Here is a 102,210-nt window from a genome sequence, read left to right as displayed (position 1 = left end):
TGTATTTGAGGAACTTGCCCCTTCTCCCAGTGGTTGCGTTTAGAGTATTTGGCTGCTATACATTTCCACAAGATAAGCCACTTCATTGAGTTATCATGTGTGGCCAGGTCACTTCTGAAAAAGAGCGTAATGGCTCAGTGTACCTGGTAAAATTAAAAATAGTTTTGTTTTTGAAGTGTAATCCACTAAAGCCAAAACCATAAATCGCATCCCCGACGAGTGCACCATCCATGCACACCCTGGCCGTATCGCTGCAATCCTTACAACATCTACTACTGCCGCCTTGGATTGGTTGAAGGACCTTAACATTCGACTATGACACCATCTATACAAACTGTTGCTTACATGGCGTACGAAAGAAGAATACGAAGCATAATCCAGCAGCATTTCTTTAAGCAAGCAAACATAGACGCGGTTTTAACCTTCGGGGGAGTCTCATTGGGCCGGCAAAAAATATATTGCGGGGCTGCCAGATGTTCCTGGCGTGAGCTCTCCTCAAATCTCATCGTGGCCACTCACTGATGGCAAGAATCGCGTGCGATCCGCCCCCAACCCCCCGTCCGTCCGTCCTACGTCTCGGCATATAAACGAGTTTGGAGGGGAGGAGAATACAAACAGCAGCCTGGGGTGGGAGGAGAGAGTTGGGGGGTCGAGCGGTGGTGATCACTTATCAATAACTCATTCGGCCCAGGCTCTGCTCCCCGGGCGGTCTCTTTTGTCCCCTCGCGAGCGAGGTGCAACCGCGTTATTTACAACGTGGACTTCATCGCTGAAGTGGTGGAGAATTTCATTTGATTCGCCATAAATCCACATTTGTGCATTCCCATAAAGAGCGTCCCCGCTAATTAGCGGGGGCGGGTTGGTGGAACGCCTGGGCCGGGCCCCCCCACCACTGCCTGCCCACCACCCCCCCCCACTCCTCCCCCCACCACTCCCCCCCCCCCACACTCCTCTCCTCACTCCCCCCACCAATTCTCCCACCATGCCACCACCTCTCACTTCAAACGCCTTTGGTGTTTATCTGCTGCCTTGCCCACTCTTGATAAGTCGGATATATATACATATATATAATGCATTCCTTTTTTATTTTTAGTAACTTGATTACCATTTTCTAAAAATGTTTAAACTCCTATTGGTCTTTGTTTTTGTATTGTTTGTTTATTTGTTTTTGTTGTCACCTGCTGACCCCGTACTCCCCTCCACCCCCCCACCCCATACCGGACGCGTGTGTGTGAACAGAAGAGCTTCGCAGCTCATCGGATTCCTCCTGTGGTACAAATAAATATTCAGATTCTGAACAAGAGACGCGCGCGAGAGGGGGCGTGGTGGTGCCCGTGCCACGCGCACCGCTCACCCCCCAGTTCGCGTGGCCCCAGCCCTCGTTCAAATCGAAGAAAGCCCTCCCCCTCTCCCGTCACATGTTGACATGCGCTGTCAACATGTGAGCCGCGTTGGCAAGCGCTGTCGAACGTGGCTCACAGGTGACGACGTCACATCTATACTCCGCTTTATTTAAGACCGAAACAGGAGGAGGATGTCTCCGCAACTCTGACTGTCGCCTGATGATGTTGCTGGTTCTGATTACCTGCGAATCGTCGTTCTCGAATGGTAAATGTTGTGGGTGTACTCTCCAACGCACCGGTGTGCTGAACTAGTAACGAATTGGCATGTTTTGTTTACCTGACAACCCTTACTAATTGGCTGTGTCGGGTGGTGGCGGGTTTAACGACACATATCCACGCGATTGTTGCTGGCCGTTTGACGTTTTAAGCTTTTTTGAGCCTGCTGTGCTCAGCGACTGTGTTGATAGACAGGCAGACAGACACACCGCCTCTCCAACAACTCTCCAACTCTCCCCTGGGTCCCACTGGACATCTGTTAAAGATAGAGCTTCATAGCTCATCGGATTCCCCCTGCAGTCTAAAGCAACATTTCGATTCTAGTTCCTGAGAATGTGTGACACCTCGCGTGCGCCTTGTCGTGTGCCCCTACAAATGACCGTAGACTGCAGATTATTTACTGAAATCCTGGCAGAGCACTTCTAAAGCGATGTACAGCACTGCTGTGTACGTGCTTGTGCTGTTCAGCACAAGCAACCGGGGGCAGAAACGCACGCAACGCGCGCGTGACCGGAGCAACATGAGCGAGAGGCAGCGATCATTCCCATGCGCCTGCGGTCTAGGGAGCGATCGTGGACCAACAGGAGAAGAGGGAGAGACGCGGAGGGAGAGAGAGGGAGGGGGGCGAGATGGGGAAGAGAGGAGGGGAAAGAGAGTGGCGGACAGAACGTGCCGCGGCTTTGCGCCAAAGCGAGTCGTCAACGGAGAGTGGCTCTGCAGTGGCTGGATGCGGACGCCAATCGGAGCATTTCCCCGGGAGGGATTCACCAGAATGTCCAACGTAATTGCTGCAACAAGCAAGCAAATAAATAAATAAATAGCGTACATGCAACGTATGGATCCGGGGTGTGTGCATCGCGCTGTCTGTTGGGTGTCCTTTGCAGAGCAAGTGGGAGGGGGCTCTCCCTTCCGAGGCTCACGTCCGGTCTATGCAGCAAAATAAAGGCTGAGTGTGCTCCGTTAATCGTGATGCAGCCGGAGAATTCCTGGAAAGAGTGGCGAGAGGTGGGGGGATGGGTGGGTGAGTGGGTGGGTGAGTGGAGCTGGGTGGGGGTGGGTGGGGGTGGTGGAGTGCAGACAGCCCGTGGTGGCGGTGAGGACACGGCTGTCGATACGGGCTGTGCAGAGCGAGGGGTGAGCGGTAGGGACGCGTCCTGAATGTGATATTGGGCGTCTAATGGCTGCTGAGGAGCCCTCTTCCCGGGTGGCAAACGCGGCGGTTCCGTGAGGGACGCCTCCAACCATCCCACATGCACATTCCCACATCGAGGACTTGCCTGTAACGTCGGCCTCTCTCGCTGGGAGGGAGAGAAAATAAATATAAAACCCCCAAGCGTGCGCGTGAGAAAATCGATGGATCGATTTCAACCACCAGCAGGATACGTTGCTATCGGAGCAGAGGAAATTATTTCCGTGTATATATTTCATTTACAAATATGTTCGCTGACCGTTAAAGGCTCTGGAAATCACTTCCTATTGTAGATCAATCTTTTTGTTCGTCTGAGCCTCGTTTTGGCTTTTGACCACTCGAAGAGTAACAAGGTCGTGCTCAGGACGAGGGTGTTTCATATGACTGCAATGTGCGTGTGAGGTTTGTTTGGGCGGGTGGGGGTCGGCCGGTGGCAGGAGGTCCCTGACTCGCAGTCAGAAGGCCCTAAGAGGTCAACTTCCCAGGGGGGTCCACTCGGCCCATCGTCTGTCTGGGACCATTCAAACGCGCACCACCGTGTGGGAGGTAAACAGCGTCGTCTGGACCGGTCCACTAGAAGAATGTGGAATGTCCGTCACTGGTTTGCGGCTGCTGCCAACACAGGTGTCTGAGCTGTCCCCGGTCATCATTCGAGCTTTACAACTGTCTGGGCTCAGATCTGTGCTGAGCTGTTCTCGAGGGCATGTGGCCTACTCTTCCACGCCTGGCAAGACTTGTTGGAAGAGGTGGGCGCACCCACACTTTGCCCCACCACACTCGTGGCCTGCCTGATCGACTCCGTATGTACCCATTTATACTGCTGGCTGGATAGAGGTGTGGAGGCTTGGGGCGATTTAGAAACGTGCTCCATTGTTGCGACTGGCGCGGCGGGAGATTGAACCGGCAACCTCTGGGTTGCATCCTCGCAATACAGGCTGCAGTGCCACACACATTCTGTGGAATTACGACTTCTGCTGATGAACAAATACTGGAGCCATGTGATGTCGAACCACGCTACACTTTCTTCTCAATGCTTTCAATGTTACCATTACAATATTTAGACTGTTCAGGTTAATTTAAATATTAACATTAAGCTCTAATATTTAGTTGGTTTGTATTTTTCCCGATTTTAAGATATAAAAAACATGCGTTTTCCACATCCACTTTAATGTCAGTGTCTCTGGAGAGAATAGTTATAATTAATAATTGTCTTTCCATTAAAGGATTAATCAGTCTCGGCGAACCTAAATTATAACGCGCAAACCCCCATTGCCTCCACTGGGGCCAGTGGCCTTCAGCGAGCTGCCAATGCAGATTAAATCAGAGTCCAGTTTCTGCAATGGGCCGGTGAGCAAACAACTTCTCACTTGCCTCCTTGAGGTGAGCGACAGTGGAAAGCTCCACGTACTCAATTGCTCATGATGTTTCTGTAATAAATCATCATCCTCCTCCTTGGTCAATCCATTGCTGGATGAAGCCCCCCTCCCCCCAAGCCACCGCCGCTTCTCATAATTCTGCAATCTATCGCTCCATCTCCTCAATGGATGTGATCTCGGATGAGTTCCACTCCTTGGCTGCCATTCCATCATTACCCTTGGCCATTTGTACGTATTTACGTTGAACTTCGTTCCCACCGTACGTAGTCAACCGCGCTAATCGGAGGTGTGGGGGAAGGACAACAAACTAAACACTCAAAGCAGTTCTAAATAAATTAGTTTATAACTGCCTTCATATGATGAAGAATTAACCTTGTGCAGGCTCTGTAATCCTCTTTCTGATCTCTATCTCTATTTTCCTCTCTCTCAGAAAGAAAACATTTCAAAATATGATGTTGGAGTTCAGGGTTTCACGGTGTGTGTGTTTTTTTTGTTTGACCAAATACTCAACAATATTGATTGCAGCTCCATGAGTCCTCAGGGGAGAACGCCGAGTGCAGAGTTCCGTAAAAGACGGCGTCGCGTCACTGTCACGTGGTGTGCAGCCACAGAGAATGCATCATTTGCATGTGGCACGCTTCCCAGCTGTAATGCACTTGGCACCATCAGGTCAGTGCGCCACGGTGGCGAGGAGATGTTAACTACCTCGTCTGGTATACAGGAGGTCGTGGGTTTCGATTCAGACCCTGACTCCTGTATTTTGGAGTTTGCGTGTCTCTCTCTCTCTCCCCATGGTCGCATTTATTTTTCTCCAGGTCCTCCGTTTTTTCCCTCCACATTTAGAATCAAATCGCGTTTAGAGCATTTAGTTGCTATACATTTACACGTGATAAGCCACTGCGTTGAGCTATCATTTGTGGCCAAGCCGCTTCTGAAAAAGAGCTGTACAGTATAGCTCAGTGTGCCTTACATGGTAAATAAAAAATAGTTTTAGATAAGCCCTCTCATTTACAACAATATTTTACCTACAGCGGGACATTTTGACTTAAAACTTTCGTGACTGCAGGAATTCATATTCTATGGTTATTTCGGTAAAGTCACGTAGATAGAAAAACATCAATAAAATAATTCACTTTATTTGTATTATTGTATTGTTATTTTTTCTATCTACGTGACTTTACCGAAAGAACCATAGAATACAGCGGGACACTGCGGTGGTGTGACAGGCAGTGGACAAGACGAGCAATCCAATGGTCGCCGGTTCCACTCAAAATCCCGGCGCGGCAATTGAAACTGTGGCACACATTTCTAACCCCCCCCCCACCCCCCCCGTTGTGTCCACGAGCGGCATAGATTTCTACGCCACAGTCGATCGGCACGTGGTGTGCGGTGGCCTAGAAGTGTGTGTACTCCCACCCCTTTCCGCGAAGTTTGTCCAGAGTGGATGAGTAGGCCAAGCACTTTCTAGAGGGGGCTCCCCTCGTGTGCCGTGCCGGTTTTCATAAGTGCTCGCTAACAGCACTTGCCCCAACAGTCTGTTAAGGCTATACGGGGATGTTTGTATTTGTAGTAACTCTGCAATGATGATGGCCGTGGGGTGGCTGGGTGGTCGCTGTAATAAATTCACCAGCTCTTGAGCAGAACAGAGCCCCCGCCGATATAACTCCTCAGCCCGAGTTGTAAATGCTCTGATACTTGCATTGTCTTCGTATTGTTCGCCCTTTGGCGCTCTCTGGTCAAAAACTCGTGAGACAGGGCCACAGAGAAGGCTGCTGTCTCTGGTGTAGCCGTGTAGGTCTATCAATTTCGAAGACAATGCAAACATCGGGCATGTTTGTTTGCCTGTTTTGTCACCAGCACGTGTGGTTAGTGCAGACGTGATGCCTTGCAATCGGCATCTGTTTCAGCGCCAGAAAGGGTAAAGCCTATTCTTACTTTTTTTCTCCGTAATTTTGATAGTGGCAGAGTGCCCCCTTGTTACCACGTCACGTAACCCCGGGGAGTCCGGCTGTATGCTGACCCCTAGTGATTCGCCTGCTCGCCACAGCTTCGCGGAGAGTCCGGCTGCAGCCACTGTGCACACTTAACTATTTTAATTTCACCAGGTACCAGGTAAGGCCCACTGAGCTATGCAGCTCTCTTTCAGAAGCGACCAGACCATCACAAATGGTGGCCCAACGAAGTGGCTTATCGTGTGGAAATGTGTAGCAGCCAAACATTCTAAAGGCGTGGTGTTGATTCTAAATGTGGAGGGAAACCCCGGAGGACCCAGAGGAAAAGATCCACGCGACCACGGGAAGAGAGACACGCAAACTCCAAATCTACAGCAGGCGTCAGGGTCGGGATCAACCCTCGACCTCCTACATACCAGGCGATGTAGTTAACATCTCCTAGCCACCGGGGCACCCCATGTCCAGCTGAACAGAATATTAGTGGCCGGTATTAAAACAACTCATCATCTCTCAGGAGGTCATTAAATACGTACCAGAAAAGTTGTCCAATGAATATACTGGTGTCTGCCATAGCAATGGGGAATTTCCACCACTGATTCAAGAGTCCGACTGATGTAGTGATGAACACCATCCGGAGCTTATAGCGACGCGGCAGATTCGTGCCACCTTTGCACCACTGGCGGTTGTCCGTGAGCCAGTGGCGTAGCGAGCGTGGTGGGACAGGCAGGGGGCGCCTTGCCCCCCCCCCCGCCCCCCCCCCCCCTGATGGCCAAAGCTCCGAGTCGGGGCCCCCTTGACAACCACCGCGGGAGATGTTTTCAACAACAGTGGCAGACGAACAACGACGCTTGTTGTGCGAAGACGGAGCGCCCCGACAGCGTTACATGTTCGAGCCCGTGATGCGTAATGATGTGGTTAGGCAAGAAGATCCGTGATGTGATCATCATGAATAGCCTGGTGGTCCGGAATTCCACACTGCTCCCTCCCTGTCCCCACGTGTGTCCGCTGGTCCTGGCTCCCCAGTCCTCTCTCTGCCCCGGCCCCTCCTCCCTCTCTCTATTTAAGGCCTCGGCACAGATTCGTTGTCTTGGTGTGTGTCTCTGCATGTGTGTCTGCCTATGTCCTTTTCCGTGTCTGTATTTTATCATTCATTTTTACCTGATGATGGCTGCTTGTGTTGCAACCGAAACGTCGTATTCTATTATTTTATTTTCTCCGTCACTTTACCGAAATAACCAAAGAGTATAAATAGCCTCTCAAATATTGGGGCCCCAAACCTGACCGAGCTGATGATGTCGCTTTTGCACAACGGGCGTGAGCTCTCCCGTGGGGACGAGCTTCACACGAGTCGTGTTCACAGAGGTCCCGGGACCTCCCGAACAGCGCGGGCATGGATGTCCAATGCTGTAATTAACCACAAGAGGGTGCGCTCCAGGGCGGGAGGGCGGTGCAATCACCGCGTGTCCCGTGCGGGAAGCCCTGCTCGGAGTGGCATCGCCCGCGCATCATCGCGTCCACGCGAAGCCCTCCAACTTTGTCAACTGGTGCTCGTTAGAGGATCAATGTCGCTCACTGAGGATTATGAAACCGTGAGCCCTTCCAGTAATTTACATAAATAATGTGTGTTATGTTCGTTGTCTGCATATTATTGCAGCTTTCTCACACCTTGGCTTAGATGCAGAACGCAGAGCGAGTGGCCTTGGCAGGTGTGACGTGACTTGAACCGATGGTGCACCCTGTAGTGCAAGCGTGACATTTGGCAGGAAAACACCCAACGTATTCTCAGGTAGGCAGCCAAGCTGCAGGAACCGTATTACAGTGGCCATCTCGGACTTCCAAATGGCCACTCTCAATAACCAATGTACGGTCCCCACGACGTCGGTTTCTTAGCCACAGAGGTTGATTTCCAGTTGCCATACCCACACCTGTGGACCCATACGGGTAAGTTTAACACGTCGGAGGAGGCTTTCGCGACCAATATCATCCATAAGAGGTTTTTTGGGTTAGATCGCGTAAATATATAAATGTGTCGTTAAAACCCGCCACCACCCGACACAGACAACTAGTAAGGGTTGTCACGTAAACAGAACATGCCAATTCATCACTAGTACGACGATTCGCCAGTAATTACAACTAGCTTCATCAGGCGACAGCCAGGTTGTAAATGTTGTGGCTTGGCTCTCCAACACACCGGTGTGCTGTACTAGTGACGAATTGGCATGTTCTGTTTACGTGACAACCCTTACTAGTTGGCTGTGTCGGGTGGTGGCGGGTTTTAACGACACATTTATATATTAATGCGATCTCACCCAAACAACCTCTGTTATGGACCATACGGGTTACCTGTATTTTTGTACAGGGAAATTGAGTTTTCAGGTCCATACGGCGTACAGCCGTTTCAATACGGGCAAAATTTTCTGTCTATTTGTCTGTTTCTCCCTTGTGATGGGACTTGGTAGGATGAACGTTGATATCTATTAAGGCACATTCGCAGCATCACCTCAATCGCCTCCTTCAAGAGAGACTTAAAAACTCACCTCTACAACCACGCTTTCGAGCGACTCTGAGCTTGGCTCCGCGCCTCTGAGTTGCGGCCGTTACGTCCGCAAATTTGCGCGTTATAAATTACATTATTATTATTAAGGTTTGAATTTGTCTGTACTAAGGTAGGCACTAATAAGGGGTTGACAGGCATGCATACACATATATTTTGGCCCACAGGAGCCTGATTCGGTCACCTAATGGATCATCAGTCATCTTGCATTTCATGATGGCTTCTAATTATTCAATATGGGCTGTGAAATTGCAATCAATACAATATTGACCAGAGACATCTTAACTGTGTGTATTCCTCATAACGCTTATAAAATGTACGCTCCTTTTCTTTCAGTTCGTGGGGGAGATGCAGCCATTACTAAGATATCGATTAAATTAGTGCTTTGCAAAGCATTCAATGAATGGATTTCGCAATATTCATCGCATGTTTTGATATTGTGTTAGGAGGTCGTGAGTTTCAATTCCGACCCCGACGCTTGTATATTTGGAGTTTGCATGTTCTCCCCGTGGTCGCGTGGATTTTTCTCTAGGTCCTCCGGTTTTTCACATTTAGAATCAACATCACGCGTTTAGAGTTTTTGGCTGCTCTAAATTTTCACGTGATGATAGGCCGCTTCGTTTCGCTATCATTTGTGGCCAGGTCGCTTGTCAACAAGAGCTATATAGCAGCTCAGTGGGCCTTACCTGGTAAAAAAAAATGTTGTTTTAAATAGTTGACCAATAGATACCTGGCCGTAATCATTTCTGTTTATCTGCCCTTTGTTCAGAAGCTACTTTGCCATCATCACCACCACCACGGCGTCACCTCTCAGCCGCAAATTTAAATGCACGAAGGGCGGCATATTTGAGCGCGTTTCTCTTCCCACTGAAACCACAAACTGTCACCGGTGCCACTGTCATTCGTGGGGCTAGCGGTGATCAGATTCCCAAGCAGCGAGAAAAGACGGAGCGGAACGCGTCGAGTGACGGGCCCCACGCTCTCCTCGTCGCTCCGCACGACGCGACGCGCTTGACGAACAGATCCTGGCGTAGGCCAAGCCGCTGGCCTCGCACGAATCCACCGAACTTCCAACTGCCCGAACGTTGCCCACGTGCACCGTATCCACTTCGCCGCGTTCACACGGTGCAAGGGGCGTCAAATCCGCAGTCCCCCGACCGAGTGCGGTGAGCTGCTCGCTCAAGAGCAGCGGTCAGCAATCAATGGACGGCCACAGCGTTACACAAGGTCACTGGGCCCGGGCTTGGATCGGGGTTGCCACCTCGCCTGGTGTTCCACGGATCGTCCACTTGTTGAGATAGCTGCGCCGAGAAAGCCACAATTCCTTCGTGGGACGTTAAAAGTTTTTTTTGTCAGTTATGTAAAGATTATGAAACACTCAAACAGATGCACGTACATGTCGTGTTTCCCTCTCATGGTAATGTGAGATAGTGAGCTTCCCTTGATATGTCCCTGCTTTTTTGGAGTTCCAGAGGTGGCAATCCCAGCTCAGACAGCATCTTCAAAAATTGTCGCCCTTCCGTTTTCACTTCTGTCAGATTCCACGCCCCACGCGCCCGGCAGCCCATCATGTCCCTGTACAATTTCTGCCAGATATGTTCGTTCGTTCGGTCCAGACCTCCAGCTCTTCCTGGGGAATTCCCAGGCGTCCCCAGGCCAGCCGAGCGACACAGCCCCGCCAGCAGCAGCAGCAGCGTGTCCTGTGCCGGCCCCGGGGTCTTCGCCCAGTGAGACGATCCTGGTAGGGTTCCAGGGGGAGTCTACCGGGGGGCATCCTGACCAGGTGCCCGAACCACCCCAACTGGCTCCTCTCGATCTGGAGGAGCAGCGCGACTCGACTCCGAGGCTCTCCCGGGTTACCGTGCGGAGAAACCTCAGTTCGGCCCCTTGTACCCGCCATCTCATCCTTTAGGTGGGATATGTTTCAAATAAGTCCGCTATCCATGAATTCCGGCTAATTGAGGTATTCGACGCAAGGCCCTTGTTGTTAAAGTTGATTTTTTTTATTAATACAAAGTACACATGTAAACACGTATTAGCATCTATAGTGTTTACTACAAAATACATTTCAGCATGTAAAAACGTGATTAGCATTTACAGAACTTTGCAAAACGCACGAATAAAAGAAGCTGCGCCATTTCACAATGCGTGGCGGGCCGGGCTCTCCTCGAAAATGCCAGAGAGGCTGTCATCTTGAGGTGGTCGTCTTGAGGTGGCCATGTTGGTGTACTGGCGAGCCAGCGAAGGCGAGGGAGCAGCAGCTGTGGGGGCAGCGGAAAGGCTCGGCTCGCTAGGCCAGCAGAAGCCCGCAGCAACCCCCCCCCCCCCGGCTCCTCCAACACATCCGGTCAGCACTCGGAAGAGGAGGCCAAATCACTCTCTGGAGGGGCGCTCACGAGAGGCAGCGATGGCAAAGTACACGCCGCCAACGGGGATGCTCCCGCCCTCTGGGGGTTTGCAGCGGCTGGGGCAACTTATTTAAGAGCGCCCCCCCCCCCTCATCGCCACATAGAATTCGCCGCGTGTCCCCGGTCCACTTCTGGCACTCTTAGCGTCGCGAGTCAGACATGGTGCACGTTCAAGCCGCGGATAACACTGGATTTATGCAGCCGTAAACAGACCCCCCCCACCCCGCCCGCCCTCCTCTCTGCCATGCACCCGTCGTGGTTTCAAACGTTCAGCAAGACTCACACTCAGTGGGATGTTTAGACCGTGGCAGGGGCCGGCCGTCAGTGACTCTCGCAGAGTCACAGAGCCCAGGGCTCTCACCTGTACCCTCACCTGTACCCTCACCTGTCCCCTCACCTGTACCCTCAAATCAACCGCAATTACTCAACATCGCACTCCTGGCCGCGAGTTCGCAGGCAGGAAACCGCCGATTTAGTCGGACTGCGCTGTTCAGAAAAATGCGATGCAGCGCATCTTGGATACCGTTCTATTCAATGGCTTGTATTTATAGAAAAAATTCCTCCAGCAGATATACTGCAAGTTGCCTTCTTAAAAAAACAGTAGACGTTTAAAGAAAGCAATACTGAAATACGTGCCCTTGACTTCAAATTTGTTTAAACATGACTCGAAATTGGCCAAAAATGACACTTTTGTACCCCGTTTCCACTGGCACATCCGAGCCGAGGCAGCGCAGGGCTCTCACGGTTCCCAGTGTTTTCCTACTGGCCGAGGCGGAACTAAACCGTGATACGCTGGCCTCACGAGAGGACATCTGAATCTTGACTCAGGGCCAAACAAGGCCAGGGGCAGGGCGCCACGGTGGCGAGATGTTGACTGCCTCGCCTGGTTTCCAGGTCGTGGGTTCAATCCCGATCCCAACCCAAACACCTGTATATTTAGAGTTTCATGTTCTCTCTGTAGTAGCATGGATTTTTCTCCGGGTCGTCCAGTTTTTTCCCCCCCACATTTAAAAATACGCGTTTAAGAGTATTTGGCTGCTATAAATGTCCACATGAGCCGCTTCGTTGAGCTATCATTTGTGGCCAGAACGCTTCTGAAAAAGAGCTATATAGCAGCTCGGTGGGCCTTACCTGGTGAAAAAAAGTTTTTAATAGTTCACCAATAGTTACCTGGCCATAATCGCATCTGTTTATCTGCCCTTCTTTCAGAAGCTGGTAAAAAAAACTTGCTTAGTTTAGTGGCACGTACGTTGTGTGTGACGTCAGCAGCACGGCTCGGCTTTCTGCAGTGGAAAAATAACTCGATGAGTCCTGAGCCGTGCTGGGCTGGCTCGGAAACGGCCTCGGCACGGCTCGGTTGTGCAGTGGGAAAATAGGTATTGGCAGTCGCCAGAAACGTTGATAGCACACCCCCTCCTTTCCTGCCCGCAGCAGGCGCGCTCCGGTAATATGGCTTTAACTCACACATTACACGCCACTGTGTATAAAAAGATTAAAAAAATTCTCCAAATTAAATACTTCACTCCGAGCACCGCCACCCAACAAAAAAGGAGACTGCAGCCCAAGGGCTAAAGCGAGAGGAGAGGAAAAAAAGTGACACCAGATTTTCTCTCTCGTCAGGCAGATGGCTTCATCTGCTTCGGCATTCTCACACTCAATGGGACTAGTTTCACTCTGCAAACGTCAAATTAAACATTACGGCCGACCGTTTTAACACCAGCTAGGTTTCCGTAAATAATATTTTCAAATGTTGGCATTCGCTTAAATATAATTATGGGAATTCTTAATTTGAATTTTAAACAATGCAAGGTTTTTTTTGTAAAAAAAATGACAGTGTATACCCATGTCCTGCATATACCTCATTATTTTTGCCTAGACATTTCAAATGTATGTAGGTGTATTTTTTGGGAAGCCTTGAAGGATAATTGAATATAATTTTATTGGCATTTGTGAGACTCATGAGCGTGCGTCTTGTAATGATCGGTTATCCCGCGGCGCGTTGGTGGGCAGAGGTGGCCGTTTTGCGATAATTAGTGTAATCGTGGACAAAATGGCATATTTGGATATTCAAATGTCCACTTTTCCTATCCAATCAATTAACATGGAAACCGGGCTACAGGACTGGGGGCAGTTATTTCTCGTGTTTTTGCACAAATCTCGACTGCCGCCAAAAGCTTGAGGCCACTGGTCGCCACAGACAGACGCCTCTCTTGTAAACAAGCTCACGCGCACTCTCACCTCACGCGCACTCCCAGCTCACGCCAAGGCCAAGCACACGCGAGGATATGCGGCGCGAGGAGCGGGCCGAGGTTTGGCCACGTGGTGTCAGTCCTCCGCATCTACCAACTGGATGGAGGTTTGTGGCTCGCGAGGCGCGAACGCCTTCATAAGACAATGCAAGGGGAATAACGCAGATGTCGCCCGCCCACCCGCCAACCAAGGGCCCAGGCCAAAAGCCATTATGCCGCAGCGGCGGACAAATCTGGCACCGTGAAGACCAGCGGCGGCACGGCAGAGTGAGCAGCCGTTAAGTTGCAGCGGCAGCGAGCGGAGACGCGAGCTTTGTGCCATCGTAGAGAACGCGCCCGTCACCATCACTGGTGCGACGACGTTTGCGACGCTCGGGAATGAAGATGGCCACGTCGGAGCTCAGCGGCGCACACGCGCAAAGTGCCCGACACAACGCGGGCGCGATCATGCCGGGTCGTGCCCGCGTGCGTGCCAGCCGCTGTGCCCACGCTACGTCGTTGGACGCAAGGAGACCACCGCGCAGGTTTTCGCGGTCAAGCCGTAATGGCTCTTCCGACGCGCCGCTGCGCGCCCCTGGTTGGGACGTCAACTGAATTGACTTCTCAGATTTAAACTATATTTTTATAGTTTGATTAAAAAAAAACACTATTCAACTATTTTAATGTTAGCAGGTATTTTGCATTGGTGTTGTAACTTGCTGACCCGCCCATACTGGACATCTGTGAGAAAGAGCTTCATAGCCCACTGCAGTCTAAATAAAGATTCTGATTTGGAGCTACAGAGGTCTTTCTCAGAAGCGACCTGGCCACAAATGATAGCTCAACAAAGTCGCCGGTCATCACGTGTACAATTTCTAGCTGGCAATTATTCTCTAAACGCGTGATGTTGATTCAAAATGGATTGAGGAAGACCGGAGGACCCGGAGAAACATCCACGCGACCACGGGGTGAGAGACACGCAAACTCTAAATATACAGCAGGCGTCAGGGTCGGGATCGAACCCACAACCTCCTGTATACCAGGCGAGGTAGTTAACATCTCGCCACCGTGGCAAGAATATTCAGTTCGCGATGAAGGATTTCAAATGTAGTCTGTTATGTGCGTACTTGTGTACAGCTCTTTGTCAATTCGCTGCTGGATGAGGGCCTCCCCATGCCGTGCAGGTTAGTGGGCATTACAGGGCCGTACTTCACCACGCTGGTCAGCACTGATCGGTGAAGGCATAGAGCATAGAAGTACAGTACACAAATGCATTTTGGCTGCACGACCCTTTTCTGGGCATGACGTTTGCCCCCCCCCCCTCTTGCAGTCTATAACACCTGTTATGCACGGCGAACAAGCGGATATCCAGGCTCAAAAAAATCCTGCTTAGCTTCCGAGATATGACGAGATCGAGATGTGACGAGATCGAGATGTGACGAGATTGAGAGCGCTGGAAATAAACGACGAAGACGTTCCTGCGAGCCAACGGCTGATCTTGAGCAAGCCAAAGGCGAAGCCGCCTCCGTGGTTAACAAAGGGCGACTGATCCCGGTACGGCCAAAGGTGTTCGTCAACTTCAGTTAACCTAGTCGGTCGCAACGTTGCATCATCCGTGCAGCGGTGTGCAAATACCATTTCTTCTTGAATTCCGAGCCGTCGCAATTCCAATATTTTGGGGTTGCATCGGGCAGGCGGGGCCCGCGTGATCGAAGATTAACGTTACAGCGATTACACTCTACAGTGCATATATATCAAAGAGAATGTGATGGTAAAACAATTTGCACGCGATTATGTTCCTCTGAGCGCATCCCGAGCGCCAGCCAGCGGGCAGGATAAACGTCGTTAATAATCTCCTTCACAAACATGGCACCGGTGGAGCGGGCGGGCGTCAGTAATCTCATATGCAAACACTTTGCCTTCGTGAAAGCGTGCCACGACTTCACCCAAACCCGCACCCCGGCGAGGGGTTTTACATTCTTGACTAACGGGACGACGCACCGGGCTAGGGCGGTAGACGCAGCAGCAGCAGCGGAGGAGGAGGACGCGAGCGATGTGCCAGTGTCGTTGGGCACGCGCCAGCGAGCAGCCTCGCCGGCGCGACACCGCCAGGACGGGCACGGGCGGGCGACGAGGCAGCGTCTCCCGCACGCTGCGAGTCCCGGACCCAAGGCCCGGTTCACCGAGAGGCTTCAGGGGCCGCGGCCCCAGGGCCTTGAATGAGGCCCCCCACACCCCAGCTATATAAGCGCAAACCCACGGCGCTGCGATAGATCCTACAGGTGGTCTTGGAGCATAAATCGGTGTAAAGACCGTATTTTGCGGACTATAAGACACTCTGGAAAGTTAAGACATGCCCCAAACTCGTGCCCAGTGTCACAAACGAACGACACACACTATAAGATGCAACCCTAACTTTTTCTTTAAATTACAGGTAAAAAAGCGAGTCTTATCATCTGGAGAATATGCCACCAACGGTCATGCGCTGAAATTTTAAGAGTTTTTTTTAAATTTGAACTTTTATTTAGCTCTATAACTTGTATGTTACTTTAAAAAAAAACTAGAAGTTAAATAACCGAGGTGAATAAAGCCGGATTTGTGCCGCATCGTGCATGGGTGGCGGGCGAAGCGGTCAGGGCAAGGAATTGAAGAGAGACAAAGAGGGCCCCCCTACCCCCAAACTAGAACAGCCCTGGGGCCCCCCACACAAACGTAGTCCGCCCGGTGCCCCAGCGTTCACCGTTACTCATCGTCCGGGCGAGCCATTCACCGATCAGCGGGCGCGTGCAAGGTGTAACCGAGGGCAAGTTGCAGAGGTGGGCGGCGGGGTGCGAGGAATGGCGCGTGGGAAATACTGACGTTGGCGTGGTGCCTCCGATGAGCACGGTCGGCTACGTACGGTGCAAAAGAAGTTCAACTTGTTTGGTTTTGCGAGCGGCCTCGGCACGCAGTGGAGGGTGGAGCTGCGGCTGAACCTCGATTATTTGCGTTACTGTCAAGGCTCTAAAAGTTTCAAGTGGGGCGACGTTTATAACGACTCTGCGCTGCCGACGACGAGAAGACATCAAACGCGAAATTTTTACCGCCACAGCAGCATCCACCAGACTCCGGTGCCTGCAGACTGTCTACAAACACAGCCGCATGGGAATAGAAAAACGTGTTGACACTAAAACTCCCTTCCACAACAATCTCAGTGACCATCACGTGCCTATGGCTGGTGGTGAACCTCAAAAAGTTGTAAATACCTGCCACAGGAAATAATTTTGGCCAGGCGGTGGTTTGAGTTTTTAGTTTCCCCCCGACCATAGCACTCGGACACGTTTTAAGGTTGCACGGTGCGTTGCCCGGCACGATGTCCGACGTTTCCTCCCGCAGCGTCCTTGAGGAAGCGAAATGTCGGACCGTCGTGTGCCGAACAACAACAATAATAATACGTGCGGCCGCTCTCGCCTAGCGCAGCTCGATGGCGGAAACCCAGCCATGGCACGGCCAGCAATCGCGTGCCGGAGGGCCGCTCTCGCATCTCTGAAACGACACACCACCACCGCCTCCACCTCCTCCTCGCGCATAAAAAGTCTTCCAGTGCAACGTCACGTCGTAGGCAGATGTGGGGCGGCCGTGGTTCGCGTTGCCTCCTCCTATTCTAGTCGACAACCCTCTCATCGTCTAGTGCGCCGTGAAGCTCAATGTAACTCATCTACGTTAGTACAAAAACAAAAAGGAGAAAGCGTTACGTTAAGATTCATCGAGTTCCTTTCAAAAAGAAAATTCCCTTTTTCTAAAAGGAAAAAAGAAAGAAAATAATTATAATGAGTTCCGCAGGAAATTCCCAGCTGTTGTGGCTTAGATGACAAACGAGGACTTGTGACGGAAATCTCCCTGAAAAAAAAAGACAAAATACAAAAACATTGTTTAAATCGCAGCAACAGTTGGGATACCTGATACTCTTCTTTAGAACTGTCATACAAGATGGCGAGTTCAATTTAAATGACGATGAATATTGCAATCGGAAGCTTGTACACAATCTGTAAGTTGGCCATACCCATTTATAGCAGCAGCCAAATACTGTAAATGCGTGTTGATTGTAATAATAATCCACGCGAACACGGGAAGAGAGACACGCAAACTCCAAATATACTGCAGGCGTCAGGGTCGGGATCGAACCCACGACATCCTGCATACCAGGCGAGGTAGTTAACATCTCCTAGCCACCGCGGCGCTCCAGTTCCAGGGGAAGGAGCGAAGCGCTCGCTGTGAGGCTATCGGGGGGAGGGGAAGGGACGGGAGGGGGGGCACGCACCTCGTCGTCCGCAGGTCTGGATTTGGAATGCAGGGAGCCTCTCCCGCGGGCGTCCGGCGGAGACCTGTATCTGGAGGCGCGTACAACGCCCACGCGGAGGGCAGCTCCGTTAGCGAGCGCCTATTCACGCAACGGAGTGGGGGGGGGAGGGGGCACTGCCCACGCCGATGCTCACCGGACCGCAGCGGAAACTCGTTCGTTCAAGGCTGAGTCGACCTGAGAAGCGGCTCGTGACACGTTCAGATACAAATTGCCACTAAATGTTATATTTGGCCTGGAATGAAGCCCAGGTTTCTACAATCGCGGCACCAGTTGCGAGCCGCTGTGCCACCGCTCTTCATTGTACATGCCTACAACCACAATTGAAAATTTACTTATTTAGAACTTTCTTTTTATATTCTTGGTTCTTTCTGTAAAGTCACGTAGAAGGGAAATAATAAAATAATAAAAATATAAAAGAATTTTTTATTATTTCCCTTCTACGTGATTTTACCGAAAGAACCAATAATATTAATCTCTGCATTCACTTTCTTTTTGTTTAGATTGTTGTCCTTCCCCCGCACCTGCGATTAACACAGTTGGCTACGTTACGGTGCGAAAAAAGTTCCACATACATACATACAAATGGAGTTCAACATACTTACATGCTAGCGCCAGTGCTGTGGGTAGGCACCTATTGCTTCCCCAGCGCTCGCATTTATAGGCCACGCCAGTTTCTCTCTAAATAACTCATCACATTATGTAGGGGTTTTTTTCTTCTTCACACCATATCCCTTTAAAGAAATCGAAATAGTTTTGCCAAAAAAGAAAGTTTGCTGCAAAACTTTAAAGAACGAGGACTGGTATTAAACACAAATAGCCAGGTAAGTAGGTCGCCACTGGCTCTGGCCGCCCGGAGGCGCCGTTGAGGATCTCAGAGGAGCACACGGAGGAGAACCAGCGGCTAATTGCACGGGCGCGACATCGTGCCCAAAAAGGAACGGTGATTTCACCACCCAAACTAAAACTTTTTTTTATATATTACCAGGTAATGCCCACCTTGCTATATGCAGATCTTTTTCTGAAGTGGCCTGGCCACATGACAGCTCAACGAAGTGGCTTATTACGCGGAAATGTATAGCAGCCAAATACTCTAAACGTATGTTTGTATGTATGTGCTATATGATGAACTTCTTTCGCACTGTACATAGCCAGCCACACTAATCGAAGATGCAAACGCGTGTTGCTAAATGTGGAGGGAAAAACCGGAGCTCCAGGAAAAAAATCCCCGAGACCACCGGGAGAGGCACGCAAACTCCAGTATACAGCAGCAGGCGTCAGAGTTGGGATCAAACCCACGAGCTCCTGCACGCCAGGCGAGGTAGTTAACATCTCGCGCTCCATTGCGCGAGTTTATTGAGGCACTACTGCTTTAGGTGCTCTGAGCCTTGCACACTGCACACTGCACTCCCTGTCGTGCTGGAAGGTGCCTGTCATTTATTGTAATTCTGTATTTGGTTCGTCTCGTGTGTGATTGGTAAGCTAGACAAACACAATGACAGAAGCCAGCATTATTGTCCAGATTCTTTGACATCTCGTATTTAACAAATTAATTTGACACACACCGTTAAACGACACACAAACACACTTTTTTATACAAACAAGTCTCTTATTTATATAATTAAAACAAGAGTGCCAGTCATTAAATATGCAACTGACACTTGGTCCAAAGAATACTTGATACTGTTACACAAATGAAAAATAATAAAATGAATCAATGACTTAACTCAGAATTTATATTAATAAGGAGACACTCATTGCACGATGATATGATTTTGAAAAGGGAAACAACGCAACAAGGGCAATCCGCTTTCAAGAGATGAATCCCGGTTCATATTGCGTACATTTCCTACGTTCAGAATACAATCAGCACCATATGCTCTGAGACCTGTCGTTTAATGTTGCGGTGATCATAAACTTAACATGTGATAATAATATTATCGTGATGAAATGGTTAAGAAGGTAATGGGGTGATAATCATTACATCTATTCCAGGCACAGTCTGTTCAGTGGACACAGTAGGCGTGGAGGTGGCGAGCAGTTAACTACCTCGCCTGGTATACAGGAGGTCGTGGGTTTAATCCCGACCCTGACGCCTGCTGCTGTATATTTGGAGTCTGCATGTTCTCCCCGTGGTCGCGTGGATTTTTCTCTGGGTCTTCCGGTTTTCCCCTCCACATTTAGAATCAACGTCACGTGTTTAGAGTATGTGGCTGCTATACATATCTAGGTGATGACGAGCTACTTCGTTGAGCTATCGTTTGTGATAGTGGCCAGGTCGCGTCTGAGAAAGAGCTGCATAGCTCAGTGGGCCTTACCTGGTAAATAAAAAACTAACTTTAGTTGAGTTTCTGTGCCAGTGAATGTGAAGTTGTCGCGAACACGCCGTCCCTCGAACAGCGAAGCGTGCAACTGCTGCTTGACTGCGAAGTTTGGATGCGTGTATGTACGTGTGTGTGCGTGTGTGTATGTGTATGCATGTGTGTATGTGTATGCGTGTGTGTGCGTATATGTGTGTGTGTGTGTGCCAGGCCAGGTGCACATGGCCTGGCACAAGCGTCGTGGTGACGTCACCGCCACTTAGTGACGAATGGCGGTTGTTGTTGTATGTGTGTGCAGGGGGCACAGGTGGTGCATCAGCCAGTCATCTCGGTCATCTCAGTCAGTCGACCCGTGGCACCTGGGTCTGCCCCGTGACCTCCTACCAGTGGGCATTCGACACTTCAAGTGGCCTCAAGGTGCACATGGCATGGCACAAGCGTCGTGGTGACGTCAGCGCCACTTAGTGGCGAATGGCGGTTGTTGTTGTATGTGTGTGTACGTGTATGTACGTTTATGTAGGTTTGTGTGCGTGTTCGTACGTGTATGTGTAGTCTACTAATTCAGAGACACTAGTATGAGGCGTTATCCCTCTTGTTTATTCCGGCTCTCACAGCTATAGGAGACAACTCCATACCGGGTCGGGACAGCCAACATGCTTCCAGACCCACAGCTTGAAGAGGCGAAGACCACGACGACAGCAGCACGACAAGTTCCATTCCCGATAGCAGCAGCCCCGACTGTGAGTCGGAGCTCGCCTTTTATACTCCCCGGCGTGGCCAGGCTCTGCCCTCGGCCACGCCCCCCTCTGGATCCCCCAGAAGGCTCCGAGCTTGGCCCACGGGTCCAACTGGAAGAGCGGGCTGCTTGCCCATTGTCTACCAATCTGCTAGCGCCACGCGCTAGTGACTCATTCAATGTCACTACATACGTGTATGTACACATGTGTACGTGTATGTACGTGTGTGTACATGTATGTATGTGTGTGTACGTGCACGGCACACTGCTGCGACAGGAAGATCTTACCTTGAAGAAGCCTTGTGTTCTGGAAAATGGGGAGGGAAAACAAAACACAATGTTGTAAATTAATGACCGACACAATGCAACGCTATCCCATTTCTGGATTCCAACTAAAACCTGTGGTCGTATGTAGCAACGGTCTACAACGTAGGCAATTCCTCTGTAAGTACAACGGTCTACAATGTAGGCAATTCCTCTGTAAGTACGAGGTTAATTAATTCGGTTCTCACAGAGGTAACCGGCTGGGTAGGACATGGCAGAATTGCAGCCAAATAATGTCGTGAAGTCACCACTCGGCAGAGGCAACGTTGACGTGCAGCCAACATGATGGCATCACCGGCGATGAATGGATTTGTGCGCACAGCACCGACACTGGCACGCGGGCACAGGCTGGCGGCAGCTCACCAAGTTCGTGGCCAAGCGGCCTCGTGTCACATCCGTCAAACTGTGTGGCCCCCCCCTCCCCCACCCCCCCCAAGGGAGGTGACGACAACCGTTATGGTGGCTCATCAAACGTCCATTAAACGCTTTCCCATTCCGATGACATACGTCATCAGTTTTTCTTCCAATTGCATTCTGATAACGTACATTCCGATGTATGTATGTTGAACTTATTTAGCACCGTACGTAGCCAACCGTGCTAATCGGAAGTGCGGGAAATGATGATGTACGTGTACATCATTGGCACGGAATTAGAATACATTTTTTACTAACTTTATCCCCTATATCTTCAGTACCGAGTCTCCCGCAAGGTCACGTGGGAGGGCTTGTGGCACAGTTCGGCGCCGGCTATCGTAGAGTGCGGTCGTGTCGCCACGCTTCTCTGCAATGAGTGCAATGTCCTTAAAAAGGGCGGCGCTGCCACGCCTCTCTAAATAACATTAACGCCAAGCCGCTCCAGCGCTCCGAGAATCAGCGGTGAACGGGACGCCCGCCCTGCAACTTGCAGACATCTCGGAACGTGAAAGGATTCGGCGGTTAAACGGCACTCGGCGCTCCCCCCGCCGCTTCGCCAGGTCGTGCAGCGTCGGCACCACGTTCGAAGTTTTGCTCCGAGTGCCGGGAGCCAAACAGCTCGCTAAGGCGTGCGCAGGCTAATTTATGCATAATTTGTTTGTTTGTTTCAATAGGAGCCCTGGCGGGGGTACAGAAACTCCGCGGACATAGTCCCAAACGCCGTGCACCTGGGTTAAGAGAAGGGGAGAGATTGGGCTCGCCGCTAAGCCACCGAGTGGGGACCGCGAGCGGGGTGCGTGGGGAGGGGAGGGGAAAACGAACTTAATAAAAAAAGTGGAGGGAGCGGGGGGGGGGGGAAGAAGAGGGGGGGTAGGGGGGTGCACAGGCTCTCAGCGGTGGCCACAGCGCCGCGCGTCACGCGTCACCCGACGGGCCGCGCTTACTTTTGAAGTAGCCCATCTTGTGAGCCCACCAGACGGCAATTCCGCACAGCGCCACCACCAGCACCACCACGATCACGGCCGCGACGATGGCGCCCACGTTCAGGTCATCTGCGAGGCGCAAGTCGCCCGTGAGGATCTCGTGGAGGCGCTCGCTGGGCCACGCCGCCCGGGGCGGCCCCGGAGGGGGGGAGGGGGGGGGGGGAGGGGGGGGCTCGCACCGACGCAGCGCAGCAGCAGGGGGGGGTGCTCTGTGATCCAGCAACCGCTGGGCCTCACCGGGCGACTCGCTCGCGGGTGGTCAGTCAGAACCCAACAACCTAACAACCCAATCATTCTTCTATTGCCACTATACCATGGTTGGTTTGCTATTTCCATTGACGTCACTCATTGATTCTTCGCCCCAATGTGTGGCACTCGGTCTACCAGTGGCAGATCCAAGGAGGAGGGGAGGATGGCGGGGGGGGGGCTGTGTAGATAGGGGAGGTTGTCCCCTTCCCCCACCTTGAGAATCCCAAAAATTGGTATTTCATTAATATTCACCAGAGAGGTACATCGATGGTTTTGTTTATATATGTCGGGACATATTATTTTTTATCTGAAGTTTCGGGAAAATTCTAGATCCACCTCGGCAGTCTGGCAGAGAGACTGTCTTGTCCCAGCGGCTATTTTGTCCCAGCCGTGCCCCGCGTCCATCAACCACCCTGCAGGTCAAAACGCCTCCCTCGGCCAGAGAAGAGCTGCGAGCCGAGGGAACGAGACTCCAGAGGACCGTCATGATACGGCCAAAACGCGATCCCTGCGAAAGGCCGGCGTGGCGAGGCCTCCGTGTGAGCGCGTGCGTGCGGGGAGGGACATCAGTTAAAATGTTTTGGTAATCAAACTCTGGGTCGGTATAGACTTGAAGGCGACCGTGGGAATCTGTGTCGAACCCACTCAGTGGTGTGTCTCACGAACCGAACTGGCTCGCTATCCAGTGACTGTGGGAACGCAGCATGAGAGTCGCGCGGCCTGGCACAGTCAGGCGGGATACACAGAGATGCTGCTGACGTACGTATGTGTGTGTATGTACGTTGAACTTCTCTTTCGCACCGTTACATGGCCAACTCTGCTAACTGGAGGTTGCGGACACTTACTGACTTCCATGTGCTGTGCCGAGCACTGGGCGCTCCCCGCGGGGTTGGAGGCCACGCAGTAGTAGTTCCCCGTGTCCATGGGGCGCACGCCGCTGAACGTCTGCGTACATACGTGGAAGGAGAGGAGGGGGGGTTAGACGTGACGGTTCACACACGTGCCCTTCCCTGCCGCTGGGACTGACTTAGCACGCGCTCTTCCGGGGGCGGTCGTCGCAAGGCCCTCACTGCTGCGTTTCACAGACACGGTCTGTCTGCAGTAGTTTCACCCAACATTTTTTTCTAATTTGCCAAAATTTCGACCGTGACACCGGCACGCAGCGGCCTCCTGTTTATAAATGGCGTCGAAGCGGACAGCGTGAATTTTTGTTATGTGCAGTACTCCCACAGTAATGACCAGGGCAGCCTGTGGGATTCGAACCGCCAATCCCTACAACAAGAGGCGGGAATGCCACTGCTGGTCCGCGCCACCGCCAAACCACTGAACTATTTGAACCTATTTTTATCTTACCAGGTAAGGCCGACTGAGCTGCTATACAGCTCTTTTTTAGAAACTACCTGGCCACAAACTAAGCCAACTAAGTGGCTGATCACGTGGAAATTTACAGGCGAATACTCTGAATGCGTGTTGATTCAAAATGTGTAAGGAAAGACCGGAGGACACGGAGAAAAATCCACACGACCATGGGGAGAGAGAGAGACAGAGAGAGAGAGACATGCAAATATACAGGCATCAGGGTCGGGATCGAACCCACGACCTCCTGCATACCAGGAGAAGCAGTTCACATCTCGCCACCGAGAGCAGAGCCCCTCCCGTGGCACCGCAAGTACGGTCACGGCCGCAGGGGGCGCGCAGACATCGAGGACTCGCGCACATCGAGCCGGTGCCCGCCTCGCCCCACAGGGGCGTCACGTGCACGGACCACACCAGCGCGTCAGCGAGCGCAGAAACGTGGCTCATCCTTACGGCCGAGCAATTTCCTGTGCAAAATGAGCAGGCGGACAGGGCTCACCTCCCATTTATAGCCGAGCCATTGGTGGAAATTCTGCATTCTTATGGCGGGAGTGCGTCCATCCAAAACACAACCGATGTTGAATTTGTCACAGAGCGGCACTCGTGGGACATTGGGTCGAGTGAAACCCCAACCCTGATTTGAACTCGTGACCCTTTCCGATAGCGCGCCGCCCACTGCGCCCCTCGAGCGAAGGGGTCGCGACGGGCCTCCCCGTACCAGGCTGCCGGTGTTGACGTTGAGGCGGTACGAGGAGTTGGAGAACTTGAGGCTGCTCTTGGGGTCGAGGGGCACCTGATCGCCGTTGCGGAACCACTGGTACGTGGAGATGGGGAAGCCCTCCGACTCCTGGCACAGCAGCTCGGTAGAGCGCCCGGTGGTGACCGCAGTTGGCACCACGCATCGTGGCGTCACGGGCTTCACTGCCGAGCGCCGGCGACAGCAAAGAGCAGAATCAATGCCGTCAACGTGACGGAACGCCGACAAAGCGTCGTAATGCCAGCAACGCAACGCAGAGCCGGCAACGCGACATAACACCGGCAACGCGACATAACGCCGGCAACGCGACGCAGAGCCGGCAACGCGACGTAGACCCGGCAATGCGACGGAACGCCAACAAAGCAAAGCGCCGCGGGACCATGCCTGGGAATTTCTAAATGTTAGAGGTTATAAAGAAGAGTGCCATGCATGGCGGCATTGACGAAGAAACAACAAGAGGTGGAAAAGGCGTAGCCCTGCAATTGCTCGCTTGCGCCAATGATGGCACAAGGGGCCTCCGCTAAAGGGAGCTCTATCCAGAGAGCCCCACTGGAGCGTGGCCCACCTACTCACTTGTTGTTTTACCAAGTAAGGCCCACTGAGCTATGCAGCTCTTTTTCAGAAACGACCTGGCCACAAATAATGGCTCAACGAAGTGGCTTATCAGGGCGACATTTCTAGCAGCCACATACTCTAAACACGTGATGTTGATTCTAAATGTGGACGGTAAAACCACAGGCAGAACACGCTAAGTCCAAATATGAAGGAATCAGGGTCAGGATAAAACCCACGAGCTCCTGTTTAACAGGCGAGGATGTTACCATCTTGGCACCACATGCGGCGATCTAGTGGCGTAAACATTTATACTGCCGGGAGATCGATTGCAAGTACAGTATGCTGACCATCACAGCACGTGGTACGACCCATCAGACATCGCGCGGCACAACCACAACACGCACCGGAGCGCCGTGCAGCATCTCCCGGCTTACCACGGTTTGATGGCAGTACAGCAAGGTGGATTAATTTCCATTCGTTTTCATCGGCATGGGGAGTGAGCATTAGGCCCCTCGCACGCGTAGGTTCTCTCCAGGCACTCCGGGTTCCTCCCACGTGCGTGAACACTCGCCACGGAGTTGGCCAAACATCCCAGGATAGGGCCACAGAGCTCGGGCAACTATTGGGCAACCGTACGGTTCAGGCTGCATTCCCCGCAAGGTTTGTAGTTCCCCGCGCCACTGCATCGATCTCCCTCTGTCCGACAGCGAACTAAAACTGCGCGCGTTGCAAATTTGCAGGGAAACCTACGCGGCCGCAAAAAAAAAATATAAAACACGGAGCGGCGGCGCGGGCGCGGCGCACCTTGCACGACCAGGTTGATCTCGATCTCGTCGAAGGACTTGGCGTCCTGCGTGGCCAGGACCTCGCAGCGGTAGGTGGCCGTGTCGCTGCGCGAGGCGTTGAGGATCGTGACCGAGGCGTTGAAGGCCCGGGCCACGTCGGCGATGTACGCGCGGTCCTTCAGGTCACCTGCACGCGCGCAAATCGGCGTCGCGCACGCAGCCGAGCTGTGGTGAACTACGCAGTGGAGGAGGCCGAGCGACGGCACAAGGCGGAGAGGGAGACGCCGGAAGAGACGGCAGCAGCAGTAGGAGCGGGGAGGCGACGTCGCAGAGTTCAGACGTCGCGGCTGGAGAGGAGCGGCCGAGGAGAGGAGGGGATGGAAGAGATTGGGGGAGGCCTTTGCTCAGCAGGGGCAGATGTTAACTACCTCGCCTGGTATACAGGCGGTCGCGGGTTCGATCCCGACCCTGACGCCTGTATATTTGGAGTTCGCATGTTCTCCCTGTGGTCGTGTGGATTTTTCTCTGGGTGCTAGACGTTTTCCCTCCACATTTACAATCAACATGTGTACGTATGTATGTTAAACTTCGTTCACACCGTACGTAACCAACCATGCTAATCGTTTTGAGCTTTTGGCTGCTATAGATTTCCACATGATAAGCCACTTCGTTGAGCTATCATTTGAGGCCAGATCGCTTCAGAATAAGAGCTACATAGCTCAGTGGGCCTTACCTGGTAAAATAAAAGTTCATTAAAAAAAACAGTCACGCGTTAATGCACATTCCTTTGAACGCGTCTTTCACAGTGGATGTTAAAACTCAGCGGACATTTCCCAGTGAGCCCCCCCCACCCACTTCCTCAACCTCCCAGTGTCAGCACTTTAAGCTTTGACGCAGGAGGTTTAAAGAAATTTGTCCATTCGTCTCGCTCCACTCGCTCCGTTTGCTTGTCACGTGTTCTAACGTCTTGCATGCACTAGGTGCTGGAAAATACATTCTCAGTGCAACAAAAAAAAATCAATCTGCAGACAGCGTTGGCCACTGTGTGCCGGGAGCGACTCGGTCCAAATCTGACAAATTTAAAATATTGCCTGCAAATAACTCAATTGGGATCACACACAGCAGCAGCATTGCCCCCCCCCCCCCGACTCTAAACCTACCGCAGACTGCATCTACGAGACACAGCAACTTCCTTCGCAATGATCGCCCTGCACTGTAACAGCAGCACAAACACCAAACAGACTAAATCAGCATTCATCGTAATCATTAAATGCGAGTACACTTTCAATGAACTCAATGTACTTCCTTTAATTAAGTGAGGATATAACTCTGGTATTCATTATCACTTTCACAATCGGAGCTTGCTAACCAAGTGCAAAAATGTGAGAAGTAAAAAAAAAAATCCTCACAATTAAGCCGTGTTAATTTTTACGTTTACAAACTGGGTCTACAACTCACCCAGTGGCTCGCACCTTCAAATGGCATCTCGGGGAGCTGAAAGCGCACGGAGGTGCAAATTGTTTGCGCCACATGGCACTGAGGAACGCAAGCAGCAGCAGCAGCAGCAGCGCGACACCGCAGTCACCGCCTACGGCGCACGATCACGCACGGGCAGCGGAGCGCCGTGTGTGCCGTCGCCTCGGTACTGTAAATTCCAAAAATAAACGAGCGGGTCAAAGGGGAAGGTTTTTTTGTAAACTGTTACGGTTTCGGTTCGAACGCAGTCATTCACTGAGAGGCGACTTACAGGCAGCTCCATTGCCAACGGAGAAACAGAAATTCAATATAGAAGTCGCTGTTGTAAAATGTTTCCTTGCAAAACTCAGTTGCTGACCACAAGGCCCTTTGGCCCAAAACGTTAAGTGGCGAGCAAACAAGCAACGCGACTTAAAGACACTGCGGGAGATATCAGTTGACACACGCTTTCTGGGATTGAGCCGAGGTTATTACGGGAGCTTGGGAAGAGACGATGGGAAGGAGGGAGTTCCAAAATGGAGCAGTGCAAGGGAAGAAGCGGAGAGAGAAGTGGGGTGACCTGCAGAGTGGTGAGTGGGCAGGTGGGTGAGTGGGCGAGCAGTTTTATGAGTAAGTGTGTCAGTGTGTTGGGGAGCGGTGGTGTCACAGTTAGTGCACTGCACTACGAACCCGGCGACCCGCGATCGATTCCCACTCACGGCCAACACCAGTGACAATTATCTGAACCGGTCCGGGACTTCCCCTAGGTCGAATCAACCTCAAAATGAATATATGGTGCCATTCAGGAGACAAAGGCGGCCGGGTGTGGTGCTGGCCACTCAACCCCTCGTCTGTCATGCCGACCTTCATAGGTGCTAGCTAACAGCACTTGCCCCAACAGTCTGTTCAGGCTATAAGGGGGATCTTTGTCTTTGAACACAGTGTGGAGGAGCCAAAACAGCCAGTCTGGCAGACAGAGTCCTAAACATTGTTGGAGGAATCAATGAATGAAAGTTCACAGGAACATATTCTTGGTTCTTTCGGTAAAGTCACGTAGAAGGGAAATAATAAAATAATAAAAATATAAAACAATAAAAATTCTCACGACGTTTCGACTGCAACACAAGCAATCATCATCTTGCTGTGGATTTCACACCTGATGATGATTGCTTGTGTTGCAGTCGAAACGTCGTGAGAATTTTTATTGTTTTATATTTTTATTATTTTATTATTTCCCTTCTACGTGAATTTACCGAAAGAACCAAGAATATGAATCCCTGTAGTCACGAAAGCTTTAAATAAAAATTTAACAGGAACAGGAACTATAGCAGTTTCAGTACTAGTAGTGATAGAAGAGTGATAATGAGGTGGCTGAACACGGGTGAGTGAATAACTAGAGTCACGTAGAATCAGCTTCTGGTTGCCGAACAACACATTGAGGTCATCGCATCGTGCGCTTTCATGTGTGCTTCTGCGGCAGTCTGGAACGCTCTTCCTTCCGATATTAAGCCACCGGAGCAACGGACTTCTAAATAATCAAGATTGAAACTTAATTTATTTAGAACTGATTTTTGTGTTTAGTTTATTGTCCTTCCTCCACACCTCCTATTAGCACGGTTGACTGCGTACAGTGCGAAAAAAGTTCAACATACATAAATAATTGTGGACTCATAGATTCCCAACCTGGGTGACTTTCTGCATGTGGAGTCTGTATGTTCTCCCGCTCTTCTGCATGGGTTCCCTCTGGGTTCTTTGGTGTTCCTCCCATAGCTAAGCACACGCAACGTCATTGGTGTTGGCCAAAAACATCCCGATGTAGCGGGACCCTCAAGAAAACGAGTCTATGGGCTCGAAGTGGTTTTTCTGGGTAAATAAGCAATAATAATAATAAAGATTATTATAATTATCTAGATAATTATTTTTATCGAGCGCACCTGTAATCTGCCCGTTGAAGAACACAAAGTTCTTTTCGTCTCCCTTGATTTTCTTCCACTCGACGCGCGGACTGACGCTCACCGTTTGGTACTGGCAGTGCAGGGTCACCTCTGCAAGACATTGGCACGTGTCATCATCACACACGCTCACACACAACAACAACAGCAAGCACCAACGTCCACTGCGCAGCCACCGTGGCAACACAACCACAGGTTTCGATTCGAAGCAAATAGCGCTTGCTTGTATGGTGAATACACCTGCAGAAATGACCAGGGCAGCCTGCCGGAGCAGAACCACGAACAATCGAACACAGTCAGGTGCGCTTATTCGGCCATCCGGAAAGCTCTTCCTTTCGAAATTAGGAAACTACTGGAGCTATGCACTTTTAAATCATCTAGATTGAAAACTCATTTCTTGAGAACCGCTTTTTGTGTTATGTTTGTTGTCCTTCTCCCGCACCTCCGATTAGCGCGGTCGGCTACGTACGGCGCGAAAGAAGTTCAACGTACATACAAAATACATGAAAGCGCCTGGCAGTGCCACGGTCCAAACCGCGGGCCACACACCCAGTCGGCGCAGCCCGACCTGCCCCAGGAAAACAATTCACACTCTGTCAAGGTCACTTCAGTTTCCCTGAATGCCTCAAACGATTCGTCCCAGATAAAGCCAGGAAGGGAGCGTGGGCGGCACAGCCGACGTTTATTTTTATCCCGCGTCAAACGCTCTTGGAGAAAGGTGCACACCCCACACCGTGTGCGCGCATGACGAAACGACCGCGGTTAGAAATATGGACGACTTCACGAGGATCGACAGCCGGGCGACAGCTTCCACACGGCATTTCGCAGCCGACGGAACGAGGCCATCGCTCACGCGATGTGAAGCGAGAGACCTCTGCTGACAGCCCGAAGCCAGTCGTTACCAGGGTGCCCAGTTACGCAAAAAGCTGTTCCATTTTCTAAACAGCCACCACGCCTCCTCCGATGGAGCGGGGTGATGCTGGAGTGTTCAGATCTGTGTGTGCGTGCGTGCGTGTGTGTGCGTGCGTGCGTGTGTGGGAGAGCGGAGGTGTAGTGCTTAGCGCGCTGCGCTACGAACCCGGCAGATTCGGGATCGTTTCCCACTCACAGCCGACACGAGTAACGATTATCTGAACCGGTTCTGGGCCTCCCATAGGTCGACTTAGCCTGAAATGAATACCCAGTGCGGTGTGCAAACATCGCCACTGGGGAGACAAAGGCGGCCGGGCGTGGTGCTGGCCACCCGCCCCCTCGTGCGCCGCGCCAGCATTCACAGGTGCTACTCGCTAACAGCACTTGCCCCTGCAGGCTGTTAAGGCTACACGGGGGGGGGGGATCTCTGTACGCGTTGCGAGTTGGGAGAGACAGAGGGCCACTTACGCTCGTACTCCCGCACGATGGGGTTGGTGTCGCGGGAGTTCACGGTGACGGCCGCTGTCCTGTGACCTGCAACGCACACACACACACACACGTGCAGAGAGCCCAGTTAGAACTATAAACAGTTTTTCTTATTTTAACCAGGTAAGGCCCACTCAACTATATCTAGCTCTTCTTACAGAAGTGACCTGGCGACACAAATCATAGCCCAATGAAGTGGCTTATCACGCGGACAATTATAGCAGCAGCCAAACGCTCTAAACGCGTGATATTGATTCTAAATGTGGAGAGAAAAACCGGAGGACCCGGGGAAAAATCCACGCGACCACGGGGAGAAAGAGAGACACGCAAACTCCGTCAGGATCGGAATCGAACCCATAACCTTCTGTATACCAGGCGAGGGAGTTAACATCTTACCACTGCGCCCCCCCCCCCCCAGTTACGCCGATGCCATCCACAGCTCATCACGCGAGAGCTCCCAACATCAGTGACGAGAACGTGATCGCACATCCCGCCGTCACGCATTCCGCATCAACCGATTGAGCGCCCCCTGCTCGGTGCCGTGCAGCAAAAAGCTCTGTGAAGACGGTGGTCACCGCGACCGTCTGGAACGTGCTCTTCCTCACGATATTAGGAAGCCACTTTGAAATTATCTAGATTGAAAACTCATTGTCTTTTAGAATTTGTTTTTGTGTTGCGTTTGTTGTCCTTCACCCGCACCGTTGCATAATTTTGCACCGCTGAAAACTAAAACCTAAACTAAAAAGCTAAACTATGTTTATTTGATCAGGTAAGGCCCACCGAGCTATATGGAGGGATAAACCGGAGGACCCGGAGAAAAATCCACACAACCGCGACGAGAGAGAGACACGCAAACTCCAAATATACAGCAGACATACCAGGCAAGGTAGTTAACATCTCCTAGCCACAGTGGCACCCCCTTTACTGGTATTGTAATATGTTCTTCCTCTACTCCCCACGATGCGTCTCAGTAACTTGTGCCACACAGAGGTGTGGCGGGTTGAGAGCTGGGCTTGATCATAAAAAGCAATGCGGCAAAGCGCCAAGAAGAGACACCTTAATCCGTGCACAATCTCCTAGTGCGGCAAAAATGTCGGAAACGTATTTTATTTAATAATCCTTACGTTCGTGCACTTTGTTTTTTTATAATTTTGTTCTGCTTTTTGCTTTTATTTCTATTTGTTTTTCTTTGTCATTTTCGTGACCCAGGTCACCCTTGCAAACGAGACTCCTCCTTGCTGGTTACACTTCCGATTAGCACAGTTGGCTACGTACGGCGCGAAAGAAGTTCAACAAACATACGTACATGCATTACGCAGATTAAACTGTTCCTGGAAAATTGTCCAAGCAAACAGGGGAGGCTAAATACAGACGGCACTGACTGAGATAAGCGTGCAGAGCATGAGGACTGGGAAATGTTGACATGGGCTCGCTCGTTAAAGTAGGGTGCAATCTGAGGATCAAGCAGGCACGTTTACACTCGGAGCTGTGAATAGCACGGGATCATTCATCACTGATAAGCACTGCGGCCATTGCTTAATACGATGCAAGCATATGAAATACGATACATGTCCACGTGATAAGTCACTTGGTTGAGCTATCAACTGTGGCCAGGTCGCTTCTGAAAAAGGTGCTATATAGCTCAGTGGGCCTTACCTGGCAAAATATTTTATTTATTTATAAGATGATTACATGGAAGAATTAGAAGAGAAGGCGAAGGCTTGGGGAGGCCTTCATCCAGCAGTGGATCGATGATCGAATGTGACGTGCTTCTCAACGTAGCTTATGGGATACGCAGCTCGTGTGGCCGCTGGTAGACCACTATCGCGTCGGTATGCACACATATTGAACTTCTTTCGCACCGTACGTAGCCAACCGTGCTAATCGGAGGTGTGAGTGTTGGCGGAACACACAAGGGGATGCTGTCACAGTGGTGTCATGGTCAGCGCGCTGGACTTGCCATCAAGACGTCACCGGGTTCGATCTCCCGGGCGCGACGGTTGTAAGAACAGATTCCTAAACCCCCCCCCCCCCGCCTCTATCCACCCAGCCAGAGAAATGTTTAGGCCGCAGTTGGTCGATCGGCAGGGCGTGCGTGCCGTGGCAAAGCGTGGGTACTCCTGCCTCTTCTAAACACGTGTGGCCAGCGTGGAAGATGAGGCCAAAAGCTCCCTGTCGAGTGAGGGGCTCTCTCCAGGGCTCCCTCCAGTGGAGGCCCATCTGCCGGCAGCAGCGCGAGCGAGCAGTTGCAGGGCCGCGCCTTTACTTTTTACTTTGGAAAAAAAACCTGAGCAAATGAGGCAGAGCTACGAATCGTGAGAGCTATACCAAGAGGGGCAGAGGTGACAGCTTCAGGCTGGCTCGGCGAGGAGGGCTGGAATTAATGAGTGGGGCAGACCATGTCATGCGTGCCTTCTAGTGTGACCAATTAAATTATTCCACTCCCGAAAACTGGGATGCGGTCGGTATTGCGTATCCAGCATGACCTGTTACCCAGAGGCAGCTCACTGGACCCACACCCCAGTCAGGGTATCAACGTTAACTACACCAAATAAATCGACTCTCTGTGTTTCCTGTTATCCGTACGGCGTGTTTTCCACAAACGATCCTGTTATCTGTAACCAAATAAATAGACAATTTTGCCTCTTTCACATATCTGTTGCTCCAAGTGAAAAAGAAAATTAAGTATTTTTTAACACTTCCCATCAGCCAAACGTCCTTGTGAACGTCAATAATTTCAGCCAAGTTGGTTCAACACAAGAAAACTCCAAGCTCATCAACAGTCAAGAACCAATTTTCATTCAACTCAAAATTATAGAACTCCGCACATTTGCAGGCAGAGGAAGACCCAATCAAAGAGGTTTGCAGTATAGATGTCCCCATCCTCCCAAAGCTGATTTTGACGCTCTCTGTAGTCCGTGACGTGGCGGTGATTCGCGCTGGCAGCACGCCGAGCGGGGTCACCTCCACACGCGTCAGAGGCACGTCACGCTGACGACACCCACAGCGATCAGAGACAAGGGGACTTACACACACACCCACACACAGCGACAGCTATCAGAGACATGGAGACTTACACACACACACACAGCGACAGCCATCAGAGACATGGAGACTTACACACACACACAGCGACAGCCATCAGAGACATGGAGACTTACACACACACACACAGCGACAGCCATCAGAGACATGGAGACTTACACACACACACACACAGCGACAGCCATCAGAGACATGGAGACTTACACACACACACACAGCGACAGCCATCAGAGACATGGAGACTTACACACACACACACACAGCGACAGCCATCAGAGACGAGGACACACACACACACAGCGACAGCCATCAGAGACATGGAGACTTACACACACACACAGCGACAGCCATCAGAGACATGGAGACTTACACACACACACAGCGACAGCCATCAGAGACATGGAGACTTACACACACACACAGCGACAGCCATCAGAGACATGGAGACTTACACACACACAGCGACAGCCATCAGAGACATGGAGACTTACACACACACACACAGCGATAGCCATCAGAGACATGGAGACTTACACACACACACAGCCATCAGAGACAAGGACACACACACACACAGCGACAGTGATCAGACACATGGAGACTTACACCCACACACAGCGACAGCTATCAGAGACCAGGGGACTTACACACACACAGCGACAGTGATCACAGACATGGAGACTTACACACACACCCACACACAGCGACAGCTATCAGAGACAAGGGGACGTACACACACACACACAGCGACAGTGATCAGAGACAAGGAGACTTACACACACACAGCGACAGTGATCAGACACATGGAGACTTACACACACGCCCACACACAGCAACAGCTATCAGAGACAGAGACAAGGGGACTTACACACACACACAGCGACAGTGATCAAAGACATAGAGACTTACACACACACACAGCGACAGCGATCGGAGACATGGGGGCGCACTGACTGGTCGAGATCTGAACAACAACAAGAAGACTTCTGCGGGCTGTGTGTAGGGGGTGCCGATGGACAGGAGGTTGGAGGCTGTGAGGAGCCGCTGCAACAGCGTGCAGGCTCACGGCGTCCCAGAGAATCACTCCGCGCTGCGGTGGACGAGCTCATGACGGATGTCAGCGGAGGGACTGGAGGATGCGAGCGGCTCTATCGTTTGGCACCTGCGAGTCACGCGTTCGGTAGTCCAGCGGGTGGCGTTTTTGTCTAAACAAGAGTTGCCGAGACCCAAAACGTCAAGCGGCACACAGCGAACAGCGCCATCGCGGTTGTGGGGGCTTGGGGGGGAGGGGACGATGGGAGGGAATTCCAAAGTGGAGCCGTGCGAGGGAAGAAGCTGAAAGAGAAGTGTTGTGACTGCCAGTGTGGTGAGTGGATGGGTGAGTGGATGAGTGAGTGGATGGGTGAGTGGATGGGTGAGTGGATGGGTGAGTGGATGGGTGAGTGGATGGGTGAGTGGATGGGTGAGTGGATGGGTGAGTGGATGGGTGAGTGGATGGGTGAGTGGATGGGTGAGTGGATGGGTGAGTGGATGGGCGAGTGGATGGGTGAGTGGATGGGTGAGTGGATGGCATACCCGTCAGCCCATACGGTTTACCCCAGGTTTGTAAAGCGTACAGCCATTTGAACATGGGCAAAAAGATTTGTTTTGTCTATTTGTTTTTGTTTCTCCCTTGTGATGGGACTTCATAGGATGAGATTTGTAAGGGTACGGGGTGACCCATAAGGTCTGAATTGGTCTGTAACAAGGCAGGGCACGGATAAGGGGTTGGCAGGTATGGGATGGGTGAGTGTGTTGTTGTGACCTGCAGTGTAGTGAGTGAGTGGGTGAGCAGGTGAGCGAGGGATTTGGTGAGCGGGTGAGCAAGTGAGCGAGTGAGTGGATGGGTGAGTAAGTGTGTTGTTGTGACTGCAGTGTGGTGGATGAACACGGTGTGGGCGAGGTGAAACAGTCGGTCTGGCAGATCGAGTGCTCAACGTGGGTGGCGCATTGAGCGAGAGAACGCTGAGGGGAATAGTGGCCGTGGCACTTGCGGTAGAAGAGTAGCAGCACTCGGATAAAAGCACAGCGATAATTTTAAAAAACACACACACAGTCCACGGACTGTCGCGACGGGTGGCACGGGGATTTGCACGGTAGCTTGAGGACGACCAAGGGGAGAGGAATCGGCACGAGCGCATCGCTCGCTACGCCAAGAGAGGAAGACTCGGCAGAATTGGCGGCACACACACGCCGCACCGCGCGCGGCCGCAGAGGTTGCGCGCGTGTGTACGTCGAACTTCTTGTGCACCGCAACGTCGCCAACCGTGCTAATCGGAGGTGCGGGGGAATGACAAAATGTTACGAAGACCTGGGCAGTTGGATACGCTTGGAACAAAAAACTCGCGCATTTTTTTTAGGTAATTCGTCCAGTAGTTAAAGGTCAAGATTGAGTGCAGCGTAGCTATATTGAATTGAATGCAAAGTGGTAAGTCAACAGAACCGGATGATTGAGTTAGCAATGCAATAAAGTGTGATTGGAAGAGTCTATTTTAGGCCAGGCTGAGGTACATCCGTTCGGACACTTTCAAATCTGGCGGGGGCACCCTTGAGTGGAACGCAACCGACAAGGGGCCTGCCCAAGCGAGTGGACGCAAAGTCACTTTCATTCGAAGGCACAACAAAAATGGAGCGGCGAGCGCTCGCGAGGTCCTGAAGAGCGCGAACGTCACGCCCGCTTGTTTGGAGCACCAGGCGCGGTGCGGGAAGTGTAATCCGGGCTCAGTGCACCATCTCGGCTCGTGGTAAGCACAGGCAGCAGCTGCGAGGGCTCAGCGGGAGCACAGCGCCGGCGCTGCGGGCTCACGTCGCGCGTCGTGAGCGCTTGTACAGCGAGGTGGTGGTGGTGGTGGCGCAGTGCGAACCCGCACGGCTCCCTATCGTGGGGGCCCTGCCGCTGGCAGTGGCGCGAGCAGGCAGTTGCGGGGCTGCGCCTTTACCCGACGGGTCGATCTCACAGCAGGGTAGCTTCAGTACTCGTGTGTCCCTGCACGGCCACTAACGAGCAACAGTTGAGGGAAATATATTCGTTGAGGTGATGCCGACACGTTGGAGCGTTTACCAGGGGTGCCGCGGAATGGCGACACTACCGTGTATCGCGCAATATATAAGATAATAAAAATTGTACCATTTGCAAAAATATCGTCGTATCATAATGATACTGACGGTCATGTATTTATTTTTTACGTACATATTTTATTTCCTGATATAAAACGTATTTGAAATAAAACTTTACGATATTTTTTTCCAAGTCGTAAACGACGCAGCAATGACGGCTTGCCGCCCGCGAACCGTACGCTCTCCGTAGCTCAGTGGCCTCGCTTGGGATCGATGCGCAGTCGGGGATTTACATAACGAGTGGCTATTGACCACCATCAGTTCCACATGCCCTCTCCAATTGCTGGGCAGCACTACTGTCCTTTCAAGAAAGCGACGCAGCACTGAACCGCAATGTGTACTGCGATGTAGCACTACCCCCGGTTTACGTCGGGGGACGCGTTCCTGGAAGGCGCGATGACAATATTCGAACCGATTTTTCCAAATCACCGAAATACCGTACGTGAATAATATATTGTGCCCTACAGCACAGAACACTCCTTTACGCACGACGCAAAGTAGCTCGTGTACAGGGTAGGTGGGAGGCGAAGGCTGAGAGGCGACGGATACTAGAAAGGATGGACGGTGATGTCAGCGAGGTGAGTGTGGGGATGAGGCGACGCAAATCAGGTAGCGGTGTTAATAAGGTGACGACGTATTTGCAAAACTACATAAAATGAGGAGACGTTAATTTGGGGTACTACTCTATATTCACGTCCATTAAACACGGAGCAGGCTCTCACAACCAATGTTATCATCCATAATAGGTTTGTGGGTGGATCGCTGTATAAGCAAAATGTTTTGTCCCACACACTCCACCACCTGACACGGTCGATTAACAAGTATAACCCGTAAAAACAAAGTTTTTCACTATAAATCCTTTATATGCGTGGCGGCTAGAGTCCTCTCGTCCTCTGGCTTGAGATGGCTGCCATCTATGGGTCAGATGATTGCATGGCAGCATTAAGCAATTGGTAATTAAATATAATATTTTTGTCTTAAAAAGTGTAAAATTTTGGAAAAAAAAATTCACGAACATTAATTGTCACGCACAACGAGTCTGTGTGGAAAATGTCAGCTCGATTGGATCACGGGAAGTGGGTTAAAAAACGACCGAAAGATTTGCACGGTCCTAAGCAAGCAAGCGAACTTAATATAAAGGATTTAAAAAAGTGATCGTCATGTGAACAGCAGTCATAAATTGGCACGTTTGTTCACGTGACAACTTTATTAATGGCCGTGTTGGGTGGCGGAGGGTGTACGACACACATATTACTCACGCGACTTGATCCAAACTCGAAACTCAGTTATGAATCATTGTCACGTCCATCAACTGGACGCGAAAACAGACTCATTCAGACAGACATTCCGGTTACGCTAAGCTCAGCTGAGCCACCACACTGACACATCCTGTACTTACGTACTTACGTACACCCTGTACTTATGTACTTATGTACAGGGTGTACATTGAAACTTTCATTTAGTCTCAATGCAGGTGTAGATTAGCATGGTTGGTTACGTACGGTTTGAAAGAAGTTCAACATACATACGGTACATACATTTATAAAAAGAGGCATCAAATGTGAGCAATTATGCAGATTTAGGCTCGCACTGCTGATGAGGCTCAGCGGGTCGAAACCAGTCCAGAGTTTTCTTCCTCAAACAAATCCTGCTGCTGGATAATGCAGAACTGGTCTGGATAGACACATGGCGGCACAAGAGTTCTGCTTATATATACGTTTACCCGTAATGCTCTACCCACAACAATGTATGATGAGTTTGTATATGCTGTCTTTCTGCATTAAAATTAAGTGTCCCGTGTTCAGAGGCTGCTGTTTTTACAATGAGCACACACGGCAAAGACAAAGATCCCCCATATAGCCTGAACAAACTGTTGGGGCAAGTGCTGTTAGCGAGTACCGATAAAGCCGAGCACGGCACATGAGGGGGTGGGTGGCCAACATCACGCCCGGCCACCTTTGTCTCCCCAGCGGCAATGTTTACACCACACCAGGAACTCATTAGAGGCCTAGTTGACCTTGGGGAGGCCCAGCATCGGTTCAGATAATCGTCACCGGTGTTGGTGGCCGTGAGCAGGAATCGAACTCGGGCCGCCGGGTTCGTAGGCGCAGCGTAGCGCTAACCGCTGCACCACCGCTCCGCGTTCCCTTTACATGTAAATGACGGCAGAACCCTCGCAGCCAGCGCTAATTTCTCCTGGGCGTTGCCAAATCTGCTCTACGCTCAAATTGGATGTGAAAAGATCGTGCGGCATTACAAATAGGTCGCTGTGTGCCAGTGTCACGGCCCAAACCCTGAACAAGAATGTTCCTCGCGACAAGGGAACGGAAAATGAATAATGGTTCCGTGGTAATTAAGGACGGCCCAAGTCTCCCTTAAAAAAAAACTGGTAATGCGCCTTAAAGGCCACACCTGGTCAAATGTAATGAACTGGCATTTACAAGACACGTGTTTAATCGTGTAGCCCACTACGCCGACTCTCGTAATTCAAAAAAGCCATCTATTTACTTTGTAATGTTCTTAATTTAGCGAGTTATACTGGTAGGAACGAAGTGGACCAGACCACCAATAGATTAATGTGTCCGTCCGTCCGTCCGTCCGTCCGTCCGTGTATCAACATCGCCCCCTACTGCAAACACTTGGCATGACCCTGTCCGACAAGATGGCCGCCCGTTCCCCCTGCGATCTGTGAATTAAACAAGATGGCCGTCGCTTCCGGCGCCTCACGGCGAAACTTTTTGATCGACTGACTATGGGCGAACTAATTTATTCTGGTGGGTGAACAGTGGCGGGGAGGGGTGGAGGAGGAATTGATGATAAAAACAAACTTGCACCATCGTTACAGCTGCCGCGACGAGAGATGTGGGAGGAGAAGCGGCGACCGCTGCCTTGCAGGTGAGAGGTGCGTGTGTGTGTGTGTGCGCGTGTGTGCGCGTGCGTGTGTGTATGTGTGTGCGTGCGTGCGTGTGTGTGCGTGTGCGTGTGTATGCGCGTGTGTGTGCGTGTGTGTTTGCGTGCGTGCGTGTGCGTGTGTATGCGCGTGTGTGTGCGTGTCTGTGTGTGCGTGTGTGTATATGTGTGACTGTGTGCGTGTGTGTGTGCGCGTGTGTGTGCGGTCGATTTCCCTGTACCGGTATTAGTATTATTCCTACCAGCCCACCCCGCAGGGTCCTGTTTTATTCATTTGAATGCTTTGTAAAGCATGGGATCTTGTTTTTTTTTGGGTTAGATCGCGTAAATATAAATGTGTCGTTAAATCTGCCACCGCCAGTTGGGAAGGTTTGTCACGTAAACAAAACGTGGCAATTAGTGACTAGTTCAGCACACCGGTGTGATGGAGAGTTAACACGCGACAATTACAATTCGTGGCGTTTCGCTGGTGATGACAACAACCAGCCTCATCAGGCGATTTGCCAACCTAATCCTTAGCCAAGCTAATCGCCTAATGAGGCTGTTTACAAACCTTACTAATTGGCTGTCGGGTGGTGGCGGGTTTGGTTTAACGAAACGTTTATATTTACGCGACCCAACCCAAAAAAATCCTTGATAATTATGGATAATATAGGTCGCCAAGCCTACTGCGTGTCGAGAAAAAATTTCCTCACTGAGATTTTCGGGGGCCGTTACCACGGAGTCCACGGGGGGGGAGGGGGGGGGCGTGATGGTGGCCCAGCAGGGCTTGCGGATTTCAAGCGCCGCCGGTTCAAGCGCTTGCGAGCGACAAGCCAGTGCCCTTGGTTGATGCTCGGGGATGCGCGCTCTGCGGCGAGTGGCGACGCGACGTGTAAACAACATCGTGTTTGTTGAAACGCGAAACTTTCCACCACCACTCCTCCCCGTACTTTACATGGCCCGGAGGAGTCGCGATGAGGACAACGTGCAGATGTTGGCGGCCGTCTGCGGAATTTTTTTCACTTCACGTCAATATGGGGAGAACGTTTTTCCTGTTTTTTTGGCATCCGACGGTTGGACTTCATCAAAAAGGTCACCGTCCCATCCGCGACCGGTCTCCTAGCGATCGAGAGCTCAGTTCGAAGGGGGAGATGGCTGTCACTTTTTGGACACGTCACCCGTCTTGATGCGCGGTCGACTGCGACCCTCAAAGGAATGGCGCCGCCCCCCCCCCCATGGTCACACCCCCCCCCGCTGCACCCCCATCCCCGTGATCTGTGGATTCAACAAAATCACTCGAGGCGCCGGTGTATGGCAGCCAAGAGCAGTTGACGCGAACGCTGTCACACGTTTGGCGCAACGGTCCTTCGCCGACTCTGCGTGACGAATTAATGAATCGACGTGTTCTTGTACGTCTGCACGAATCTGCCTCAGGGCAATTCTTCAGACCCAAAAGATGTTGGAATAAGGTCACGAGGAGGGGCAGGGAAATAAAAAACAGAGGAGAACACAGATCAGTCGCACAATCGGTAGATGAGTTCGAGAAACACATTGGTGGCACAGAGGTCGGAGTGAGCGCTGAGTTGGCACAGCCAAGATCCTGGGTTCCAATCCCGGTATCGGCCGCCTGTGATTCAACCGAGTTCTCAAGTGCAGTGGGTTGATGGTCTCAGCCTGGTTACCCATGACTGCACAAACAAATAAACGTAAAATAACATTTGATTTCTGCACCTAATTTGGCGAAATTCGCGTAATCAAAATATTAATTTGGCTGCCACGCAATTAACTTGAAGGAACTCGGAGGTTGTTCTGTCAGATCTGCTTCTGCGGGTTGCACCGCCCTGCAAGAGTTTCGGAAGAATTATTGGTCTCGCGACGACGACGACGCGATGATGATAGCGCGATCGGGACATTGGGTAGAATTTTTTTTCTTACAAAAAATAAACTTCTAGAAGGAGTAGCAGTGTCGTCCGTACTGTACAGAACGGCACGTGCCACTTCACTCCGTCGCCAACCAGCGGCACTGTGCCGTGAATCACAGTTTGTGGCTTTGCCGTTGCATCTTTCCGCAGGGTTATACAACAGGAGGGTCGGATAATGAGTAAGCAGATCACGACGCTGGGAATCCTCTTATGCAAGTTGATATGCGGGGAGCTGGAGTGGAAGATTGTTCGGGTTGGTGGGTAGGGCACGTTTGCGTAATAGCGCAGAGTGCCCCTTGCCTATCGTTACCCCCTGCCACATTAGCGCACCGAGTCCAGATGCCCTCGTTCGATCCCTCATTTTTAGGGTTACGTCGAGCTTGTTACACGTTACATGCTGTTTTTCCCCCCCTCTTTTTGAAATCCACTTGCATTCTGGTTTCTTTAATGACAATACACCACGCTGCAGGTGCAAGCGGCGAGGCAGGGGGGGCTATTGGGGCTGACACAGTGGCGAGATGTGATCATCCTTGCCTGGTATGAGGAGGTCGTGGGTTCAATCCCGACTGTTGTAGATTTGGAAGAAGCAAATGTTCTCTCTCCCCGTGGTCACATTAATTATCCTCCTGGTCCCCCTGTTTTTTTCCTCCACATTTAGAATCAACACGCGTTTAGAGTATTTGGCTGCTATCAGTTTCCAAGTGATAAGCCACTTCGTTGAGCTATAATTTGTGGCCAGGTTACTTTTGAAAAAGAGCTGTATAGCTCAATGGGCCTTGCCTGGTAAAATAAAAAGTTTAGTTTATTATTATTCTGTGTGATCAGCGGATGGATCCATCCATTTGTGTGCAGGTGCCGGTTGGATCGTTAAATCGTGGGATCGTGAGAGAGGCACTCATTCAGCAGTGATTTGACCGCGACTCATGATGGTGATGATTAAGAGGGAAAAAATAGGAGAATCAAGAAGAAGTTTGAAGAGGTTCAGGAGAGTCAACACTACGTTCATTTGGTAGACTTACGTCTTGCAAGAATGGGTAATGAATGAAAGTGGTGGGCGGGGTTCGTACTGGGAGGGGGGGGAGGGTGCTGAATCGGTGAATCGGTAGAAGAGGGCACCATCATCGGCCATGAGAATCGGAGAAGCCGAGATAAACCGTGTGGTGGGAATAAAGTGTTGGTACTCCCACCTCTTCCAAGACGTCTGGCCAGCGTGGAAGAGTAGGCCAAATACCACTCTATAGAGGGGCTCTCTCGATCTCCCCCTAGTGGAGGCCCTCCCACCAGCAGTGGCACCAGCGAGCGATCGCAGGGCTGCTCCTTTGTCCATTTTTCTGCAAGGTGCCGTGGGGTCAAGCGTGAGGGGGCCACGCGATTACCAAAGCTGAAAACCTAGGACACGGCACAGGCCTCAGGTGGCCATGCCACCGCATCCGAGCGCGACTCCGAGCGACCGGCCTCCACCGTGAGCCAACGACGGCGACTCATTAAACTGTCGCCCGCACGCAGCGGCCTGCTGGGGGTAATCCTTGCCAAGCTCGGGCAGCGTCAGCGCCTTCGCGGCACGCTAAGAGGGAGGGGGGCAGGGCTCGTTTTGCGCATGGCACGGTATTTGCTCTTCGTGCACGGCTCACCACTTTACCTCTCCGAGCGCGTCCCCACTCGCTCCCTTTCAATCTGTCACCATCGCCACTTTCGCCCCTCGCCCTGCCCACGTTCTTTACTTCCACAACGCTGCTCTCAGCGCTTGAGGAAGTTTCGGGGCCACATCTCAGCGCTCGTTCGTCGCGTGGCGACGAGGACAGGGTGTGTGAGCACAGGCAAGCGTTCCGAGACTACAAGCACAAAGGCTGCCTCAGTCTGGTCGCCTAAGCCACCTTGTTACTGTCAATCTACCTCGTGCCGTACTCAAAACTGAGGGTTTAACGTCCATATTACGTTTTCCATTTGTCGCGATATTCGGAATCTCATACTGTCCCACTGTCTCCCATCGTCCCCCGCCACGCACTGGCGTGTCCCACCGCACCCCGCTGCCTTCATCAATATCCTCATCCTCACGTTTCTGTTTGCGTGCCGAGTAATAAAATGTAAACGTGTGTCCCTGCCTGCACAAGCGTGAAGCAGCGTTCGTCTCAAGACAAGAGAGTTGAAGGCGCCACCGCGCCAACGATGGCAAAACAAGTGACCGCGATCACCTGCCGAACGGCACGTGGCCGCCAGCCCCCCGAGCTGGCGTGACGGGGCTGGAGACGCCACGCTGGTTCTGCCGTACCTCCTGCCGCACCCACCCACCCCGCAACCCCACTCCTGCCCCTCCGCATTCGAATCCCACACGTTGCTCTGCCAAGGGCTGACCAGTGTGAGTAGCCGTGGGAATTCACGCCCACCCTGCTTTGCGCACGTTTGTAGAGATCGCCAAGGTTGTGTTTTTTATTTACAAAAGAGAATATTCTTGTGTTTATTTCCCCGTCTCACTTTAGTAAAAAAAACAGCGCTGACACATCTTCTGGGTCGTGGGCTCTACATTGACATGTAAGTCTCCCTCCTGGGCTCACGAGAGGTCCCCGTTGGACGCACGTGACTGTGTGTCCAGACAATAGCTTCTCTCTCCGCGTCATCAACCAACCCCGCCTCAGAGTTTCATGGAGTGCAAGTGTGCGCTGCCACCACACCAGGCAGATTCTTGCAGTGGTTTGGGTTTTGCAATGCGTCAAAGAAGATGTTTTTTTGCATCAGTGCATGTGAATTAGAAACACGGACGTGAACGAAGTGACGAGGACAAAAAACTGAAAACTGTGCAAAGCAGCGTGGGGAGTTGCACGCCTGGGATCAAAATCGGCGACAGAGAGACAAGCACGTGGATGTGAGGGCATGCGGAGACTAGTCGGAGATACCGTCTCGGTGCAGCACCCACCGCTCGAAGGGACGATGGGCGACTGTCAAGGGTGGCAGCAGACGAGGGAAAGGGCACGCGTCCAAAAGGCATCCGATGAAGAGAAGGAACGACGAAATACAACTCGTGTGTCGGTGCGAGGCGGATCGTCGCATCGCACGTTGCCGCGAGATAACGATGGCCTTCATCCAGCAGTGGAATGGCCGTGGGTGATAATGGTGCTGATGAGAATTCGCGAAAGGAAGCAATTTAAATGTAGCCCCACGTTGTTTACAAATTTGAGCAAAGTTGTTGACTACGTAAGCGGAATTAAGAGTGCAACATGTAACCCGATGCAACTGCCAGTGCTTTATATTTCATTCGCTGTAACTTGGCCTGCGGACCAAAGAGAGAAAGCTTGCTCAAGCAAAATACAGACTTGTGAATATCAGACTTATTATGTCCCATTAAAATATGCATTAGGGGGACAAACGCTGTCTGCAAGTGCTGCAGAGACCATTATTGTTTACAGTCATCAATGCGAAGACAGAGACAAAGATTCCCCCTCGAGCTGTAACGGGCTGCTGGGACAGGTGCTGTTAGCGAACACATATGGAGGCCAGCGCTGCACATGGGTGGGGGTGGTGTGGCTAGCGCCATGCACGCACATCTTTGTCTCCCCAGAAGCCATGTTTACACACCGTACCAGGTGCTCATTTTAGGCTGAGTTGACCTTGGGTAGGCCCAGAACCGGCTTAGATAAATTCAACACCAACGTTGGACATGAGGGGGGGAATCCTAAACGAAACTTGTATTTTACCAGGTAAGGCCCACTGAGCAATATAGCTTTTTTTCAGAAGTGACCTTGCCACAAATGATAGCTCAATGAAGTGGCTTATCACGTGCGAATTTAAAGCAGCCGAATACTCTAAAAGCGTGTTTCTAAATGTGGAGGGAAAAACCGGAGGAACCATAGAAAAACCACGTGACCACAGGGAGACACACACGCAAACTCCGAATATACAGCAGCCGTCAGGGTAGGGATCGAACTTAGGGCCTCCTGCATACCAGGCGAGTGGCGCGCGAACCGTCACGCCACCACTTCCTTGGTCACAGCCCTGGCACGCGCAGACACGGGCTCCTCGACACGGGCGGCGCCGCGAGCGAGACTCCGCACGCCGGCGCCGGCCATGCGCTCTCTCGGCCGCTTGTCAACGCCAGGAAACCGCGCTGCGCTTCAAGCAGCGGCAGTCGCCAGCAACGCGGTTTCTGCATAACTGGCGGGGCTCACGTGGCCCCGGGGGCCCGGCCTTTCACTCAGCATGGCGTTGCTGGAGTTTGGCGCAACATTGCAGGAGCTCGGTACAACGTGTGACTCAATGTCGACCAACCGAAAACTACCAAAATGAAAGGTGCATCAGAGTGAAATGCTGCCATGTCAAATCATGAGGTCAGTTGGCACTCACACCGTTCTCATAGCGCAAGGCTTCACGAAAAAGCACTGTGTCACAGACCAGTATTGTCTGCCAGTAGGGCACGATTTTGCAATGTGACTTTACCCAATCAAGTAATTTGCAAGCAGCTTAAAAATAAAATCTAATTTAGACCGTGACGCTGGTACACACGGCCTATCCTTTTTCCAATAAAGTCACGCGATCTTATTTTACACGATAGTACTTTACGATCAATACACCCGCAGTATTAACCGGGGAGGCCGCTGGGCTCAAACCGCGAACCTTTACAACGAGTGGAGAGCGCTCCCCCGCTCGGCCATATGTGGTCAGGGCAGATACACGGGATACGCGACGGTGAGGTCTGCGACATCGCAATCGACGAAGCGTATCGCTACGAAAGGAAGAGTTACGTTTTCATAATCGGAGCGTGTTCACTTTGTGATGAAGTATTGCTCATGGAAAAAAACATTAGTTGCATTAATATTTAATGTCCGTAAGGTACTTGTGTTTTTGTTAATGAAACGCGTAAACAATTTTACATTATGCTTTACTGCCACTGCCCAACTTTTGGAACAGTATGAACCTCAAGCATAATGTATTAATAGAAATTAAACACTTGCAAATGAGAGTGCCTCAAACAACTGCTCGGTTTAGGAACACATCCACAAATGCACGTATCCGCACGTGCGGCACGGAGGAACACAAGCGGTACGTAGTGGCAGTGTGGACAATAACGCAGCTTCCCTCTCCTACGTCAGCAGAAATTTCCACGGAGAGAGCGAGCGTTGCCGGAGGCACGTTGTGGTGCCCAGCGCTCAACTCAGCACGGCTCCACCGCCGCCAACGCCAATGCCCGCCGTCTCTCGTAATCATGCGGAGCCAACAGCCGTTGGTTTTCACGGCCGTGCCACGCGGCCCCCACATCGACGCGCTCCGTCGGGTCCGACGTTTCCCCTCGATGTTGGAACGTGAGCTGCTTAGTTCGGCTCCTGAAGAAGCTCCCTGCGCATGGGGCGAAACGTCGAACGTTGTGCCGCCACCACCGCCGCCAGGCCACTTCCCCCGGCCCCAGGGCCGGTGGCCTATTGGCGCCCCGGGCTGCCGGACACAACGCACCGCTGTGGCACATCTCTGCACTCGATGGCAACACGAGAGACCTCATTTTCTGTTTCTCCCATTGATCGATTCACCTTCCCACGTGGCCGCTCGCTTAACAAGGCTTCTGCCGTGTGAAGCGCCGCTTTGGGGGCGAAGCAGCCAGGCGCGCGCGCTGCTCCTGTAAGCGCGTTACAAGCCCGGTGTGAAATGGGGAGAAACAAAAATCAACTGCGCAGCACGGGAGGGAATATCGCTGATAAACAGGGGCCATTCAGAGCTCTGTTTAATCCATGTTTGCATGACCCATTCTTAGCAGGCCAGCCTCTGTCTCCCTATGGAGTGCACACTCTCACTGCCTTCCGGTTCATATCTCCCAATCAGTGCTATATTCGTCGACATAGGTTCTGTGCAACACAATGGGCAGTAAGCGGCCAAATCTCTGAAGGTGCTAGGTCAGTCCACATGAGCAGATTTGTAACAGGATTCGTCGGGCTTCAAGAGATGGCTTTGCTGTAATGGTACCCGAGTGGGAATGTAACAGTGGAGTAGGTTTTGTTCACGTTACCAGACTGAACTTATATTGGTCGGATGAAGGTCTCGTAGGTATGTAGTCGATGCAGGAGCACACTCGATCTTTATTTCTAACGAGCTCTCAGTTGTTGTGAGCGACTTCATCAATCTCAACCAGAAATGCAAATCCTCGGCTCTCCTTGCGAGCAATACGAGCAACATTTACACAGCTACCCGTTTACATGTTAATGAGACGGACGTTGCACCGTAGGCAAGTGACTGACATGGGAAAACTTCACACCAGTAAACTCTGTGAGAGCTCCAGCAGATTCCTCGGTGTGTTAGACGGAGGCCAGAAGCCGCCCTTGCCCTGGAGAGAGCTGCAAAACCAAAACGGTTCGAACGCAACTTACTAACGACGGTGCTGGTGCTAGCTCCAACTGAGCTCCTTTAGCATCCTTCTCTCTCCGCGTTGCACATTCGTGTTGTTCTTCGTGGACAGAATTTGTCGTCTAAGTAACCAAGAGAAGAGAAGAGAAAAAAAACTGCTGCGCCGTATGTACATCGAATTTCTTTTTTCGCATCTCCGATGAGCACAGGTTGGCTACGTACGGTGTGAAAGAAGTTCCACATACATGCATGCATGCGTAGACAACCGCGCTTAATCAGGGGTGCGACGACGTGAGCCGTCGAACCCAAAAAAAGAACTTCCCTCAAGCCAGACAGAGCCGTAGTCCCGGCCTACCAAAACATTCCACAGCCCCCCCCCAACATGACTGCGGCAGGGACTTGTGGTGCGTCGGTGGCACCACCACAGCCGTGCACCGCTTATCTTTAAAGCGGCGCCTCTCTGCGCGCCGCTCCCCAAGCTCGCTCCTCGCCGCTGACATTTGTTTCAGGATGAGAATTCAGAAAATCCACGGCAAGGCTCCGAGCAACTGACGTCAGAAGCCGCGCGGGGCAGCAGCGGCGGCATTCAATTCCATTTGCAAAGCATTGCATCATTGGAAGCCCTTTGCTTGTTTGATTGCGGTGTGTGTGGAGAAAACGCCTGCAGCTGAGACGGTTCACAATGCGGCCATAGCAAAATCCCATGCCTGCTTGAAGCACGAAGTGCCGGGTCGGAGGAGGCTGACTGAGCAATGGATGTACGTATGTTGATTTCGCTCAGTATGTAGTCAACCGTGATAATCGGATGTGCGGGGGAAGGACAACAAACTAAACACAAATAGCGGTTCGGAAGAAATGAATTCTCAATCTGTATTGAAAAGTGCACAGCTCCAGTGGCTTCCGAATATCGGAAGAGCGTTCCAGACGGTCGCATAAGCGCACGTGAAAGCGCACGCGATGCGGTGACCGTCTTTGTTCGATGGTTAGCCAAAAGCCGCTGCTGCAAGGATGACCGGAGTTTTCGTGATGATTTATGCTCCTTAACGAGGTTAGCAAGGTATTGTGAATTAATACCATCCAGCATCTCCGATTAGCACGGTTGGCTACGTACGGTGCGAAACAAGTTCAACATACATACATATTCTTGGGTCTTTCGGTAAAGTCACGTAGATATAAACAGTTTGCCTTGGAAGCTAACCCCCCTTTTCCTCCGCTTGTGTTGCGATCGAAACGTCGTAGTTTTTTGTTATTTTCTTTGAACCTATCTACGTAACTTTACCGAAAGACCCAAGAATATTAATTTCTGCAGTCACGAAAGCTTTAAGTCAAGATTTAACACACATACATTTGTAGCAAGCACTCGGAGTGTAATGAGTGTGACTTCATAATGTATTCGTACAGCAACCAGAAGCCAATGCGGCTCAGCAAGCACTGGACGGACATGGTGGGAGCTTGCAGTACACGCTGCACTGGGACATCACCGGCTGGGCTACCTTCACAGCAGCAGGGTCCCATCCCCACCCTCCTTCACCCATGACCAGTCAAGGGCAACAGTGCAGCCCTTCAATTACTTGCTCACACCACTGCTGGCAGAAGGGCCTCCACTCTGGAGAGCGCTAGATAATAAGGTTATAACCTCTCCAGAGAGAATTGGCCTACTCATCCACAGTGGCCAGACAGCTTGGCAGAGGCTCTGGGCCTCCGTGCTGGGCTGCCTCCTGGGCCTGTCGGCAGAGCCGCACGTACTGCGCGTTGCTCCGCACGTACTGCGCGTTGCTCCGCACGTACTGCGCGTGTGAAGCACGCCCTCTGGTTCCCCACCCTCATCTCAGGCTGGCACACGCCCCTTTCATCCTTTTATATTTTTGGACTTCCGAACCTCGTCGAATAAACAGGGATTCCTCTACTTACGAGCATTTTACTTACAAACTTTCAGAGATGAGAACAAACCTATCCGTATGTCCAGTTGCCTATTCGGACAGAGAGTCGTAAGTTAAACCACCGCGCAATAGATGGCGGTGGTGGCATCTACATCTGCAGAACGTGAAGAACCAGTGACATCTACATCTGCAGAACGTGAAGAACCAGTGGTATCTACATCTACAGAACGTGAAGAACCAGTGGCATCTACATCTGCAGAACGTGAAGAACCAGTGGCATCTACAGAACATGAAGAACCAGTGGCATCTAACTCTACAGAACGTGAAGAACCAGTGGCATCTACCTCTACAGAACGTGAAGAACCAGTGGCATCTACCTCTACAGAACGTGAAGAACCAGTGGCATCTACATCTGCAGAACGTGAAGAACCAGTGGCATCTACATCTGCAGAACGTGAAGAACCAGTGGCATCTACATCTGCAGAACGTGAAGAACCAGTGACATCTACATCTGCAAAACATGAAGAGCCAGTGGCATCTACATCTGCAGAACGTGAAGAACCAGTGGCATCTACAGAACATGAAGAACCAGTGGCATCTAACTCTACAGAACGTGAAGAACCAGTGGCATCTACCTCTACAGAACGTGAAGAACCAGTGGCATCTACCTCTACAGAACGTGAAGAACCAGTGGCATCTACATCTGCAGAACGTGAAGAACCAGTGGCATCTACATCTGCAGAACGTGAAGAACCAGTGGCATCTACATCTGCAGAACGTGAAGAACCAGTGGCATCTACCTCTACAGAACGTGAAGAACCAGTGGCATCTACATCTGCAGAACGTGAAGAACCAGTGGCATCTACATCTGCAGAACGTGAAGAACCAGTGGCATCTACCTCTACAGAACGTGAAGAACCAGTGGCATCTACATCTGCAGAACGTGAAGAACCAGTGGCATCTACATCTGCAGAACGTGAAGAACCAGTGGCATCTACCTCTACAGAACGTGAAGAACCAGTGGCATCTACCTCTACAGAACGTTAAGAACCAGTGGCATCTACATCTGCAGAACGTGAAGAACCAGTGGCATCTACATCTGCAGAACGTGAAGAACCAGTGGCATCTACATCTGCAGAACGTGAAGAACCAGTGGCATCTACCTCTACAGAACGTGAAGAACCAGTGGCATCTACATCTGCAGAACGTGAAGAACCAGTGGCATCTACGTCTGCAGAACGTGAAGAACCAGTGGCATCTACATCTGCAGAACGTGAAGAACCAGTGGCATCTACATCTGCAGAACGTGAAGAACCAGTGGCATCTACATCTGCAGAACGTGAAGAACCAGTGGCATCTACGTCTGCAGAACGTGAAGAACCAGTGGCATCTACATCTGCAGAACGTGAAGAACCAGTGGCATCTACCTCTACAGAACGTGAAGAACCAGTGGCATCTACCTCTACAGAACGTTAAGAACCAGTGGCATCTACATCTGCAGAACGTGAAGAACCAGTGGCATCTACATCTGCAGAACGTGAAGAACCAGTGGCATCTACATCTGCAGAACGTGAAGAACCAGTGGCATCTACCTCTACAGAACGTGAAGAACCAGTGGCATCTACATCTGCAGAACGTGAAGAACCAGTGGCATCTACGTCTGCAGAACGTGAAGAACCAGTGGCATCTACATCTGCAGAACGTGAAGAACCAGTGGCATCTACATCTGCAGAACGTGAAGAACCAGTGGCATCTACATCTGCAGAACGTGAAGAACCAGTGGCATCTACGTCTGCAGAACGTGAAGAACCAGTGGCATCTACATCTGCAGAACGTGAAGAACCAGTGGCATCTACATCTGCAGAACGTGAAGAACCAGTGGCATCTACATCTGCAGAACGTGAAGAACCAGTGGCATCTACGTCTGCAGAACGTGAAGAACCAGTGGCATCTACGTCTGCAGAACGTGAAGAACCAGTGGCATCTACCTCTACAGAACGTGAAGAACCAGTGGCATCTACCTCTACAGAACGTTAAGAACCAGTGGCATCTACATCTGCAGAACGTGAAGAACCAGTGGCATCTACATCTGCAGAACGTGAAGAACCAGTGGCATCTACATCTGCAGAACGTGAAGAACCAGTGGCATCTACCTCTACAGAACGTGAAGAACCAGTGGCATCTACATCTGCAGAACGTGAAGAACCAGTGGCATCTACGTCTGCAGAACGTGAAGAACCAGTGGCATCTACATCTGCAGAACGTGAAGAACCAGTGGCATCTACATCTGCAGAACGTGAAGAACCAGTGGCATCTACATCTGCAGAACGTGAAGAACCAGTGGCATCTACGTCTGCAGAACGTGAAGAACCAGTGGCATCTACATCTGCAGAACGTGAAGAATCAGTGGCATCTACATCTGCAGAACGTGAAGAACCAGTGGCATCTACATCTGCAGAACGTGAAGAACCAGTGGCATCTACGTCTGCAGAACGTGAAGAACCAGTGGCATCTACATCTGCAGAACGTGAAGAATCAGTGGCATCTACGTCTGCAGGAGATTATACAACTTTTAAAGCCATTCCCCGTGTTTAGTGTATACGCTGTACAACACATTTGGAATCGACAGGAGTAAATTTGGACTTCCGAACAAATCGATTTACGAACAGACCTCTGGAACCTAACTGGTTCGTAAGTAGAGGAGTCCCTGTATTATGTATTTCACTACGTTGGTAAATAGGTAAAGGTACAGCCCCGCAATTACCTGCTCGCGCCAGTGCTGGCAGAAGAGCCTTCGCTCTCGGACCTCTAGAGAGCCCCGACTAGACGATGCTTGGCCTACTCATCCACGCTGGACAGACTTTGTGGAAGAGGTGGGAGAACCCACACTCTACCCCGCCGCATGCGACTTGCCGACTGTGCTGTAACCATTTACACCGCTGCGTGGATGGAGGCGGTGCGGGAAGATTTCATAAACTGACTCCAATGTTTCAACTGCCGCGCCGGGAAATTTAACCGTCGACCTCTAGATTGCAAATCATATCAGCAAACAAATGGGCAGTGTTAGCAGGAAATCTGAAATGGTACATAGTTATCTCCACTTAAGATTATGTCTTTTGATGCGATTGAAACTATAAAAAAAGAACATTACTTAGTTTTTTGGCCGAAATTTGGGGGAAATCATTTTAAATAAGTGGTTGCGATATGTGCAATTTTATTGTTTACAGCGTGTTATGCCAGCTACAGATAACTAGAATCATAATCAGCATTTTTCATGTTTATACAGGAAATGCATGCAGAGTCCCATGACTTCCAGAAACTGTTGCTGTTTTCATTACCTTTAAAAAATCAAGCATGCCTACCATGTGGGATGAGACCAGCAACCTAGGGTAAAAACCCATGCCTACAGTTCGGTCCGCTGAACTTCACACACAGCAGGCCCTGCACCTACTGCTTGTCATCAGGTAAAGGTGCAGCCCTGCAATGTCCTGCTCACGCCACTACTAGTGGGAGGGCCTCCACTCGAGCGAGCTCTGGAGAGGCCCTCCAGGGGAGGGTATTTGGCCTACTCTTCCACACTGGTCAGATGGCCCCACTGGATATTTATGGCTTATCAGATTCCTCCAGTATGAATAAATCTTATTCTGATTCTGAGCGCCCAGATTTTACCCAACCATACGCGACCTGTATCCATATATACTGCTGGATTGACGAACGTTGCCCCATTGTTTCAACCGCCGCGCCCGGTCCAGCGCGCCGACCGTGACATCGCCCTGGCAGCGTCCCTTGCCGTACCCTCTTCAAAAGCAGCTCATTGCCCTGGATGTAGTTCGGGTTCGGGTATAATAAAATCAACGTGCGTTTCGAGTATTTGGCTGCTATAAATGTCTACGTGATAAACCACTTCGTTAAGCTATTATTTGTGGCCAGGTCGCTTCTGAAAAAGAGTGATGAAGCTCAATGGGCCCTACCTGGTAAAATAAAAAATTAACATGTTTTATATGACATGAGCTGGCTCCCTCTCTCCGAGTGGCTCACTAACCCCATGGGCGAGTGTAGAGATTAGAGGCATGCCGCAGCACCCTCGACCCGGCACAAAGCCACCCTCAGGCATCGCGGCACACAATATCACGCAGGAAATCTCACACATCACAATTACAATTAACCCCCGCCCCACCCTCAAATAAATGCGTGGGATCTAGAGAACACCCATGTGATGCCGAGGCCAATATATAATCAGAGTCACAAATCAAACGCCCTTGTAAAGCGACCGTAGCACACGCGGTATAAACAACAACGGCAGCACCACGGCTCCCACCGGCCGTGCGCCTGCGCTGCCGTTCGGTAAATTGTGATGTCACAATGGGCTACGCCTGTGGGGGCCCACACGTGTGAGGCAACAATGGCGTAGCAGCGAGGGTGACTCACGTACAATATACGTACTTCATTTCCCCTCGGCACCGCGGACAAAACAATGTCCCGCTCGTTGCCCGTCAACGGTTTTTGCGCTCCACTGAAACGAGCCGAGTTCGCGTTGCGAGGCGGCGCCGGCGACTGATAAACTAAAAACTAAAAAAAAACTATTTCGATTTTTCCAGTTAAGGCCCACTGAGCTATATACAGCTCTATTTCAGAAGCCACCTGTCCATCACAAATGATAGCTCAACGAAGTGGCTTAATCGAGTGGAAATTTGCAGCAGCCAAATACTCTAAGCACGTGATGTTGATTCTAAATGTGGGAGGGTAAAACCACAGGCAGAACGCGCTGACTCCAAATATGAAGGCATCAGGGTCGGGATCAAACCCACGAGCTCCTGTTTACCAGGCGAGGTTGTTAACATCTTGGCACCACATGCGATCTGCCAATGGGCTAATAGTGGCGTAAACATTTATACTGCCGGGAAATCGATTGCAAGTCCAGTATGCCGACCATCACAGCACGTGGTACGACCCATCAGACATCGCGCGGCATGTTGATTATAAATGTGGAAGGAAAAACTGGAGAAAAATCCATGTAACTACAGGAAGAGGGACACGCATACTCCAAATATACAGCAGGCATCAAGGCCGGGATCGAACCCATGTCCTTCTGTATATCAGGCGAGGTAGTAGCCCCCATACCGATGCTTGTTTACGAATTCTTCGTTATCCTGCACTCGTGGTTTTACAGCCTACACCTCAAGCATTGCCGGCGGGTCGCGGGTTCACATTGGCTGGTGTTTCTCCATTAGCATGTGCACCTCAGAGGCAATCACACTGCGGCTATACACAGTTAGCGCATACACGGCACGCCAGCAGCTCACGTGGGGCCGCTGCTGTGGTGTAACGGTCAAACTCGCTGGACTGGCAGCGCAGAGGTTGCCAGTTCAATCTCCCGGCACGGCATTTTTTATTTTATTTATTAATTTACCAGGAAAGGCCCACTGAGCTAGAAGACTGCGGCTCTTTTTTTCAGAAGCGATCTGGCCACAAATCATAGCTCAACAAGGTGGCTTACCGCGTGGAAATTGATAGCAGCCAAATGTGGAGGGAAAAAACCGAAGGACCTGGAGAAAAATCCACGTGACCACAGGGAGAACGCGCAAACTCCAAATATACAGCAGGCGTCAGGGTCGAGATCGAATTCACGACCTCCTGCATAGCAGGCGAGGTGGTTAACACCTCGCCACCGCAGCGCCCAAACAACGGGACATGTTGCTCTTTGTTTTATGGAACTCATTGCAACAATCACGACGGAGAGCGTACGCGCGTGCACCAGAACAAGCCGGGAAACACAGAGATGGCGCCCTCTGGGCTGGCACGCCGCTCGCTCGGGGGAGCATGTCGATGTGGCAGGGGTCCGAGGCAGGGGGTACGGTCCGGGGAGGGTGGGAGAAAACCTAAAAAACCCCACTCACCCTCCCTCCGAGGCCTCCGATTAGCACGGGTGGCAACGTATGGTGCGAAAGAAGTTCAACATACATACATCAGCCGCCAAGCAAAGAGCGAGATGTTAACGACCTCGCCTGCTATACAGGAGGTCGTGGTTTGCATCCCGACCCTTACGCCTGCTGCTGTATATTTGGAGTTTGCAGATCTCTTCTTCCCCGTGGTCTCATGGATTTTCTCCGGGTCCTCCGGTTTTTCCCTCCACATTTACAATCAACGTTTGGAGTATTTGGCTGCTATAAATTTCCAGGTGATACGCCACTTCGTTGAGCTATCATTTGTGGTCCGGTCGCTTCTGGAAAAGAGCTATACAGCTCAGTGGAGCCTTACCCGTTAAAAATATAATAAAAATCACGTGTACAGGTGGCCCGGAGATGTTTAAGCAGGTTGGGGAAGAACGGAGGCACTCGTGAGCTCAAAAGCATGACGTGATCACACAGCTTGAAAGGATTAAAGCAAAGTGGAGCTTTGGGATTGCCGTGCAAGCACCATCATGTGGGTCAACCCAACACGGTGGCTCCTCGTGCCAGGTGGGGGTCACCTTGTTTACAGGGACCGAAGCAGACGGGATGGGCAGAAAAAAAATAAGCACGCAATTAGAGAGACGACGAAGACAATGAGCTCTTTAGAACGCTGTGGGATGTTTGTTACGCTCACGTAAACAAAGCATATTGATCCGTGAAAATAAAAACTACAGGACGTTCTTCCGGCGAAAGCCCCACATTGCAAGCGAGCAACAGGAAACGCGGAGATGCAGAATTGGGGGTTGGCAGTGGCAGCAAGAACGCAGCCCGCCTCACTTGACGACCGCACGGCTATGGCGCTTTTTGCAGAGATATTTCACTGCTATGGAGAAGAGTCAATGCCAAAAACATCGTCTATTGTATCGTTATTTATCTATTTATGGTTTTAGGTTCGATAGAGCCAAATTTAAAATGCCATTCAGGACCTTTAGTCATTTGAAATTATTTTAATTCTCATCTTAATCCGGAATAATTAAAAAGTAAATACCGCAGTCGGGAATCTATTAAAGCAAAACGTAATGCAAAGAGATGGCAGTGAAGGTCATGGTTTGGGGCTCAGTTGTGGATATAGGTCACGAATCAATTAAGGGAGAACGGCAGGGTTGAATTATGCACGAGTGAAATTAGCTGGGATTAAGGTTATTTGTGTTCAAGTCAAGATTGGGTTACGTTCAAGGTACGCGCTATTGAGAAAAAAACATCAACTGTTGGAGATGGTTACATTGACGCATATCGATTGGACATCCGGGGGAATGATTGTGCGCAGTTTTGTTTGATGGCGTGTTCCGTGCGTCTATTAATCGTTGCTGCTTCTGCCCCCTTGCTACTGCGTGGCAGCTGACGGGGAGTGAATCTTATCCATTTGCTGGGGCCGGGCTTCGATAGTGAACATCCCTCGGGGCCGTGTCTGCCCTTTCCCCCAGGGCCCTCGCAGATGCCGAGAACGATCTCCAGAACGTGCCCCGCCGGGGGCCGCAGTGCAAGCGGTGACTCACTGATTGGCTCCACTGGATACGCTCGCCTCTAACGAGGAAGACAAATCATGCACGGCCATGGCTTCCATCTCGCTTTCGCAAACGAGCGTCCGCCCTCGGAAGTATTCAACCGGCGACAATAACAATGCTCTTCCAAGCCGTACGGAGAGGTGTCGTCACGCGACGCACGATGAGAGGGGTGAAGACTTTAAGCGCCGATGTTTTTTTATGACCAGGTTTTGGGCAACGATGTGGCCGGTAAGTTCCAAATAGCAACACGACTTTATACTAAAGTTTCGTTCATATGAGATGATCTTTACGAGAGTTACCGTGACCCACGTTACAGACAGACAGACAGGCAAATGGACAGAGCTAATGCATTCAGGCTATCAACCTTGATTGAAAGCTTTGTAAAGAGCTCATTGCCATACAGCAAGATTCTGATATAGGCACACAAGTAATCTGATTTCTGTACGCAAGTTGTGGACTCGGCTTGTCATAAACAGCTGTCGATTGACGGACAGCTCGCAATCACGTGCTTCATCATCATCATGATCATCACCCTGAACAATCCACTGCTGGATGAAGGCCTCCCCAAGCCGTCACCAGCTGTCACGGCACTGCGTTGTAACGATCCACCGAGCTGTGTTTTCTCAGCTTTGATATCCCACATAACTGAGTTGCATTGGCTTCCGGTAGCTGAACGAATACATTATAAGGTCGGACTCATTACACACAAAGTGCTTGCCACAAATTAACCACAATACTTCGCCGATGTCATGGAGCATGAAGCATCGTCACGTGAACTCCGGTTATCCTTATTACAGCGGCTTCTGCGGCCATCTAGAACGCCCCTTCCTTCTGATATTAGGAAGCCACTGGAGCTATGCACTTTTAAATCTATATTGAAAACGAATTTCTTTACAACTGCTTTTTGTGTTTAATTTGTTGTCCTTCCCCCACACCTCCGATTAGCACGGTTGGCTACGTGCGGTGCGAAACAAAGTCCGGCACACAACACAATTCAATTTCCAACTGCGCCCGTGTGCTCGTCTCGTAACGTGCGTGTGACGTTCGCGAAAGCGCGCCCGGGTGAGCCGGTGTCCTAACGCGGCACATTCTGGACCTTGACTGCGCGAGAGCATTCCTAGAACGAGGCACTGCAGCAGCAGCAGCCCGGGGGGGTCTCGCACGGTCAAAACTCGCCGAGTCGGGGACCATAAACAGTCGATAGCCCCGGCGATTGCGCGCCCTGCTTCTTCTAACTCATAAAGCCGTCAGCGAGGGCCTGACCCCCCTCGCCCCGGCGGATGGAACCGAGATTGCAAAAAACACTCTCTGTGATTGCCGAGCAAAAGGCGCGGCGGTATAAGTCACCGTCCATCCACTCGCTGTCGGCGCTGGATATATCACGCACAGCCTCCAGGCTGAACAGGGGGAAGTAATGGACGTGTTGACACAGCGTACGGGTGCACACGTGATCTGCCGCTTTGGACGGGACCCATATTAGGAACTCGGAGCTCAACTGGAACGGACACAAACAAATACCTCCTGAAGCGTTTTTTGCCTGCATCGCATTAAATAGTAATAACAATGATAATTCGGCGTATTTTGGAGCACACGCCATTCTCATAGGTGCCTGCGTTTCACGAAAGGCTGGAGAGAAGTTTGCGAGCGGAGAGCGACGTTGCAGAGTACCGTTTCTGGAACGGAGTCATCTACGGTGCCACTTCTTCAAATTTGACAGAATACGGGGCCGTGACGCCGGGGCGCAGTGGCCGACACGTTTCGAACGACGCCACGGGACGTTCAAGGTCTGCTGCGGAGCGGATGGCGCGTACTGATATGATGGTAAATACATCCGCAGTAATAAAACTATAAACTATTTTATTTTCCGGGTTAAGGCCCCACTGAGCTACGTAGCTCAGAAGCGACCTGGCAACAAATGAGAGCTCAAAGAAGTAGCTTATCATCATGTGGAAATGTATGGCAGCCAAATACTATGAAACACGTGATGTTAATTCTAAATGTGGAGGGAAAAACCGGAGGACCTGGAGAAACATCCACGCGACCACGGGGAGAACATGCAAACTCCAAATATGCAAAAGACGTCAGGGTCGGGATCGAACCCACGAACTCCTGTAGACCAGGCGAGGTAGTGAACATCACCTAGCCACCGTGATGATGATGAGAGGGAGAGAGAGAGACGCAGACTCCAAATATACAGCAGGCGTCAAGGTCGGGTTCAAACCCACGACCGTCTGTATACCAGGCAAGAGAGTTAACATCTCGCCACCATGGCGCCCCTCCCAGGGCGGCCTGCCGAATTCGACCCCACGACCTGCCGCCAAGAGGCAGAGACGGCGCGAGCGCCACGCGGTGCCATCCGCCGCCCCAACCGCGCGATCCTCTCAACACTCTCGGTAACGGAACACGCCGCAGGTCCCTCAACACTCCCGGTAACGGAACACGCCGCAGGTCCCTCAACACTCCCGGTAACGGAACACGCCGCAGGTCTCTCAACACTCCGGTAATGGAACACGCCACAGGCCCCTCAACACTCCCGGTAACGGAACACGCCGCAGGTCTCTCAACACTCCGGTAATGGAACACACCGCAGGTCCCTCAACACTCCTGGTAACGGAACACACCGCAGGTCTCTCAACACTCCGGTAACGGAACACGCCGCAGGTCCCTCAACACTCCTGGTAACGGAACACGCCGCAGGTCTCTCAACACTCCGGTAACGGAACACGCCGCAGGCCCCTCAACACTCCGGTAACGGAACACGCCGCAGGTCTCTCAACACTCCCGGTAACGGAACACGCCGCAGGTCCCTCAACACTCCGGTAACGGAACACGCCGCAGGTCTCTCAACACTCCCGGTAACGGAACACGCCGCAGGCCCCTCAACACTCCCGGTAACGGAACACGCCGCAGGTCCCTCAACACTCCCGGTAACGGAACACACCGCAGGTCTCTCAACACTCCAGGTAACGGAACACGCCGCAGGTCCCTCAACACTCCCGGTAACGGAACACACCGCAGATCCCTCAACACTCCGGTAACGGAACACACCGCAGATCCCTCAACACTCCGGTAACGGAACACGCCGCAGATCCCTCAACACTCCGGTAACGGAACACGCCGCAGGTCCCTCAACACTCCGGTAACGGAACACGCCGCAGGTCTCTCAACACTCCGGTAACGGAACACGCCGCAGGTCTCTCAACACTCCCGGTAACGGAACACGCCGCAGGTCTCTCAACACTCCGGTAACGGAACACGCCGCAGGTCTTTCAACACTCCGGTAACGGAACACGCCGCAGGTCTCTCAACACTCCCGGTAACGGAACACGCCGCAGGTCTCTCAACACTCCGGTAACGGAACACGCCGCAGGTCTCTCAACACTCCCGGTAACGGAACACGCCGCAGGTCTCTCAACACTCCGGTAACGGAACACGCCGCAGGTCTCTCAACACTCCCGGTAACGGAACACGCCGCAGGTCTCTCAACACTCCGGTAACGGAACATGCCGCAGGTCTCTCAACACTCCGGTAACGGAACACGCCGCAGGTCTCTCAACACTCCGGTAACGGAACACGCCGCAGGTCTTTCAACACTCCGGTAACGGAACACGCCGCAGGTCTCTCAACACTCCCGGTAACGGAACACGCCGCAGGTCTCTCAACACTCCGGTAACGGAACACGCCGCAGGTCTCTCAACACTCCGGTAACGGAACATGCCGCAGGTCCCTCAACACTCCGGTAACGGAACATGCCGCAGGTCCCTCAACACTCCCGGTAACGGAACATGCCGCAGGTCTCTCAACACTCCGGTAACGGAACACGCCGCAGGTCTCTCAACACTCCCGGTAACGGAACACGCCGCAGGTCCCTCAACACTCCGGTAACGGAACATGCCGCAGGTCTCTCAACACTCCGGTAACGGAACATGCCGCAGGTCCCTCAACACTCCGGTAACGGAACATGCCGCAGGTCTCTCAACACTCCCAGTAACGGAACATGCCGCCGGTCTCTCAACACTCCCAGTAACGGAACACGCCGCCGGTCTCTCAACACTCCCAGTAACGGAACACGCCGCCGGTCTCTCAACACTCCCAGTAACGGAACATGCCGCAGGTCCCTCAACACTCCCGGTAACGGAACATGCCGCAGGTCTCTCAACACTCCCGGTAACGGAACACGCCGCCGGTCTCTCAACACTCCCGGTAACGGAACACGCCGCCGGTCTCTCAACACTCCCGGTAACGGAACACGCCGCAGGTCTCTCAACACTCCCGGTAACGGAACACGCCGCCGGCTCTCAACACTCCCGGTAACGGAACATGCCGCCGGTCTCTCAACACTCCCGGTAACGGAACACGCGCAGGTCTCTCAACACTCCCGGTAACGGAACACGCCGCCGGTCTCTCAACACTCCCGGTAACGGAACACGCGCAGGTCTCTCAACACTCCCGGTAACGGAACACGCCGCCGGTCTCTCAACACTCCCGGTAACGGAACACGCCGCCGGTCTCTCAACACTCCCGGTAACGGAACACGCCGCCGGTCTCTCAACACTCCCGGTAACGGAACACGCGCAGGTCCCTCAACACTCCCGGTAACGGAACACGCCGCCGGTCTCTCAACACTCCCGGTAACGGAACACGCGCAGGTCTCTCAACACTCCCGGTAACGGAACACGCCGCCGGTCTCTCAACACTCCCGGTAACGGAACACGCCGCCGGTCTCTCAACACTCCCGGTAACGGAACACGCGCAGGTCTCTCAACACTCCCGGTAACGGAACACGCCGCCGGTCTCTCAACACTCCCGGTAACGGAACACGCCGCCGGTCTCTCAACACTCCCGGTAACGGAACACGCGCAGGTCTCTCAACACTCCCGGTAACGGAACACGCCGCCGGTCTCTCAACACTCCCGGTAACGGAACACGCCGCCGGTCTCTCAACACTCCCGGTAACGGAACACGCCGCCGGTCTCTCAACACTCCCGGTAACGGAACATGCCGCCGGTCTCTCAACACTCCCGGTAACGGAACACGCCGCAGGTCTCTCAACACTCCCGGTAACGGAACACGCCGCAGGTCTCTCAACACTCCCGGTAACGGAACACGCCGCAGGTCTCTCAACACTCCCGGTAACGGAACACGCCGCAGGTCCCTCAACACTCCCGGTAACGGAACACGCCGCAGGTCTCTCAACACTCCCGGTAACGGAACACTCCGCAGATCCCTCAACACTCCCGGTAACGGAACACACCGCAGGTCCCTCAACACTCCCGGTAACGGAACACTCCGCAGATCCCTCAACACTCCCAGTAACGGAACACGCCGCAGGTCCCTCAACACTCCCGGTAACGGAACACTCCGCAGATCCCTCAACACTCCCAGTAACGGAACACGCCGCAGGTCTCTCAACACTCCCGGTAACGGAACACGCCGCAGGTCTCTCAACACTCCCGGTAACGGAACACGCCGCAGGTCCCTCAACACTCCCGGTAACGGAACACGCCGCAGGTCTCTCAACACTCCCGGTAACGGAACACGCCGCAGGTCTCTCAACACTCCCGGTAACGGAACACGCCGCAGGTCCCTCAACACTCCCGGTAACGGAACACGCCGCAGGTCCCTCAACACTCCCGGTAACGGAACACGCCGCAGATCCCTCAACACTCCCGGTAACGGAACACGCCGCAGGTCCCTCAACACTCCCGGTAACGGAACACGCCGCAGGTCCCTCAACACTCCCGGTAACGGAACACGCCGCATGTCTCTCAACACTCCCGGTAACGGAACACGCCGCAGGTCCCTCAACACTCCCGGTAACGGAACACGCCGCAGGTCTCTCAACACTCCCGGTAACGGAACACGCCGCAGATCCCTCAACACTCCCGGTAACGGAACACGCCGCAGGTCTCTCAACACTCCCGGTAACGGAACACGCCGCAGGTCCCTCAACACTCCCGGTAACGGAACACGCCGCAGGTCTCTCAACACTCCCGGTAACGACACACGCCGCAGGTCCCTCAACACTCCCGGTAACGGAACACGCCGCAGGTCTCTCAACACTCCCGGTAACGGAACACGCCGCAGATCCCTCAACACTCCCGGTAACGGAACACGCCGCAGGTCTCTCAACACTCCCGGTAACGACACACGCCGCAGGTCTCTCAACACTCCCGGTAACGGAACACGCCGCAGGTCTCTCAACACTCCCGGTAACGGAACACGCCGCAGGTCTCTCAACACTCCCGGTAACGACACACGCCGCAGGTCCCTCAACACTCCCGGTAACGGAACACGCCGCAGGTCTCTCAACACTCCCGGTAACGGAACACGCCGCAGGTCCCTCAACACTCCCGGTAACGGAACACGCCGCAGGTCCCTCAACACTCCCGGTAACGGAACATGCCGCAGGTCCCTCAACACTCCCGGTAACGGAACACGCCGCAGGTCTCTCAACACTCCCGGTAACGACACACGCCGCAGGTCTCTCAACACTCCCGGTAACGACACACACCGCAGATCCCTCAACACTCCCGGTAACGGAACACGCCGCAGGTCCATCACGGTCTTCACCGTGATCCTGGTTTCCATCGATCGTCGCAGGAGGGGACCGCCGCCATTAGTGCAGATTAGTGTGTGCCTAATAGGGGGTGTTAGCACTTACAACACCCACCACCGGGCACGGGTCAGGTCAAGCATCAGCATGATTACACAACCCTCGCATGAGCGTAACACTGAACTCCACACTTGTTTTAATCCCAGCAGGACTGTGACAGGTGCGGTCCAGATGTCTCGTGACCCCCATTGAATTCCCCCACAATTGAATTTTTTAAATGTAAGCTTTATTTAAGACAGAAATGAATATGCAAAGGAAAAACAATGTGAGGGGTGTCAATTAATTTGGGGGCGGGGGGGTCACAAGACATCTTAAGCACCCTGTAGAGTGGAGAGGTGCTGTTGGGGAAGTCTGTAACCTGGTGGGACCGGTGTGGCTGGGCCGGTGTGGCTGGGTCGGTGTGGCTGAGTCGGTGTGGCTGGGCCGGTGTGGCTGGGTCGGCGTGGCTGGGCCGGTGTGGCTGGGTCGGCGTGGCTGGGCTGGTGTGGCTGGGCTGGTGTGGCTGGGCCGGCCCGCCCAGTGAACGTGGGCCCTAGAGTGAGGCCCCCGCTGTCTAAGCACCGAGCCAACCGCCGTTCCCACTGGCCACGGGAATGAGGCAAGAGCCACAATTCCCGAAGGCTTCTTCTTTTTCGTCTTGCAGAGCCACGACTACAATCTCACATCCAGGTGGTCTAGCCAGCAGATAACCGCGTCAGCAGTAGCGGAGTGGTGTGGCATCATCGCTGTGATGTCTCCTTCGTATTTGTGGATAGGGACATTTCGTCGTTATCCGTCGTACGGTCTGTTCTGGATGACCACGAGTTTTACATTTTCCATTTGTACACCAGGAATCCGCATCTGCCATGGTTTGTACAGATGTGGTTTAGGGTGGACCATGAGCTTCATGGAAGATCAAACGCAGTGATCTTCTGCGTTGGGTCTTTCACGAGGTGTTTGTGAGTTATTTTGAACTCCATTCAGCTCTCCAAGCTTTCCCCATTGACCAATTCCCCAGTGACGAGTTTTCAAATTATTAAACAATTTTTTATTGTACCAGGTAAAACTCACGGACCTATAGAGACATTTTTCAGAAGCGACCTGGCCACAAATGATTGCTCCACAAAGCAGCTTATCACGTGAAAAATGTATAGTAGTAGCCAAATACTCTCCATGCATGTTGATTCTAGGTGTGGAGGGAAAAACTGGAAGATCCGGAGAAACATCCACGCGACCACGGGGAGAACACGCAAACTCCACATGTGCAACAGGCGTCAGGGTCGGGATCGAACCCACGACCTCCTGTATACCAGGTAAGGTAGTGAACATCTCGCCACCGTGGCACCCAAGAACCGGGGGGCTCTTCATGCCGCGCACATGAGGGTTGGGGCCAACTGGGAGAGCCCGAGGGTGGCCGGAGCGCGCCAATCTCTCCCGTGGCCGGGGCCTGGCCGTCACGAAGGGTACAGGATTCCCTCGTCATTCACGACGAGGGATATACGTTCCCGCAGATGCTGGTGAAGAGCAAATTTCGCGTATAATGTTGGCCTAAGACCTTAATTAAATTCGTAAATAAACTATGAAATACATTAAAATTATCTCATCATTTTATCTCATCACTTTATCTCTCATCACTTTATCGCTCATCACTTTATCTCTCACATTCTCTCTCATCACTTTATCAACTTCTCTCTCTCTCTCTGGTATGTAAGCGTGCACGCTGAACTTCTTTTCACAGCCAACCGTGCGAATCGGAGGAGCGCCGTGCCAATTGAAGATGCAGCAGTTGCGTGGAGTTCCAGAAGCCATTCGCCGAGAGCAAGTTCGTGAATGACAAAGGGATGCTGTAAAAGCTAACGGTGGTGAACCGCTTGGGCTAACCAGAGAAATCGGGGCAGTGGGTTTCATGTGAACTGCTGGTAATTCACCGGATGAGATCTCCACACACAAAGGCCTGGCAACTCCCAGATGTATTTGAGGAGTCCAAACAATTTCATTTTAATGGCTGGAGTCTACGCGCAAAAGAGTTTAAATAATAATGTCATTAGCTTGTACAGTATTTAATTAGCGCTACAGAGACCTCATTATGTTGCTTTTTTACAGAAAGCTTCTCCAACGCAGAAAAATATGTAATTAATTGTGAATGGAATTGAGTGATTCATTATAGAACACATTTACTTAGCATCTTCATACAGTGAGATTGGTTCCATTAATCTGCATGCAGTGTGCGCTGCTTATCAGTGAGCCATCTTTATTTCTAGCATTCAAATTAGCGCCGTTATTCCTTCACTCAACTCGTCTCTCGTTGCGATTTGTCTCGGCGGATTACGAACATCGCGGGGTTGTGTGCGAGAGCCGTTTTGGGGGCGGGCCTCCATCCAGCAGTGGATTGCACATGGCTGACGATGATGACGGTGATGCTCGGCTCTCGTGTCTGGGGGGCAGGCACGGGGGGGGGGGGGTGGCACCAGATGGCACTGCCAACAACGTCTCCCCCATATGTCACGGATTTCTCTGCAGCAGTTTGGCCCAGGGGATACCCGGAGGCACGACACGCACACAAAGACTAAGATTCCCCGTATAGCCTTAACAGACGCTTGGGGCAAGTGCTGCTAGCTAGTAGCATCTATGAAGGCCGGCACGGCACACGAGGGGGTGGGTGGCCAGCACCACGCCCGGCCGCCTTTGTCTCCCCAGTGGCGATGTGTACACACCACACCAGGTACTCATTTGAGGCCGAGTCGTCCTAGGGGAGGTCCAGGACCGGTTCAGATAATCGTCACTGGTGTCGGCCTTGAATGGGAATCGGACTCGGGCCACCGGGTTCGTAGCGCAGAGCATCTAACCGCTACACCCCCGCTCCCCACAACACACACACCGACACATACAAACGTACGCTCCTCTGGCTTCGGCAGCATTCGGGAAGAGACAATCTAAAAATAGTAACCACTCATTGTATGTAGGCTACGGTGTCAGCAATGAGCGCAGTGCAGCAAAGTCCATTGTTGCACTCCGCCTCTATATTTTCACCGGCATTTGGTTCGCCGCGAGCCGAAACTCTGCCGATTGAATGGCCGAATGTCGAAACCGGTCCAGGGCGTCGGTGCAACGCTGCTGGAATGGTGCACTCCCAGCAGGCCGTGTGTGGCTGGAGGAACGTGAGAAAAAAACACTCTGACCTTTCATGCGGAGGTGTAAAGGGGGCCTATTGTCTGCCTATATAAATGTTGTATGTTGCGGGGAGCGGTAGTCCACCGGTCAGCGCGCTGCGCTACAAACCCGGCGGCCCGAGTATCGATTCCCGCTCACGGCCACCAACACCGGTGATGATTATCGGAATCTGTTCTGGGCCTCCCCAAGGTCGAATGAGTACCTGGTGCAATGTGTAAACATCGCCACTAGAGAGACAAATGATGGCCGGGCGTGTTGCGGGACACACACACCACTCCCTTCGTGTGTCGTGCCGTTGTTTCACTGCATTTCACAAGCTTGGGACTTGCTGTGCCACTGCAATTTGAACTTCTATACTTGATTATTATTATTTAGATTTATTTAAGGGATGCCACGGTGGTGTGACGTTATCTTCCTCGCCTGGTGTGCAGGAGGTCAGGGGTTCAATCCCAACCCTGAAGCAGGACATTTATAACAGCCAAATACTCTAAACGCCTGTTGATTCTTACGCGAGCACGAGGAGAACACGTAAACTCCACGTAGAACCTTCACATATACAGGCGTCAGTGTCGGGATCGAACCCACGACCTCCTGCATACCAGGCGAGGTAGTTAACATCTCCTGGCCACCGCGGCGCCCCAACGGCTACAACTCGGGCCACGTCCCTGGAAAGCACAGACGCCATGACGCACTCAAGCCGAGCGCGGACCTCCTCACGGCAGCACACGACGACGGTGAGCTGCAACGAGGGGGGGGGGGTGCTGCGACGAGGGGGGGGGAGGCGCTGCGTCTACGCTCAGGGCCAACGGCCAGGGTCACCGCGCCACCTTGCGAACGGGGACACCACGGCGAGCGATGGGGACGCGGCCCCTGGACGTCCAGTAAAGCAAAAAGCGCAGCGACGCTCGTCTCAGCCGGGTCCCGCGTTTCTCCCTTCGTCGTCGCTTCCACGACAACGTCAAAGGGTGACGCGCTCCCGTGCCAGGTGGACTTCAGCACTGCGTGGTATCTTGCAGGGCCTGGGGCTCAAATGTTTCAAATTTTCCCAGCGACGTTGGAAAGCGCTGGGGCCCCCCGAGCCAAAGCAGCAACTGAAACGGTTTTGTCACCGTCCACCAGCTGACAGACAGGAAGGCTGAAGCACATGTGGGGAAGTGATGTTGCTACCACTGGCTCCCACCGGTAACGCATTTCTTCTTCTTGGCAGGAAGTAACGTGTTTAGCGCTCTCCGCTGTGTTTTCATGTTGAACCGCCGAGCGTTGTCTGGCACGACGTCCGGCGTTTTGCTCGACGTTTTAACCGCACTGCAAATGGCAAAGCATTACAATCCTTCCACATCCTCTACTGTGTTGCCAATAGGGTCGCACGACATGCACACACACAGTGCTTGCCACAAATGTACCACAATACATCGCTGAACTCGTCAAGGAGCATAAACCATCATCACGCAAACTCCGCTCATCCTCGCGGCACCGGCTTTAGGCGAACCATCGAACAAAGACGGCCACCGCATCGCGAGGCGCTTTCAGATGCGCTTCTGCGGCCGTCTAGAACGTTCTTCCTTCCAATATTAGGAAGCCACTGGAGTTACGCACTTTTAAATCTTATTTAAACTAATTTCTTTAAAACTGCTTTTAATGTTTAGTTTGTTGTCCTTCCCCCCGCACCCCTGATTAGCGCGGTTGGCTACGTATGGCGCGAAAGAAGGTCAACACACATAGGTACAATAGAGGCTTTGCTTTCAGTCGCTGCACAGTGAACTCTGTCTGGCTGGCAAGCTGACATGTCCTCTCTCGGGCTCTCATCCGCACTGCCATGCCCCCGAGGGAACCGTAAACATAGCCGGCCTCAGGACAGCTGTCAGCAGCCCCCCCACCCGGTGGCCCTGTATAGTTTGCAGGGCACAGTGTAGCCTGTGCAGAACCGTCGGTTAATTAACGCTGCCGGGCCTCGCGAGACATCTCGGGGGGCCATTTTGCGATCAATCAAAAGCGGGTTCTGAGTTCGAACGGGTGGCGTCATCGTCCACGATTGACGGCGACGGAGCGAGCGAGCGAGCAGCTTCCCCGCTGGGGGCGACACTGGCGCAGCGCCGGCGCGTGCGTGTCGCTCGTTGCAGAGGTTCGTGGTTCGCTTCCCGCAGGCCCCCGCGCCTCCGATCGATAGCACTGTGCCGTATTAACCGTAATATCATACGCTCCGTGCGCTGCACGGTGTGCGTTAGGGGTCGCGTGACATCGTTTGAAACGGGGAGGCCATTCGTGCGCCGGGCGTAATTGTGAACATTTTCCAAATTTTCCAAATTCCCAATTTGTAAAATGTACCCGCGAGTTTACTGAACCGCATCGCCGCCTGCTGGCAGACTAACAGCTACTTGCAGTCCACTTGCGCTGCACAGGGACAGCTGCCACTGGGGGGTGCTCTTTCAAATATGTTGATATGAGATGGGGCGGTCAGTCGCTCATCGCGTGCAAAGCGCTCCGAGATGCCCCGGTATCAAGGAGAGCCTCGCTGTCAATAATACAGCTCGCTTCACACATCCACTGTAACCTACAAGGCCTTTTGATTCATAACATCATGCAGCTAACTATTCAAGCTGTGTGAACAATACTTACTTTTAACAATTTTTTTTAATTTTCGTACAAGGTAAGGCCCACGGAGCTATGCAGCTCTGTTTCAGAAGCGACCTGGCTATCACTGATGTTTGAGCCGTTACTGGGAGTCGAACTCAGGTTATAGGGTTTGCCACGGTCACAAGATGTTAGCTCCCTCACCTGGTATAGAGGAATTCGTGGGTTCCATCCCTACCCCGACGTGTGTTGTATATTTGGAGTTTGCATGTCTCTCTTCCCGTGGTCGCGTGGATTTTTCTCCGGCTCCTCCGGTTTTTCCCTCGACATTTAGAATCGACGTCACGCGTTTAGAGCATTTGGCTGCTATAAATGTCCGCGTGATCAGCCACTTCGTGAAGCTGCCATTTGTGATGACCAGGTCGCTTCTGCGAAAGAGGCACATATAGCTCAGTTGTGCATTACCTGAGATTTAAAAAAACCCAAATAGTTTAGTTCTAGGAGTTTATCGGTCTGGAGCACGTGAGGTGGACGTGGTCCCTTGACGGGGTAACAACCGAGCGCTGCGGCACTAACGCGGGAACCGGCTGCCGTTGTCCGCGGCGGCGGAGTGACGGCGGCGAGGGCGGCTGGGGGTCTCCGTGGGGCTCAGGGGGGGCGCCGGGTAGGAGGGGATCCCCGAGCAAAGTTTCACGTTTCATGTATTAGGTAGAGCCCTGTGAGCCATGCGGCTCTTGAGTCGGGTGCAACCGCAACAAACAAAATATGAACAGAGAACATCTTAAAGTGACGACGCACAACAGAAACATCCTGGATAAACCAGCAAATCTTCCAAAAAAAAAACACCGTATTACAACGCTGTGTGCAAAAATCCCAGTGTGATGCAAGTCAAACAATAACAACCATAAGACAATTTAGATTAAAGTTATCAGGCCAACTCCGCACTTCCGCAAGAAACATGGCTTAACCAAATGTTTTCGAAATCACCAAAATAAAGCTATAAAAACAATGTAACAACAGTAATCACAGGAACCGTGATTCAAATTGTGGACAGTCGCCGTCGAGCACTCCCGCGAGGTCCGTGCCGTCACGAACGCGCCGACGCTAATCGCCCGCGCGTCTTCACGTGCACGCAAGCGAATCGCGAGTGCGTGGCGGATGAACGCAACGCGATTCGGAGGAGTGGCGGCACAGTGGTTGGCGCAGTGCTCTGTGGAGCCGGGCGACCTGAAATCGAACCCTGGCCACGGGCTAACATCGGTGGCCATTGGCATCTGAAGCGGCTTCCCCAACCCGCCTGCGCTGCGCTGCATGGGCCGCGGCCTTCAGCCAGGAGGGAGGACTGACAGAAGTTGCAGTGACTTACTGTCGACTTTTAAATTCAGCGGGAGCCAAGTAAAGCCACATGCTGGCCACCGTCTGAACGGCTTAATTCAACATCAAAGGCCAACATTCCAGAACATCTCGAAGAGACGGTGGTGGCCCCTAGCAGTCTCGCTGTGCAGTCTGTTATCGAGTGTCCTCAAAAAGCACGCTTGATTGCGATAGGCGGGTTTAAGACAAAAAACAGGCACCATACTCTCGTTATTGTGAGCGTCCTTCGGGTGCAGCGCTGTGTCTCAATGCGTCCGTTGCCCAGGACAACTTGGCGACAATAAAAAGCCATTGTGTTATTGTGTCGCTGAATAAGTTAGGGCTGACACAGAGTCACAAAAGGCATCCCAACTTCGTATTCATCCTTCACAGCATTTGGTTACGGCTGTCTGAATTGATACAAACTGCAAAAGGTGGACGATGTTTCGCTTCAGGAGTTTTAAATGTCAACGTACGTCAACCACTGGGTTAGCGTAACACATCGCTCAAGAACCGCGCGACGTCCGACGTTTCGATTCAGGTCCAAGGAACTCGGTTCGTGAAGAAGTTCCCAGCACGAGGAGCGAAACGTCGGACATCGCGCCGGACAACACACGCGGCACGACCCGGAAAAAGCCCGCGCAGTTTAGGCGGTGGACACTCTCCACTGAGACCCACCGTTCCCTAGCGTGCATGTCTACACGGCTAGTCCCTGTGTAAACACGCACACGGTGTGTGTGTATACAGCACACACTGTACATCGACCATGACGCAAACTCCGGCCACCCGCGCAGCAGCCGCGGCTTTTGGCCGCCCATCAAACGGAGGCGGTGGCCACCGCCTTCGCACGCTTCCGCGGCCGTCTGGAACGCTCTGCCTTCTGATACGAGAAAACCACCATGTAGAATGAAAACTGATTTTTTTTTTTAGAGCTGCTTTCTGTTTAGTTAGTTGTCCTCCCCCCGCACCTCCGATGAGCACGGTCGGCTACGTACGGCGAGAAAGAAGTTCACCGTGCATGCGTACGTACGTGCACATAACCCCGAGTGAACTGTAGCGATAGCTCCCGCAGCGCACGGGGTATTCCCGCCGTGTTTATTATTGCACGGGCGACCCGAGGCGGTTCGTCTGAAGGACCGGGAGCGGCGTGGGGGGCCGTGGGGGGCTGTGGAGGGCGTGGGGGCTTCCTCCTCCTCCTTGAGCACCGCGGGAACGAGCGGGGAGATCGCGCGAGGAGGGAGCGGGGAAGGAGCGAGGGGGGAGGGAGGATGCAAGTGGGGCGAGGGGGGAGCAAGGAGGAAGCGAAGGGGGGATTAGGGGGGAGCAGTGGCACCACATCTCCCACATTCTGAGTCAGCGGCGCTCTTGCACAGAGCACCGTCGACGTTGTGCGGCCTGCTGGAAGAGCATCACTGCAGCAGCGTTGGTTCAGCACCGGCAAACTCAAGAGTCAGGCTCGCTTCAATCAATGCGGGCGACTTGCCAGATGTTATAGGCAAGGAACCTCTCTGTTAGATATGGGGCCTAGATCGATATTGGTGCAAAACTATTTATTAGGAAACACAGAACAATCATTGTGAGCCAAATGGGGATTTAAAACAATAAATATTTATATATTTACGGTGGAGGGACAGATGTGTGGAGGAGATGTCGTGACCCCAAGTCTGGACTGTGTCAGGGATGGGGTGGGACAGGTAGGGGGGTGGGGAGGAGGAGATAGATGGTGAATCAGAGGGGGGGGGGGGCTGTGTGGGGGGTGCGGTGTGGGGTGGGGTGTGGGGGGTGGGGTGTAGGGGGCGGTGTGGGGGAGGGACTATGTGGGGGGGGGTGGAGTGTGGGGGGGGGCTGTGTGGGGGGTGCGGTGTGGGGGGGTGGGGGAGGGACTATTTGGGGGGGGGGTGGGGTGTGGGGGGGCTGTGTGGGAGGTTGACTCAAGTAAAATCTCTGCAAGACAAACACATTCGCGTGGCGCACACAACAATAACGAGGGCATCGGACAACAAAGCTGGCCACAGCGGACAAACCTCGCCTCTGGGCGATGTCAGGAACTCCCGCGCAAGCGTGGCCCTCAACCGCGACTCTGAACAAGCCGAGCTTTCATCCCGGCGCGGCCTCGCCGCCCGCACCCCACGACTCGGGCAGCGCTGAGGCCCCCGTGCTCAGCTGCCGCTTGCACCTCTCTACTTGGGATCGCTCGGTGACTGAGAGCGGTGACTGAGAGCGGTGACTGAGAGCGGTGACTGAGAGCGGTGACTGAGAGCGGTGACTGAGAGCGGTGACTGAGAGCGGTGACTGAGAGTGGTGACTGAGAGCGGTGACTGAGAGTGGTGACTGACTGAGAGCGGTGACTGAGAGCGGTGACTGAGAGCGGTGACTGACTGAGAGCGGTGACTGAGAGGGGTGACTGAGAGCGGTGACTGAGAGCGGTGACTGAGAGTGGTGACTGAGAGCGGTGACTGAGAGTGGTGACTGACTGAGAGCGGTGACTGAGAGTGGTGACTGACTGAGAGCGGTGACTGAGAGCGGTGACTGAGAGCGGTGACTGAGAGCGGTGACTGAGAGCGGTGACTGAGAGCGGTGACTGAGAGCGGTGACTGAGAGCGGTGACTGACTGAGAGCGGTGACTGAGAGTGGTGACTGAGAGCGGTGACTGAGAGCGGTGACTGACTGAGATCGGTGACTGAGAGCGGTGACTGAGAGTGGTGACTGAGAGCGGTGACTGAGAGTGGTGACTGACTGAGAGCGGTGACTGAGAGCGGTGACTGAGAGCGGTGACTGAGAGCGGTGACTGAGAGTGGTGACTGAGAGCGGTGACTGAGAGTGGTGACTGACTGAGAGTGGTGACTGAGAGCGGTGACTGAGAGCGGTGACTGACTGAGAGCGGTGACTGAGAGCGGTGACTGAGAGCGGTGACTGAGAGCGGTGACTGAGAGTGGTGACTGAGAGCGGTGACTGAGAGTGGTGACTCAGAGCGGTGACTGAGAGCGGTGACTGAGAGCGGTGACTGAGAGCGGTGACTGAGAGTGGTGACTGAGAGCGGTGACTGAGAGCGGTGACTGAGAGCGGTGACTGAGAGCGGTGACTGAGAGCGGTGACTGAGAGCGGTGACTGAGAGCGGTGACTGACTGAGAACGGTGACTGAGAGCGGTGACTGAGAGCGGTGACTGACTGAGAGCGGTGACTGAGAGTGGTGACTGAGAGCGGTGACTGAGAGCGGTGACTGAGAGCGGTGACTGACTGAGAGCGGTGACTGAGAGTGGTGACTGAGAGCGGTGACTGAGAGTGGTGACTGACTGAGAGCGGTGACTGAGAGCGGTGACTGAGAGCGGTGACTGAGAGCGGTGACTGAGAGCGGTGACTGAGAGTGGTGACTGAGAGCGGTGACTGAGAGCGGTGACTGAGAGCGGTGACTGAGAGCGGTGACTGAGAGTGGTGACTGAGAGCGGTGACTGAGAGCGGTGACTGAGAGCGGTGACTGAGAGTGGTGACTGAGAGCGGTGACTGAGAGCGGTGACTGAGAGCGGTGACTGAGAGTGGTGACTGAGAGCGGTGACTGAGAGCGGTGACTGAGAGCGGTGACTGAGAGTGGTGACTGAGAGCGGTGACTGAGAGCGGTGACTGAGAGCGGTGACTGAGAGCGGTGACTGAGAGTGGTGACTGAGAGCGGTGATTAAGAACGGTGACTGAGAGCGGTGACTGAGAGCGGTGACTGAGAGCGGTGACTGAGAGCGGTGATTGACTGAGAGTGGTGACTGAGAGCGGGGACTGAGAGCGGTGACTGAGAGCGGTGACTGAGAGCGGTGACTGACTGAGAGCGGTGACTGAGAGGGGTGACTGAGAGTGGTGACTGAGAGTGGTGACTGAGAGCGGTGACTGAGAGCGGTGACTGAGAGTGGTGACTGACTGAGAGCGGTGACTGAGAGGGGTGACTGAAAGTGGTGACTGAGAGCGGTGACTGAGAGCGGTGACTGAGAGTGGTAACTGACTGAGAGCGGTGACTGAGAGTGGTGACTGAGAGCGGTGACTGAGAGTGGTGACTGAGAGCGGTGACTGAGAGCGGTGACTGAGAGTGGTGACTGACTGAGAGCGGTGACTGAGAGTGGTGACTGAGAGCGGTGACTGAGAGCGGTGACTGACTGAGAGCGGTGACTGAGAGCGGTGACTGAGAGCGGTGATTAAGAACGGTGACTGAGAGCGGTGACTGAGAGCGGTGACTGAGAGTGGTGACTGAGAGCGGTGACTGAGAGCGGTGATTGACTGAGAGAGGTGATTGACTGAGAGCGGTGACTGAGAGTGGTGACTGAGAGCGGTGATTAAGAACGGTGACTGAGAGCGGTGACTGAGAGCGGTGACTGAGAGCGGTGACTGAGAGCGGTGACTGAGAACGGTGACTGAGAGCGGTGACTGAGCTATATAGATTTTTTCAGAAGCAACCTGGCCACAAATTACATCTCAATGAAGTGGCTTAACATGTGGACATTATAGCAAATACTCTAAACGCACGTTTCTAGATGTGGAGGCGAAAACCGGAGCACCCAGAGAAGAATCCAGACGATCACGGACAGAAAGACATTCAAAACTCCAAATATACAGCAGGCGTCAGGGTCGGGATCGAACCTACGATGTCATGTAACCAAGCAAGGTAGTTAACATTTTGCCACTGTGGTGAGATGTTAACTGGTAGTAGTAGTTCAGGATGGGTAACGACAGACCGGTGCGCTCACAGATTCCTCTTACAGTGCCGGGAAACTTTAACACGGGAGGGAGGGAGGCTGCTCTGTTTTAAGTGCCCTGGGCGTGCCAGCTGACGCAGTGCAAGATGATTAGTGCCTCTTCCTATGGTGGTCGACACGCCCTCCTCACATCCGTGATAGGAGGTGGATGAGAGATGATTGAGCGGAGCTTTGTTTGTAGGTCCCCAACAGCCGCGTCCGTGTGTCCCACCCACGAGGAGACGTCTCCCTCGGCAGTGCACCACAATGACCCGCACATTTGCCGTTTAGATGCAGGCATCGTGAACAGACACGCTCGAAACAAAATACTCCTGCATCCTCGTCATCATCGTCGGTCATGGCCTTTCCACTGAAGTATGAAGGGTTCCCCCCCAAACCGTCACCATCTCTCACAGAAGCTATAAATAACTTTCAATGTATCAGGTAAGGGCCCAAGAAGCTATATGACTTTTCAGAAGCGACCGGGCCCACGATTGATCGCTCAACAAAGTGGCTTATCATCGTGTGGAAATGTATGGCAGCCAAACACTCGAAATGCATGTTTCTATGTGGAGAGAAAAACCGGGGGAGCTGGAGAAAAATCTACGCAACCACACAATCCAAGATCGTCGCTCCATCTCTCCGCGGCGGACGCCCTCTAGAGCCCTCCTTTGGCTGCCACTTCGTTGTTTATCTCCGCCTGCCCAAGGCCACGACGCTCAACAGCCGGAGCGACGTCTCCACCTGCCTCGCCACCGACGTCACGTCCCTGAGACCCGAACGTTCGCTCGCTGTCGATACCGGACTGCAGCCAAGGGGCGCCGCGGTAGCTAGGAGATGTTAACTACCTCGCCTGGTATACAGGAGGTCGTGGGTTCGATCCCGACCCTGACGCCCTGCTGTGTATTTGGAGTCTGCGTGCCTCTCTCCCTGTGGTCGCGTGGATTTTTCTCCGGGTGCTCCGGTTTTCCCTCCACATCTAGAAATATGCGTTTAGAGTAGTGTTTGGCTGTCAAAAATGTCCACTTCGTTGTGCTATAATTTGTGGCCAGGTCGTTTCTTAAAAATAGCAATATAGCTCAGTGGGCCAGAACCTGTTAAAATAGTTTAGTTTACACGGAGTGTCCCCATCTCCAAACAGAGGTTCGCTCTCTTATGAGGCATGTTACAATTCCCAGATTAACAAAAAAAGTATATTTCTTTTTGACACATCCCATCAGCCACGTGGCATTATTTCAGCAGCATCGGCTCGATACAAGTAAACTCTGGACTGGTTCCAACATGGATTGTCTCATCAGCAGAGTCCGGCTCGATTCATCGATTGAATGGATTCTAATGCTCAGCACGCACCCTACATGTTGTATATGCAGGGTTCGAGATTCAGAATCCACGCAAATTATGTACAAATGGTACCTTAAGGCTTTAGAGCACCGTAAACCATGCACAGGAGCGGCCGTTTCGTCAAACCACTGCTGGATGAGTGCCTCCCCACGTCACGCTCGTCGTACGGAGGGGGCTATTTGACCATACTTGACCACGCTGCTCAGCACGGGTTGGTGAATGCGGGGCAGCATAGAAGCGCGGTACAACGCTGGATTTTGCTGAACTGTCCTCCGCCCGCCCACAATGCAGCAGTGCAGCCCTGCAGCAGCCCACGGCAACCCGGCGGCAACCCGGCGTCATGCATGAGGGTGTGGGGGGGGGTCGGCCCAGCCGAGCGCCGTACAGGCTCGGGCCTGCTCGGCTTGCGAGACGCGAGTCGAGGTACTGCGCAGAGTTCCCGGGCGATTCGCTCGTCGGCGCGGCTTGAAGACGGACGGAACGTCGACCCCCGATGACCCCCGACAAGTCGAGAGGGAGCGAGCCGTGACCCCACGTATCCGTGGCTACGCGGCCGCGGAGGTAGGGAAGGAGGATGACTCGAATGGCGATCAAGCCACGGGGGGGGGGGGGTGGTGCCTGCGAACCGACGTCCCCGTGGACCGCTTCGCGGAGGGATGAACCAGAGACCCACGGCCGGTGAAGTTCACATTCCTCGGGGGGGATTAAAGCGCTTTAGGATGAGCGCACACGACACGTGTTAAGACTGCGTCCAATCCGTTACGTTGCGGCAGCTCCGGGTGGGCGTCGAGAACACGCTCGCTCCCTCCCTCCCGGGGGTCTTCTCCCCAAACTCCCCGGGGGCGCGGGGGGCTGGGTCAATCTTCCCGTCTGTGGCCACGTTTTTGATGTACAGTGGGTTAAGGAATGTCGGAATAAGTCGTGGGAGCAGGGGGTGAACGATGCTGCTCCCGGAGCACAGGGGAGTCGCGTGGCGGCGGGCAGGACGCGTTGTGAGAAATAAAATTAAATGAATTTATTCTTACCAGGTCAATGTCGCTCTTTTTCAGAAGTGAACCGGTCGCATGTGATAGCTCAACGAAGTGGCTTATCGTGTGGAAATTTACAGCAGCCAAATACTCTGAAGGCATGTTGTCTAAATGCGGAGGGAAACACAGGAAGGAACCGGAGAAAAATCGACGCGACCACAGGGAGAGAGTGACACGCAAACTACAAATCTACAGCAGCAGGCGTCAGGGTCGGGATCGAACCCACGACCTCCTGCGTACCAGGCGAGGGAGTTAACATCTCATAGCCACCGCAGCTCCCTGAACGACTGACGAGAGACAAGAGGCGAAACTCACGACGGACAAGGGAAGAGAAGCGGAGGGAGGTGGCGGCAGCGACAGCGAGCAGCAGGTAGCCGACGCTGCAGCGGTCGAGGAGGGGAAGGAAGGAAGAGTGGGGTAGACCTTTTCCCAACCGAGGCAAGGCACAGGGTGACCGCAACAACGCTGTCGTACGGAGCAGGTGAGGAGGTGCAAGCTGGTGTGTGTGAAGCCCTCGGGGGGGGAGGGGGGGCGCGGAACTTCATGCCTTCAGACATTCATCCCGGGCCACCATCTATGTGAGGCAAGGAGGGTGCTGGCCCACCCACTCCACTCACCCACCCACCCACGTGCCCACTCACCCTGCTCACCCACCCAGAATCTTGAGAATCAGTCTCTTCACATCGACTGCAGGGGGAATCCAATGAGGTCAGAAGCTCTTTCTCACAGATGTCCGGTACGGGGCGCGTCATCACCCAGCACACTCACCCACCCCACTCACCCAGCCCACTCACCCATCCACCCCTCACCATGCTGTGCTGACACAGACTAATTGTGAAATACGGGAGGTTAAAAGCATTGTAAAGTGCCTCTTCTTCCCTTGTGCTGTCGGGTCGGTCAGCATGCTCTAAATTTCACGTGTAATTGACCGCTCGCCAGAAATAAACCCCCCTCCTGGCATGGCTCTGGATTTAAAACGGACGGTGCCATTAGCTGGCACCCAACGGCAAAGCCCGCCGGCCTGCCCAAGAGCCGACGACACTTCCCACGTACGACAAGAACGGTTCCACAATGCACGGCGCACGACTACCCTCGGTTGCACTCTATTACAAAGACAAAGAGCCCCCGTGTAGCCTTAACAGACGGTTGGGGGCAAGTGCTGTTTGCGAGCGGTACCTGTGAAGTCCCACACGGCACACGAGGGCGTGGGTGGCAGGAACCACGTAGGGCAGCCTTTGTCTCCCCAGTTCCGATGTTAACACAACCCAACAGGTATTCATTTGAAGCTAAGTCGACCTATGGGAGGCCCAGGACCTGTTGAGATAATCCGCACTGGTGTTGGCCGCGAGGAGGAATCAAACTTTGGTCGCCGGGGTTCGTAGCGCCGCACGCTAACCACTGCAACCAACCGGTCCACACACATCTTCGTCATAGATCAATGACACAGGATAATGCCATAGCCGCATGAAAATAAAATCTAAGTAATATTTGAAAGTGCTATAATATTCTCAACAAATAAAGGTTAATAATGGATTGATGTGTTTTGTAAATAATACAGTGCAATATTTTCGGGCAACGCTAGCTTTGCAGAAATGAAATGCATGAATAAATGAAGAGAGGGAATGCCATGCATGAAATCATTTGCCGCGTATCGTGCCGTCTCTGTAGGATGGTGGAAGAGAAGGAGTCTGGGTAATGGTGACTCAGGGGTCAGTGCCCTGGACTGACACCGCTGAGATCCTGGGTTCAAATCCGGGCAGCCACCACCTGTCATTAAACCGGGTTCCCGAGTGTAACGGGTTCATTGTCGTCCACTTGAGAAGTCCGTTTAATCACAGGCGGTAGCTGCCCCGATTTGAGCCCAGGATCTCAGCGGTGTCAGCTCAGTTCTCCGACTCCTGGGTGAATGGTCTTGAGCCCGGTTCACCAATGACTCTCACAGAGACCCACAGACTTACATAGAGACCCAATGGCTCACGCAGAGACAGATACACTCCTAAAAAGACCCACAGGCTCACAGAGGCCGAGTTGTTGCACAAATGACTGCGCACAAAATCCATAATCCGAAAATGAGGTTTCAATTACAATTGTCATATTGCCGCTACATATTTTTGGGTTGATTGCCATGCGACGGATCACTCGCTGAATGGCAATCCCAAGGGGTTGCCCGTTTGGTGAATGATGAAGTTTTGCGTGGGGCTCCCCGGGCTGCTGCCTGGCAGTGTGGTGCCACTGCTGTCCGCAAGACCTCTGAATGAATTCTTGTTCTCGTAACATCACCGCACATCCCCAGTTGAAAAAGCAGCAACGATAACAAAAAACGATGGATTTTGAAAGACAGGAATGTGCTTATTGGATCTCGTTTCATCGTGACAAGCTACAGGCAACGGTGGTAAAGGTGGAGCCCTGTAATTGCTTGCTCATGCCACTGCCGGCAGAAGGTGTGAGTATCCAGTTTCCTCCAACACACACACACACAGACACACAGACACACACACACATGCGCACGCCGGTCGGCTCACCGTGGTGCTCCAATCTACACTGCCGGACCTGCCAGCAGAGAACAGTGTTTCCGCAGTACAGTGGAATAACGGTGCTGGACAGGCCCCAGTGAGGACTGCCCGGCCCCACACCGTGCCCAGGGGCTCTGCCCTGAGCCAGGGCAGAGCACCTGATGACGGATGCATGTGTTTTGCCCGAAACGTCGTGATTCAATGTATTTTGTTTTATATCTACGTGACTTTACCGAAAGAACCAAGAGTATGTATCCCTGCATTCACGAAAACTTCAAATCTAGATGTTAACTATCTCGCCTGGTATACGGGAAGTCGTGGTTTCGATCCGAACCCTGACGAGTTTGCATTGTTCTCCCCACGATCGCGAGGATTTTTTTCCCTGTGGCCGCGTGCTTTTTTCCCTTCACGTACAAACGTGCGTTTAGAGTATTTGGCTGCTATAAATTTCCACGTGATAAGCCACTTCGTCAAGCTATCATTTGTGATCGCCAAGTCGCTTCTGAAAAAGAGCTACACAGCTCAGTGGCTCTTACCTGGTAAGAAATAGAATCGAGTGCGACTGTAATCGTCGCATTTGATTGTGAGAACTGTTCGTAGATGTACCGGCGAGCTCAAACTTAAACGACCGGCGTCTTGAAATGATTGTGCACGTGACGATTGAATTTGTTTGGCAACGCCGAATGGTGGTGGGTTTGTTGACGGGAGTATGACCAGATCATTGTGGCCTGAACCCAACAAGTGAACTATGAACTCATAACACTCGACTGGCTCCGTAACCCCAAACGCTCAATGTTGATAACCCACGACCTCCTGTATACCAGGCGAGGTAGGTAACATCTCGCCACCGTGGCGGCCTTGCTTTTCTCCATCTACCCATGACCAACCGGTCTTCTTTACGTCCATGCCAGTCGTTTATTACGGTGCTGCATCTTGGTACGGTGGTCAGTCCGCATGGTCAAGCGGGGAGCCCGGGCCAAGTTCAGAGATCACACGCTGCACTGCAGGTCACAACAACACAAACTCACACACCACACTCACACACCACACTCACACACCACACTCACACACCACACTCACACACTACACTGCAGGTCACAACAACACACACTCAAACACCACACTCACACACCACACTCACACACTACACTGCAGGTCACAACAACACACACTCACACACCACACTCACACACCACACTCACACACCACACTCACACACCACACTCACACACCACACTCACACACCACACTCACACACCACACTCACACACCACACTCACACACCACACTTACACCCTACACTGCAGGTCACAACAACACACACTCACACACCACACTCACACACCACACTCACACACCACACTCACACACCACACTCACACCACACTCACACACCACACTCACACACCACACTCACACACCACACTGCAGGTCACAACAACACACACTCACACACCACACTCACACACCACACTCACACACCACACTCACACACCACACACACACCACACTTACACACCACAATCACACACTACACTGCAGGTCACAACAACACACACTCACACACCACACTCACACACCACACTCACACACCACACTCACACACCACACTCACACACCACACTCACACACCACACTCACACACCACACTTACACACTACACTGGAGGTCACAACAACACACACTCACACACCACACTCACACACCACACTCACACACCACACTCACACACCACACACACACCACACTTACACACCACAATCACACACTACACTGCAGGTCACAACAACACACACTCACACACCACACTCACACACCACACTCACACACCACACTCACACACCACACTCACACACCACACTCACACACCGCACTTACACACTACACTGCAGGTCACAACAACACACACTCACACACACACCACACTCACACACCACACACACACACCACACTCACACACCACACCCACACACCACACTCACATACCACACTCACACACCACACTCACACCCACACTTACACACTACACTGCAGGTCACAACAACACACACTCACACACCACACTCACACACCACACTCACACACCACACTCACACACCACACTCACACACCACACTTACACACTACACTGCAGGTCACAACAACACACACTCACACACCACACTCACACACCACACTCACACACCACTCACACACCACACTCACACACCACACTCACACACAACACTTACACACTACACTGCAGGTCACAACAACACACACTCACACACCACACTCACACACCACACTCACACACCACACTCACACACCACACTCACACACCACACTCACACACTACACTGCAGGTCACAACAACACACACTCACACACCACACTCACACACCACACTCACACACCACACTCACACACCACACTCACACACCACACTCACACACCACACTCACACACCACACTCACACACTACACTGCAGGTCACAACAACACACACTCACACACCACACTCACACACCACACTCACACACCACACTCACACATCACACTTACACACCACACTTACACACTACACTGCAGGTCACAACAACACACTCACACACCACACTCACACACCACACTCACACACCACACTCACACACCACACTCACACACCACACTTACACACCACACTGCAGGTCACAACAACACACACTCACACACCACACTCACACACCACACTCACACACCACACTCACACACCACACTCACACACCACACTCACACACTACACTTACACACCACACTCACACACTAAACTGCAGGTCACAACAACACACACTCACACACCACACTCACACACCACACTCACACACCACACTCACACACCACACTCACACATCACACTTACACACCACACTTACACACTACACTGCAGGTCACAACAACACACTCACACACCACACTCACACACCACACTCACACACCACACTCACACACCACACTCACACACCACACTCACACACTACACTGCAGGTCACAACAACACACACTCACACACCACACTCACACACCACACTCACACACCACACTCACACACCACACTCACACACCACACTCACACACCACACTTACACACTACACTGCAGGTCACAACAACACACACTCACACACCACACTCACATACCACACTCACACACCACACTCACACACCACACTCACACACCACACTCACACACCACACTTACACACTACACTGCAGGTCACAACAACACACACTCACACACCACACTCACACACCACACTCACACACCACTCACACACCACACTCACACACCACACTCACACACTACACTGCAGGTCACAACAACACACACTCAAACACCACACTCACACACCACACTCACACACTACACTGCAGGTCACAACAACACACACTCACACACCACACTCACACACCACACTCACACACCACACTCACACACCACACTCACACACCACACTCACACACCACACTTACACACTACACTGCAGGTCACAACAACACACACTCACACACCACACTCACACACCACACTCACACACCACACTCACACACCACACTCACACACCACACTCACACACCACACTCACACACCACACTCACACACCACACTCACACACCACACTCACACACCACACTCACACACTACACTGCAGGTCACAACAACACACACTCACACACCACACTCACACACCACACTCACACACCACACACCACACTCACACACCACACTCACACACCACACTCACACACCACACTCACACACCACACTCACACACCACACTCACACACCACACTCACACACCACACTCACACACTACACTGCAGGTCACAACAACACACACTCACACACCACACTCACACACCACACTCACACACCACACTCACACACCACACTTACACACTACACTGCAGGTCACAACAACACACACTCACACACCACACTCACACACCACACTCACACACCACTCACACACCACACTCACACACCACACTCACACACCACACTTACACACCACACTTACACACTACACTGCAGGTCACAACAACACACACTCACACACCACACTCACACACCACACTCACACACCACACTCACACACCACACTCACACACCACACTTACACACCACACTGCAGGTCACAACAACACACACTCACACACCACACTCACACACCACACTCACACACCACACGCACACACCACACTCACACACCACACTCACACACCACACTCACACACTACACTTACACACTACACTGCAGGTCACAACAACACACACTCACACACCACACTCACACACCACACTCACACACCACACTCACACACCACACTCACACACTACACTGCAGGTCACAACACACACTCACACACCACACTCACACACCACACTCACACACCACACTCACACACCACACTCACACACCACACTCACACACCACACTCACACACCACACTCACACACCACACTTACACACCACACTCACACACTACACTGCAGGTCACAACAACACACACTCACACACCACACTCACACACCACACTCACACACCACACTCACACATCACACTTACACACTACACTGCAGGTCACAACAACACACTCACACACCACACTCACACACCACACTCACACACCACACTCACACACCACACTCACACACCACACTGCAGGTCACAACAACACACACTCACACACCACATTCACACACCACACTCACACACCACACTCACACACCACACTCACACACCACACTTACACACCTCACTGCAGGTCACAACAACACACACTCACACCACACTCACGCATCACACACACCACCCTCACGCACCACACACACCACACTGCAGGTCACAGCACTCATCTCTCTGCTTCCCCCCTCGCACTGCTCCACTTCAGAGTCCCCAGCGACTGAAACACGTGACCACTCTCGACTCGTGCAAGACAACCCTGACAGTGGCGTTCGTTGCCGACCGATTGACGCCATCGGCCATTCTCGTCTGCGCTCAGCAATTGTGCAAAAATATATATAGAGATACACCGCATGTATAATTGTTAATAATGATACAAACGCAAGTGCTCAGGAGGTAACGCTGACCGGAGGAGCGCCGCGATGCCGTTGTGCCACCTGCACGACCGCCTCGCCCGTCACTCGGCCGTGGAGGCACTGAGAGTTACCCACTGCCGCCAGAACTGATGCTTCGTTCGCCGATGGAGCATCGCCGATGAGCATCGCCGATGGAGCATCGCCGATGGAGCATCGCCGATGAGCATCGCCGATGAGCATCGCCGGCGTCGCGAGCTTCAATGGAGCGTCGCGTTCTCGTGTCGTGGCGCTCGCATGCGGGCACCGGGCGGTGTCCATATTCCCACACATCATCACCGAGCCCGTCACGAGTGCATGCGAGCAACTTGCCGGCACAATCAACGCTGGGCCACGAAGCAGCCGTGGCGGCAACATCCAACTCCCAAGACGACACCCACCCAGGATGACACCCAACTCCCAGGACGACACCGTGAGAGGCGGAACGCAAATCGTCTGCAGGAACACGCCGATCGCGAGGAAGGTGGTGGCTTGTGGACGTGAATACCACTGCGGCAGCTGGTGCTCATGCTGAAACAGATATGGCAATTCGTTTTGCTGGCTTTTCGAAAGGTTACCGGGCCAATTATAAAGCCTCGCACTTAATGCTGGGAAATGAGCCGATAACCCCCCGTGCAATGGGAAAAGCGAGGCAATTCTGCATTACACAAAAACAGATAATCAGATTATCCACTTGTATTGCATTGCTACACGAGCAGTAAGTGGAAGTGACAATTTCAACAAGTTGACATTCTTTGAACGTTCTAAGGCGCTTGTTCAGAGACAGGAAGAGTTCATCAACGCGGCACTGCCCGTGGAGACAAACCGGACAGCTGTGGAAAAGAGCTTCATAGCTCATCGGATTCCTCCTCCAGTCTAAATAAACATTCCGATTCTGACAACTCTCGCTTGCGTTTGTGCCACTTTGCTGCGACGGTGGTGAGGAGGCCAGTGCGCGATGAGCCTGACGAGTGGAGTTCGATCCCCGAGCACGGCTCACGTCGGTGGCGAGCGACAACTTGAAACGGTGGTCCTGAGCCTTCGTCGCGTTCGGCAACCTGCGCTAACCCCACATGGTGAAGTATGGTCAAACAAACCCCCGTGACCGACACGGAGTGAGGAGGCCTTTGTCCTATCAGCGAATTTGCAAAGTTCTCTAAATCATCATCATCACCATCACGAGGATGACGCACACAAGAATGGCCATGAAACGTGGTTAGACTAAATGCGAAGCACTCTGTGAATCACGCAACCCGCATCCTGTGTGTACTGACGTGGAAATTCGACTGGCGTCAGGTACTAACTGCTGTGCTGACATTTTTCATGGGCGCAAGCTCCGGTTGTGTGCATGCCTAGAGTGATTACGCCATGGGATTATCTCCGCAAAATACACGCATACATTTTATCCAACTGGGATAGGCACAGACATACAGAAATCACTGAGGGTGGAGCGGTGGCGTGGTGGTTAGCGCACCGCGCTATACACCTCACGAAGCTTCGTTTAATGCCCAGCCACGGGTGACATCGGTGGCGAGCGATGCCTGACACGGCCCTGGCCCCATGGCCACCTTCACCAATCAGCACTGACTGACGACCATCGTGGTGACGTATGGCAAAAACAACCACCAGCACCAATACGGCACGGGCAGGCGTTCATCGAGCAGTCGGTTGACAAAGGGGCTGTAGTTTTTAAAATGCATAACCACGTTTAGCAGAGAAGTACAAAACACATTTAAACACACCACCGCATTTGTTATTCGGACTGATTCTTAACAGGACGAAGGCCACTGATGAAACGGAATCCCACTAACCGTATATATATTATGAAGCTTGGAGGTTGTTTGGTTTGCACTCTCACACCACCGTGCATTCTTAAATTTTAATAAACAGAAACCCATAAACACCGTGGCATCAGCAGACATTCATCAGCCTGCACAGAGCAACGCATTGCAAAGGCTGCGGATTCATGCACGTACAGTCCTGTGCTTCATCGATACACGCTTAGATTGATGGGCGAACAACAAGGATACTGCACACAATCACAATACATACAACATACACACGATACCAAGACAAAGATCCCCCGTATAGCCTTAGCAGACATTTGGGGGCAAGCGTTGTTCGCGAGTAGCACCTATGAAGGCGGGGGTAGGTGGCCAGCACCATGTCCGACCGCCTTTGTCTCCCCACACCGCACCAGGTACTCATTTTTGGCTGAGTCAACTTCAGAGAGGCCCAGGATTGGTTTAGATAATCGTCACTGGTGTTGGCCGTGAGCGCTACACTACCGCTCCCCCAATCTTCCACAGCACAGCGCACACACACACACATGCGCAACAGGTCTGTATACATCTGTGCAATATAATACTGCACATGTAATATCTACACCCCCCCCCCCATCCTCTACGACAATGCACCCCTTTCGAACGTCGATCTTCGGCTTCGCTCCTCTGGGCTGCCGAACGAGTTCTGTGCAAACTGAGAAAGCTGCAAGGACGCATGGCCGACTCCTTGCACTCCACTGCAGCTCCATCGATGCAAGGAATCAACAGGTTCGGTCTCGACTTGACTTGAAGCAGTTGCTGCGGTCACCGACAGGGGCAGGGGGACATCCACCGCAGAGCCCTGGCGCTCGCCTCCCCCTGCTTTCGGGGCCCCGCCGCGGTTCTCAGCATGGCAGCGACCAATCCCAGAAGGGACCCCGTGGGGGTTGGAGAACAATCTTCGTCGGAAAGCTGTGGACATTCCTTCCCTCTAACAACAACAAAACGCCTCACAGCACGTTCCCTCCTGTTGTTGTGGGGGCCACCACCTCTTGAGTTGTGGCCAACCAGCGTCAGGGTTTGCGTGAAACTCCCCCCGAATGTCGGGGCCGACCTCCTACCGGGCTTAGGATACAGTCAGCTGGGGCAACCTCAACAATGCTTGAACAAATTGGTTCAAGACAGGCACAACTTGGGACAGGTTTCGAGATTCGCAATCGCATCGGCAGTCAGCCTGGCTTGGACCATTGGTTCAACGCAAGCGCGACTCTGGAGCGGTTTCGACATTCGCAGTCTCATCAGCAGAGTCTGGCTTGCTTGAGACATTGGTTCTATCATATTGGGGGGTGACCCATCCCAATAACCACAGCCGAAATGGCGAGGACCAGGAGCTAGGACCACGTGACCCAGAGCAATGACTTGCTCATCCTATTACTGCAGTGGGAGGCCACCCTACCCAGAAGTTGTGGGGGCACCCATCACCCTAATCCCCACCACCCCCAGAGATGTGGTCACCCTTGAAATACATCAACCAACCCCATAACTACCCACGTCTCCCATCTCCCTCCACCCGCGTCTCCCACCTCCCTCCACCCGCATCTCTCATCTCCCTCCACCGACGTCTCCTATCTCCCTCCACCCGCGTCTCCCACCTCCCTCCACCCGCGTCTCTCATCTCCCTCCACCCACGTCTCTCATCTCCCTCCACCCACGTCTCTCATCTCCCTCCACCCGCGTCTCCCACCTCCCTCCACCCACGTCTCCCATCTCCCTCCACCCACGTCTCTCATCTCCCTCCACCCACGTCTCCCATCTCCCTCCACCCACGTCTCCCATCTCCCTCCACCCGAGTCTCCTATCTCCCTCCACCCACGTCTCTCATCTCCCTCCACCCACGTCTCCCATCTCCCTCCACCCACGTCTCCCATCTCCCTCCACCCGAGTCTCCTATCTCCCTCCACCCACGTCTCTCATCTACCCACCCGCGTCTCCCATCTCCCTCCACCCACGTCTCTCATCTCCCTCCACCCACGTCTCTCATCACCCTCCACCCACGTCTCTCATCTCCCTCCACCCGAGTCTCTCATCTCCCTCCACCCACGTCTCTCATCTCCCTCCACCCACGTCTCTCATCTCCCTCCACCCACGTCTCTCATCTCCCTCCACCCGAGTCTCTCATCTCCCTCCACCCACGTCTCCCATCTCCCTCCACCCACGTCTCTCATCTCCCTCCACCCACGTCTCCCATCTCCCTCCACCCACGTCTCTCATCTCCCTCCACCCACGTCTCCCATCTCCCTCCACCCACGTCTCCCATCTCCCTCCACCCACGTCTCCCATCTCCCTCCACCCACGTCTCTCATCTCCCTCCACCCACGTCTCTCATCTCCCTCCACCCACGTCTCCCATCTCCCTCCACCCACGTCTCCCATCTCCCTCCACCCACGTCTCTCATCTCCCTCCACCCACGTCTCCCATCTCCCTCCACCCACGTCGCTCATCTCCCTCCACCCGAGTCTCTCATCTACCTCCACCCACGTCTCTCATCTCCCTCCACCCACGTCTCTCATCTCCCTCCACCCACGTCTCCCATCTCCCTCCACCCACGTCTCTCATCTCCCTCCACCCGCGTCTCTCATCTCCCTCCACCCACGTCTCTCATCTCCCTCCACCCACGTCTCTCATCTCCCTCCACCCACGTCTCCCATCTCCCTCCACCCACGTCTCTCATCTCCCTCCACCCACGTCTCCCATCTCCCTCCACCCACGTCTCTCATCTCCCTCCACCCACGTCTCTCATCTCCCTCCACCCGAGTCTCTCATCTCCCTCCACCCACGTCTCTCATCTCCCTCCACCCACGTCTCTCATCTCCCTCCACCCGCGTCTCTCATCTCCCTCCACCCGAGTCTCATCTCCCTCCACCCACGTCTCCCATCTCCCTCCACCCACGTCTCTCATCTCCCTTTACCCACGTCTCTCATCTCCCTCCACCCGAGTCTCCCATCTCCCTCCACCCACGTCTCTCATCTCCCTCCACCCACGTCTCCCATCTCCCTCCACCCACGTCTCTCATCTCCCTCCACCCACGTCTCCCATCTCCCTCCACCCACGTCTCTCATCTCCCTCCACCCACGTCTCTCATCTCCCTCCACCCACGTCTCCCATCTCCCTCCACCCACGTCTCCCATCTCCCTCCACCCACGTCTCTCATCTCCCTCCACCCACGTCTCCCATCTCCCTCCACCCACGTCTCTCATCTCCCTCCACCCGAGTCTCTCATCTCCCTCCACCCACGTCTCTCATCTCCCTCCACCCACGTCTCTCATCTCCCTCCACCCACGTCTCCCATCTCCCTCCACCCACGTCTCTCATCTCCCTCCACCCACGTCTCCCATCTCCCTCCACCCACGTCTCTCATCTCCCTCCACCCACGTCTCCCATCTCCCTCCACCCACGTCTCTCATCTCCCTCCACCCACGTCTCTCATCTCCCTCCACCCGAGTCTCTCATCTCCCTCCACGTCTCTCATCTCCCTCCACCCGCGTCTCTCATCTCCCTCCACCCGCGTCTCTCATCTCCCTCCACCCGAGTCTCATCTCCCTCCACCCACGTCTCCCATCTCCCTCCACCCACGTCTCCCATCTCCCTCCACCCACGTCTCCCATCTCCCTCCACCCACGTCTCCCATCTCCCTCCACCCGCGTCTCCCATCTCCCTCCACCCACGTCTCTCATCTGCCTCCACCCGCGTCTCTCATCTCCCTCCACCCGAGTCTCATCTCCCTCCACCCACGTCTCCCATCTCCCTCCACCCACGTCTCCCATCTCACTCCACCCACGTCTCTCATCTCCCTCCACCCGAGTCTCTCATCTCCCTCCACCCGCGTCTCCCATCTCCCTCCACCCGCGTCTCCCATCTCCCTCCACCCACGTCTCCCATCTCCCTCCACCCACGTCTCCCATCTCCCTCCACCCACGTCTCTCATCTCCCTCCACCCGAGTCTCATCTCCCTCCACCCACGTCTCCCATCTCCCTCCACCCGAGTCTCTCATCTCCCTCCACCCGAGTCTCTCATCTCCCTCCACCCACGTCTCCCATCTCCCTCCACCCGAGTCTCACATCTCCCTCCACCCGAGTCTCTCATCTCCCTCCACCCGAGTCTCTCATCTCCCTCCACCCGAGTCTCTCATCTCCCTCCACCCACGTCTCTCATCTCCCTCCACCCGAGTCTCTCATCTCCCTCCACCCACGTCTCTCATCTCCCTCCACCCGCGTCTCTCATCTCCCTCCACCCGAGTCTCATCTCCCTCCACCCACGTCTCCCATCTCCCTCCACCCACGTCTCCCATCTCCCTCCACCCACGTCTCTCATCTCCCTCCACCCGAGTCTCTCATCTCCCTCCACCCGCGTCTCCCATCTCCCTCCACCCGCGTATCCCATCTCCCTCCACCCACGTCTCCCATCTCCCTCCACCCGAGTCTCATCTCTATCCACCCACGTCTCTCATCTCCCTCCACCCGAGTCTCATCTCCCTCCACCCACGTCTCCCATCTCCCTCCACCCACGTCTCCCATCTCCCTCCACCCACGTCTCTCATCTCCCTCCACCCGAGTCTCTCATCTCCCTCCACCCGCGTCTCCCATCTCCCTCCACCCGCGTATCCCATCTCCCTCCACCCACGTCTCTCATCTCCCTCCACCCGAGTCTCATCTCCATCCACCCACGTCTCCCATCTCCCTCCACCCGAGTCTCTCATCTCCCTCCACCCGAGTCTCTCATCTCCCTCCACCCGCGTCTCCCATCTCCCTCCACCCGAGTCTCTCATCTCCCTGCACCCGAGTCTCTCATCTCCCTCCACCCGAGTCTCTCATCTCCCTCCACCCACGTCTCCCATCTCCCTCCACCCGCGTCTCCCATCTCCCTCCACCCACGTCTCCCATCTCCCTCCACCCACGTCTCCCATCTCCCTCCACCCGCGTCTCTCATCTCCCTCCACCCGCGTCTCTCATCTCCCTCCACCCACGTCTCTCATCTCCCTCCACCCGCGTCTCCCATCTCCCTCCACCCGCGTCTCCCATCTCCCTCCACCCGCGTCTCTCATCTCCCTCCACCCACGTCTCCCATCTCCCTCCACCCACGTCTCCCATCTCCCTCCACCCGCGTCTCTCATCTCCCTCCACCCGCGTCTCTCATCTCCCTCCACCCACGTCTCTCATCTCCCTCCACCCGCGTCTCCCATCTCCCTCCACCCGCGTCTCTCATCTCCCTCCACCCGCGTCTCCCATCTTCCTCCACCCACATCTCTCATCTCCCTCCACCCGCGTCTCTCATCTCCCTCCACCCGAGTCTCCCATCTCCCTCCACCCACGTCTCTCATCTCCCTCCACCCGAGTCTCTCATCTCCCTCCACCCACGTCTCCCATCTCCCTCCACCCACGTCTCCCATCTCCCTCCACCCACGTCTCCCATCTCCCTCCACCCGCGTATCCCATCTCCCTCCACCCACGTCTCCCATCTCCCTCCACCCACGTCTCTCATCTCCCTCCACCCACGTCTCCCATCTCCCTCCACCCACGTCTCTCATCTCCCTCCACCCGAGTCTCATCTCCATCCACCCACGTCTCCCATCTCCCTCCACCCGAGTCTCTCATCTCCCTCCACCCGAGTCTCTCATCTCCCTCCACCCACGTCTCCCATCTCCCTCCACCCGAGTCTCTCATCTCCCTCCACCCGAGTCTCTCATCTCCCTCCACCCGCGTCTCCCATCTCCCTCCACCCACGTCTCCCATCTCCCTCCACCCGCGTCTCTCATCTCCCTCCACCCGCGTCTCTCATCTCCCTCCACCCACGTCTCTCATCTCCCTCCACCCGCGTCTCCCATCTCCCTCCACCCGCGTCTCTCATCTCCCTCCACCCACGTCTCCCATCTCCCTCCACCCACGTCTCCCATCTCCCTCCACCCGCGTCTCTCATCTCCCTCCACCCGCGTCTCTCATCTCCCTCCACCCGAGTCTCCCATCTCCCTCCACCCACGTCTCTCATCTCCCTCCACCCGAGTCTCTCATCTCCCTCCACCCACGTCTCCCATCTCCCTCCACCCACGTCTCCCATCTCCCTCCACCCACGTCTCCCATCTCCCTCCACCCGCTTCTCCCATCTCCCTCCACCCACGTCTCCCATCTCCCTCCACCCACGTCTCTCATCTCCCTCCACCCACGTCTCCCATCTCCCTCCACCCGCTTCTCCCATCTCCCTCCACCCACGTCTCCCATCTCCCTCCACCCACGTCTCCCATCTCCCTCCACCCACGTCTCCCATCTCCCTCCACCCGCTTCTCCCATCTCCCTCCACCCACGTCTCCCATCTCCCTCCACCCACGTCTCTCATCTCCCTCCACCCGAGTCTCTCATCTCCCTCCACCCACGTCTCCCATCTCCCTCCACCCACGTCTCTCATCTCCCTCCACCCACGTCTCCCATCTCCCTCCACCCGCGTCTCCCATCTCCCTCCACCCACGTCTCCCATCTCCCTCCACCCACGTCTCCCATCTCCCTCCACCCACGTCTCCCATCTCCCTCCACCCGCGTCTCCCATCTCCCTCCACCCACGTCTCCCATCTCCCTCCACCCACGTCTCTCATCTCCCTCCACCCGCGTCTCTCATCTCCCTCCACCCGAGTCTCATCTCCCTCCACCCACGTCTCCCATCTCCCTCCACCCGCGTCTCCCATCTCCCTCCAACCACGTCTCCCATCTCCCTCCACCCACGTCTCCCATCTCCCACTGACCGGTCCCGTTATTCGTCCCTCCCGCACCCTCAGCTCGCATCACTCAGACCTGTAGCCAGCACCCCCCACTCAGCACCACCCCCCTCACCACCACCCCCCTCACCACCCTCACCACCCCCCCCGACTCAGCACCACCCCCTCACCCCCCTCACCACCACCACCCTCACCACCACCCCCCACTCAGCACCCCCCTCACCACCACCACTCCCCTCGTCTCCCGCACGATCTCCGTGGCCGCGTCTCCCCCCCCGCCGCTCGCTCCCAGCGCGGACCGAGAGTCTCTCCCCCACCCCCCAGCCCAACTCCTCACGGGGGGGACCAGGGGGACCGGGGGGACCCCCCAGACGAGGTGGAAGGTGAAGAGGGGAACGAGGGCGACGAGGAGACCGCGGCCCGTACCTTGAGAGAGCAGCAGCAGCAGCGGCAGGAGCAGCAGCAGCGGCGCGGCCGTGGGCGCCATGATGGGAGAGGCGGCAGCGGCTCCTCCCTGCGACTCCCTCCGCCTCCTGCTGCTGCTGATGGTGGTGGTGGGGGGTGGTAGTGGGGGTAGTGGGGGTGGTAGTGGGGGGTGCGGCTGGGAAACCTCCCTCACAACATCGTCAGCGTCACAACAACAACAATCTCACACCATCAACAACACAGCAGCCTCACTCACAACAACATCGTCAGCATCACAACAACAACAACAATCTCACTCACAACAACATCGTCATCATCACAACATCGTCATCACATCATCATCGGAGCTGCCCTACCTAACAACATCATCACAAAAACCTCACACCACAGCAGCCTACCTCACATCACATCATCATCACTCATCATCATCACATCATCATCACCACTCATCATCATCACATAATCATCACATCATCACTCATCATCATCACTCACTCATCATCACATCATCACTCATCACATCATCACTCATCACATCATCACTCATCATCATCACATCATCATCACTCATCACATCATCACTCATCATCATCACATCATCATCACATCATCATCATCACATCATCATCACTCATCATCACTCATCATCATCACATCATGACCATCACTCATCATCACATCATCATCACTCCACATCATCACTCATCATCACATCACACATCATCGCACATCATCACATCATCACTCATCATCATAACCTTCCTCACATAACTACACCGCAGCAACTTCCCGAGCAACACCATCCACAGCATCGCAGAAGCCTCCATCACAACATCAACACAACATCAACACAACATCACCATCGTAGCTGCCCTACCTCACGACATCACCATCACAGCCTCCCTCACGCCACGGCTGTTTCACACCACAGCAACTTCCCGAGCAACACCATCCACAGCATCGCAGCTGACTCACAACATCAACACATCATCATCATCATCACAGCCTCCCTCACAACATCAACACAACATCATTACAGCCTCCCTTACATCATCAACACATCATCATCACAGCCTCCCTTACAACATCAACACATCATCATCACAGCCTCCCTCACAACATCAACACAACATCATCACAGCCTCCCTCACAACATCAACACATCATCATCACAGCCTCCCTCACAACATCAACACAACATCATCATCACAGCCTCCCTTACATCATCAACACATCATCACAGCCTCCCTTACATCATCAACACAACATCATCATCACAGCCTCCCTTACATCATCAACACATCATCATCACAGCCTCCCTCACAACATCAACACAACATCATCATCACAGCCTCCCTTACATCATCAACACATCATCACAGCCTCCCTTACATCATCAACACAACATCATCATCACAGCCTCCCTTACATCAACACAACATCATCACAGCCTCTCTTACATCAACACATCATCACAACAGCCTCCCTTACATCATCATCACAGCCTCCCCTCATCATCACCATCCATCCTTCTTACTCCAACCATCATATCCCTCATCTCTCATCTCCTATTATAATGATCCGTTGTTGCCATGTGTTTGGTCTCTTTATCATCGATCTTTCGCTGCTTTATGTTGTATTATTTATTTCCCCATCCCGTAAACTTTTAAGCACAATTTCCATGTTGGTGCTCCCTCTCTCTCTAAATGTGTTCTTCTCTGCAACGCTCTTGGCCCACGGCGTTGAGCGCAGTTTTATTCCGTGCGTCGATCGCGTCCCGTTCGTAATTGTTCCCCCCTCCCCATGTCGGTTTCCCCATTTGTCCACAATTTGAGTGTGTGTGCTTGTGTGTGTGTGCTTGTGTGTGTGTGTGCTTGTGTGTGTGTGCTTGTGTGTGTGTGCTTGTGTGTGTGTGCTTGTGTGTGTGTGCTTGTGTGCGTGTGCTTGTGTGCGTGTGTGTGCTCGTGTGTGTGTGTGTGCTCGTGTGTGCTTGTGTGTGTGTGTGCTCGTGTGTGTGTGTGTGCTTCGTAGTTTAGTTGGAAACATTTAGGCTGGCCTGCCTACGATCCATCCTGGGTTTAACCAGGCTGGATTGTGTGAGGAGCTCACAAATCCTTGAAAGATCTGGGCAAAGTCCCATCGGTGAGCTCCTCCGGCAGGCAAGGCTGGGTCATGTAGCCCGCATGCCCAGCCACCGCATGCCCAGCCACCGCATGCCCAGCCACCGCATGCCCAGCCACCGCATGCCCAGCCACCGCATGCCCAGCCACCGCATGCCCAGCCACCGCATGCCCAGCCACCGCATGCCCAGCCACCGCATGCCCAGCCACCGCATGCCCAGCCACCGCATGCCCAGCCACCGCATGCCCAGCCACCGCATGCCCAGCCACCGCATGCCCAGCCACCGCATGCCCAGCCACCGCATGCCCAGCCACCGCATGCCCAGCCACCGCATGCCCAGCCACCGCATGCCCAGCCACCGCATGCCCAGCCACCGCATGCCCAGCCACCGCATGCCCAGCCACCGCATGCCTAAACAGCTTTTGTTCGGCCGGATCGAGGGGACTAAACGGGCGCGGCACGGGCTAGAGAAGAGATGGAGTGATGTGGTACAGGAGGACGTGGAGCTGAGTGGACTTGCCGATGACTGGTACCAGCGGTGTCAAGATCGGCCTCAGTGGAGGAGGCTCGTGAAGGACGCTACTGGGCAGTTGGAGGCAGTCGCCCTACAACAACGGAGGGCGGAGGAGCGACGCTCACAACAACGAGCGGAGCGCCGGGTGGCTAAAGCACAGCAAGTTGGTACAGTAGGGGGCACAGGTGGTGCATCAGCCAGTCATCTCGGTCATCTCGGTCAGTCGACCCGTGGCACCTGCTGGGTCTGCCCCGTGACCTCCTGCCAGCGGGCGTTCGACACATCACGTGGCCTCAAGGTGCACTTGGCCTGGCACAAGCGTCGTGGTGACGTCACCGCCACTTAGTGGCGAATGGCGGTTGTTGTTGTTGTGTGTGTGCTTGTGTGTGCTCGTGTGTGCTTGTGAGTGTGTGTGCTTGTGTGTGTTTATCGCTTTCCCCACACTTCACAGAACTCACCGCGAGACACGCAGCACGCGCCTTGCACCGTCGCAGCAGCAGCAGCAGCCAAGTGCGATGATCACACGTGGGTCACCACACGTGTGGTGTTGTTGTTGTGTCATCACGTGTGGTGTTGTTGTGTCACCACGTGTGGTGTTGGTGTTGTGTCACCACACGTGTGGTGTTGTTGTGTCATCACGTGTGTTGTTGTTGTGTCATCACGTGTGTTGTGTCACCACACGTGTGGTGTTGTTGTGTCACCACACGTGTGGTGTTGTTGTTGTTGTGTCACCACGTTTGGTGTTGTTGTTGTGTCACCACACGTGTGGTGTTGTTGTTGTGTCACCACGTGTGGTGTTGTTGTTATATCACCACACGTGTGGTGTTGTGTCACCACACGTGTGGTGTTGTCGTTGTGTCACCACACGTGTGGTGGTGTTGTTATGTCACCACACGTGTGGTGTTGTTGTTGTGTCACCACGTTTGGTGTTGTTGTTGTGTCACCACACGTGTGGTGGTGTTGTTGTGTCACCACACGTGTGTTGTTGTGTCATCACGTGTGGTGTTGTCGTTGTGTCACCACACGTGTGGTGTTGTTGTTGTGTCACCACACGTGTGGTGTTGTTGTTGTGTCACCACACGTGTGTTGTTGTGTCATCACGTGTGGTGTTGTCGTTGTGTCACCACACGTGTGGTGGTGTTGTTGTGTCACCACACGTGTGGTGTTGTTGTGTCACCACACGTGTGGTGTTGTTGTTGTGTCACCACGTGTGGTGTTGTCGTTGTGTCACCACACGTGTGGTGGTGTTGTTGTGTCACCACACGTGTGGTGTTGTTGTGTCACCACACGTGTGGTGTTGTTGTTGTGTCACCACGTGTGGTGTTGTTGTGTCACCACACGTGTGGTGGTGTTGTTGTGTCACCACGTGTGGTGTTGTTGTGTCACCACGTGTGGTGTTGTTGTTGTGTCACCACGTGTGGTGTTGTTGTGTCACCACGTGTGGTGTTGTTGTTGTGTCACCACACGTGTGGTGTTGTTGTTGTGTCACCACACGTGTGGTGTTGTTGTTGTGTCACCACACGTGTGGTGTTGTTGTTGTGTCACCACACGTGTGGTGTTGTTGTTGTGTCACCACACGTGTGGTGGTGTTGTTGTGTCGGCGAGTCAAGGGCGTGGTGCTGGTGGACAGCAGCAGCAGCAGCGTGTGGCCAAGAGGGCCATGCGCTGGTGGTGAACTACGAACCCGGCCACACGGGTTCGATTCCCGCTCGCGGCCAACACCTTGAACACCCAGTGACGATTGTTATCTGAGCCGGTCCTAGGCATCCCCCGAGGTCGACTCAGCCTCAAATGAGTCCCTGGTTCGATGTGTAAACGTCGCCGCTGGGGCAGACAAAGGTGGCCGGCCGTGGTGTTGGCCACCCACCCCCTCGTTTGCTGTGCTGACCTTGATAGGTGCTCGCTAACAGCATTTGCCCAAACAGTCTGTTAAGGCGACACGGGGGATCTTTGTCTTTGGTGGATGATGATGTGCGTCAAGTTTTCAAGTTTATTTTTTGATTGAACCGCGTGGGAACTCAAGGGACGGGCATTAGCATCTCGTTGCAAGAGGTGACCCGGGTCACCTAAGTGGCGAAAAGCAAAACGAATACAACAAAGTACAGCAATGTGGAAAATCGAAATCGCAAGTGTGAATGGGGGGGGAAGTTGAGGATGTTCGATCCTTTTAGCGTACTGAACAAACCGTTGGAGGTACACAACAGGAACACCCCAGCAGAGTTTGTGTATATCGAGGGCAATTATTGAAGGCGGAACAGGATCGAAAGAGTTCACTAATGAAGAGAGCAAGGGCGGAGTGGGGTGCTGTTTGGAACGCGCTGAAGTTGCTACTGACTTGCTACCAGAGGTGGGACAAAGTCATTGTTATGCAAGTCCAAGTCGAGTCGCAAGTCATCAAATTCATGACTCGAGTCTGACTCGAGTCCAAGTCACATGACTCGAGTCCACATCTCATAGGTGGGACAAAGTCATTGTTATGCAAGTCCAAGTCGAGTCGCAAGTCATCAAATTCATGACTCGAGTCTGACTCGAGTCCAAGTCACATGACTCGAGTCCACACCTCTGCTTGCTACTGTGATGCACAACGACGGAGCAGTTTGCCGAAAAAACATTCTCAACTGGTGCATATTCATACCTGTCAAACCCTTATCAGTGCTCCTACCCTATTACAGACCAACTCAGACCTTATTGCAGTGGCGGCTCCTGCAAAATCTCTCAGGGGGGGCAAATGTCTGGATGATTGATAAGGTCCACCCATGCAATGAATAAATTAACAGCTTAAGCATGTAAAGGCAACTTCACTTCTTTAATATTAATGAAAAATAAAGTGACTCTTACAATACATCTTGTTTGTTTATATACTCACTATTAAAACAAACCACTCAAGTTTATTTTATTAAAGATTCCACTAGGTGGCGATAAATTATATTGTTGGATGAAACGTGCTTACGTATGATGACGTTAGCACGTATGATGACGTAAGCACGTTAGTGCGAGCCCTCCCGGAAGCCATAGAGAATGCATTGCAGCGCCCCCGTTCGAAAAAAAACATCTTTGAATGTAAGTCTATGGGACCACTCGGGGCGATTCTCAGCCGGAGTGAAATCACCCAAAAAGAGGCGGTACTCCACAGAACGTGACATGACGCTGATTGGACTATATCCAGAGGCTGACAGTGACGGCTAGCGTGACTCTGTGGTTGAATGACATTGGTGGTGCGTCGCCCAATCGCCCTAATGAAGAAACCGCCCCTGCCTTATTGGTCACCCCGTGCCCCTTATACATCTCAACGTTCATCCTACAAATCCTGCATTGAAACGTCTGTTCGCCGTATGGACCTGAAAACTCAATTTCCCTGTACAAGAATACGGGGTAAACCGTATGGGTTGACAGGTTTGCACATTGCCTGCCATGGCATATGAACAGATGGACTCTGACAATGCACGTGGAATAATAGCTGAGAAGTGAAAATCAGCATCGAGAGATGCATGCCGGGAAGGGAATTACAGAGACAGAGGAGCACAGATATTATTACTATCTGGTTCTTAAGGTAAAAAAATAGAATGCCTATTAAATAATAATAATATGTATTCTATTATTTTATTTATTTTCTTTCTACGTGACTTTACCGAAAGAACCAAAGAGTAATTCCTGCAGTCACGAAAGCTTTAAATCAAGTTTGAGCAGATATGTACATTACACTTTTTTCTCACCGTACGTAGCCAACCAAGATAATCGAAGATAAGAGAACCTTCCAAAAGTGGACCTTTTGGACTTGAGGAGAGCGAGTGGGCTTAAGGAAGATATTTCACAAGAAGGGATGATAGACGAGACGGATGATGGAGTGGCAGCCAAAGGTGTGAATATGTCCTGGAGGACAACCTTGGCAGAGATGGAGCTAATGTGCAGGAAAAATGCATTCGAAAAATTCCAGTTGTCTTCTAATTAAATATCCTAGACACTTTAATGAGTACAAATAAGTGTGTTCACGTTCTCAAGGTTTTTATATATATATAAATAAGTAAAGCTTAAATTGTGTAAACATAATAACATAAACACGTCCCTTGGAGCAGAAATAGCATGCGCCTGGCAAGCTAGGTTCAAGATAAGGGCAATGCCTCCTTATCTATCATGCCCATTAGTGGCTTCCTCAAAACTCGGAGTGAGCTGGCTCACTTAAGCCAAAGTCTTGAGATGCAACGATCAACAGAGAAGTTTACAAATGTGTAGTGAGTTCAACTGAGTCGCAGTCGTACTCTTTGGAGGCAGCAAATGTATTGATACCAACACAAAGGGGTAACTGCCTCTTTACCAGATAACAACCTGTGGTGGTGGACCACCGGGCTAACTACACCTTCGGGCGTGTCCTCTCCTTTGGCTGTCAACCTATTAAACTAAACTTCTTATATTACCAGGTAAGGCCCACTGAGCTATATAGCTCTTTTTCAGAAGCGACCTGGCCACAAATGATAGCTCAACGAAACGGCTTATCGTATGGAAATATATAGTAGCCAAATACTCTAAACGCAATTTCTAAATGAGGGAAAAACCGGAGGACCCGGAGAAAAATCCACGCGACCATGGGGAGAGCATGCAAATCTCGAAATATCCAGGCGTAGGCT

At 52.9% G+C, this 102,210-nt stretch overlaps 1 protein-coding gene across 2 annotated transcripts; it reads right to left on the bottom strand.

Moving 5' to 3' along the window:
- Positions 1 to 10,725: 10,725 nt before the first annotated feature.
- JAM3 (junctional adhesion molecule 3) lies at positions 10,726 to 95,094 on the bottom strand. 2 transcript variants are annotated; one of them, XM_078870137.1, is made up of 10 exons: positions 94,954 to 95,094; positions 30,933 to 30,998; positions 29,535 to 29,645; positions 26,165 to 26,332; positions 24,767 to 24,969; positions 23,538 to 23,637; positions 22,405 to 22,512; positions 21,011 to 21,029; positions 17,627 to 17,696; positions 10,726 to 17,205 (listed from the first exon to the last, which is right to left on the bottom strand). In XM_078870137.1, exons 1-10 carry the CDS (start codon positions 95,012 to 95,014, stop codon positions 17,170 to 17,172), a joined length of 942 nt encoding a protein of 313 aa, XP_078726263.1. In that variant the 5' UTR covers positions 95,015 to 95,094; the 3' UTR covers positions 10,726 to 17,169. The 2 variants fall into 2 exon arrangements, with proteins under 2 accessions (XP_078726263.1, XP_078726264.1); XM_078870138.1 differs by lacking the exon at positions 29,535 to 29,645.
- Between the last annotated feature and the right edge of the window lie 7,116 nt (positions 95,095 to 102,210).

The sequence above is a fragment of the Lampetra fluviatilis genome, chromosome 29, assembly GCF_964198595.1.
Source record: "Lampetra fluviatilis chromosome 29, kcLamFluv1.1, whole genome shotgun sequence".
Classification (NCBI taxonomy): domain Eukaryota; kingdom Metazoa; phylum Chordata; class Hyperoartia; order Petromyzontiformes; family Petromyzontidae; genus Lampetra; species Lampetra fluviatilis.
Note: the sequence above shows the minus strand (reverse complement) of the source record. Positions and strands in the feature narration are given on the sequence as shown.

What these genes read in the sequence shown, in the direction of transcription:
- JAM3 (XM_078870137.1), bottom strand. Translation starts at nt 95,014, where the DNA reads ATGGCGCCCACGGCCGCGCCGCTGCTGCTGCTCCTGCCGCTGCTGCTG. An exon ending in ACGTCAACACCGGCAGCCTG is followed by an intron (nt 23,638 to 24,766) that starts GTACGGGGAGGC and finishes GTATGTACGCAG; the next exon opens with ACGTTCAGCGGCGTGCGCCC. An exon ending in CCAGACCTGCGGACGACGAG is followed by an intron (nt 17,206 to 17,626) that starts GTGCGTGCCCCC and finishes TTTTTTTTTCAG; the next exon opens with GGAGATTTCCGTCACAAGTC.